The following is a 144,179-nucleotide window of genomic DNA, read 5'->3' as shown; positions in this document are numbered from 1 at the left end:
TGTATGTATAATGGCATATCTGTTTGTCCATTGAAGATAATCAATATCTTATACAAGGGTCTTACATATATGGCATATAAGGAGATGAATCTTTTATAATACCCTACATACCCCATGAATCTTCTTTAATACTCCAAGATTACTTTAATCTTATTCTTGTCTATGGAGATGCCGTTTGGAGATAATGTGTCCAAGGATGACACTACTGTGCTTAACCCAAAAATGGCATTTAAGTGGGCTCAATGAGATGTGATATAGTTTGAATCTCTCAAAAGCAATTCTAATATGAACAAGATGCTCCTTCCACTTTGAGTAAATGAAAAGTTCATCAATGAATATCTCCTGAATCTTCCAAAGAATGAGATCCTTGGAGGTTTTACACATTAAAAGAATTGGAAGGTCATTACCGAATGGAATGATGAGATAAGCATAGATTCCCCAAATGTTGTATTATATTGATCAAGTGGATCAATGATCACTTTGTTATAGCCTATTCAAGAAGCTGTAAGCCTCTACTCCAAGGACTCCCTCCAACATGTGGTATGTGTATGGTAGGGGATAAAAGATGCCACTCACGCCTGTGATTGTGAGACAACCCTTTAAGAAATGGGGTATTGATTTTGTTGGACCTATTAGTCCAGTAGCACTTCTGTCATCACAAGCCTGTTATGTGATCGTTGGGGTCATGGATTATTTAACTAAGTGGACAGAGGCGAGAGCCTCTAAAAGATTTGATGCTCAAACTACGGCCAAGTTCTTAAATGAATAAATAATTTCTAGGTTTGGCTGCCCATTGGAATTAGTCAGTGATGACTGGGGTTCACATTTCATTAATGAGGTGATTGAATAATTACTTACAAGATTCCTTGTAGTCCATCCTAAATCATCACCTTATTACCCATAGGAAAATGTCCAAGCAGAGAGCACAAACAAGATTTTGTGTGCTATCTTGACTAAAACTTTAGAAGCAAGTCGTACGGATTGGGAACACAAACTGACTACAGTACTATGGGCATACTATATGTGAGACCTATGCCCCCTTTGCGCACCGGAATTTGGGGAGCTAGTAGCAGAAGTAACAACCTCTTGTGCGGGGTAGGATTTCCCACTCGGGGCCTCGCCCACGAATGTCCGGATAAGAGACTAATCCGGTGGTTCCTCCGAAACCGAGACTGGAAGAACTTCCCTTGCCCAGAAAACTCAGGCGATTCCACTAGGAAAAATCTTCTAACAAAAATTTTATCTAACGGGTCAAGGCCTTAACTATCCTTTCTATTCTGACCGAACCCGTAGGTCACATGGCCAGATCAAGGAAGGGACTTGCACTTGGTTCATAGAAATCATCGCTTTTTTCCCCTTAAGCGAGGCACAGCCTCGTTGATTCTTTCCCATAGAACACAAAAATCTTCCTGGGACTTACTCTAACTAGCGTAACTTGAACGTATCTAAATTTATTGTAGGAATCCACCGATCCAGCCAACCGGCCCATGGGTTAGCCAACCGCCCAACCACTGAATTGGTGGGATCCCTTTTTATAAAAATTTGGTTGTATTTTTTTTCGGGTACCAGGGAAAAGAGTTCCCAGGCCCCCTAGCCAGCACTCAAGCAAAATACAAAATAGACACACCACTTATACACCTAATATGAAATTACCTTTTTCACAGATTCAACTGTCCTTAAAACAGAATTGGAATGAAACCATAATGTTTCCATCATAATCCTCAAAATTCTAGTTCAATGTTTTACAATCAAAATGTCATTTGGACTCTCCATTAAAGACCAACTAGTCAACTAACGAAATCCGATTTCGAGTTCCAGTTCACATAGATAACTCCTTGCCAACAGCCGCCACCACGAGCCCGTGCATCACCTGGTCAAAACCCTCTAGGATCCTCCTTAGGTGTCCTAGCACTTCACTCAGGAACCGCTTCGGTGGCTCTCGCCCATCGTATCGGAAGCGTAACATTGGTTGAGTCATGCCCATTGTCACATCTAGTATATGTTGAATCTTGCATTTGTTAAGACTATATATGCTTATGTGACGGTCAAGTTTGGTACATGAATATGTGACCACTTGAATCCAGTACAAGTTTTTATTGCCAATTCGGTATGTATGAATATCCTACTTTGAAAGCCTCTTTCAAAATGTAACTACTTAACCGGACTCCATTGAGTTCCCTCTCTTGAATATCTCACTTTGAAAGCCTCTTTCAAAGTATCAAAGGTAGCCTTGTCTTCTATTTTTAATGATTGGAACCACTGTCCCACTTTTTCATCAAGGGTGAGGCCAAAGGAACTCACCTTAACCTGATCTTCCACATGGCCGAATGCTTCATAGGTTTGCTAAAAAAAATCTCCAAATGAAGTATGGGATCCCTTAACCCATCAAACGTAGTGATAAGTTTGGAGATATGGGCCAGTTTCTTTGCATTAATTTCCCTACGCATAGGTGCATGAATGTGTTGAGTAAAGGTGTAGAATTACACTCTAGAATAGGGAGGTTTTTGCTCTCTGGAAGTTAGGAATGATCACTCGTTCTTAAAGGAACAGATGTTTATCTATTGTAAGTGCATGCGTGGCTTAGCTGGAGCTATGACCATTCATTGTCTTAGGTACGATCGTGGACTAGGAACAAGAATGGGCGTTTACTCATAGAGGAACGAGCATTCGTATGTTAGGAAGGATGCGACAATGTCTAGATAGAAGAAAGGGCATTCTTCCACCGAGGAATGGACATTTGATTTCGAGAATGTGCAGCCATGGGTAGTGTGCAGGAAAAGATGTTCGCCAGTGGGGGAAATGATCGTGGGCTTGTCTAGGTATGGCTGCCATTCACTTATGGAGAAATGATTGTGGGCTTGTCTAGGTATGGCCGCCATTCACTTATGGAGAAATGATGGTGGGATTATCTAGGCACAACTGTTCACTCATGAAAGAACGTATGTACGTGTGAAGGTGTGGATGTTCACTCTCATAGATTGGAAGCAGGCAGGTGTCTTAATTGTACTAAAACAGCATATCTCTGATAGCTGCCTCTAAATATTCTCCTAACAGTCAGCTGCACAACTTTTATGCTCTTTTAATGCCCATTTACTCTCATTTATAAAATAGATTTGGAGAGATCCTCCAATTGGTGAACGGGCATGGCTAAAGGATGTACGTTCGTACTTACCTCTGAAGCACCTATTGCCCCCAATGCTCCATTGTAACTCCATTGTTCCAAGGAAAAAAAAAAGAACACAAATCACACAAGCAACTCTTACCAAACTCCTACAATCAGTGGATTTGCATTCCATCCGGGAGAGATTGTGAAGGACCCTAAGCTAAGTGTTATCCCCAACAATGGGTGCCAAAGATGTTCATCTAAATGAGCATTCTCCTTGCATGAGGGAGGAAGAAGAGAAGAGAAAAGAGAAGACGCAAGGGTCGGTTCAGGAACATGCACTTAGCCAATCCTAAGAGGGTTAACTCCTTGCTATAAAGCCATTAAGGGTCGGTTCAGGAACATGCACTTAGCCAATCCTAAGAGGGTTAACTCCTTGCTATAAAGCCATTAAGGGCTTACTCCACCACCACTTGTATCACCCAAGTGGAGCTTTCCTTCAGCTAGGCAATGAGAGAAGGAGCTATGGAAAGCTCAACTCCTATCACTATTCCTTCATGTGTGAAAGAAAGAAGGGAGAGAGAGATAAGGGAGAAGAAAAAGATGGAGAGAAGATAGGGAGCATCACCTAACAAGCACATACTCACAAAATCAAGTAAGCAAACATGCATCAACACACAAGCTTACCACCATAGCCACAAGAGAGCAAGAGGGAAGAAGAAGAAGAAGACTCAACTATGATAATGGGATTGTATCCTTTTCATATTCCATTAAGTTACTCATATACATGAGCTCCTTTTTTATAATGGCCGGTTTCCCATTAACAATTGGGGGCCCAAAACTAGTTCCCTAGCTCTATGTACACCTAGGTTTTGTAGCTCATGGTCAGCATTACACATACCGTAAACTCAGTCATCCCATATCTTTTTACATGAAGCGCTTACCACAGTTTTGCATAAAGAAAATTTACATAAAGTGTAACCACTCTTTGATAAAAAATGGTAGGAGTAATGTTAACCATTGCGGTTGACAGCACAGCAAGATGGATCTGGTAATGTTTGGATGCCTAATATGCAAGATCTCCAGTCAAAAAATGCAGTCCAACACACACACATAGAGAAGTACAATCCAACGCACATACATAGAGAAGTACACAAAACAAATTACTGAAAGAGACTATGAAGATGTAGTGAAAGAAGATTACACACTTAAAGTGGATATGATAGGACTGTATTCTTATGCGTAGTAGTAGACTACAAGAGGAATATAATAGGACTACTTTAGAGTGGAGCTTATTAAGGTGTAGTGCTAACGAGGAACTGTCGTCCTTTACTCTATGCAATTACACTACAGAGGCAATTCTCCTACCTGCATTTGAGGCAACATCCTATGCTAGTCGTAAGATATGGATAGTGATCGGCTAGTGTGGCACCTTGTTGTGTAGGATCACTTGATGACATGTACATTTGAATGAATTTCTATACTTTTTCTTTGTTGACCGGCATGGGCAAGTTATATTTATTAGAATCTTCTACCAACTTTATTATACACTTAGCTGCAAAGTCAAGGTTGCTTCTTTGCAACATTATCCTTGAGCTTCTACTTGCATTTACCATTTTCTACAACTTCACGGAACTAAGGGTTCAAGTCCTCGAAAGCGCGCACATTTTTTTTTGAATTTAATAGTTCTGTGAAGTTCGCAGTTCACAGTGTGAACCATTTTCTGCAACTTCACGGAACTAAGGGTTCACGCCCAAAAGGTTCACGTCCTCGAGAATCGCGTGCAAAAAAAAAACTCTGGAAAACACCCCTGTTTGGAGGCCCGTATCTCCTAAATTGTATATCCGATGAAGGCACTCTAGGGCTCATCAAAAAACTGACATTGAGATCTTCGACTTTGGAGCTAGTTGTTCGAAGTCAAAATCGACCATTTTGGCCTCTGACCAACAGTCTCAAAATTCAACCCGAAAATCGAGGCAAAAAACATCCCAAAAACCACGAAAAAGCGTAAAAAAACAGCGTGAAAATGACGACGAGTCATATTTAGGCCACTTTTTGAGGGTCCAAATGAAAAAACCATGCATGACTCAAGAAAACAAAGTTGTAGTACTCCAAAAATACTACAACTCCCTCTTACAGAGTTTTTCAAAATTCCTTTTGGAACATTCTCAAAAACGTGTTACGAAATAGGGAAAAAATTCTTGATTTTTTTTCGTCTTGAGATAGTGATGGAAAATAGGTTTTAGGACCTCCTCTTCCATCTGGGAAGTTACTAGCGTACGCTTTTTCCGGAAAATTATCTCTAAGGTCGTTCACGTGCGTATAGCGCCTAAGCTATTTAGGGCTAACGGACACCCATTTGACCCAACGAAGAGAACACCAGGCCTCTTGAGGCTGTAAAACGGGCTTTGAGAATACAAAAAAAAATGTGTTATTCATTGAGGTAAGAAGCATTTAGGCACTCCGACATGGCCACGATACAGGGATTGCCAGGGATCACCCAAGGATTGAACCAATGGCTGACATCTTCGAGCCATTGAGATCTATGCCGCAAATTCACCTCCAAATACCATTAGCTATGCCTATAACAAGCGTGTCATCAGGTTTTACACCCCCTATCACTTCGATTTCACTGGGCTTTGGTCCCTTACCTAACATCTCCAAAAATCCAATAGGTACCAACCCTTTCCTGGATGCCTACACCCTAGACATACTCACTAGTCTAGGAAGGGGGGTAGCCCAAGGACTTAGTGAGTCTCTTCCAACAAGAGCACTCACATACGGCCTCAGTGACTCATACAGAAATACCACTGTAGAAATTTCCAAAATTATGGGCAAATACGACGGAACAACAAACCCTGTTCAATTCATTCAAATGTTTGAAAAAAGATTGTTGAGATTCAAGCTCGATGTCAGCTTGTGCCAGTTGCACTATGTGCTGGCGTGTTAGGTAGTAGCATGTGTGAGACATAAATGACCGCCTCCAACTGGTCATAGTTGTGTGAACACTAGCAAGGGTTAGCTGTGTGGACACAACACAAGTAGGGTGTTGTAGCTTTTGGATTATGGCTTTATGCATTATGTGAGATGGGACATGGCTTCCCTCTATGGCTAGGATTTGACTAATACATTAGGGTTTGCTCCTCTGTGTGTGTCTCCTCTCCCTCTACCTGTTTTTCATCATGGTATCAAAGCCTGGTGCTCTCTATTAGGGTTTATGAGTGAGTGAGAGAAGAGGGAGAAGAAGCTGTGAAGAAAAGCTATGGAGGTTGCCATTGGAGCTGTGAAGCTTGGAGCACACCAATTTTCACCAAATCTGAGAGCTTGGCCTACCGGGTAAGGAAAACTAAACATCCTTGAGCGGATTGCAAGTGCAAAATCACAAACAATATCAAATCTGAGCTGCCCAAAGCAATAAAAAAATTTTGTTTTGCAATCTCTCCATTGAAGCTTGATAGTGGTGAATGTATGATGCAAATGGTTGCAAATGTGGCAAAGATTCATGTATCTGGCAATGGGAATGTGTTGGCAACTCATGTGTAAGCCCTAGAGTGATTTTGGAGCAAGTCTGATGCATTAAAGTGATTGGAAAAATTTTGTTATGAAGCCCTCACAAAAATAGTGAATAGAGGCTCATTTTTTATGCAATTGGAGTCGGTTTTTTGCAAAAATCATAAGATTGATGGCTTGGGTGCATGCCTAGGGGTGTTGGCAACTCCTATAAGGTCTAATACAAGATTGGTTGGTTGATTACTTGCAAATTCTCTTAGCAATACTGTGATACGCACAGAGGAGAAGGATGCTATGTGGTTTGTTGGTGCAATTATGCATTTGGGAGCCAATTATGAGCTAATTAAGAATGTTGTAAACTGTGATTAGTGAAACAGAGGGTCGTTAATCAATTAATTACTCCCTCAACTTTTATAATTGGTCTAATTCCTTCTACAATGAGTTAGTAGACATAATTGCTAAGCTAATGAATGCCTGGTCTCTCAATTCGGACACGAATTGAAGAAATTAGAGCACTTTTCCTAATGGTTTTACTGGTTTTTCTCAAAACAGAGAAGGGGATTTGATATTTCTGGTATGTATGCACCTTGGTTGGTGTTAATATGCAACATTGAGCTTGTTCGGGTGTGAATGCAAGTTATCCACACTTGATTGAACCACTATATTGCAATTTGAAGCATTTGAAAGCCTTGGAAAGTGCACCAAAATAGGGTATTTTGGACTGTGTATGCTAGTTCAATTTGAATGCACTCAGTGTGATTTTCTACATCAACATTGAAGTTGGTTGAGTACTTTGGAGTATCTGGGACACTTATTAGAGTGTGGTTGAGTTGAGAAAGGCTCATTTACAGGATTGGACATATGCAGAAGGTGCATATTGAGCAAATATGTCAGACAACCTAGTACAGATTGTGGGTGAGAAGTTGGATAGAAAGAACTTCCAGGCATGGAAGTACAGGATCAAAAGCTTTCTGAAAGGAAAAGGATTTTGGAACCTTGTTACAGGTGCGGAGCCAAAGCCGCGGATCTACCCCAACAACCTACACAACAACAAGTTGTAGCTCATAAACAATGGTCAAAGAGAGCCTACAAAGTTTTGCAAATCTGTTTGATACAGATACTAGTGCTCGTAAGTCTTAGTTGAGACAACAGATTCATAATGAGAAGCAGAAAGGAAGGAGTTACTATGATGGTAATTCCATCATACGGTTGCCAAAATCAAACAATGTGAAGTAAATCTCACCACACCGACTTCAACCCCAACAGCTTCACCTAAAGTTCAACAAGAATGGAGGCCCAAGCAAACAACAAGCAAATCACTCAATCACTCTCCCGCATTAAGCACCAACACAAGAGCTTGTGTGTTCAAGAAAACAATCAATAGTCTTACCTATTGCCTTGACAACATTTGAGCAACAAATTCAAGAATCAATACCCACATCTGCAAACGGACACTTATGAGCGCATCAAGGACAAAATAACAATGCTCTTGTTCCCCTGGATGTGAGAAATAAGTGCACAAGAAGCTGTTGCTCAAATCACAAGCCATGACCTAGCTGACCCATAAACATCAATTAAAATCAAAAAACTCTCAAGGTCAAAACCTGCAATCTCACGGAATTTCTTTTCACCGAATTACCTCTCACTGAATTGCAGTTCACGGCCTGCAAATTCATGGAATTAAATCTCATAGAACTACACTTCATGGAATTACCTCTCACGGCCTAAACTTTCACAGAATTCCACCTCACAGAATTACACTTCACGGAATTACCTCTTACGGAATTCTAGTTCACGGCCTGCAAATTCACGGAATTAAATCTCATGGAACTACACTTCATGGAATTCCATCTCACGGCCTGAACTTTCACGGAATTCCATCTCACGGAATTACACTTCATGGAATTCCATTTCACGGCTTGCACTTTCACGGAATATCCCTTCACAACCAAAAAACTTGCAATCTCACGGAATTCCACTTCACGGCCTGCAAATTCACGAAATTAAATCTCATGGAACTACACTTCACGAAATTACCTCACGCAATTCTAGTTCACGGCCTGCAAATTCATGGAATTAAATCTCACGGAACTACACTTCACAGAATTCCATCGCACGGTTTGAACTTTCACGGAATTCCATCTCACGGAATTACACTTCACAGAATTCCATTTCACGGCTTGCACTTTCACGGAATATCCCTTCACGGCCAAAAAACTTGCAATCTCACGAGTTTAGGTTTCTCACAAAATTATAGTCTCACAGCTTAAGAACCTACACTTTCACAATTTAAGCCTCATCACGGATTAAGCCATCTCACGCATTAACCTTTTCCAACAATCTTCAATAGCCATTGTACATTTGTTAAGCTTATTGCTTACAGTAACTATTCTTTTGGCTAAATTAATGTAGTAGCTGCTCCATGAGTACATATCCATACTCATGAAGCTACACACCTGCTGCTGATGAAGTGGCTTTTCTCAATTAACTTCTCTAATAGTAAGTGGAGGCACGACTGGACTAACGCTCAGGGTGACCCATTGGTGAAGCTTAGAAACCGAGATTGGTGCTCTATAGAGGCTAGATGTAAAGCCATAGTACAAGACACCTTTTGGAAAGCAACCCCTTCAGCGAGTTGCAACTTGCTCCAATGGAGAGTGTTGCACTACAATCTCCCTACCATACTGCATAAGTTCATGGTGGACATCAATAAGGTCTACCCCCCTTTTGGAGAAAGGATCCAGAAGACATGTTTCATCACTTTTGTGTTTAGCCCGAGGCATCAAGAGTTGGCTTAGAATGGCCAGGGTACACGACAATCTGAAAAAGGAACAAGTCCTTTTAGGAGATGCTAAAAACCTCGAACTCTGCACTATTGAGGTTTGGCAATGGATTAGATTCACTACCATGAACAACATGTGGGAAGCTCGCAAAAAAAAAAAAAAAAAAACTGGTATTTACAAAGAAGTCAAGGGCACATCTCCAAAATAGGTGAAACACATCTTTCTCCCAAAAGGGCATACTTTGTTGATGTTCAACCCTTGAGGCATCAAGAGTTGGCTTAGAATGGCCTAGGGAATACTACAATCCTGAACCCTGTAAACTATTGAAGTTTGGCAATGGATTAAAGCCACTGACATCAAAATCTTGCAACACCGTGATATTTGCAAAGACATCGAGGGCACAATGGGAGCATCAATTTCAACTTGAGAAGATAAATCCCAAATTTCAAGGATGCCTTCCAACCACCAAGAATATGTTACTACAAGTGGCCAGCATAAAGCTGTCCATGCCATTGCATGGGATCTAGTTTACTATGATGTACATATCTTTTCATTTATAATAAAGTTATCTCTTCACATATTAAAAAACTCTGGAAACTTGTGGAAACGTGTGTGTTTTTTTGGGGGGGATAGAAAGAACGAGTAATAACTACACACGGAAATTTTTTAATCGCCTCGAAACTTGCTGATTGAGTTCGTTAGCCACAACAAGGCATCATCGCGTAGGCCCTCATTGGCTATGCAAGAAAAAGCATGAATTAGGTGCATCCATAATATGATAGACATGCTCGCCACTTGATATTAAAATAGCTCTAGTGGATTACCTCTCTCTCTCTCTCTCTCTCAAAAGCGCACGTCATTATCATTACACATACCATGCATGCTTTCCACATAAACCCTCCTCCAACGTATACTTTAGGCACATCTCTAAAATTTTTCTCCGAGCAAAACAATTCAACCTAAGTTATTTACTTAAGATTTGCTATATGGTATCCTAGGTTTTCTGCCATGTGGTTTAAAAATAAAACACAAAGCCTGTCCATGAATTCACTTGTCATCCCAAATCAGCAGGCAGTCATGATGGGTCTCGTGCCCTCCATGTGCAACCAGTCTAAGAAGAGTAGGAGCAATCATGATGGGTCTCGTGCCCTCCATGTGTAACCAGTCTAAGAAGAGTAGGAGCTCTTGCCTGCACTGTACTTTGGATTGTATTCAGGTGCTTATACCTTGTTTGACTGAACTGACATATGGATTTGAGCTTACTCAATCATGTAGACAGGCAATCTTACTCCCCTTTTGGCTTGCGCGGGGAATGTAGCTTTAACAAGTGAACTCACAAAAACGAACCTTCAAACAATAACTGTACCATTCTAACCAGCCCCTTCATACCAGCAGCCACTTCATAAAAGACTGACAAGGTCAAAGAGTTTTGACAGTGCCATTGTTCTTCAAAATCATTACCATAGTGAACTCATTCCTCAACATTGAAAGATACATAAACTGCTTCTATGCAGCACTGAATACTTGTACTTGTATTTCAGGGTAATACACAACCCTGCAAACTCGAAGGGTTGACATTGCAAAATAAACAAAGAGGCATAGAAGGTCGATTAGAACAAGCATAGATTGAGTTGCATAACTTGGCCTATCAAAAACACGTTCATCTGGACATAAACACTAGCGGGCAGCTGCATGCCTCTGACGATGCAAGAGATGCTTCATACGAAAGGCAACCATGAACTACAGCATGACAACAGTTTGCTTGTATCAAAAGCACATGTGATAGATATTAAGAAAGGTAATCAGCACAAAGCTTTGCCTTCAGCTTTTACAGGACACTAGGAGGAAAAAACACTCTATATACAAAAATGCTGCACATTGCAAACTCAATTCATCTGTGTCTATTCCACCATTGATAGCTTTCTGGATACAGGGTTTCAATGCTAGTGTTTTCTGGCCCATGCGCATCAGAGTAGGATGCCAAGTTCATGTACTCTCCATGGTGTGATAACACAACCTCCACCTTGGGGTCACTTTCCCAGACAGCTCTGCAGTAAATACAAGTCACATGCCCATGCATCTTGCTCTGGCTCCATCTCTTGAAACAGTCCGCATGGACATTGTTGCCACAAGTCTTGCAAAAAACCACCTGCTCCAAGGGCTTGCTGTCACTGCCAGCCATGGGCTCATAGCAGATGGGGCAGTCACCATCGATCTCTCGCTGCACAGGTTTCAGGGCTAGGGTTTCTGCATTATCTACGGTTGGGGTTTCTCTGGTGATTTGTTTAAAGCGTTTCCGGACTTGGCTAGAAGCGAGTATGGCATCGTTGACAGAGAGGCTCTGCAGGAGGCTATGGAGCTCTGATGGGAGGAGGGCCTTTTGCCAGACGCGGGGGTCATCGCATGGAAGCTTAAGGACCCTAAGCATGACAAAGAGGATGTGTTTACAGGTGTTACCTTTGGCATAGTCAGGGCAGGTACAGGAGGGGACAAGGTCGAGCTTGACGGTGTAGACGTTGCCAGTGGCGCCCAGGACAAAGAACTCGCAGGCAGGAGGGGGCGGAGAAGGAGCCTCTCCACGTCCTGCTGCTGGTGTAGGGAGCTTCTTGTCGATGAGGTAGAGCCTGTGCGTAAAGGCCCTGGATATTCTGTCCCTCACCGCAGAGTTGGGTGTGGGCACGAAACGGGCCAAGCGACATTCTTTCGGAGTGCTTACCTTCTTCTTTCTTCTCTTAGCGGCTGCTTCTCCTTCGTCTTCCGCTTCCAGAGGGCGTTTGGCCTTCGCTCGCCGTCTGCTATTACTGCCGCCTATTCCTTCGGCCTCCGCCGCGCGACGCCTCGCCATGCGCTCTCTCTCTCGACTAACGGTGGGGTATCAAAACGTCTTCTTTTTTTTGGAACATTATATTCCATCTGCTCAACATGCTCCGCCCAAAACGTTTTTTCAAGGGTGTTTTAATTAATTTGGGGATATTCCAACTTTTCAAACCTTCATACATGGCTCCTTCAGAGAGGGGTAGGAGCCTCCACCTGCAGAATGGTCATGTTGGGATGTGCAGAATCTTCCTTCTTTAGAAAAAATTGTGTATGCGCATGTGTTGTTAGCCCACACAAAGGAAATTTGACTCCATCTCCATCGTAATCCATGAGAGCTTCTATGGCTCCTTACGAACATAAGTGTCGTGTATTTCTCTCCCTCTCTTCACTCTCAATTATGGAGTTAAAGGATCCCCCTTTCTCTCATGTTTGCACAGGTTTTAATTTGCCTTTGTGGTGTTTGCATATAGGTCTCTCTCTCTCTCTCTCTCTCTCTCTCTCTCTCTCGTGGTGCTATGAGAGGCGGTCTCGACATGGAGGATTTCAAAGTTGTTCTCTCACTTTATCTCTCACTCAATCAATACAAGGGCAAGAGTGGGTGGAGTAGGAAGAGATGGGATATGTGGAAGCGTCAAGCTCAATAGAGAGGCATGGAGTAGGAGGAGATGTATGGTGACATTGATCAGGAAGATCAGCAATGTTGGGGGTTAGCCGCGGCACAATAGAGATGGACACCTACTAATTAGGATGGATCCGGTGATGATTCTTTTTATCATGATGATGGTGATGTAGTGATAATGCAGTTTTTGCTTTCTCTTGATCATCATGTGGTGATGATGTTGCCCGTGATGATGTTGTTTCTCGTGATATTATTTTTGATGATTCTGTGGTGATCCATGATGATATCCATGATATTTTATGCATGATGGGATCCATGTTGATGGATTTTTCCATGTGATGGAGGGTTTATCCCATTATTTTGTGAGGCATGATGGGGATCATTAATTCTTGATTGGGAAAGCCATCAAAATTTGGAGAGAGGTAACAGTAAGAATCTGACTTGTTTGAGTGAGTCTCATTCATTCACATCCCATTTCACATCACATTACATCTTATCCATTCATTCACATCTATCTGATTCACATGTCATCACATCTCATTTATTCACATCCCAATTCACATCACATTACATCTCATCCATTCATTCACATCTATCTGATTCACATCTATTCATATCAGATCTCATCACATCTATTCACTCAGGGACCCACTTTGTCGGCCCTCGCCCATCGTACACCGGAAGCGCACCATTTTTCAACCATACCGAGACTGGTCAAGACTTTGTCGCGTGAGCCGTTCTTTGAACACTCCCCGCCAACTGATTGCAACTGAACTTCCCTTAGAAAAACATATACAAAATGCTCCCTCCAGCATTCTGGCGTAAGACATTCCTTTAAGAAAACAGGGTTTCTATGCAAGTTTTCAATTTGATTTTCTTTTGAATACAAGGCGTATTTCTTGAATTAATATCCCCAAAACTTCTTGATTGGAATTTTGAATTTCATACCAGAACTTCTCGAATTCTATAACCTTGATCCACAGATCAATTCGAAGGGTCTCAAACTTAGTTTCAGATTTGGCAAGAATTTTGAGTGTATTTTCTAAACTGGTCACACCTTCTTTCCTCGAAACTGATGAAAGAGTTTGGTCTTGGTCATAGTCTGATTCAAGGTTCGAGTCGGATAAGATTTTTTCTGAACTTTCTCGAAAAGGTTTGATAATTCAGTTACTATTTTACTGAATTTCTTTCTTTGAATATTCACTTAACTTATTTCTAAATTAGTTACGAATTCCAATGAGGAATAAATTAATCATTTATCTGAATATTTCGATCTCAATAGATTTCCTGAATTTTCTTTTTACAATCTGTGTGAATATAAAACGATAGAAATTTCTCTCTTAGAGTATTTAATTATTCATTTATCAAATACTCATAGAATTTAAACATAGAATTTAAGAGAATTCTAATTTTGATATAAAAATTCTTTATGCATCTATTTATGCATAAAAATCAACTTCAATGGGAATAACACTTTTATTAAAAAAATCCTTTTATGCATCTATTTATGCATAAAATCAAATTTAATAGGAATAACACTTTTAAAATTAAAAAAAATTCTTTATGCATCTATTTATGCATAAAAAATAACTTTTATAAGAATAACGCTTTTATAATAATAAAAAAATTCCTTTATGCATCTTTCTATGCATAAAAATCAAAATTTAAAAAATTTTCTTTATGCATCTTTCTATGCATAAAAATCAAATTTAATAAGAATAACACTTTTGTAATAAAAAAGTTCCTTATGCATCTTTCTATGCATAAAAATTAAATTTAATAAGAATAATACTTTTATAATTAAAAAAATTCCATTATGCATCTTTCTATGCATAGAAATCAAATTTAATAAGAATAACACTTTTGTAACTAAAAAATTTCCATTATGTATCTTTCTATACATAGAAATCAAATTTAATAAGAATGACACTTTTGTAATTAAAAAAATTCCTTTATGCATCTTTCTATGCATAGAAATCAAATTTAATAAGAATGACACTTTTGTAATTAAAAAAATTCCTTTATGCATCTTTCTATGTATAGAAATCAAATTTAATAAGAATAACACTTTTGTAATAAAAAAATTATGCATAAAAATCAAATTTAATAAGAATAACACTTTTGTAATAAAAAAAAATCCTTTATGCATCTTTCTATGCATAGAAATCAAATTTAATAAGAATAACACTTTTGTAATTAAAAAAAATCTTTATGCATCTTTCTATGCATAGAAATCAATTTTAATAAGAATAACACTTTTGTAATTAAAAAATCCCTTTATTCATCTTTCTATGCATAGAAATCAAATTTGATAAGAATAACACTTTTATAATAATAAAAATTCCATTATGCATCTTTCTATGCATAGAAATCAAATTTAATAAGAATAACACTTTTATAATAAAAAAATTTCATTATGCATCTTTCTATGCATAGAAATCAAATTTAATAAGAATAACACTTTTGTAATAAAAAAATTTCCTTTATGCATCTTTCTATGCATAGAAATCAAATTTAATAAGAATAACACTTTTAATAAAAAAATATTCCTTTATGCATCTTTCTATGCATAGAAATCAAATTTAATAAGAATAACACTTTTGTAATAAAAAAATTCCTTTATGCATCTTTCTATGCATGAAAATAAAATTTAATAAGAATAACACTTTTGTAATAAAAAATTTCCTTTATGCATCTTTCTATGCATAAAAATCAATTTTAATAAGAATAACACTTTTGTGTTAAAAAATTTCCTTTATGCATCTTTCTATGCATAAAAATTAATTTTAATAAGAATAACACTTTTATAATTAAAAAAAATTCTATTATGCATCTTTCTATGCATAGAAATCAAATTTAATAAGAATAACACTTTTATAATAAAAAATTTCTTTATGCATCTTTCTATGCTTAAAAATCAAATTTAATAATTAATATCAGTGATATCCATGCATATTCATAGGTGAATATGTACATGGAGTAATTAGAATATTTCTTTTAGATGTAAAAATAGTGGGAATTACTCTTTTGGAATAACATAAAAATAAACTTTCTTTTTCACAAAATTCTGAAAAATTTTACCATAACCTCCTTTGTATGGCTGACCATTTCTCATTTTTATCTTTCTTTACTTAACTTCCTTAACCGAATTTAGAATTATAGAACTCTAATCTACATAATTTTCTAAATTCAAGAGAGTAAACAATAAGAAGAGTTAAATTAATCTCTTAGTTAATATTTCTAGGATTAAGAAAGGTTGGAATATAAAGAAGAGAAGGGGGTGGCCTTTTCATCAAAGGCATAGCATTTGAGTTTAATTCAATCATTTGTAAAACATAAAAATTAAGAAAACCATAGATTTTTCATTAAAATTTGTAAACAAAGTAAGAAAATTAGCTTACATGGAGCTTGTAAGCTCTACTTTGGCTTGAGGGATTGAGGGTTCTACTATTGTTTGAAGCAATAGTGGCCACCAATTCACTTTGGTGAGGATTAGGCCAAAAACAGTTGAATTATTAAATAATTCAATATAGATAGCTCTCAGGACAAGAGTAGAGTAACAGTGCATAAACACCATTAAGCTTTTACAAAGGGGGAGGCTTCTATTTATAGGAAAAAGTGAGCCTCTAACCAAGCAAACTGATTCTAGAATTTTCCAGATCAGTTTGGTCAAGTTTTGACCATTTTTGGGTCAGTTCAGCTTACTTTTTGGATCTAGTTTTGAAAAAGGAGAGATGAGAATATCTCATTTTGTTGATTAAAAATTGGGGGTAATGATGAGAAAAAAGCACCTACTTCATGAGGGGAGATCCCCACACTGAGGTGTCAAAATTCAGTTTTTTAATTCTTTTCTTTGGTCCTTAGTCCACTCTTCATCTTATGTGAGCATTTACTCATTTTTAGGGAGGCTTTTCTTTTATTCTTCAATTTATCTCCTCCCTACATTTGGATTAATCTTATTGGTCCATAGGAACCTTAATTGAACCATAATCCAAAAATTTCTGAAAATCTGGACCCTTAGGCTAAGGTCCTGTTTACCTATTTTCAATTAATTCCAATTGCACATTGGAAAGTTCTTTTTGAATTTTTGTTTCAGAGGAAACCATTTTAGACACTAGGAGGATTTTTATATCCAAAAATATCTCAATTTTGAATTACCTCTCTCTAGATATTTTCTCTCTCCAGGCCAAAACAGGGTGGGATAAAGATCCCTTATACAGAACTCATCATTAGATAACAATTCATTCAGATCATATCATTCATATCCTTAATACAATAATGGTCCATTAGACCAAAATTTCCATCTAAACATTCCTCCATGGGAATTTCAATTATATAGGTTTTTAATTTGTCATCCCTTAACTTGATCCACTGGGTCAAGTGTTAACAGTAGCAATTTGTCAGCACAATCCACTAATCTCATAGTGATTTGCTGAAGTCATTATCGTCATTCCAGTTACGAACATCATCACAGGGACTCGTCCCATTCATCCTCATTGTGGTTTTGCTCAGCTTATCGCTTTTCAACCAAAATTCAGGAATCATCATTTTTCAATCAGAATCCAAATCAACTCATCATTTCTCAACCAAAATTTTAAAATCATATCAACCACATTCGAATTCATCATCTGGATAGCATTTTTGCTTATGATTTCAAGGTCTTAGATTTACTCATATATACTGCCAATAAAGAGCTGCAGTTATACCCTCAGTATATACGGGTAGTCACGGTCCTTGGAATTTTAAGGTAAATACCATCATGTCTGTCTAGGCCTCAAGCAAGTCAAGGATTCCATACAATTGCGGTACTTCCATTTGAAGACCCAATTACCTATTTATGAATCTTCATTCTGAATATCAATTTGTATGAATTTCATTACACAATTACAACCTTTTACTGCTACTTCATAAATTTTTGACATTTTTGGTTTCTCGGTTGATCCACTTTAGCCAATTCGCTCTGATACCGGCTAAAAGATCCCTGTCCCCTTCGCGCAACGAATCCTGGGGTGCTAGCAGTGAAAGTAGCACTTCTTGCACGGGGCAGGGTCCTTCACTCGGGGCCTCGCTCACGTATATCCGGACAAGAGACTAATCCCTCGGTTCTTCCAAAATCGAACCCGAAAAAACTTCCCTCACTCGGAAAGCACGAGAGATTCCTCCAGGATATTTTTACTCTAACGTAGTCAAGAGCCTTAACTAACTGAACTGATCTGACCGAACCCGTAAGTCCCATAGGTCAGATCAAGGAAAAGACTTGCACTTGGATCATAGAGACCAACTCTTTTTTCAGCATTGAGAGGCACAGCCCCGCTGATTCTTTTCCATAGAACAATTTTTATTCGAGATTTACTTCATCTATCGTACCATAACATAAATAAATAGATCAACTAACCCATGATAGAATTTATCTTAAAGGCTTAGGAAATTAAGCATAGACCCACACTTAAACAAGTGTAAAATATACTATCATGGACAAGTGTCAAAGGCGAGACACACTTGGAACGCAATTAGATTTGCCAAAATACCATTGATATTTTAAAAATACTAATTTCTAGGATTTCTAAAAATAATTTCTAGAATATTTCTAATTTCTCCTGAGAATCCCATCGTTTATGAAATTTCCAATTATGCCTGACAATTCTCAAATCCAATAAAAATTTATAATTTTAATAGATTTCTAGGTAAAAAATAGATTTTTAAAGGAATTTGAATGGTCACAGGAGCTCGAATTGACACACCACATGCCAATCACCAATCCCAGATTTTCTAAAATTTTAAAATAACCTTTGTCTAACTTTCCACTAATTTTCAAGAATTTTTCAAAATTTTTAATTAACCTCGAACGCATTAGAATACGAATGGTCCAAAAATTTCGGAATCTCAATGGTCTTTTTGGAATACGGAAAGCCGACAGTTTCGAAAAAATGAAAAGATTAAAAAAAAATCAAAATATGAAAGGTCAAAAGTTCTCGGAATTCGAAAGGTCAAAAGATCCCCGGAATTCGAAAGGTCAATAGGTTTCCCGAGAGATGGAAAGCCAAAGGGCTCCAAGAAAAAAAATTTAAAGAAAAAAATTTCAGATAAGAAAAAAAAATCAAATCTCTTTTTCTCTTTTTTTCAAGCTTTTTTTTGAAAAGTTTTTAATTAAAAAAAATCTTTTTTTTAATATTTTAAAGCTTTGTTAAGCTTATAAATTCATTTTTAGGGAGGAGGGGCTTTTTTCTGCTCGGCGGCTTGCAGCGCAACCCCCCCTCCCCCACGTTGCGATTAATGAGAGAGAGGAGGAGAGCTCCTCTCTCCTCTCCCCCCCCCTTCTTCTCCATTCCTTCGTTCTCTCTCTCTTCACCCCCTCCTTCTCTTTTAACAGAGAGGAGGTTGATTAAAATTTTAATTAAACCTCCTTAATCATAATTATAACTTAATTATGATTAATGTTTAATCAAACTGTGCCTTTTAAGAGGCGTTCGCACACGGGGGAGAGAGAAATAGAAAGAAATTTCAGATTTTGAGGGAGGAAAAGAATTTTACGTGCACGAGAGAGAACCCAATGCATCCTCCAATGCTCATCACAAGCCTAATGTGGGTTAGGCTCCGAGTATATGCACATATAATGTACACATAACAATCATAGTCATGATGATCATTGTTTTGATGATGATATCTTTTGTGATGCTATGTTTGAGTTAGAGTATTATGATGCTCTAGATGATATTCTAGTGGAAGAGCATACTCTTGCTCTAGTACTTATGGTGGATCATGGTGATTCCATGGTGTTTTCTTTGGTGAATGATCTAACCATCCATGCTTTCTTAATGCAATCGTTGAGATCCTATTTGGCATGGTTTTATGGTGATGATTTTTCACCATGTGCTTCATCGACATATTTTCTTGATGGTGTGCCATTTTTGGTACATGTTCCTGATGCTAGAGGATCTACATCGACATATCTTTTTGGTGATAGACTATTTTCAACCTATGATGCAGATGTTGGTGCTTCATGCAAATTCTTATGTGGTAGTTTGACATGGATTACTCCATGTGTTTGGGGTGGAGATTTGATCATTGATGCATGGTTCCATATATTCATATTGTATAATATAGCATGGCATCATTTGTACATATTATGTGCACAACCTTGGCATGACACTATGACGTTTGTGGGTTCGTCTTTGGACCCACCAAGGGTGCCAGGTGTTAGCTACTAATTTAGCCACATATTAGACACCCATGTGAACGCACTCTTAGGACCTTAGGCATCTAATAATACTTTTGAAGGGTAGAAACCTTACCCCTTCATGTCCTAATTTCACACCTGTACATCCATGAAGCAACCGCTTTCAACTACCTCCTTTATCTTGTATTTGATACACATCAATCTATTGGATGAATAAAGAAATCTTGAGCAAGCTTTAATGGCCATCTAAATCTCTGTTCTTGTTCTGTGTTTGCAATCTTTACTCTATTTTTGTTGTTTTGTTGAAGGCTTTTTGCCTCCAATAAGTGAGAGTTTTCTTCTTCCTAGATCCCCATCTAAGTCAGCACAAGTCACTTACACATTCGCACACATCCAGGATCCTAACGACTTGATGATTACAAGGTACTGTAGTGGAAACATGGCTGGATAACAACCAATGGTTGTATGGAGTAGGTGGTGTTCCCATAGTTTCGACAGCCACTTGATAGGTTGGTACCTCTAGTCAACACTTAGCAAGCCTGATGGTTCTAGTTCAAGATCCTATTATCCTTATCGAAGGAATGACTGATAAAGAGGTAGAGGTGGCATCACTGCGCACCTAACCAAGGCCACAATAGAGACTAGCAAGCCACATAAAGAGACATCCTTAAGCAAAGACCACACAGAAGGAATCCCAGCTAATTTTTTATGCACAACAACGAGAAAAAATGTCTCAGCAAGCTCTCTGAAGAGGTAAGAAAGTTCCATAAGCAGCTAGAAAAGACAAAAGAGTTTTGGGAAATGAAGAAATAAGACTCTCAAGTGGTCTATAACTTTCCATATTCTTAAGCCTTTTATCATTGCTAATGTCATGTGGTCTACAACTTTCCAATATTTAAGCACATAGAATATTAATGTGAGCAATGAAGGATAGTGCCTTACCTTTCTATCTTTACTATTAATGTGAGCAATGGAGGATAGTGCCTAACCCTGCTATCTTTTCTATTGTCAGGTTCCTAACTTGTAGTGTTTCTCACCAACCAACCTAAAGAAGCCTATTAGGTATTGTGCCTACCAAACCTCAACTTTAACCTCAACACCAACACAAATCTCATAGGTGTATTAAAGGGTCAGATATTTATCAACATATTACCTCATAATTTTCAAGGGCATGTTTGATACAAACTTCTTAAGCCTATACTACCTCTTTGAATAGGTGAAAAGAAACATTTAGAAGAAAAATAATGTCTATAAAGGTCTTTGACAAGACCACAAAAGTGACACCCATCTCATTTTGAATACTCAAGAAGTGTGTCTCTTTTTAGTGGTAGTAGGCAAAGGGCAAGCCTAATGGACCACCTTAGGCCTTGTCCAAGCTTTCCTACACTAGTTATACTTTCCAATGCAATAACTAGCACAACAACAAGTAGGCCCTAAACTATGGTCAATGCCAAATGTAGCCTAGAGAGGATCGTAAGAGTCCCAAAAGTACTATAATCAACCACTTTGCTGATTAGAGTGATGCACCACTTTCTAATACTCAAGAAGTGTGTCTCTTTTTAGTGGTAATAGCCAAAGGGCAAGCCTAATGGACCACCAAAGGGCAAGCCTAATGGACCACCTTAGGCCTTGTCCAAGCTTTCCTACATTAGTTATACTTTCTAATGCAATAACTAGCATAACAACAAGTAGGCCCTAAACTATGATCAGTGCAAATGTAGCCTAGAGAGGATAGTAAGAGTCCCAAAAGTAGCTCCATGCATCATTCTAATATAAAAAGTGGTTGATTGAGGATGAGCATGAATGTGTGGAGGCTGCAAAGATGCAAAATGACCCGTCATTACATAGGTATCACTTAATAAAATATGACATCTCTATGTAAATAATGCATGGCCAAAAAGGGAGAGACATTAACATGCTAGCAAAATGGCAACCACTACAGTGCGGTTACCACTATATTAAGGCCCTCACAAAGTGGAAAAATGTCTTGCTAATAGGATGCTTATAAAGTCATCACCAATCACCAAACCCAACTCCCTTAACACTCTTTTATAATGGTCGTAGAATTGAGAACATGTATAAAGACTATCGCATGAGGGCTACAATTCGCGCCACTCCAGACCTTACAAAGCTTGAACTTATGCACAAAATGGGTTTATCTAGATTACAACCTTGATGCTATCATAGAGGATGCAAGGAGAAGGGAAACTTCTCACATTATGTACCAAGTCTATCTATGATGTTAAAAGGCCCTTAAGGGTAAGAACAAGCAAGAGCTTCTACTTCAAACGAAGCAAAGGCCTTATAAGAACAGAGCCACCACTCATAAGGCAAAGCAGTGGTCAACAAAAGGAGCAAAAGCCTTATAAGAACAAAGCTACTATTCACACAAAGGCAAAGCAGAGGTAATCAACAAAAATATGAGGGAGTTTATATAGGTAATGGAATGCCATGTCTTTTATTGAGTTTATGTGCTTTTGCTACTCTTGCTATCAAAATGAAGCCCCTAACTATGCATCAATCCACAAAATTTAATAATACTTTAATCTCCTCCCTAAAGGTAAGGATAATGGACCGCCTTGTTAACCATATGCCAAGGAATATACGAAGGTATACTTTTCTTTGACATCCAATCTCTTCACAATGGCCTAACATTGTGTACTTTTACCGTTAGAAAATTGGACCACTCTCTAAACATCGCAATTCCTCACCCCTCTAAACATCTCAAAAGCCTCAAATTTGAATATTCCCCCTTGTTCATTTCACCTTCTCAATGGATAATATTGAAGCCTCCACTTCCATGAACCACACTCTAGCTTCCCCCAAAAGCAAGACTTCATCCTGGACACACATGGCCTATGTTACAATTCTTATGATTGGCAAGGCTAGTGTGGTGGGTTCCTAAGCCCCTACGTGCCAACTCTTGCATGCCCAAGAACAACACCCATGTATGTATCCCAAAGAGACCCATGAAGGTGATTCAACCACAAATAAGGAAGAAGTCAAAGCTAAAGTCTAGAAGCAAATGATCACGCCACTTGAAGGTGATGGGTAGCTAACACCTTTCTCTTGGGTCAAGGCTAACATGAAGAAAACATCTCACTCTAGATATCCAAGTATACTAAAAGATCTCTTCCATAAAGATATCCAAAGGGAAAGAAGAAATAAACCCATGAGTGATAGTAGCAATGGAAATGGGTGTGGCAAAATAGGGATATCAAGCAAGTTCCTTTGCCAAGAAAGGCCAACCAAATAGGACCACACAAGTTTGGCAAACCAAAGTCTAAACAAGCTACAAGAACATGTCAACTCCTAATATATGAAGTCAAAATAACCTTACTGATAATCTTTAGAAATAACTCTCCAAGAATGGCATCCCAAGTAGAGACAATATAACCCTAATAATTTCATCCAAGTAGAGACAAGGTAATCCTAAGGATGGCATCCAAGGTAACCCTAAGAACCTTCTTCCGCCATTAGAGAACCACAAGAACCCACTTGGGGCACTAGATAAGGTTAAGAAAAATATTAATATTCCTTCCACTACTAAAATGGAAGTACATATTAGCATAGAGGTATGCTTTGTGCCCTCAACCTCGTAGTTGCAACAACAAGTAGACACACAAGAACCTTCAATACAAAGAGGTGAAGAACTTTAAGAATTTTCTTTGCTAAAGGGCATAATGATTACATCACCCATAATCTTGGTAATAGATGTATTGTACATGGAGGAATTATTTCAACCATCTCTTCATTCATTCAATAAACAATGACAAGGGCTTGCACCTCTACTACATCATAGAACATGTATCATAGATGGCAACCAAAAAAACCTATGTCTGAAAAAGGGAAGAAGCCATAAGAACCTACCACCCATAAGGAGATTAAAAACAACACACTTAGTCACCAGAACCTTGGTTAAAAATGTAAGACATAAGAACCTCCCACCATAACATCTATCTTCATGCTTTTTGAGGCTTTTCTTATCTCTCATCTCTTGGCAAAGATACCTTTCTTCCTAGATAGTTTCATCCCAAATCTACTTTCTCTATAAAAATCATAGGAAGTTCAATGGGTGATATTTCTTGTACTCTTTTGCTCGCATCTTTTTTTAATCAACATCTTGTATGGAAAGTGCTTTTAATTGATTTTCACATTGGCCTTTGTATATGTTTTTAATTTTAACCTTTAAAAAAATCCCGTGCTATGATCTCAAGTAACTTTTACATGATCCCTCCATAAATAGTATGCAGGCTTGACTTTAACTTACAATCTCATTTTCTCCAAAAGGATATCCAAAAGGTACAAATTTTAAAACAAGTATCGACCTACTAATTAATATTTCAATTTTATATTTTGATTGATATATGCAACATAACAATTGGTATGCCTGTTTTCCATTTAATTGGTGTGCCTTTAGCAGCTTTCCAACCTACAAACCTAACTAGTACTATCATACCCATTTCTTTGTGTACCATTTAAATTGCCATGTATGTGCCCATCAAAAACATGTACATACGTACCATGTATGTACCAACAATCAGAACATGTATATATGTAACATAGAAGGGAAAGGGTTAAAAAACGACTAATGAAGGACAAAGCTAGTTAACTGAATCAACCCTTAGAAACCAATACAATCGAATCTAACTAAAGATACTCTAATACCAAGTTTTCCATTGTCTACCTCTAGGAACACCATCTAAGGTAGGAAATGAGGGAACAAACATGTACTACAACAATCAATAGTGTAAAAGAAGTATAAGGATCTCTTATTGTAATGATATTGCATCTTTGTTCCTTAAGAATTTTCTTTATTGACTTCATTTTCACCATTTCTCACTCTCAACTATTATAACTTCTCTTACTAACCTTAGAGAACTTGCGCAATTGATTTGCTACAATAACTATAATTCTATAATACTCATCACCTCAACAAGATGGAAAGTAAAGAGGCACAAAGGCAAAATTAAATTAAAAAAATGGAAAACAAAAAATGATAAAGAAACAGAAGATGAAAAATCATCTCCTAGGAAAGAGTATTAGGGTCCACAAATTATTTTTTACTTTGAAACACCTATTCATAATATATAAATTTGTAAGTAATTGATTTCTAGACCTCCAATTTCCCCTTGTCACACTAACATCTTCCCTTCACCACTAACATCACCATATTGTCTCTTTCAAATGTCTCTTTTGGAGGGACGATGGCCCAATTGAGCCACTCCTTTCATTGTTTTGGGTTTCATAAGTCTATTGCAACTACTTCACCTGCTAATGGATCACACTATCCACCACACTATCTACCAATTGTAAAGTAGTGATCAATAATAAGAGAGCAGATACCAATTGCAAAGTAGGGATCAAGAATAAGAAAGGGGATATGTTAACCACATTAGTTAAAATTATATTTTTAATGTGCATTATACTCCAAGAGCTTATTTTGTACCCATACAATGCTCTTCAAGATTGTATATCTTTGGGATGCTGAGGAGCATGGAAATATTGAAAGGTAGTAAATATCATGTAATGTACATAGCCTAAAAATAGCAATAGTTTCATGATGAGCCACTTCATCCCAATGTAATCTATGAGGCCATGTATATAAGATAATTTTAAATAATGTGAATGCATTTCATGGAATTGTGTAAATACACATAATTCCATGGACGTAATCACCTTATTCTCATGAGCTCTTGTATTCATGCCTTCATTATTTCTTCTTATATAATGCATGTAGGAATTGGCTTGTCTCTTAAGAGAGTGTTATGTGCTTGTCCTTTCCCATCTTCTTTATTTCTTCTTATATAATGCATGTAGGAATTGGCTTGTCTCTTAAGAGAGTGTTATGTCTTCTTTTTCACCTTCTCTATTTTTCTAAGTTAAGAGAGACAAGAAAGATACTAAGAACAGAAGAGTAATCCCTTTCTCTACTCCTACTGTGCATAAGGTCTACTAGATTCAATCCTTGGTGGAGTGACGATATCACTGGTGTAATTGAGACACTATCTTTCCACCACAAAGAGGTTGCATCAAGCATCTAACTGGTAGATCCCTTGGCAACCCTTGCATGTCTTCTCTTCTCCTCATTGTTGAAAGCTTAATAGAGATAATGGAAATGAATAGATACCCACATAATACTTCCCAAAGAAAACAAAATAGATAAGGTTTTAAACACCAGGCACATGGAGTCCTCCTTTCTATGGACACCCCAAGTTCCAAGTGTAAATATTTCATTCAAAGCTGTATGTGAAAACTAGGGCTTCTATATATGTGTGTGTGAAAACTAGGGTTTCTAAATATTTATTCTATAAATATTTCATCTTTGATTTAGAATGGACAAGATTGGAGAATCAATTTCAATATGGTAACATGAATTGAGACACTCCAAAAAGATAAAGAACATAAAGGTGCCTAAAATATGAATGAAGAAATTGTACCTTTGAAATCTAACGAAGTAATAGCATTCAAAAATCATTTTGCTGAAACTTTTTGTGCTAAATTTGGATTTTAAAAAAGGTTTCGATTAACATTGATACTAATCAATGTTATGTTATCTTCTAAATAAAAAATAAACCTATCAAGAAAATAAAAAGGTTTTGGTTGATTTCTAATAAAAAGTCCTCGATTAATTCTAATCAATGTTATGTCATCAGCTAAATAAGAAAATAAACCTAATTTACATGAATAATAGTTTTTAGGAAAATTTTATAGAGTGAGAGCATGATAACAAGTAACTAATCATACAACCATCATCATGGTTCCGTTTACTAATAGAGCTATGTTTTATCAAAAGAATCTCTTTGAGCTCAGATAAGATAATCCAAAAGTTTAAATGATATTAAAAAAAATGACTTGACAAATGGAGGATGAAAAAAGCCTTTCAACTCACACTCACCAATGAATCAAAAAATCTAAAACTTAGCCAAAGGAATTACAAATAGTCCTTTAATAAAGAACAAAGAAATCCCTTTCTTAAATACTCACTCCATCTATTTAAAGAACTCTTACAACAAACTATGTTGTAAAACATATTCTAGTCCTTACAAATAAAACAATTGATAAAAAAACTTGTAGTGCGACTTAACATTTTAACAAAGAAGAAGACTCAACAAGATAGAAAGATGAAGAATAATTTAGGTTTACTCTTGTAAACCAAGATCACAACTAATGGCAAATGCTTCCCACTCATGTGCTCTAATGAGGGAGCTTTAATGACTATCTAGAAAAATAATGAGGGAGCTTTTAAACCATGTTTTAATGCAAACAAGCTCACCCTTAAGCCTTCATTTCACCTTGACATTGATTGATGAGGTAATATGTGTTAATATTTCGTTATCAAAACAGCATATGCTTGCATTTTATGTAGCCTATGGCAAGAGACAAGAACTTTGGATCCATGTACGGTCAAAATTTTGACTTATAATAGGATATTTCAATTATCCTTCAATGTGAGATGTGTAACTTAGTGCATGGGCTATGCATATTGAAGGATATTTAAATTATCAACGAACGCATAGATATGCATAGTCTTTGCGACAATGCCTTCAATTTAAGATGTGCTCACCTGACACCCATTTATCTTCGTTCTCCTGAAGAGAGGGTCATCGCCCAATGCTTGAAAAAAACCTGAGTTTAGTGTGATATCACCTTCAAAATTTAAAAAAATACCTGCAAATTTATAGCTTGAAGGTGCCAATACTTGCAAACTTTAAGGAAATATAGTACAAATACCTTCAAAAATAACCAAAAAAAAAACTCTTCATTGATAATTTATTAATTTTATATATGAAGGTTTTCCTATTTTTGAGAAAATAATGGTCATCACCTATTCAGAAAAGGACCGTTGACTGAAGTATCTATACCTAATGGGTGTCACCTTTTTTGGCTTCTTCTTCTATAACTATTCCATTCCGGCATGCCACCAGTTGTTGTTCATAGAGCTGCCTCTGCTTCTCCTCTGTCTCTAGGCTTGTGTGTGTGAGAGAGAGAGTTGGAGAGAGAAAGAGAATGTGTGTGTATTTTTCAAGTGCAAGTAATGTTTACAAGCTCTACTTTCTTTGGCCATTCCTCGATCATCACCCTTTCCTTTCACCCGCTCTCTTTTCCATACTTTCTCTCTCTGATCTCTCTATCTATTGGGGTTTTACTTCCAAGGTTACGAGCATCGTTTCTCAATTCTACAACTATGGATGCACCTAGTTTTTATCTTGACACCATGAGACCACATGAACAGGACAAAACAAGACATGAGAAACCTATTAAAGGCACCAATCCCAAGAAGCCAAGGCATTGCGATCCTACTGTGCCGCTTCTTTATGATGTGCTCCATTAGGATTTTCAGGGTGCAAAGGGGGAGAAGCCCAAACCCACACTAAAGTGCACTATTTGCAAAGAATGTAATTCTTCCCAAAGTAAACAAGTTCTCCGAACAGGCTATGACTCTCTTCTTTCCGAGCCGAGTTGCAAGATTATATGTAAAAGGTGTCTACTATGCAACCCGAGGTTTTAATGTAGTGGGGTGCTCAAGTAGCCTGATTTCAAGGATTAGTTATTTCAAAAGTGTCCTTTGTTTTATGGTCAGCAAATGGTCCATGTGCTACCATGGACCCCTACTACTGACCATGAGGCACTTGTGCGGCATTGTTGTTTGGTTTGGGTGAAAGTTGTTGACTTCCCTCTCATTTTCTATGATGCTCTTTTGTACCTAGCATAAAGTCTTGGCATAATTATCTGCACGTAATAAATTTTGAGAACACAAATAAACTAACCCATGAATCGATTAGTATCGAAGTAGATGATGCGCTTATGGGAGAAAAATATTTTGAGCTTAAATGGGGCGCATTTGCAGGAGCTTGTTTTCACTGTCACAAATTTGGACACTTTACAGATGATTGTTGTACCCTCAAATTACACCCACCTATTGATTCCTTATCACATTGGCAACTTTGGTCAATGATAATGTCCCTTCATCTAAGATAGATCAAATAGGACCAATGATGGTATATAGACTAGAGGAAAAGGGGTTGTGCATATGAAAGACCATAGGGCCATGGCTAAGTTTCTCTGTAGGTATGGCTATGGTGGGTGAAAGGCTAAGGCAGCCATGATGTAGAGAGAGAGAGAGAGAGAGAGAGAGAGAGAGAGAGAGAGAGAGAACATAATTGCACGACTCAAATCATTTGCTTCATTGATTGATATTGAAATGAAGTACAATGAATTTGCATATATAGTTTCAGTATACCAAACCCTTTAACCCTTATTAAATGTGAGCTTATCCACCTATAAGAGGTAGTTCACACACGAATACTCTAAAGCACACTTAAATCCATTAAAGGGGTTGTTCACACATATACATGCTCCAATATATCCCAACAACCCCCCCCTTCGGAGTGAAGGTGGTGAGACCCGAAAGTAAAAAAAGTTGCTACCACCTACCACATCCACCCTACCTCATCATCTGTACCTCCCGTGCCATGGTAGTCAAGGTGAGAACAAGGTAGCAAGGTTAGCAGTTAGTCACCCCCCTCGCTCCCAACTAGGATAGAGAAAAAAACAAGCCTTTTATAAGTGAAGGAAAATAACATAGATACAATCAGATTTTAGAGAGACTACCTAGGGCAGAAGAACCTTATTTGACTCAATACACATAAAAACATAAAGACATATTTCTTCTTTGGAGGTTTAAAAAACTTTCGTAATTGGTATGTCAGTAAAGATACCTTTTTCGGTGGCGGTGCCAAGCAATGGATGCTTGGCTCATCATTTTAGGCCCAAAGGCCATAATAGAGTTACCTGGAAGTCTCTCAATGTGATGTAAAAGGCTTCAATTAGTCAATTTCGATCAAAGCCCCAAATGTTATGAATGTTGGAACATTCAATCAGCCAATTTCGGGCAAAAAAAAATTTAAATCCCCAAATTCTCATATTTGTAAGGCCTTCAATTATAGGGTTTAATGGTGAATTTTTTCTTTTTGCAACACCGCCTAGATGACTCTTGATATTCATAGGGCTTAGTAGGAGCTTCTGTCTCACGTTTCCAACATTGTAGATATGGATGACGTGGTTGATTTGAAGTCTATGTTTTCAACTACTGGAACTGAATAGGGCAATAAAGGTGCCTAGAAAATGGAAGACTCCAAGATAGGATGGATTGACTATGGAGTTCTTTTTGTAATTTTTGCCTATGCTTGAAGAGTCACTTTTGCTTAGACTCAATGAGGCTTGGAATTTGTGTGTCATGCCCTCTGCTTGGCAGGAGGGACTGATAAGATTGGTGCCAAAAAAAGGATTTGTGTCAAAGACTTTCTGATTTTGGTGCCCTATTTCCTTGATGCTAGAGATTTATGAATTACATTAGCTTCATCTTCGTGATGGTGGTCAGCATTTGGTTGCTAACGCTTATGCTGATGAGTCTTTCTTCCTTCCTCAGAATATGCAATCATATCTAGAATGTCTCATGAATGCCTTGCACATGTTTGGAATGGTAGCTAGTCTTTTACCAATTTTTAAAAATCAAAACTATTGCCCCTTAGTGAAGGTCACGTCATTCTAATGCCAAGGCAAATCATATTGCCTACACAACATGTCAGACATTTGGGATATCATGTGGGATGGAATCTTTCACTTCATGATGCTACAGATTGGTTGCTGCAAAGACTTATTGATTAAATGAGAATATTGGGAGCTGTCTACAATCGATTTTGATGGCTTACGTTCAATTTTTTCTCCCTCTCCTGGCATGGTCTAAAAACCAACCTTGTTTCATGAAAAAAAGAATTAAGATCTTTTAGCAAAATTCTCGTTATAGGAAGGCCTTGTGTCTTCTTAAGTCTGAGTTCATATGCTCACTGAAAATGCATGGAGTATTAAGATATCAAGCTCAACATGAGCTGACACTCACGACATCACTGGCGGGTTTGGTAGCTAGCACCAATATATCTTTGCCACCAGAGATCCTACAGCTGGACTACACCGACTAGTCCACACCTACCCACTCCACTTAGCGTGTTTACATTATGCACCAGTTGTATATACTCTATTATGTGTGTTAGTCACTTTATCTTCTTTTTAGACCCCTTTTTTTGTTGTAAGAAGAAGAAGAGTTTTCAGCCTCTCACCTTGTGTGTTCTCTTCTAGGGTTTGTGTGAGTGTGTGTGTGCTTACAAGACCTCAAGCTCTCTTCTCCCCTGCATCTTTTCATGGTATGAGAGCCTGGTTCATGTTAAGGGCTGAGTGGTAAGTAGTAAGAGAAGCACAGGAAGCGGTACAAGGGTAAGAGCTTCATCTACTACACCCTTGTATCGGGGGAGCTCTTCGGGAGGCTCCAGAAAACGAACTCTGATTGAGGAGCTTTCTTCGTAGGAGCAGAGCTACAGGGCATCTATATTATTTGCTGGACTTCAATTTTTGGGCCGAAATCATGTTTCGGGCACGTCTAGACCTCCTTTTTTCAGTTCGCATGCGTACGGGCACATACGTACGGGCACTGTGGGTAAGTTTCGATTCTCTACAGAACTCTGTTTTTGAAACTACAGGAAGGGTGATTGTTTATGTAGACACTGTGTATACTCCAAAGAGGTCTTAAAGTTTCCATTAGGTATATGTATACAAATTGAGGTCACTGGTTGTGACAATTTGTGTGCAAAGAATACAATAGTTTGTGCAAATCAAACAAGAGGACTATTTTTGGTAAATTTGTGTTGCAAAAAAGATGTCGAATGATGGAATAAACCAGATTGTTGCAGAGAATCTTGACAAGAACAACTTCCATGCATGGAGATTTAGATTGACAAATTTCCTCATGGGAAAAGGTTACTGGGACTATATTGAAGGTGAACATGAGGAGGCACCAGAGGTACTAGAGATTAATCCAACTACTCTGCAGATGTAAAAGAATTCAAGGATTTGAATCAAGGAGCAAGGAAAGTCATGTATTGTCTTTCTATTAGCATATAGGACACTATGATTGGGCATATACAAGATGCCAAGTCACCTAAGGAGGCATGGGACACCTTGGTGAAGCTATATGAAACTAACACTAAGGCACGAAAGATTCAGTTGAAGAATTAGCTTCATACTGTGGAGAAGAAAAATATATATGTAAATGATTATGCCTTGAAGATCAAGGGCATTGTGGAATCCCTTGCATCAATTTGTGTTTCTGTTAATGATGATGATAAGGTGGAAGTGTGTCTACGTGGTCTTGGGCCATAATACAAGCCGTTCAAGACATCTATTCAGACTCGAGAGAACATTCTCAACTTCACAAATTTGGTGTCAATGTTAATCATTAAAGAGAAGAATTTGGGTGAAGATCAACAGTCTTCACAAAAAACAAAAACAGTTCAGAGCAATGGGCCTTCTACACAAGTGCAGGTAGAGGACAAGGTAGAGGTCGTGGATGTGGCTAAGGTGGTGGCCTAACAGGTAATTAGAATGATGGTCAACTGTAGCAATAGTCCCAGGATTCGCAACAAAAACAGTTCAGAGCAATGGGCCTTCTACACAAGTGCAGGTAGAGGACAAGGTAGAGGTCGTGGATGTGGCTAAGGTGGTGGCCTAACAGGTAATTAGAATGATGGTCAACTGTAGCAATAGTCCCAGGATTCACAACAACAACACACAGATGGAAGAGGCCAGTTTAGAGGAAGGGGAAGTCAACGAGGTCGTGGTAATACAGCACAATGATACACAAGGCTGTTTTTACTATGGTAAGCCTAGACATGTGTAGACAGATTGCTATAAAGTGACATACGAAATGGAAAAGTACAACAAAACAACTATGCGTCCTCTAGCAGAAATAATGAGAATAATGAGAGGTTGTTTGTTATGCAACATGTAGTTAATGTTGTGTCTGGAAATGATGTAGCAGTATGTAAGGATGATGTATGGTATGTTGATTCAGGTGTTTCGAACCACATGACAAGTCATGGTGAGTGGTTCAAGGAAATGAAGAGTATTGAAAGACCAAGTTTTATTGAAACATGGGATAACACTGCTCATCCAATTGCCCATGTTGGAGATGTGCCATTATCTATGAATGCAGGATAGTAAGGTGAAGTACCTTGTAGATGTACTTCATGTTTCGAACATTACAAAGAATATGGTTTCAATTGGCCAAATAATTAAGTAGGGTTTGTAGGTCCGGTTTAACCCTAATGGCTGTTATGTAGAGGACTTTAAAGATAAGTGCAAGTTGGTTGCAAAAGGCAATAGAGTGGACAAAATGTTTACATTGAATGTAAATATGCCTAAAGTTATTGTTGCAATGTTTGCAAATGATTTAGGAGTTGTTGCAGATACAGACATTTGGCATAAGAGAATTGGGCATGTAAATGTGCAAAGAATGAAGTCTATGCATACTAAAGAAATTGTGACAGGGCTGCCTAAGTTTAAGGTTGCAGGTATGCAGAAAGTATGTGAAGCATGTTAATTCAAAAGTAAACAAAGCATATATTTCCACATGACAGAAATGTGAGCAGGAATGTACTAGATCTTGTGCAATTGATGTATGGAGTCTTGCGAGAAATACTATGTCTATGGGTGGTTACAAGTACTACGTAACATTTATTGATGAGTGACCACACGAGGAAAGTGCGGGTGTATTTCATGAAGGAGAAGAGTGAAGTGTTCTCTTCTCCTTCATGAAATACTATGTCTATGGGTGGTTGCAAGTACTACGTAACATTTATTGATGACCACATGAGGAAAGTGCGGGTGTATTTCATGGAGAAGAGTGAAGTGTTCACTTATTTTCAAAATTTTAAAGTGAGGCTGAAAAACAAACAAGAAAGCATGTGAAGTGCCTAAGGTAAGATGAAGGAGGAGAATACTTCTTCAATGAGTTCTCTGAATTCTCGTAAAAGAATGGCATTCAAAGACAATTTACATGCAGATACACTCTGCAGCAACAAAATGAAGTTATTGAGCAAAAAACAGGCACATTGTAGAGATAGCACGAGCATTGATGGTGGCAGAGAAGAATATGCCGCATAGCTATTGGGCTGAGGCTGTGTCTATAGCAGTTTATATCATGAACAACACTCCTACTCTATAGCCATGCATGATGTAACGCAGAGGAGAAGTTTACTGGTAAGAAACTTGATTTGTCTCACTTAAAAGTTTTTGGATTTATTGCATATGTGCATGTGCCAGATGAGTTGTGTACTAAGCTGGATCCAAAGACATAAAAATGTGTGTTTATTGGGTATTCCCTTGAGCAAAAGGGATATAGATGCCATAATCCTACTACACGTGAATTGAGGGGGTAAGCAGCGATGTTGTATTTGATGAGATGAGTAGCTGGTATGCTGCTGAAAAAGATGCTATTGGGGCTGATATAAATAAAAATGTGGTTGCACAGAATGCAAGTCAACAATCACAGTCATTCAGCGGACCAGGAGAGTCCTCATCCAGCGGTTCTATTAATAGACCATGGAGTGGCAGGCTGTGTGTCATAATACCAGTCCTGGAAATGTAGTTGGTACATCACATAAAGGTAAAGAGAAAGTGGTTGTACCCCTTGGTATGCATGATATTTATGTAGGGCATTCTCTTTTTGGTGAAGAGTCTAGTGGCTCGGAGATGAGCCTTGATTGTGAGGAGCTTGGGATTCCAGCAATGAGGATACTTGGTGTGAAGAAGGCTATGGAAGCCATGAATGCAAAGTTACAAAGATCTGGAAGAGTCAAAAACCCTGTGTGCAGAGGTTGACCTATGATGGTTATGTGGCACATCACTATGCTTATATGGCAAAAGTTGTGCAGGTTGTAGAACCAACATGTTTTATGAGGCTATTGGAAATGTGTGTTGGGAGAAAGCTATGGATGAGGATATGGATGCATTGTATAAAAATGAGACTTGGGATTTGGTGCCATTGCCTAAAGGCAAGACAGCTATTGGTTGTAATAAGTGAGCGTATAAGGTGAAACATAACAGTGATGGTAGCATAAGTAGGTACACGACTAGATTGGTAGTCAAAGGATATGTACAGACACATGGGATTGATTATGAGGAGACATTTACCCTGGTTGCAAAGATGGCAACTGTGAGAGTTGTGATTGGGGTGGCTACAGCTAAAGGCTGGTTTTTATATCAGATGGATGTAAAAAATGGGTTCTTGCATGGTGACTTGCAAGAAGAAGTGTATATGGATTAACCACTTGGTTTTGAGGATACAAGTCACCCAGAGTATGTATGTAAACTTCGTAAGGCTTTGTATGGGCTGAAGAAGCAAGCTCCACGAGCATGGCATGTGACAAGATTGTTGAGTATCTTCTCACTATTGGTTTTCATATGACAGATACAGATCACTCTTTGTATGTGCGCAAGAGTGATAAGGGTATTGTGGTCATCACCATCTATGTAGATGATCTTATTGTTGGGAGGAGTGACAACTTAGATGAGATTGAGCATGTGAAAAGTCTACTCAAAAGGAAGTTTGAGATGAAGGATTTGGGAGATCTGCATTACTTTTTGGGAATTGAGGTCATTCGCACACCTGATGGTATTTGGCTGTCTCACAGAGACAGTATGTATTGGACATGTTGTCCAAGTATGGGATGGTTGATTGTAAGTCAATCTTAGTGCTATTAGATCAAAATGGCAAGCTTAGTGCGGATGCAGGCTCTGTGTTGGAGAATCCCACTAAGATTGTGGGAATTTGATCTATGTCATGATCAGTAGGCCAAATTTGAGTTACAGTGTTGACTTAGAGACCCAGTTTATGTAGGTTCCGCTCAAACCACATCTTGACAGTGTGCGATGTACACTTCGGTATTTGAGGACCACTGTTGACTATGCATTTTTTTATGCAGCAGGTGTACCATTGGAGCTATATGGGTACACAAATGCAGATTGGGCAGGTAGAATCTCCGACAGGAGATCTACCAGTGGATTTATGTTTTCATTGGGGAGTGTTGCTATGACATGGAGCAGCAAGAAGCAACCCACAGTTGCCTTGTCAAGAACAGAGGTGGAGTACAAAGGAGCTGCGATAGCAGCATGTGAGGTAGCTTGGTTACGCAAGCTGCTTGTTGATCTGGGGTTGCACGTGGAGAGAAAGGTTGTTATATATTGTGACAATCTTGGCAGTATACAGTTGGCCAAGAACCCAGTTTTCCATGCGCGGACGAAACACATTGAGGTACATTACCACTTTATCAGGGAGAGAGTCTTGGCAAGCCACATCGACTTGGCCTACATCAGCACACAGGATCAGGTCGCTGACATCTTCACACGAAGGCCTTGGGAGTTGAGAAGCTCCACAGATTTCAAGATATGCTTGGAGTTCATGAGCTTGAGTTGAGCTTGAGGAGGAGTGTTGAGATGTCAAGCTCAACATGAGTTGACACTCATCACACGAGGTGCTTGTATGACCATTCGAAATTCACATCACTGGCGGGTTTGGTAGCTAGCACCAATATATCTTCGCCTACAGCTCGACTACACCGACTAGTCCACACCTACCCTCTCCACTTAGCATGTTCACATTATGGACCGCCTCAAGTTCTTTTCTCCCTTGCATCTTTTCATGGAGGGCTTAACATTTTGAATATCCATTATCATGTTCTCGCATCATGTAAAGCCACTCTGCTTCTAACTTTTCTCACGTAGCAACAACCCTGGACGGTTAAGATTGCAACTCTCTACTTTAATGCATTCGACAAATGGCAACTAACTCACTAGAAACTTTTATTTGGCTTTATGGAGGGTGATATTTCTAGATGCCGTTATGTCTCTTATCTCCTTGTTGACTGAAAGCTTGTTCTGTGATATACTTAGTGGGACAAGAAAGTGTCTCTTGGAGCCGTGCATTGCGTGCTTCTTTGGCTCTCTATTTCCCACGACGAGCTTCGGTCTTTCTACAAAAGGCATTCAGGTTTGCCAAGATGTTGTTGATGTGTTGAAGGAAATGTTGTCCTTTCCTTGAGCTCGAAGCCGTTGGCAATTGGGTATGCACTACAGACCTTTATAGTGCATGTTATAGGAGCAATTGCAACCTTTCACTCCTCTTATGGTTGTTCCGGATGCTGAAAAGCCGAAGGATTGGATTTTTTATAGGGTAGATCTTGCAACTTATCCTAGTTTCTCTTTCTCTCAAGTTTCGACTGCTTTGCTCTACAGGTTGATTATTCATGCGTCTTGGTTTGTCGATCAAGTTAATAAGATTTGGCTCCTCACTAAGGCAACCTGTTGGTAAAAACAAAACCTAAAGAAAATCTAGAATAGTAAATTGCCAGTCAAATCTAAATTGTCTTTATGTGGTGATGCTTGTTTGGGAGTGGTCCCAATTGGGAAATTTCTTTAAAAAAAGACACAGCTCTTGCGAAATGCCCTTCTTGTCATTGCATAAAGGAAATAATATACTTTCATAAGATCAAAAAAATCTGAACTTACGAATTGAGAGATTTGAGAAAGAAATAATAGAAGAACAAAGACAAAAATAAAGCATTTAAAAGATCAAAAATAAATAAACTAACAAACCTAGCTACTAAGGAGAGGAAATCAATGAATAATATCAAACGAAGACTTTTAATTAAGACATTAATCAAAAAACAAAAAACAAATAAACAAAATAAAAAACAAAAAACAAAATAGCAAAACAGAGAAGTGTAAACTCTAGACCTAAAGCACTAAGAGCTAGAACCAAACATTAAGCTAAACTTTAAAAAAGACTTCGACTTAAAAGTACAACCATTAACTCCAATGTTTGTCTAAACATGAAGTGTAGGTTCATCAACTCTATCATGCTTAGCGTGGACAATAAGCTATGACATCCCTACTCACGTCATCAGTGCCCAAGAGTAGGTGCAGGTTTGTATAAGGTTAGTCCAAAAGAACATGCTCTATAAAACCAACGAATTGAGTTTCTATCACTCTCCGAAGGTGATGGGCATACTCAGCCATGATAGAGACTAGCACTCACTCAAAGTCTGCTCTAAGATATAACAACAAACAATTACAAAACATAAGAAAGAACCAAACTAAGTCTATATTAAGCTAGAGTAAGAAAGAAAAGACTAAACAAGGCTACTCTAAATTAAAAAAACAAACCCTACTCTAAACTAGAACAAGCCACATACAAGAAATAATGATGCATCTTCTTTGGTCTTCTCCGCCGCACACCAAAAGTTTCCTTCGACAAATTTCACATTCTCCTAAACTCAGATTCCCAAGGTATTCCTTTCTAGATGTTTTTGGCTATTTGGCAAGTGGCCTTCTAGATTGGATCATGCACAACCCTTTCTAATCTAGACTAGATATTGGGCTTTGTAGACAATATGGCATGCAAGAAATCAATTGGTTTTTCATTCCGTAAGGATTGCACGCTATCACTACTTTCGTCAATAATTACGTCAATCTTTGTTTAACAGCATCCATCTGGATCAAATTGATGAAGGCCAATTGGTTGTGTTTTTTTAACTTGTGTGATTGTTCTTCAAGAAGTTTGACTCATTTTTGAGGACTTGCTTCTTTGTACAGTGAAGCATAGAACATAGCTTTTTACGCCCAGAAAAAGAGAGGGGGTTTTTTTTAGATAATATACTTACATCATATTTCCCTCTTGCTTATGTGTGTTTCTTTGGTCCATGCATATTCTCGTGCCCTACATAAACTCTTTTTTTTAATAAAAAATTTGGCGACTACTAGAAGGGAGCAATGGTTTTTTTTTAAGCCTTACCAATGCTCGTGCCCTACATAAACTTATCAATGCTTGGTTTCTTTCTATGGTTAAGTAAACATGTGATGTGAATAAGTGATAACTCTAGTCTATGATCTCACTAAATTGCACTGAAAGGTTATTAGCCTCTCATGAGGTAGGACTATTCTGCAGTCCTTGTATGCGATTACTAAAGAACTTTATCCTAGAATGAATAACCATCCTTGCAACCATAAGCCCACATCGCAAGGGATGGTGACAAACACTATTATTGAGAAGGGATTAATGAAAAAAACTTGCAAGTAAAATATCCATGTTTGGTAACTCTCATAATTTCCTATGAGATGTATCGACTTATGTTCGAAACCAAGAATGAGCTATAACACACAAGAAACAAGAAACACATAGGAAATCTCTTGAGAAGATGTCTAGAAGATGATGTTTGTGCTTAGAAGATCCTTCTTGCTGCAAGGAGAACATTTTGTTCAAGTATACAACTACAATGTTCAATCATGCTCTAGCATATCAAAGATCTCCAAACAACACCACATTACAGCTACCATACACGAGAACAATATTCTCAACGGAAGCCAATATTTAAGCTACATGGTACTTATGGGAGTACATACATCCAAAATCCTGGAGATGGTCCTAGCCTTGACGTTATACATGATAGATCATTCCCACTTCAATGAGGCAAATATGGGGAATGCTGAGTGCAACAGCTGGTCCCCTACAATTCTTTCTGAGGAACGAATACCCAACATCAATGGCTAGTTTTTTCAGAAAAGACGATGTTCTTTTGGCTTTCACATATGAGTGCCCTAAAATGTATGCCACACCTGCTTCTTTGGCCTCAATAAGTTCAATCATTTCATCCCTAACTGCAGGAGCAATACCTGGGCTCTCTGGCAGCTCAAATCTGACTCTTCTTCTTCTCAGCTGAGGAGATTCTATTTCAGATACAGCTTGGAAGCTCTGCAATGTAGCTGACTTGCTGCTCGACATACATACTGCTTGAGCAACATCATTGTCGACAGTAGACAAAACCAGCTGCATACCTGCAAGCCCAGGAGTGCCTACAACAGCCAATGGACCACCATCCAAGGATGTGTCTGCACTCAACTGGGCCAGGCTCTGCTCTGCTTCTTTTTTAATAAACTCGCCGATGTGTAAAATCAAATGATTTTCAAAGTCATCATCTTCTTTATGAATATCCTTGTACCCATACCTCACAATACACCTATACATGCGATACTCCCTTGGGCCAATCCTTCCAACCAGGTAGCGCTCCTCTAATGGAATGAAAGGCACGTGAACAGATTTTATACATACAAACACTAGAATTTGGTGAAATGCTGGCAAGTTTGTCACGAAGTGAGAAAAGATGGCAGGTACACCAGTCACTAGCTCTGTGTATACGAGACCAATCCCAGGAACACGCACAATCCCGAGACTTGGACCCAAGGTCAATAACCACTTCATAGAGACCTTGTTCTGCAAATCAAATTCATACTTCTTTGCTGTGCCATAGTGCCAAATATACATAATCAACATGAATAGAATAGCCAAGGCTAATGGAACCCAGCCACCCTCAGGCACTTTCATGATTGTTGCAGAAAAATAAAGCCCTTCCATTAGGCCAAAGAATATGAAGAAGCATAATGCAAAAGTTACATTCCTCTGCCACACTATCATTATAACAAGGGTCATGAGGCATGTTGTCACAAACATGACTATAATTGCCGCAAAGCCTGCAGAAAGATCACAAATTTTTCTTCAACTTCAGCACCAACAATTCCAAAACTAATGATCATTCATGACAAGGTTAGTAAAGGAAAAACAAACACCACCCACCCACCATATGCATTTCCGATAGCTGTCGTGTCCCTGAATCCAAGTGTCACTGACAGGCAGAGGATCATGAGGATCCAGTTAATCTCCGGTATATAGATTTGGCCCATGATTTGTTTAGAGGTGTGCACAACTTTTACTCTGGGAAAGCAATTGAGTGCCTGGCACTGTTTAATTATTGAAAATGTTGCACTTATCACTGCCTGACTTCCAACAATTGAAGCGAAGGTACCCACCACAAATATAGGCCAGTACACTCGACCTGAAACCAAAAAAAGTCGGTACCTCCATTACAAGCGCAGGGGAAGAACTGGCGATTAAGAGGTGATTAAGAATGCAACAAGCTTAATGAAGAGTGTAGAGAGGAGAGTGAGACGGTACACCCGATTGGGTCCCAACTACCCCGCTTAAGGGACCCCATTTTGTGGTGTATTTGCTTGTATCACAGAATTACAGAGTCAAAGCATGTTGAACCTTGCAGTCAAAGCGTTGGCACAGTCCCAAGCTGATCGGTAGCATAGACAGGTTCACCCAGCCTGGTTCTATGCTAGGGCAGGCAACTGGCAGATGTATAGTTCTCGTATCATGTAGATCTCACACTCCTTGGCAGTTATCTCTGCTTGTAAAAGGTCAGTTACTGCTACTACTCTTCAATGTTTGTGAGATGGGGAATGAGGAAGAAAAATAATAATTTTAATAGGCACAAATTGCCCCCTTCTTTGTGAGCCGAGTAGACTTCTAGGTATGTCAGGCTGCCATGTGGGCTAGTCAACTTTCATAAATGAGTCGTGGGTTATAAATCATTGATTATTAAGATTAATAATGAGGTTGTCACACACGTGGTTGGCTGGCCCAAATCATGCTGCCCAAAAGGGAGAGTGCTGCTCGTTCTGAGAGTGTGACTTGAGAGCAAGAGAAAAGGTGTCATGAATCCCCATCACGACATCATTGTCATGATGAGAATGCACATACACAAAGGAAGTCATACAGCAAGCAGAAGCCCGGAAGACAAAGATGTGAAGTTTGAGAACTTCAATGGTAAGATGGATACAACAAGCTTGCTTTCATTCAACAATATGACATTGCCTTTTGTAATGAAGACTTTTCGGAAAAGTCTATGCTTAGACATGTGGGGATGCACTTGAAAGACACGGCCACTAATTGGTAGCTTGTTAACATTATGGATGGGGGTGCTGCCCACATATGGGCTTAATTTAAAACCTAGTTTTATGCCTAGTTCCTACCACCAAACTTTGCAAAGGATATAGGCAAGGGGTGGGATTGGTTGTCCCAACACGAGGGAGAGTCAATTTCCTGATACATAGCAAAGTTATGGAAGACTCTTCTCAAGGTAACTTTTTATGCAAATATCCGATAAAACCGCTCTCCTTTATCACCACAAGCCAGCACACTACTGTGGGCATCACGATACATGCATGAAACTCCCCTGATCCATCTCTGAGAGGAACCCATATGGCTAACTACCCTCAAGGAAGTCTCAATCCACTCTATCATAAGTCTTCTCAAAATCCAGAAGCAAAATGGCTAAAGACTGATTACTCACTTTGGCCCATTCCACCGCCTCCCAAAACGAGAAAATGTTATCAAAGATGCTCCTCCTATGTAAGAAACCATTCTGAGTATCATGAATGACATCCACTGCAATCTAATGCTCACTGCCTTAGCAAGTATCTTATATGCAGTCCCAAGTAAGGTGATAGGTCTCCACTCTCCAATCAAGGTCTTATCCCCACTCTTAGGGATAAGGAAAACCCTCCGTGAGAGAAGAAGGCATAGAACCTGTATCCCACATCTCCTGGAGAGCCGATGTGATCTCTGCTCCCATCTCATCCCAAAAACTAATGAAAAAAACAAGGGAGAGGCCACCCATCCCTAGACACTTACCATGAGGTAAGGCGTGAAGAGCATGACTAAACTCCTGCATAGAAAAAGAGGCATCCAAAACGGCACACATCTCCTCAGTATAATCAAATGTGGCAATGCATTCCAAACCTTCCTCTGTGCCCTTTGTCTCAAATCAGAATGAGGCTCAGAGCTAAGAAGCGATAGAAATCAGTGGCAATCTGTCTAACCATAGGAGGATTTGAATGAAGAGTGCCATGTGAATCCTGCAACAACTGCCTAACACTATCTCTGGCATGAGATGGGCTGTGAGTAGCAAAGAAGTGTTTGTTGCATCTGCCACCCATCTGGGTCCAAAAGGATTCCTGGGCGTGGTCTGCAACCCAGTGAGCATGAGGATGTTTCTCATGCCTTCTCTGTAAGGCAACCAATCTACGTCTAATAGCCCTTTCTGAGTCCAAGGCCTCTTGCCTCTTAGAAAGGGCACACAATCATCCTGTGTCTGTAGTGCTATATCCGCCTGCGAGGGATCCAAATCCTGTGCTTACAAAGCCTCATCCTCCAAAGAAGGATCCGCATCCTGTGAGGCAAGAGCTGCATAAGGGTTGGGGTGCTCCTCTAAGGGTGTGGGTAAAGGGGCAGGTACGGGGGTCCAAGGAGGGGTGAGGCGCCGATCCTCCACCACTGGATGCCCACCTGGTACTCAAAGAAGAAGATCTTTTTGGGGCCAAGAGGATAGGGGCTGCCAGCCAACACCTGAGAAGTAGCTTCCAAAGAAAGAAAATCCACCTGGAAGAAGCCTCAACCAAGTAGATGTGTATCCTGGAAGTGCACAATCAGCTTTGAAGGGAGTGCTTCCGGAAACCATTCACGGGCCTATGAGCCAGACGGGTGGGAGCCATAAACCCTCACGATAAGGGTGTTCTGGACCTCAATGTCAGTGTCGTGCTGGAGAGAAGTGAGCTCGTCTTGCGAAAAATTGATGATTCTCCCAGCTTGTGAACCTTGGTCTATAGCATCATCACCATAGGTAGCACATCATCAGCATAGGCAGCATCATCATCACCAACAGCATTAGCTACAACATAAGCATCATATTGAAGGGTTGGAAACCCTATCGGTAGCCAGCAGATATGTTGTCCGCCCATTAGGGGTCCCACAAGCAGCTGATGCTCAGGCAATGGCCGACAACAAGGACAAATACACACAACATTGAATGCATTAAAAAGGGGTTTTCCTTGTCCATCAATTGGCCAACAGCACTATCTACTGGCCAACTGCAGCATCTCCCACATATATAAGCATCTAATCATTTTCAGCATAACACAAGTCATAATTCAGTAATTTAGTTCATAAAATCACCATTCAGTCATAGCATTCATGTAGAAGGGCTACGGGTCAACCCCTAGGGGCTGACCATAAGCCTCCATCATGTACAAGCATCAGTTACCTTTTTGTACCATAGTAATATGGAAAACCTGACACTCAAGCTCTCTCTTCTTCTCTCTCCTCTGTGTCTTAATCATAAGTTAATTAGCAACAATGTTCTTAAGTATGCTTAGGGTTGTGGATCAGTACAGGAAGGCTATGTCGCACTCCTGTACTGATCCACATCCACAACCCTAAGCATACTTAAGAACATTGTTGCTACTTATGATTAAGACGTAGAGGAGAGAGAAGAAGAGAGAGCTTGAGTGTCAGGTTTTCTGTATTACTATGGTACAAAAAGGTAACTGATGCTTGTACATGATGGAGGCTTATGATCAGCCCCTAAGGGTTGACCCGTAGCCCTTCTACATAAATGCTATGACTGAATGGTGATTTTACGAATTGAATTTATTACTTGTGTTATGCGGAAATGACTATACGTGGGAGATGCTGTAGTCGACCAGTAGACAGTACTGTCGGCCATCTGATGGACAAGGGAAACCCCTTTTTAATGTATTCAATGCTGTGTTTTTTTGTCGCTGCTGTTGGCCACTGCTTGGGCATCAGCCACCTGCCGTTGGGACCCCTCATGGCTGCCAACAGCATATGTGCTAGCTGCCAACAGGGTTCCCAGCCCTTCAATATGGTGCTTATGCTGTAGCTAATGTTGTTGGTGATGATGATGTTGCCTATGCTGATGATGCTATAGACCAAGGTGATGGTCCTAATGCTGATGCTGACACTAGATGCTGTCCTAACTGCTACACTGATCAAGGATTAAGACTATTCTTGCACAGGGTTAGCCATGGCATGGGCGTGCACGTGACACCACCTTCACTCCGAAGAGGGTTTTTTTGGGTATTTCGGAGTCTGTTGTGTACCCCCGTGTATGTGTACTTGTGTCCGTTACATGTGTATGTATCCACCCTTGTGTGTGTGTCTCCTTATTCATTGAATATTAAAAAAAGTGTGTGAACACATGCTTAGGTGTGAACACTCCTGTATATCTCGATAAGATAAGTATGCCATGTGTCATCTTTTCTGTGTGTGTGTGTGTGTGTGTGTGTGTGTGTGTGTGTGTGTGATTTCTTTGGGTCATAAGAGAAGGTTCTAAGCCTTTAAAAGCATGTATTTTGTCATGTTCAAGTCATTAATCTAATCCTCATTTTGTACATGCAATCATTTGCTCTCCGTTGAGTTTACATCTCTTTCTCTTTCACTCTTTCTCATCTACTCTCCACCATTGAGTTCCACCATAGTCTTGCTATGTTGCTAATCCTTGTCCTTCCTCACGGGGAAGGGGGGGGGGGAGGGGGGGGCACGGACCCATTCTGGTCCTAGTGTGGTGTCCAATGTTTACGTGTGCCTATGGTTTCAAGTGGATAAATTGTGTGCCTTTATTTAAAGTGTGTAATAGCATGAATGGTCATGTGTCCTGGAAACATCTCTGATATTCATCCTTTCGAGTGTGGATACTACCAGGTTGAGTTTGATATGAGATCAGAGCCTCAGTTTACTTTCCGAGGGGAGCCGGTTGAGTACGTCAGGTCATATGTCTACTTGGGAGTTACTTTCACAGGACCACGTTTCTCCCTGAAGGTGGCAGCAGCAGCTAGATTAGCTCGAGGGCATTCAGCCTTGGCCGCACTTGAGAGGTAGTGTGCACACATATAGTTTCAGGAGCCATGCACCAAACTGTGGCTATTTGATACGCTTGTCACACCGACCCTCCTGTACGGAGCTCCAATTTGGGGGCCCAGCATACATCACAGATCTCAGAGAGGGACAGATGAAATGAAATGAAATGAAATGTTATATTAACGTCTTCAAAAGGGAGGCAAATGGAGAGACCACTGATTATGATGATTGCCCGCATGATTCGGAGCAAATCATCAGTACCACATGAGATTGTTCGGGCTGAGCTGGGTGCCACACCAGTAGTAACCGAGGCCCTATTCCAGGCAGTTACCTTTTTACAGTGGCTATGGGAGCTCCCTCAACAGAGGTACTCCCAATTGGCATTGACCTCATCCATACAGTTGGCAGAGGATGGAGATACTCATTGCTGGTACGCTCAGATGAGATCATGGTTTGACCTACATGGTTTGCGGATAGAGGCACTACCACCCTTTCAGTACACTCTGGATTGTCCATTTTTGGATCTCACCCGCTCAGAGCAAAACCGCGTGATCAACATGGATACCATCAGAGTGGACACAGAGAAGACATGGACTAGCCCCCTTGAGCCCTTAGGCACGAAAATGGTTCATTACAAGAGCCATTTAATACACCTCTCACCAGATGAATTTATCACCCGCCTGACGTACATGGATATACACCTATCACATGGGATACGTTGTGCCATTGCACAGATCCGGACCTCATCACACCAACTGCGGATTGAGACAGGGCGATATGTGCATCAGATGACCGCATTTGTCAGCTGTGCTACCAGGAGGTACAGAAAGAGAAACACTACATTTGCCGATGTACATTCTATTATGAGATCCGAGGGAGATATCACTGCCTCTTCCGAGAGGGTTTTGGGCCGTTACGCAGGGTCATGGAGTTTGAGGATCAGAGATGCCTGGGATTGTTTCCACTTGAGCTCAGGAGACACAAAGAGACCCTCTTGGCAGATAGGAGGCCCAGCCATACAGAGGACCCTGACAAATTTCTTCGGCACCAGCACCAGCAACCCAGCCCACACACCTCCTGATACCTCCTCCATTGAGCCATCAGGGCACCCACCACACTCCCAGGGAGTCACCACTGATAGAGCAGTTATCTTATGTCATGCTCGTCGGCCACGCCCACCATGATCCCGACTACGGCATCCTCACCATCGCCAGATCAGAGCCATTATTGCTCGGCATCGGAGGCGCCTACCTCGCTTCTACGACCTCTCCATTCTAGATAGCCCCATGGCGGAGATACTTGATCTAAGGAGAGGGCAACACTTCAACTGATCAGCATACATGGATATACCTGATATACATTTTTCAGTATTTTCCAGTAATTTCTACTCAGTATCATCTCGGAGTCTTACAGTTCTGTTCTTATAACTGTAGGACAATCAGTTTATTGTACTTTTTAGTCTCATTTAGTTGTTCTCTTTGATGAGACACCAACTTTAGATGTACTCTCAGTTTTGGTCTCATAGGCCATTATGGCCTCTTAGAGACGTTAATATCATTTTATTTCACCACCCTCTCGAGTGCCCATGTTCCCTACCATCTGCTCTCTATTGTTCCACAACACATGGTAGCAACAATTTGCAAGAGAGCACGTAGGACAAGAGAACACTACACAGGGTATGTGATCTTGTAATCCGGTTCCTCCCTCTTGCTACTTGCTTCCATATTTAAGCATTAAAGCTTACCAATTGCAAGTAGAGTCAATGACAGTGGAAGTCTTCGCGATGGAAGTCCTTGGAGTGAAGAGATCTTCGATTTGTCGCATTTCTTCGCCACAAAAGTCTTCAAGAGGATGAAAGGAACCTTGGGAAAGCTTCCCCTATGGTTCAACTTGAGAAAGGAGGGCTGAAATTAGGGTTTTCAGCAAAAAGACCAGAAATTTCAGTCATTGGGAGTGTGTAGGAGAGTGATTAGCATCCAGAAACACTCTTGGAAGCTTGAGAAACACCTTAGCAAGCTTGGAAATGGAGTTGGAAAGGAGAAAGTGCAGAAAATGCAACCCAACAGCCCTCATGAAGGAGGCGCCAATCTCTAGAGAGAGGAGGAGTGAGGTAGTGAGTTGTCCAGTGTAGGTGGCAAGCAGGTGCTTTGTGGAGCAAGCTAGAGTGGACACATGGCTGGTTACTCCCTTTGTACAAAGGGGATAAGGTCTAGGCGGTGGACATTGGGTTATGTCCACCTCGGGACATCAATGTGTGTGAACATTGGACTGGTCATAATTTATAAGTGAGTTAATGAAGTGTGTACACACTCAGTTATAAATTAGTGCTAACTCCTAAGGCTACGTTTATGACCAATACTTACCACATGTCACATGCCACATAACCATGTCAGCAGATAGTTTCACACGCATGGTTTGCGGGTGGGCGTCCCCTTACCCGGAACTACACCTTGGTCAAGCAAGCATGAAAATAGCATGCAATTTCAATTGCAAACAAGCACATAAAGATAATATGCAATGCAGCATTGGTATGGACAATCCCTGTTCATGAGACTATACCAAAATAGACGTGCTCCAGGCAAGTACACGAAGTACCAGACCCAATGAAACACTAATCCACCAGGCATTTCCGGGCATGGACACAGAGGCACAAGTCCCAACGGAAAGCCAAGTCCACAGTATCACATGAGTGGCATCAATCCCCGGCATTTACAACTGCCATGGACACCACTCCAATGTACATACATGATAAGAAAGCACGGGTGGACCAATTGGGTGGCCAAATGCTGACATCTTTCCAGCTTTATTTATGGATATGTGAGATACAAGAGGGATTCTTTCTCTTGGAAAGCCATCATCTAACACATGAGTGGTTCTCTTCTTCACAAAAGTGACCTTATCTGCATAATCCTTTATAGGTTTGAGGCGCACATGCCATGGCATTCCCAACAATACATCACATTAATGCAATGGGAAAACCAAAAATTCATCACGATCTACATATCCCTGGACGTGTATGCAGAAGTTGCCAATGATTGGCACCACTTTTGCATATTTTATCAATCTCAAATCCCATATCACTCATCTCAAGGCCCAACACGGCAGCCATGTGAGTGGATATGAAGTTGTCAAATAGAAGTTAGCCTGAGAAAACTGTTTTTCCTTCCATACTCCAGCTATTTCGACCCTGTTGAAGAAGACCGGAACCACTTTCCTCTTACACTTGATTCCCAGGTCTTCCACACACACATTGGCCGATTTTGGACGCCATTGGGCTGGTCCTACAATTTCCCCCTATCCTTGCCTTGCTAATCTCTACTACCACATGATCATTGCCTCGGCGCGGACTCGGTTCCCAAGGTCATGGTGCTTGCTCATGACGATGAGCTTTTCAAGGACTTCGTGCTGCTTCCGAGACCTAACGGTCTATTGAAGCAACGTATGGAGATTGTAGATAGGCCTGACCAATGCCAGGTTTGTCACCAGCAGGGGCACTTGGCTAGAGATTGCCCTAGGGCTAGGGGCCATAGAAGATGGCGCAAACACGCCCCTCTCAGGCAACATGACCTAAGGCCCCGTCTCGGCCAACGTTCTGCCAGGAGTGGCATGTCATCTCTCATGGCTGCCCTCATGGTGAGAATGCTAGAGGACAGGCTCATGTATCACCCACACACAATGTATTGCAGAATGATGATGTATTGGGTCAGAGTGACGAAGCTACTGAGTCATCTTCGCAAAAGGATGATGCATCAAGCCAGAATGACTTTGTTCAGTCCTCCATGTTGGGGTTGGACAGTACACAAGATGTAAATGGCATGGGGGATCATGAAGATGCACACCAGGACATGTTGCCATCTCAAGAGGCTTTGCAGGATGTATCTGATTACGATGCCTTGCAAGGTGCTCATGTATTCCGCACGTATGCAGAGATTGTGCAGAGTGACTTTCCCCTCCTCCAACATTATAAGAGGCGGGCATAGACATCAACTAGGCGTTTGCTTAGGGTCAGGGTCAAAACCACATCTTTAGCATGAGGATTGTCTCGTGGAATTAGGGCCTCGGAGGCTTCCCACCCACAGTAGGAAGCGCCTCATGAAGGACCAGCTCCATCCTATTGTTACAGGTGGAACTATGGATGTGCACTTGTTGCAGCAGCACAAATTGGATAGGCACAATGTGGTAAAACTGGTAAGATCCTTTCTAGCTACACTTATTGGTCCTCGGGAGATGGGACTAACGGGGGTATATGCATTTCTCTTGCAGCATCACTTATGTCTCGTGTTATTGGATATGCTGTTATCATACCTGCTAGGGCGTAGTAGATTATGATCATTCATGAGAGAACAAATTGGGCATCTTGAATACTTATGCACCTAATGTGAGAGGTGACAAGGTGGCCTTTTGAGAACCATCACAGACCTTCTCCCCCAGATAGATCATTGGATAGTTGGAGGGGATTTCAACATGCTTGAGCAGCCATCTGACAAAAAGGGTGGCTGTGAGGGTAGAACACACCCCTTGGAGAGAGCCTCATGGAAAAGATTGGTCATGTGATGATCCTGACCCTCAACACAGTTGCTTTGGCCTTGGAGAAGACGAGCGAGTATTATCAGTGTTGCTTTGTCCAAGAAACATAACGCCTTGGACAATGAGAGAGGTAGGCCCATGTGCTAAGAAGAAGTATTTGTTGCATCTGCCACCCATTCGTGCCCAAAAAGCCTCATTAGAATGAAACGAAAACTCAGCTCGCCTATCCATGGCCATCTGTAGCTCTCCTCTAGCAATACACAATAGGTATGGGATCCAGGGAGATTGTGGATGCTTCTCGTGTTCCCATAGTAGCAAATATGTGAAATTCTTGCAGGACTCACAGGGAGCAATTCAAACATAGCCAAATAAGGTGGAGAGTATTGCATCAGATTTTTATCGAGTTTTGCTTTCTGCACAGGCCCCCTCTCCACAAAGAGATATTGCGTAGTAGAAAGTTTGGGATTGCATGCCCAAACTTATCACAAATAATATGTGTCTCTCATTGGATGCCCCTTTCTCGAAAGATGAGCTGAGACGTGCATTGCACGCTCTTTCGAAAAGAAAATGCCCACGGGATCATGGTCTCTCCCCACCCTTTTATACTGTTTTGGGACCATATTGGAGATGAGATTAGTGTTGCTTTACAGGCAATGTACAGATATGGTTCCCCGCTTTCTCACAGATGGTCTTATCCACCTTATCCCAAAAGGTGGGGATAAGACCAACAGCAAGCAATGGAGGCCCATTACTTTACTTGGATTTGCATATAAAATCTTGGCTTAGGCATTGAGTATGAGGTTACATCCTGTTTTCAAAGGGTTATTCATGACACACAAAATGGTTCTCCAAGGAAGGAGTATATTTGATAACATCTTCTCATTTTGGGAAGCGTGGAGTGGGCTAAATCTAGCCAACAAACCCCTTGCCATCCTCCTGTTGGACTTTCAAACAGCATATGACAGAGTGGATTGGGACTTCTTGGAAGGCATGATGGCACGTATGAAATTTTCCCAGTACTAGTTGATCAAAGAGGTTTCATACCTGTATAGGGAGGCCCATAGCACAGTTTTGGTATGCGGGGGACGTCGTGAGCGTTCTCAAATTTCCTACTCGGTGCAGCACAGATGCCCCCTAGCTCCCTTATTATACCTCATAGTAGTAGAGGCTATGAGCAGGTTCATCTGGGCTTAGCTCCCTTACTATACCTCTTCGTATGAGCATTAAAAGCAAACTACAACATTGGAGTAGCAGGAAAGCTTGGTTTGGCATCTAGAGCCTTGGTAGTTAACCAAGTGCTGTTGGCCACTGCTTGGTTTATCACTTCTTGTTGGGCTCTTCATAGGGGATGCATTGGCCAATTACGTTGCCTCATTAGGAATTTTATTTGGTCAAGATTTAGATGGCACTATACGCAGTAGGGCCAAAGTTGCTTGGGAAACCGTTATCCTACCCAAGCAAGAGGGGGGATCGAACATCATACACCCAGAGGTGCAATGTAAGGTGTTGCTTTTTAAGATGATTGTTAGAGGATTTCTTCCTGGCACTAAGCCATGGGAAGAAAATCTCATACAGCAGGTTAGAAATTGTACTCCAGTCAGGGGAGGTGACTAGATAGCCCACATTTTATCTTCTCAGAGGTAGAGCATCAGGCCCCATCCTCCCCTTGGTTAGATCCCTTCTCTGGGCTTGGGATTGCATGAGGAGGTTGGTCCACATACCTCTGGCAAGCAGAGGAGGCTAACAAACAACCCATTATGTTTGGATGAGTATGGTAGGCCTCTTGGGGCAGCTATGCATATTCAGTGGGCTGGTTGAGAGACTCTCTTCCCCATTGTGTTGGATTGGAAGAGGCTTAAAAGCCTCGCGAGGATTAGAGAGGGGTTCTTACACAACATTTGAGGGGCACTAGTCAGAGGATTGTGCAAATTGATGCTGCCATACCCAACCATTGGAACATAGAGACCTTCTTGGAAGGGCTTCATCAATCGTGGTTTGGAGTTTTCTCTGGGATAGGTGTACCTCTTCAAGTTATGGGCCTCCCCACTCTGGGAAAAGATGATGCACCAATCCTTTTCTCTGTACACGATGGCTAGTATTTGGAAAGATGTGATGTGCAGGATATCACCGAGGACCCAGCGGTGCATCCTGTGAGAGTTGCTGGCAAAGGAGGGAAGTTCTTTTATACTGATCCCGCCCCACGGATAATCACAGATACTTGGAGCCTTTGGTCATATGGCGGTTACCCTATCAGGTACTTACATTGAGACCTCGGTGAATGGGAGTGGATGGATGCTACCAACCCAATGACAAGCATGCCTTTCTTTAGTTATACTATGCGGAACGCCAGGAATCTTGTTCTAGGACACATTCAGAGAGTCCTTACTCTTAGACCTCATTGGGAGGCTTACGGTATCACACCTAACATTCAAATGACTTTTTGGAGGATGTGGTGGCACTCTTAGAGGAGGACACAAATATCCTCCTTTATTTGGCTTTCTCTTCTTGATAGTCCTACCACCAAGCAATGGACATCACTTGTTGGTGTTGGCCCAACATGCCCGAGATGTGTAGGAGCTTCAAAGACGGTTTACCATTGCTTATGGGAGTGCAGCGAAGCACAGAAGATTTGGACTACTGAGATAGCACCTCTCCTTGGAAGGATGAGGAAGGATGCTTATATTTCTTTTGGTGCTATCATTTGGTTGACACAATCTGACTCACAGATCTATGACGGGAACGTCATCGATCAGGTCATTATGATCAATCAGGGAGTTGCTCCACGGTGCTGTCTTCAAGACATGCCGAAGTCAGGATACGTCCCACCAGCATAGAGGCTGGACAGTGCATGGGAGAAACGTTTTGTCCATTATGTCGTTTCATCATTTCGAAAGGTTTTGATTCCTTTCGTTTCATTTCTTTTGAAGAAACAGACAGGTTTCGAAGTGACACTTATTATAAAAGCATGTTGGTAACTGATACAAGTCACATTTAAGTCTATAACATGGAAAGAGTAACATTCAAGACAAATTCTCCATAAAAATTGCAAACAATATAATTATGCCAGAAGTCCCATACTTAGGATTTGCAATGGAGGTGCAAATTTGGGAAAAGTAAGAAATCGGGCTCCTAGTAAGAATTTCAGAAATTGAGTGTGCAATTACTTGAAATTGAAAAGCTAAATAAGAAATTCAGGTTAATATCAAGTGAAAACTGTCATTATTTGACTCCAATTTCAAACATACCTGTCATTATTTGACTTCAATTTCAAACATACATATATGTATATCCACATCCATGTATATATATGTATGTGTATAAAAGCTTCAAATCTAAGGTTTGGAGGGGAAAAAAAACCAAACAAATTTAACCTTAAAAATGACTTTTGGGCGAAACATCATTTCGGCCTGGAGGTTTCATGTTGTTTCGAAATATTTTGTCATAGAAACGTTTCGTCTCATTTTGAAGGGACAAAACACGTTTTCATGTGCCTGTTGGAGATTATTGCCAATATTGTACCCTAGCACATTTGGAAGGCTAGATACATTGAGGCCATTGAGGGCAATTTGGTTTACCCACTCCATTTGGCTAGACATCATCCACATCTTAACGGGACGTTGGGAGCACCTTACTCGCCACTCAGCGCAGATTCAACACCACCATGGAGTCCAGACACCTTCCTCACTCGGACCAATTTGGCACCATGGGCCCCTAATGTGGCTTTTTCCTCCCACTCCCCAATGTAGTCTCCCTCCGAGAACGGCCAACCAAAGAGGGAGTCCCCCTCCTTTCTTTTCACTCTACCTCTTTCGAGGGATGTACATATAAGACACCACTTTGGGGCTGTTCTGTAGTTTGCTTTCTGCAGACCTTTCTCTTTTATGACTAATGATCGATCTTTTCTTGGAAAAAAAATAGGACTGTTTGACCTGCAAAATCAGAGCCCCGCTCTCCAACGTTCCTCATCTCTCAAGTATTGAAGCAGAAAGCAAAAAATTAGCTTTCTACAGGAGAGAAGGAGTGTCTAGATCTACAGGAGCAAGCATTCAAGTCATCCGGAGCCCAACACGCAGCCCATCCAAGCACAAAAGCAGCCTGGGTGAGCACAGCCAAAACCTCCAATCAGCCTAGAACACATCCAACACTCAATTCACAAAGGTCAGTTTACTAACAGGACCTTAAGTAGGTGGTTGGGACCACCAAAGCTCTTTAAGTGGCCTTTCAAAGTAAATCTTAAACATAAATTTAAACCTCCTCAATTAAAGTTTATTGCACCTAAAGTACCCAATTAACAGCCTTCAACAATACGCTTCTTCCACACACGTGACAAAGCTGCTGGTAGTCCCCTAGGCTATAGCCCAGTGGTATGAGCTTGGAACTCCCAAAAGGGTCTTGAGTTTGAATTCTTCGCAGAACAGAATCCAGAGAAAGGACTAGCGGGCTAAAGCAGGAAATGGGTGCCTAAAACAGGAATCTATACAGACAGGAAATCAGGGACATGCACACGACAGGGGAGCGTCTCTTCACCTCAACCCTTGTTCCACGTTGCAAACAAAGGCAGATCCAAATACTTAGGATGAAGTGATCCACAGACGCTGCTCGCTGAAGCTCCCGCCTCCACCCTGCTCTGCGCGCCATCGCTCCTCCCCCTTCCTCGCGTCCTTTCCTTCCGCCCCCCACTTGCTCCCCTCTGCTCGCTGTTGCGCCCCCCCCCCTCCTTCCTCCCTGCTGCGCCTCCCCCCCTCTTCGCCAGTTCGCCCCTCTCCCCTCTTCGCCTGTTCGCCCCCCCTCCCCACTGCCGCCAGTTCGCCCCCCCCCCCCCCCCCCCCCCCCCCCCCCCGCCTTTTCGCCTCTTCGCGCCCGCCTCCCTTCAGCAGCGCCCCGCCCCCCTCCCTCTCGCATTGTTGCCGTCCCCCCCCTCAGGGCCTCTCCTCCGTTTTTCGCCCCCTCCCTCCTCTTTCGTGCTGCTTTTTCACCCCTTGGGGGTTTTTTGTTTTTTCCTCTTCTTCATCCGTCCTTCCGCCTCTTGGTGTGCAGCCCGCTTCTTGCAGGTTTTTCCGCTTTCGCCTCGCCTTCGCTTGAGCTTCAGACTCTGATGGAGACTCCTCCCGCCTCGCCTCAGAGGGACTCTTCTGCAGCCCCCTCGCCCGCCCCCGAGGACATCCCCATCAGGCTTTCTCTTTCGCCGGAAGAGGAAGCGAGCCTCACCGCAGAGGTGGAACGCCTTCAGGCTCACTCCACCATCTGCCGAATAGTCGGCACTCGCCCCAGCAAAGGGGAGATCAGGGATCTACTTCAGGCTCGCCTTCTTGCAGATGTGGGCAAGATCCTGGATGTACAGCTCCTGGGCCGGGGCCATTATCAGATCGAGTTCGAGGCCGCCCAGAGCGTTGCCAAGGTCCTTGCCATGAGTCCTCTGGACATCAGGGGTGCTCGGGCTTTCTTCAGAACTTGGCAGCATGGATTTGACCCAGCAGCGGCGGAGCAGGGAGAGCGCCTCTTCCATATTACAGTTTGTTTCCCAGGTCTCCGCCGGGAGTATCTTCCGCTCCTCTCCAGGCTCGGAGCACTGGTGGGCTCGGTACTAGAGACGGGCCCCTCAGCAGCTTCAGTGGTGGCCAGAGCAGCAGGGCTACCTTCGGTCAGAGTGTTGGTGTCTGACATCTCCTCCCTTCCTAAGGTCATTCAGTTACCTAGGATAGGGGGGGGGTGGATAGATCAGAGAGTGGAGTTTTCGGGGCTCCCGAACCAGTGCTTCATATGCAGGCAGGTCGGTCATCTGGCCAAGGCCTGCCCTCGCAGGAGACCTCGGCCCTCACCACAGCAGCAGGCCACTGATGGCCCGCCCACAGATTCGGCTCGGCAGGCTGCCTCAGGGACACCTGCTCAGGCCACAGAGACCTCGGAGTGGCAGCCTGGACAGGGGCGCCGTCGAGGGAGACAGCCACAGCAGCACGCCCAGAGACCGCTGCAGCAGCAGCCACAGTCTCAGCCTCACTGGGTTCCCGTGAGGAACAGATTTGCTCCCCTTCAGGAGGAGACCCCTGCAGCGACCGAGGACCAGGAGATGCCAGCTCCCCCTCCTTCACCCCCCCCACCCCCGTCCCCACCCACCGCCTCGCTTCCACCATCGCCTCCTCCCGCCCCTGCTCCGGTCTCGGCAGCGGCTCCCTCTCCTCCTCCCTCGCCTCCCCCTCCTCCCCCTCCGCCCGCCTCACCTTCCCGGGAGACCCTGGCAGTTCCCTGGCGCTCACCTGCAGTCCGGAGAGCGTTGAGTACTGACCTCGCTCGAGCATCACAGAGGAGACCTATGCCGATTAGGGCCTCACGGATTTCTTCTATCCGCAGTCACGCTGAGTCGCCTCGGCATTAGACAACGCTCGGAGGCCTTTGATTACACCTTCACACGGCTTTTTGGAGCAGAGGGCCCCCATGAGCCAGCACCCATTCGAGTTCATGTAGTGATACCTCCGGCCCGCGGGGAGGAGGCACTAGACTCAGCGGTGGCCTTCTCGTTCCCTCTATGTGGACCTTGTGATCGGGAGTGGACTCTTGAGCTCGCTCTCAGCACTTTGAAGACTCAGGCAGTTGAGTTTTCCCACCACATGAGCGACTTGGAGGTGACAGATGTGATAGGCCGACTTTGGGAGTTGGCTCATTTTTTCTTGGATCCCGGGAGTGTGGATACCTCAGGGATTCGGCATTTGGTCGTGCGCATAGTGGCAGACTTGGCACGCGACCCTGGATATGTGAGTGTACACGAGGTTACTATGTCAGAGCAGGAGGCAGTCGCCATGGGTCACAGCCACTGGCGCCTGATCCGGGATTCTTGCAGTACACCGGGTGGGCAGATTCGCAGCCGTTCGGATGGGGACTACTCTCCATCCAAGCCACTGGCGAAGGCCCGCCGTACGGCTGAGACAGCATCCTCCTCAGCAGGGCATCCATGAGGATCATCTCATGGAATGTACAGGGCCTTGGCGGAGCACACTTTATACGCTATCGAGGCTGCTTGAGGCAGGAGCTTCAGAGATGCCTGGTTGGTGGCAGCATTGACATTTTGATGATGCAGGAGCACCACTTGGGTGAGAGCAGGATCCGGAGATATGGTTCGGTGATGCCTGGTAGATGGGACACTTTCTGGTCTGCAGGGTTTGGTCCTTTGGGTGGACAGGGAGGAGTATGCATGGTTATTGCAGATGCATGGCGGCCGGCCATTGTGGATCGAGGGATCATTGTGCCTGGTAGAGCACAGTATGTCATTCTGAGGATGCATGACGAGCTATTGGGTGTGCTCAACATCTATGCGCCCAATCATGCTAGTGCCAGAGCAGAGTTCTGGACTCAGGTTACAGATGCATTGCCAGAGGCCACACATTGGTGTGTTGGGGGAGACTTCAACATGCTTGAGGACCCGGCAGATAGGGTGGGAGGCAGTCATGTTACAGTGCATGGCACGGAGCTTGCAGCTTGGGACCGGTTTTGCATGTCACTGAGGATCACTGATGCATGGCAGCATGGGGCTTTCTCCCGGTCTCAGGACAGTCTTAGTTTCTCTCGGTCGGATCGCCGGCAGGGAGGGACTAATCTTTCACGGATTGATCGATTTTATGTGGGCGACTGGTTAGGGGAGCGAGGGGGCTCCGTCGGCATTCTCGCTGGCACTTCATTTTCAGATCATGCGCCAGTTATCTTGACATTGGAGGAGGGGACACGGGAGCCCAGCTTACAGCTGAGGATCCCAGAGAGGGTGCTTGCAGATCCCAGTTTCGCTGAGGACATTGAGAGGATCTGGCATGATAGTCAGTGCTCTGACCAGGATGCAGCGGGCCAGTGTGCCCAGGGACTCGTTGATCTTAGCTCTTTTCTGCATGCTGCAGCTTTGACACGACTGGGAGAGATTCGCGAGCGGGAGCAACGGCTGAGACGCAGCCTTGCTTCGCTACAGCGCCTTCAGGAGCAGCAGCCTGCATGTGAGTGGGTGGCGTCCCAGCTGAGCCAGGCACGCCAGGAGGTTAGAGAGGTAGAGGAGCAGAGACACGAGTTTTACTATCGTCGTCAGGCCTCTCAGTGGACGCAGCTTGGTGATAGAGTGACTGGGGAGTTTTTTGAGATCACTGGACCCCGTCATGCGCGAGCAGGAGTCCGCCAGCTTGGTAGACCGGATGGATCGGTAGCTACTGAGCTCGGGGAGATCAGAGCCATTGCCACTGCATTTTATAGTGACCTGCTTTCAGCGGAGCCTGCCACTGAGGATCGAGATGTTTGCAGACAGACTGTGTGGGCCCATGTTCAGAGGAGGGTCACAGACCATATGCGTACAGTTCTAGGTGCGCCTTTTGTCAGAGATTGAGCTTGCCGAGGCCTTGAGGGTCCTGCCGCGACATAGTTGCCCAGGGGAGGACGGACTGACGCCGGCCTTTTTTATGCGCTATTGGGATCTCTTGGGGCCTGGCCTCCGCAGGGGCTTTCAGCATGTTTTGGACACTGGGGTGATGCCGCAGAGCTTTTCAGAGGGCTTGATTTATCTTATCCCCAAGGGGGAGGGAGTATCTGATGACATTCGGCATTGGAGGCCTATTACGATCCTCAATACAGTCTACAAGGTCTTGGCAAAGGCCTTGAGTTTGAGGATCCAGCCCTTCCTGGGGGAGTTGATTCATGCTACTCAGACAGGATTTGTCAAGGAGCGCAGTATCCTTGACAACATCTTTACTTTCTGGGAGGCGACGGCCCGAGCTAGATTTCTTGGAGAGGACTTGGTCGTGATGCTTCTCGATTTTGAGAAGGCATACGATAGAGTTGATTGGGGATTCTTAGAGGGCACTATGCTTCGCCTGGGCTTTGAGCCAGGATGGATCAGAGGGGTGGCAGCTCTGTATTCCACAGCTCGCAGCCAGGTGCTGATTGCAGGAGGACGGGGGCCGAGTTTTGAGCTGACCAGATCAGTCCGTCAGGGGTGTCCTCTCGCCCCTTTCCTTTTTCTCTTCTTTGCGGAGGCTATGAGTATGTATTTGACGGCAGAGGAGGTTGGCTTGAGAGGACTTCAGCTCCCAGTCCGGGGGGAGGATTTGCTGGATGCTGAGTTTGCAGACGACATGGGCTTATTTTTGCATGGCCAAGAGGCCAATCTTATTCGGGCTGAGCAGTCGCTCCAGGTTTTTAGTGCAGCTTCGGGAGCATTTATCAATTGGCGCAAGACAGTGGCCTTTTGGATCAGTAGTGCTCCCACTCCGGCATGGAGCCCGGACCCTGGTTTTAGATGGATTCCTCCAGGCACAGCAGTGCGGTATTTGGGATGCCAGATTGGCCTTGATTTGTCACCTGAGCAGCAGATTGCCCCGCTTCTTCTGAGCATTCGGAAGAAGCTATTGTATTGGAGTACAGCTCGACTATCCTTGGCTGGGAGGGTGGTGGTGGCAAATCAGGTGCTGTTAGCGACCATGTGGTACATTACGTCTTGCTGGATTTTCTCGAGCTCTTGCATCAGCCAGGTACAGAGGCTGATCAGGAACTTTCTGTGGTCTGGGCGGGACGGTCAGCCAGCTCGGGCAAAGGTTGCATGGGCAGTTATTACACTTCCGCTGGCTCAGGGCGGTTTGGGCATTATAGATCCAGTCGATCAGAGTAGAGCCTTATTGGGGAAGCTTATTGTTCGGGGGTTGCTTCCAGGCGCTGAGCCCTGGAAAGAGCTCCTCTTGCAGCGACTGCAGGCTCGGGCGCCCCCTGCACGGGATACTTGGGCACCAGAGATTCGCTGGATCTTCATAGAGATGAGGAGGACAGGCCTCAGTAGAGGATGGGAGGACAGATTTGCTTTGAGCATCCTGAGAGCTTGGGAGCTGCTGAGACCGGGGCTCTCTCAGCGGCCTCCTTCTTGTGTTGAGGAGCGGGCCAGACAGCCGCTCATCTGGAGCCCAGCGGTTCGTACGGAGCAGGGTCATATGCTGGGTTCTCGGCCTCGTCTAGCCTGGGGACCTTTAGCGGCAGGCCCAGCTCGTAGTTTTGGAGACTGGCAGGCTTTCTGCAGTCTACCAGAGGAGATCCAGGTGGAGAGGCTGAGTCACTTCAGAGGGGGGTTGATTATGAGGGATGATATTCAGGAGGCACTCACAGAGGAGTGGTTCACACCTCTCGAGACAGTGGCCCCACGGTGGATGGGAGCCTTTACACAGTTGGAGATCCTGATTGCTGTCAGAGCTAGCACTGAGGATGGCAGATGCCTCTACTATGAGATTCAGGATGAGGGCAGACTCCAGAGAGTGGAGGAGGAGTCGCCTTTGGTTGCAGAGTGCACCTTTCAGAGGATTCGGGTAGTGGCTGCCGCTTCTCGGAGGTGGCATATTGACCCCGACCCTGCTGATGTGCTCCCGGATTGGCACATATGGGCATATGCAGCGCCCCCCTTGGCCCGGCTACAGTGGGACCCCGGGGAGTACGAGTGGCATGATCCTTATGCATCCCTTGAGGCCACAGAGATCACCTTTTTCCAGTATACTGTTCGGCTGGGACGGCATATTTTGACGGCGAGGAGGACGGTTTCTCCAGCGGCAGCGGGGCATTGGCGATTGCAGGGACTCTCACAGGAGTTCCTGGAGGATTTCTGGGCTCGGCTTTGGGCTAGCCGGCAGGCCCGCAGGATCTCGGCTTTTCAGTGGCTGGTCGCCCACAGGGGCTCCGCAGTTGGCACTTGGCTTGTTTACAGTGGTCTTCCGGCGGCCTGCGTCCGATGCGGCCACCCCATGGAGACACAGAGACATTGCCTTTGGGACTGCCCTCAGGCACAGCAGATTTGGCTGCGGATGCTGCGTATTCTGGCCCCCCTCTCTCCAGAGGGTATGTTTACGTGGGGTGCCGCTGCTTGGTCGACTTTGTCAGGGCCTGCTATGGGCTATGAGATGGAGCAGGGCAGTCAGGCCATCAGATTTATTAGGGGCCAGCCTCGCCTGGTTCCGGCACCGGATTTCTCGTCCGCCAGTTGGACACAGGAGAGGGATTTACAATGGGAGCTCCTCAGCAGCCTCACCATCTGGTTCACCTGGACGGCCCGGTGCTTTACGGCCTTTGAGAGGAGATTGGAGCCACCAGCAGAGACTGTTCGGGGGATTTGGCAGGAGTTGATCCACACCCTGCGAGGACAGTACGACCGCATCCGGGGAGACTCGGATGAGGCGATCTTACGGCGCCAGGCCTTTCACACCACTTGGCGCTGTGGCCCGTTCTACACCTTACACACGGGATCCCCCCGTTGGCACTACAGGAAAGTAGTAGAAAGTTTGGGATTGCATGCCCAAACTTATCACAAATAATATGTGTCTCTCATTGGATGCCCCTTTCTCGAAAGATGAGCTGAGACGTGCATTGCACGCTCTTTCGAAAAGAAAATGCCCACGGGATCATGGTCTCTCCCCACCCTTTTATACTGTTTTGGGACCATATTGGAGATGAGATTAGTGTTGCTTTACAGGCAATGTACAGATATGGTTCCCCGCTTTCTCACAGATGGTCTTATCCACCTTATCCCAAAAGGTGGGGATAAGACCAACAGCAAGCAATGGAGGCCCATTACTTTACTTGGATTTGCATATAAAATCTTGGCTTAGGCATTGAGTATGAGGTTACATCCTGTTTTCAAAGGGTTATTCATGACACACAAAATGGTTCTCCAAGGAAGGAGTATATTTGATAACATCTTCTCATTTTGGGAAGCGTGGAGTGGGCTAAATCTAGCCAACAAACCCCTTGCCATCCTCCTGTTGGACTTTCAAACAGCATATGACAGAGTGGATTGGGACTTCTTGGAAGGCATGATGGCACGTATGAAATTTTCCCAGTACTAGTTGATCAAAGAGGTTTCATACCTGTATAGGGAGGCCCATAGCACAGTTTTGGTATGCGGGGGACGTCGTGAGCGTTCTCAAATTTCCTACTCGGTGCAGCACGGATGCCCCCTAGCTCCCTTATTAATAATTATACCTCATAGTAGTAGAGGCTATGAGCAGGTTCATCTGGGCTTAGCTCCCTTACTATACCTCTTCGTATGAGCATTAAAAGCAAACTACAACATTGGAGTAGCAGGAAAGCTTGGTTTGGCATCTAGAGCCTTGGTAGTTAACCAAGTGCTGTTGGCCACTGCTTGGTTTATCACTTCTTGTTGGGCTCTTCATAGGGGATGCATTGGCCAATTACGTTGCCTCATTAGGAATTTTATTTGGTCAAGATTTAGATGGCACTATACGCAGTAGGGCCAAAGTTGCTTGGGAAACCGTTATCCTACCCAAGCAAGAGGGGGGATCGAACATCATACACCCAGAGGTGCAATGTAAGGTGTTGCTTTTTAAGATGATTGTTAGAGGATTTCTTCCTGGCACTAAGCCATGGGAAGAAAATCTCATACAGCAGGTTAGAAATTGTACTCCAGTCAGGGGAGGTGACTAGATAGCCCACATTTTATCTTCTCAGAGGTAGAGCATCAGGCCCCATCCTCCCCTTGGTTAGATCCCTTCTCTGGGCTTGGGATTGCATGAGGAGGTTGGTCCACATACCTCTGGCAAGCAGAGGAGGCTAACAAACAACCCATTATGTTTGGATGAGTATGGTAGGCCTCTTGGGGCAGCTATGCATATTCAGTGGGCTGGTTGAGAGACTCTCTTCCCCATTGTGTTGGATTGGAAGAGGCTTAAAAGCCTCGCGAGGATTAGAGAGGGGTTCTTACACAACATTTGAGGGGCACTAGTCAGAGGATTGTGCAAATTGATGCTGCCATACCCAACCATTGGAACATAGAGACCTTCTTGGAAGGGCTTCATCAATCGTGGTTTGGAGTTTTCTCTGGGATAGGTGTACCTCTTCAAGTTATGGGCCTCCCCACTCTGGGAAAAGATGATGCACCAATCCTTTTCTCTGTACACGATGGCTAGTATTTGGAAAGATGTGATGTGCAGGATATCACCGAGGACCCAGCGGTGCATCCTGTGAGAGTTGCTGGCAAAGGAGGGAAGTTCTTTTATACTGATCCCGCCCCACGGATAATCACAGATACTTGGAGCCTTTGGTCATATGGCGGTTACCCTATCAGGTACTTACATTGAGACCTCGGTGAATGGGAGTGGATGGATGCTACCAACCCAATGACAAGCATGCCTTTCTTTAGTTATACTATGCGGAACGCCAGGAATCTTGTTCTAGGACACATTCAGAGAGTCCTTACTCTTAGACCTCATTGGGAGGCTTACGGTATCACACCTAACATTCAAATGACTTTTTGGAGGATGTGGTGGCACTCTTAGAGGAGGACACAAATATCCTCCTTTATTTGGCTTTCTCTTCTTGATAGTCCTACCACCAAGCAATGGACATCACTTGTTGGTGTTGGCCCAACATGCCCGAGATGTGTAGGAGCTTCAAAGACGGTTTACCATTGCTTATGGGAGTGCAGCGAAGCACAGAAGATTTGGACTACTGAGATAGCACCTCTCCTTGGAAGGATGAGGAAGGATGCTTAAATTTCTTTTGGTGCTATCATTTGGTTGACACAATCTGACTCACAGATCAATGACGGGAACGTCATCGATCAGGTCATTATGATCAATCAGGGAGTTGCTCCACGGTGCTGTCTTCAAGACATGCCGAAGTCAGGATACGTCCCACCAGCATAGAGGCTGGACAGTGCATGGGAGAAACGTTTTGTCCATTATGTCGTTTCATCATTTCGAAAGGTTTTGATTCCTTGCGTTTCATTTCTTTTGAAGAAACAGACAGGTTTCGAAGTGACACTTATTATAAAAGCATGTTGGTAACTGATACAAGTCACATTTAAGTCTATAACATGGAAAGAGTAACATTCAAGACAAATTCTCCATAAAAATTGCAAACAATATAATTATGCCAGAAGTCCCATACTTAGGATTTGCAATGGAGGTGCAAATTTGGGAAAAGTAAGAAATCGGGCTCCTAGTAAGAATTTCAGAAATTGAGTGTGCAATTACTTGAAATTGAAAAGCTAAATAAGAAATTCAGGTTAATATCAAGTGAAAACTGTCATTATTTGACTCCAATTTCAAACATACCTGTCATTATTTGACTTCAATTTCAAACATACATATATGTATATCCACATCCATGTATATATATGTATGTGTAGACAAGCTTCAAATCTAAGGTTTGGAGGGGAAAAAAAACCAAACAAATTTAACCTTAAAAATGACTTTTGGGCGAAACATCATTTCGGCCTGGAGGTTTCATGTTGTTTCGAAATATTTTGTCATAGAAACGTTTCGTCTCATTTTGAAGGGACAAAACACGTTTTCATGTGCCTGTTGGAGATTATTGCCAATATTGTACCCTAGCACATTTGGAAGGCTAGATACATTGAGGCCATTGAGGGCAATTTGGTTTACCCACTCCATTTGGCTAGACATCATCCACATCTTAACGGGACGTTGGGAGCACCTTACTCGCCACTCAGCGCAGATTCAACACCACCATGGAGTCCAGACACCTTCCTCACTCGGACCAATTTGGCACCATGGGCCCCTAATGTGGCTTTTTCCTCCCACTCCCCAATGTAGTCTCCCTCCGAGAACGACCAACCAAAGAGGGAGTCCCCCTCCTTTCTTTTCACTCTACCTCTTTCGAGGGATGTACATATAAGACACCACTTTGGGGCTGTTCTGTAGTTTGCTTTCTGCAGACCTTTCTCTTTTATGACTAATGATCGATCTTTTCTTGGAAAAAAAATAGGACTGTTTGACCTGCAAAATCAGAGCCCCGCTCTCCAACGTTCCTCGTCTCTCAAGTATTGAAGCAGAAAGCATAAAATTAGCTTTCTACAGGAGAGAAGGAGTGTCTAGATCTACAGGAGCAAGCATTCAAGTCATCCGGAGCCCAACACGCAGCCCACCCAAGCACAAAAGCAGCCTGGGTGAGCACAGCCAAAACCTCCAATCAGCCTAGAACACATCCAACACTCAATTCACAAAGGTCAGTTTACTAACAGGACCTTAAGTAGGTGGTTGGGACCACCAAAGCTCTTTAAGTGGCCTTTCAAAGTAAATCTTAAACATAAATTTAAACCTCCTCAATTAAAGTTTATTGCACCTAAAGTACCCAATTATGCAGCCTTCAACAATACGCTTCTTCCACATACGTGACAAAGCTGCTGGTAGTCCCCTAGGCTATAGCCCAGTGGTATGAGCTTGGAACTCCCAAAAGGGTCTTGAGTTTGAATTCTTCGCAGAACAGAATCCAGAGAAAGGACTAGCGGGCTAAAGCAGGAAATGGGTGCCTAAAACAGGAATCTATACAGACAGGAAATCAGGGACATGCACACGACAGGGGAGCGTCTCTTCACCTCAACCCTTGTTCCACGTTGCAAACAAAGGCAGATCCAAATACTTAGGATGAAGTGATCCACAGACGCTGCTCGCTGAAGCTCCCGCCTCCACCCTGCTCTGCGCGCCATCGCTCCTCCCCCTTCCTCGCGTCCTTTCCTTCCGCCCCCCGCTTGCTCCCCTCTGCTCGCTGTTGCGCCCCCCCCCCCTCCTTCCTCGCTGCTGCGCCGCCCCCCCCCCCTCCTTCCTCGCTGCTGCGCCTCCCCCCCTCTTCGCCAGTTCGCCCCTCTCCCCTCTTCGCCTGTTCGCCCCCCCTCCCCACTGCCGCCAGTTCGCCCCCCCTCCCCACTGCCGCCAGTTCGCCCCCCCCCCCGCCTTTTCGCCTCTTCGCGCCCGCCTCCCTTCAGCAGCGCCCCGCCCCCCTCCCTCTCGCGTTGTTGCCGTCCCCCCCCTCAGGGCCTCTCCTCCGTTTTTCGCCCCCTCCCTCCTCTTTCGTGCTGCTTTTCACCCCTTGGGGGTTTTTTGTTTTTTCCTCTTCTTCATCCGTCCTTCCGCCTCTTGGTGTGCAGCCTGCTTCTTGCAGGTTTTTCCGCTTTCGCCTCGCCTTCGCTTGAGCTTCAGACTCTGATGGAGACTCCTCCCGCCTCGCCTCAGAGGGACTCTTCCGCAGCCCCCTCGCCCGCCCCCGAGGACATCCCCATCAGGCTTTCTCTTTCGCCGGAAGAGGAAGCGAGCCTCACCGCAGAGGTGGAACGCCTTCAGGCTCACTCCACCATCTGCCGAATAGTCGGCACTCGCCCCAGCAGAGGGGAGATCAGGGATCTACTTCAGGCTCGCCTTCTTGCAGATGTGGGCAAGATCCTGGATGTACAGCTCCTGGGCCGGGGCCATTATCAGATCGAGTTCGAGGCCGCCCAGAGCGTTGCCAAGGTCCTTGCCATGAGTCCTCTGGACATCAGGGGTGCTCGGGCTTTCTTCAGACCTTGGCAGCATGGATTTGACCCAGCAGCGGCGGAGCAGGGAGAGCGCCTCTTCCATATTACAGTTTGTTTCCCAGGTCTCCGCCGGGAGTATCTTCCGCTCCTCTCCAGGCTCGGAGCACTGGTGGGCTCGGTACTAGAGACGGGCCCCTCAGCAGCTTCAGTGGTGGCCAGAGCAGCAGGGCTACCTTCGGTCAGAGTGTTGGTGTCTGACATCTCCTCCCTTCCTAAGGTCATTCAGTTACCTAGGATAGGGGGGGGGTGGATAGATCAGAGAGTGGAGTTTTCGGGGCTCCCGAACCAGTGCTTCATATGCAGGCAGGTCGGTCATCTGGCCAAGGCCTGCCCTCGCAGGAGACCTCGGCCCTCACCACAGCAGCAGGCCACTGATGGCCCGCCCACAGATTCGGCTCGGCAGGCTGCCTCAGGGACACCTGCTCAGGCCACAGAGACCTCGGAGTGGCAGCCTGGACAGGGGCGCCGTCGAGGGAGACAGCCACAGCAGCACGCCCAGAGACCGCTGCAGCAGCAGCCACAGTCTCAGCCTCACTGGGTTCCCGTGAGGAACAGATTTGCTCCCCTTCAGGAGGAGACCCCTGCAGGGACCGAGGACCAGGAGATGCCAGCTCCCCCTCCTTCACCCCCCCCACCCCCGTCCCCACCCACCGCCTCGCTTCCACCATCGCCTCCTCCCGCCCCTGCTCCGGTCTCGGCAGCGGCTCCCTCTCCTCCTCCCTCGCCTCCCCCTCCTCCCCCTCCGCCCGCCTCACCTTCCCGGGAGACCCTGGCAGTTCCCTGGCGCTCACCTGCAGTCCGGAGAGCGCTGAGTACTGACCTCGCTCGAGCATCACAGAGGAGACCTATGCCGATTAGGGCCTCACGGATTTCTTCTATCCGCAGTCGGCTGAGTCGCCTCGGCATTAGACAGCGCTCGGAGGCCTTTGATTACACCTTCACACGGCTTTTTGGAGCAGAGGGCCCCCATGAGCCAGCACCCATTCGAGTTCATGTAGTGATACCTCCGGCCCGCGGGGAGGAGGCACTAGACTCAGCGGTGGCCTTCTCGTTCCCTCCATGTGGACCTTGTGATCGGGAGTGGACTCTTGAGCTCGCTCTCAGCACTTTGAAGACTCAGGCAGTTGAGTTTTCCCACCACATGAGCGACTTGGAGGTGACAGATGTGATAGGCCGACTTTGGGAGTTGGCTCATTTTTTCTTGGATCCCGGGAGTGTGGATACCTCAGGGATTCGGCATTTGGTCGTGCGCATAGTGGCAGACTTGGCACGCGACCCTGGATATGTGAGTGTACACGAGGTTACTATGTCAGAGCAGGAGGCAGTCGCCATGGGTCACAGCCACTGGCGCCTGATCCGGGATTCTTGCAGTACACCGGGTGGGCAGATTCGCAGCCGTTCGGATGGGGACTACTCTCCATCCAAGCCACTGGCGAAGGCCCGCCGTACGGCTGAGACAGCATCCTCCTCAGCAGGGCATCCATGAGGATCATCTCATGGAATGTACAGGGCCTTGGCGGAGCACACTTTATACGCTATCGAGGCTGCTTGAGGCAGGAGCTTCAGAGATGCCTGGTTGGTGGCAGCATTGACATTTTGATGATGCAGGAGCACCACTTGGGTGAGAGCAGGATCCGGAGATATGGTTCGGTGATGCCTGGTAGATGGGACACTTTCTGGTCTGCAGGGTTTGGTCCTTTGGGTGGACAGGGAGGAGTATGCATGGTTATTGCAGATGCATGGCGGCCGGCCATTGTGGATCGAGGGATCATTGTGCCTGGTAGAGCACAGTATGTCATTCTGAGGATGCATGACGAGCTATTGGGTGTGCTCAACATCTATGCGCCCAATCATGCTAGTGCCAGAGCAGAGTTCTGGACTCAGGTTACAGATGCATTGCCAGAGGCCACACATTGGTGTGTTGGGGGAGACTTCAACATGCTTGAGGACCCGGCAGATAGGGTGGGAGGCAGTCATGTTACAGTGCATGGCACGGAGCTTGCAGCTTGGGACCGGTTTTGCATGTCACTGAGGATCACTGATGCATGGCAGCATGGGGCTTTCTCCCGGTCTCAGGACAGTCTTAGTTTCTCTCGGTCGGATCGCCGGCAGGGAGGGACTAATCTTTCACGGATTGATCGATTTTATGTGGGCGACTGGTTAGGGGAGCGAGGGGGCTCCGTCGGCATTCTCGCTGGCACTTCATTTTCAGATCATGCGCCAGTTATCTTGACATTGGAGGAGGGGACACGGGAGCCCAGCTTACAGCTGAGGATCCCAGAGAGGGTGCTTGCAGATCCCAGTTTCGCTGAGGACATTGAGAGGATCTGGCATGATAGTCAGTGCTCTGACCAGGATGCAGCGGGCCAGTGTGCCCAGGGACTCGTTGATCTTAGCTCTTTTCTGCATGCTGCAGCTTTGACACGACTGGGAGAGATTCGCGAGCGGGAGCAACGGCTGAGACGCAGCCTTGCTTCGCTACAGCGCCTTCAGGAGCAGCAGCCTGCATGTGAGTGGGTGGCGTCCCAGCTGAGCCAGGCACGCCAGGAGGTTAGAGAGGTAGAGGAGCAGAGACACGAGTTTTACTATCGTCGTCAGGCCTCTCAGTGGACGCAGCTTGGTGATAGAGTGACTGGGGAGTTTTTTGAGATCACTGGACCCCGTCATGCGCGAGCAGGAGTCCGCCAGCTTGGTAGACCGGATGGATCGGTAGCTACTGAGCTCGGGGAGATCAGAGCCATTGCCACTGCATTTTATAGTGACCTGCTTTCAGCGGAGCCTGCCACTGAGGATCGAGATGTTTGCAGACAGACTGTGTGGGCCCATGTTCAGAGGAGGGTCACAGACCATATGCGTACAGTTCTAGGTGCGCCTTTGTCAGAGATTGAGCTTGCCGAGGCCTTGAGGGTCCTGCCGCGACATAGTTGCCCAGGGGAGGACGGACTGACGCCGGCCTTTTTTATGCGCTATTGGGATCTCTTGGGGCCTGGCCTCCGCAGGGGCTTTCAGCATGTTTTGGACACTGGGGTGATGCCGCAGAGCTTTTCAGAGGGCTTGATTTATCTTATCCCCAAGGGGGAGGGAGTATCTGATGACATTCGGCATTGGAGGCCTATTACGATCCTCAATACAGTCTACAAGGTCTTGGCAAAGGCCTTGAGTTTGAGGATCCAGCCCTTCCTGGGGGAGTTGATTCATGCTACTCAGACAGGATTTGTCAAGGAGCGCAGTATCCTTGACAACATCTTTACTTTCTGGGAGGCGACGGCCCGAGCTAGATTTCTTGGAGAGGACTTGGTCGTGATGCTTCTCGATTTTGAGAAGGCATACGATAGAGTTGATTGGGGATTCTTAGAGGGCACTATGCTTCGCCTGGGCTTTGAGCCAGGATGGATCAGAGGGGTGGCAGCTCTGTATTCCACAGCTCGCAGCCAGGTGCTGATTGCAGGAGGACGGGGGCCGAGTTTTGAGCTGACCAGATCAGTCCGTCAGGGGTGTCCTCTCGCCCCTTTCCTTTTTCTCTTCTTTGCGGAGGCTATGAGTATGTATTTGACGGCAGAGGAGGTTGGCTTGAGAGGACTTCAGCTCCCAGTCCGGGGGGAGGATTTGCTGGATGCTGAGTTTGCAGACGACACGGGCTTATTTTTGCATGGCCAAGAGGCCAATCTTATTCGGGCTGAGCAGTCGCTCCAGGTTTTTAGTGCAGCTTCGGGAGCATTTATCAATTGGCGCAAGACAGTGGCCTTTTGGATCAGTAGTGCTCCCACTCCGGCATGGAGCCCGGACCCCGGTTTTAGATGGATTCCTCCAGGCACAGCAGTGCGGTATTTGGGATGCCAGATTGGCCTTGATTTGTCACCTGAGCAGCAGATTGCCCCGCTTCTTCTGAGCATTCGGAAGAAGCTATTGTATTGGAGTACAGCTCGACTATCCTTGGCTGGGAGGGGGGTGGTGGCAAATCAGGTGCTGTTAGCGACCATGTGGTACATTACGTCTTGCTGGATTTTCTCGAGCTCTTGCATCAACCAGGTTCAGAGGCTGATCAGGAACTTTCTGTGGTCTGGGCGGGACGGTCAGCCAGCTCGGGCAAAGGTTGCATGGGCAGTTATTACACTTCCGCTGGCTCAGGGCGGTTTGGGCATTATAGATCCAGTCGATCAGAGTAGAGCCTTATTGGGGAAGCTTATTGTTCGGGGGTTGCTTCCAGGCGCTGAGCCCTGGAAAGTGCTCCTCTTGCAGCGACTGCAGGCTCGGGCGCCCCCTGCAGGGGGTACTTGGGCACCAGAGATTCGCTGGATCTTCATAGAGATGAGGAGGACAGGCCTCAGTAGAGGATGGGAGGACAGATTTGCTTTGAGCATCCTGAGAGCTTGGGAGCTGCTGAGACCGGGGCTCTCTCAGCGGCCTCCTTCTTGTGTTGAGGAGCGGGCCAGACAGCCGCTCATCTGGAGCCCAGCGGTTCCTACGGAGCAGGGTCATATGCTGGGTTCTCGGCCTCGTCTAGCCTGGGGACCTTTAGCGGCAGGCCCAGCTCGTAGTTTTGGAGACTGGCAGGCTTTCTGCAGTCTACCAGAGGAGATCCAGGTGGAGAGGCTGAGTCACTTCAGAGGGGGGTTGATTATGAGGGATGATATTCAGGAGGCACTCACAGAGGAGTGGTTCACACCTCTCGAGACAGTGGCCCCACGGTGGATGGGAGCCTTTACACAGTTGGAGATCCTGATTGCTGTCAGAGCTAGCACTGAGGATGGCAGATGCCTCTACTATGAGATCCAGGATGAGGGCAGACTCCAGAGAGTGGAGGAGGAGTCGCCTTTGGTTGCAGAGTGCACCTTTCAGAGGATTCGGGTAGTGGCTGCCGCTTCTCGGAGGTGGCATATTGACCCCGACCCTGCTGATGTGCTCCCGGATTGGCGCATATGGGCATATGCAGCGCCCCCCTTGGCCCGGCTACAGTGGGACCCCGGGGAGTACGAGTGGCATGATTCTTATGCATCCCTTGAGGCCACAGAGATCACCTTTTTCCAGTATACTGTTCGGCTGGGACGGCATATTTTGACGGCGAGGAGGACGGTTTCTCCAGCGGCAGCGGGGCATTGGCGATTGTAGGGACTCTCACAGGAGTTCCTGGAGGATTTCTGGGCTCGGCTCTGGGCTAGCCGGCAGGCCCGCAGGATCTCGGCTTTTCAGTGGCTGGTCGCCCACAGGGGCTCAGCAGTTGGCACTTGGCTTGTTTACAGTGGTCTTCCGGCGGCCTGCGTCCGATGCGGCCACCCCATGGAGACACAGAGACATTGCCTTTGGGACTGCCCTCAGGCACAGCAGATTTGGCTGCGGATGCTGCGTATTCTGGCCCCCCTCTCTCCAGAGGGTATGTTTACGTGGGGTGCCGCTGCTTGGTCGACTTTGTCAGGGCCTGCTATGGGCTATGAGATGGAGCAGGGCAGTCAGGCCATCAGATTTATTAGGGGCCAGCCTCGCCTGGTTCCGGCACCGGATTTCTCGTCCGCCAGTTGGACACAGGAGAGGGATTTACGATGGGAGCTCCTCAGCAGCCTCACCATCTGGTTCACCTGGACGGCCCGGTGCTTTACGGCCTTTGAGGGGAGATTGGAGCCACCAGCAGAGACTGTTCGGGGGATTTGGCAGGAGTTGATCCACACCCTGCGAGGACAATACGACCGCATCCAGGGAGACTCGGATGAGGCGATCTTACGGCGCCGGGCCTTTCACACCACTTGGCGCTGTGGCCCGTTCTACACCTTACACACGGGATCCCCCCGTTGGCACTACAGGAAAGTAGTAGAAAGTTTGGGATTGCATGCCCAAACTTATCACAAATAATATGTGTCTCTCATTGGATGCCCCTTTCTCGAAAGATGAGCTGAGACGTGCATTGCACGCTCTTTCGAAAAGAAAATGCCCACGGGATCATGGTCTCTCCCCACCCTTTTATACTGTTTTGGGACCATATTGGAGATGAGATTAGTGTTGCTTTACAGGCAATGTACAGATATGGTTCCCCGCTTTCTCACAGATGGTCTTATCCACCTTATCCCAAAAGGTGGGGATAAGACCAACAGCAAGCAATGGAGGCCCATTACTTTACTTGGATTTGCATATAAAATCTTGGCTTAGGCATTGAGTATGAGGTTACATCCTGTTTTCAAAGGGTTATTCATGACACACAAAATGGTTCTCCAAGGAAGGAGTATATTTGATAACATCTTCTCATTTTGGGAAGCGTGGAGTGGGCTAAATCTAGCCAACAAACCCCTTGCCATCCTCCTGTTGGACTTTCAAACAGCATATGACAGAGTGGATTGGGACTTCTTGGAAGGCATGATGGCACGTATGAAATTTTCCCAGTACTAGTTGATCAAAGAGGTTTCATACCTGTATAGGGAGGCCCATAGCACAGTTTTGGTATGCGGGGGACGTCGTGAGCGTTCTCAAATTTCCTACTCGGTGCAGCACGGATGCCCCCTAGCTCCCTTATTATACCTCATAGTAGTAGAGGCTATGAGCAGGTTCATCTGGGCTTAGCTCCCTTACTATACCTCTTCGTATGAGCATTAAAAGCAAACTACAACATTGGAGTAGCAGGAAAGCTTGGTTTGGCATCTAGAGCCTTGGTAGTTAACCAAGTGCTGTTGGCCACTGCTTGGTTTATCACTTCTTGTTGGGCTCTTCATAGGGGATGCATTGGCCAATTACGTTGCCTCATTAGGAATTTTATTTGGTCAAGATTTAGATGGCACTATACGCAGTAGGGCCAAAGTTGCTTGGGAAACCGTTATCCTACCCAAGCAAGAGGGGGGATCGAACATCATACACCCAGAGGTGCAATGTAAGGTGTTGCTTTTTAAGATGATTGTTAGAGGATTTCTTCCTGGCACTAAGCCATGGGAAGAAAATCTCATACAGCAGGTTAGAAAGTGTACTCCAGTTAGGGGAGGTGACTAGATAGCCCACATTTTATCTTCTCAGAGGTAGAGCATCAGGCCCCATCCTCCCCTTGGTTAGATCCCTTCTCTGGGCTTGGGATTGCATGAGGAGGTTGGTCCACATACCTCTGGCAAGCAGAGGAGGCTAACAAACAACCCATTATGTTTGGATGAGTATGGTAGGCCTCTTGGGGCAGCTATGCATATTCAGTGGGCTGGTTGAGAGACTCTCTTCCCCATTGTGTTGGATTGGAAGAGGCTTAAAAGCATCGCGAGGATTAGAGAGGGGTTCTTACACAACATTTGAGGGGCACTAGTCAGAGGATTGTGCAAATTGATGCTGCCATACCCAACCATTGGAACATAGAGACCTTCTTGGAAGGGCTTCATCAATCGTGGTTTGGAGTTTTCTCTGGGATAGGTGTACCTCTTCAAGTTATGGGCCTCCCCACTCTGGGAAAAGATGATGCACCAATCCTTTTCTCTGTACACGATGGCTAGTATTTGGAAAGATGTGATGTGCAGGATATCACCGAGGACCCAGCGGTGCATCCTGTGAGAGTTGCTGGCAAAGGAGGGAAGTTCTTTTATACTGATCCCGCCCCACGGATAATCACAGATACTTGGAGCCTTTGGTCATATGGCGGTTACCCTATCAGGTACTTACATTGAGACCTCGGTGAATGGGAGTGGATGGATGCTACCAACCCAATGACAAGCATGCCTTTCTTTAGTTATACTATGCGGAACGCCAGGAATCTTGTTCTAGGACACATTCAGAGAGTCCTTACTCTTAGACCTCATTGGGAGGCTTACGGTATCACACCTAACATTCAAATGACTTTTTGGAGGATGTGGTGGCACTCTTAGAGGAGGACACAAATATCCTCCTTTATTTGGCTTTCTCTTCTTGATAGTCCTACCACCAAGCAATGGACATCACTTGTTGGTGTTGGCCCAACATGCCCGAGATGTGTAGGAGCTTCAAAGACGGTTTACCATTGCTTATGGGAGTGCAGCGAAGCACAGAAGATTTGGACTACTGAGATAGCACCTCTCCTTGGAAGGATGAGGAAGGATGCTTAAATTTCTTTTGGTGCTATCATTTGGTTGACACAATCTGACTCACAGATCAATGACGGGAACGTCATCGATCAGGTCATTATGATCAATCAGGGAGTTGCTCCACGGTGCTGTCTTCAAGACATGCCGAAGTCAGGATACGTCCCACCAGCATAGAGGCTGGACAGTGCATGGGAGAAACGTTTTGTCCATTATGTCGTTTCATCATTTCGAAAGGTTTTGATTCCTTGCGTTTCATTTCTTTTGAAGAAACAGACAGGTTTCGAAGTGACACTTATTATAAAAGCATGTTGGTAACTGATACAAGTCACATTTAAGTCTATAACATGGAAAGAGTAACATTCAAGACAAATTCTCCATAAAAATTGCAAACAATATAATTATGCCAGAAGTCCCATACTTAGGATTTGCAATGGAGGTGCAAATTTGGGAAAAGTAAGAAATCGGGCTCCTAGTAAGAATTTCAGAAATTGAGTGTGCAATTACTTGAAATTGAAAAGCTAAATAAGAAATTCAGGTTAATATCAAGTGAAAACTGTCATTATTTGACTCCAATTTCAAACATACCTGTCATTATTTGACTTCAATTTCAAACATACATATATGTATATCCACATCCATGTATATATATGTATGTGTAGACAAGCTTCAAATCTAAGGTTTGGAGGGGAAAAAAAACCAAACAAATTTAACCTTAAAAATGACTTTTGGGCGAAACATCATTTCGGCCTGGAGGTTTCATGTTGTTTCGAAATATTTTGTCATAGAAACGTTTCGTCTCATTTTGAAGGGACAAAACACGTTTTCATGTGCCTGTTGGAGATTATTGCCAATATTGTACCCTAGCACATTTGGAAGGCTAGATACATTGAGGCCATTGAGGGCAATTTGGTTTACCCACTCCATTTGGCTAGACATCATCCACATCTTAACGGGACGTTGGGAGCACCTTACTCGCCACTCAGCGCAGATTCAACACCACCATGGAGTCCAGACACCTTCCTCACTCGGACCAATTTGGCACCATGGGCCCCTAATGTGGCTTTTTCCTCCCACTCCCCAATGTAGTCTCCCTCCGAGAACGGCCAACCAAAGAGGGAGTCCCCCTCCTTTCTTTTCACTCTACCTCTTTCGAGGGATGTACATATAAGACACCACTTTGGGGCTGTTCTGTAGTTTGCTTTCTGCAGACCTTTCTCTTTTATGACTAATGATCGATCTTTTCTTGGAAAAAAAATAGGACTGTTTGACCTGCAAAATCAGAGCCCTGCTCTCCAACGTTCCTCATCTCTCAAGTATTGAAGCAGAAAGCAAAAAATTAGCTTTCTACAGGAGAGAAGGAGTGTCTAGATCTACAGGAGCAAGCATTCAAGTCATCCGGAGCCCAACACGCAGCCCACCCAAGCACAAAAGCAGCCTGGGTGAGCACAGCCAAAACCTCCAATCAGCCTAGAACACATCCAACACTCAATTCACAAAGGTCAGTTTACTAACAGGACCTTAAGTAGGTGGTTGGGACCACCAAAGCTCTTTAAGTGGCCTTTCAAAGTAAATCTTAAACATAAATTTAAACCTCCTCAATTAAAGTTTATTGCACCTAAAGTACCCAATTATGCAGCCTTCAACAATACGCTTCTTCCACACACGTGACAAAGCTGCTGGTAGTCCCCTAGGCTATAGCCCAGTGGTATGAGCTTGGAACTCCCAAAAGGGTCTTGAGTTTGAATTCTTCGCAGAACAGAATCCAGAGAAAGGACTAGCGGGCTAAAGCAGGAAATGGGTGCCTAAAACAGGAATCTATACAGACAGGAAATCAGGGACATGCACACGACAGGGGAGCGTCTCTTCACCTCAACCCTTGTTCCACGTTGCAAACAAAGGCAGATCCAAATACTTAGGATGAAGTACTCCATTTGGAATGAGTTTTTCCTCTTAATGCATCCACAAGCATTCAAACAAATGGAGTAAGCAATTACTTGGCACAGACTCATAGAAGCTGCCTTCAACATTCGATACGTTCCTTGAAAGATAAGCAGCATGGCCGATGTAAGCCAAAGCCAAGCAAGGATAGACTACACATATGAATGCAACCTGCATTTGTGGAAACACAGGGCCTAATCAGTAGCAAACTCTTTCTGCCCAACTATACAAGTACTTGAGCCAAGTTTACAAAAGCAAACTGCACACCCGAATTGATGACTGTGTGAAATGCCCCAGATCTGCAAACATGGCTTCAGTTCCTGCAAATACACCCAAAAACATGCTCAGGTTATCTCAGATAACCAGACTGTATCAACCAGAAGTCTTGAAAAAATCAAACATCGCATTCAGAACCTAGGCTTGAGTTACCTGTGATGCAAAGGACAATGCCACCAAGGGAAACCCAGCCTTCTTTGCCTGCTAGTTGAAAGAACTGGTACAAGTAGTAAGGTGAAAGTGCTTGAAGTATTCTTGGATTCCAATATATTATGTTGTAAACACCAACAGCCGCAATGCAGAGAAGCCATGCAAGGATTACTGGAGCAAAAAGAAAGCCGACTCGATGTGTACCGAAATACTGCAGAGTGAAGAGGCCAACCAAGATAATGCAAGCCAAGATAACAACCACATCTGTGTCAAAGAAGAAGATACTATGTCAGGATAGAATTCAGTTCCCATAAATGACTCCAGATTCATTTTCTTTCCCTGGACAGCAAGACGTACATCTCTTGCTGCCACACTTCATAAACTCAGCAGTAAATCTAATAACATTGCAGCAGCTTGCTAACGCAGATGGTTTCTTGATAATAGGCAGTTTGTAGTGCAGAATTAGGAGCACGTACAAAACTTCTATGGAATGAGTGATTGCAAAGCTGCTCTTCTCTATAGATTGGCTTGAGGACCTCGCCTGCTCACAAAAATGAGCCTTGGATGCCCTCTGTACCAGAAAAGGCTCCAATTTCCAGCAAACACTTAATAAGGGGTTGATATGGATCCATTTTGAGTTCAAGACATCCTAAGCCCCAAAAAAGTAGAAGGGCCTTGTGCAATGAAGACACAAGACCTGAACAACAGCAACAATTGCAGCAATGGGGAGATGTTAGGGTAAAGGAGATGCATTCTTTGGAAGAAGGGATGCTGCCCCTGCCTTCAATGGGGAGATGTTAGGGTAAAGGAGACGCATTCTTTGGAAGAAGGGATGCTGCCCCTGCCTTCAATTCAGGACTTTGCACACACGCAAACAGAAGAGAGAAACCTAGCCTAGTTCAAGATGCAAGATCTTGTCTCCATATTTTATAGAAGAAATGTGTGAAGCACAAACAGATCACATTTGACCAGATATCATGCACTACCAAGGTGGGAAACACATCACCACCAACAAGTCGGTCTGTATAGCCAGTAACACGTCTAGCTGATGAACTAAGAGAGGGGCTAGGTGATGGACTAAGAAAGGATGAAAAAGAAAGGCTTGATGAGAGCATAGTCACCAGATAAGGCAAATTGTACAATTTATCAAATCAAAGGAAAATAAAGGTTTACGAACTTACACGAAGGCATTTGAGAAAAGGCAACCTGGAGTCCTTGGACTGAGGAAAGAACTGCAAAAGACAGTTGTGTCAGGGCACGATACCCTATGACCATGCATGTCCCAATCAAATTCAAGCTTACAGCAGCATATGCATACCAGAAATAGCAGGTGTGAGGACACCATCCCCGATGACCATGCATGTTCCCAGTAGAACAAGAACAAGAAGCCCAATGCGGACTTGTTTGTGTCGTTCAAAGAAAGATTTGACACTAGAAGTATGTTGATGCTGATCCGGTCCTTGTAGCGTCGTGTAAGTTGATAGCTCTTCATCAATTGATTGTTGTGCAGGCAATAAGCTGACTTTCATGTGTCTACACAGTAGTGAATACAAGGCGAAAGTACCACCTGTTTCCCATACCAAGTCCCAAATTATCCAAATGATCAATAAGAAGTACAATGGTGACACTGGCAGATTTTGCAGCCAGTACATAACACCATTTCATGTACTACCAACATCTTTCATGATAGAAGGTCCCTGTGACGTTGATAGATTTTGCAGCCAGCACTTGAAACCATTTTATATAAACACAAACATCTCCTACAATAGAGGGACCAGATTTCATGCATTGTGTAACTATACAGCTCAAGGCTTCAAGGAGTTCAGCTACAAGTTTCATATGGCCCTTTGTTAATGCTTCATACACGCATACATTAGCCTAGATAATTTAAAGAGGAAAGTAGCATATTTGTGACATAACTCAATACTCCAATGTCATATCACCTCTGAATTTCAACCACTTTAAAAAGTGAAGGCTTTCTTGTAGTAAATTCTACTAGTCCTTCGACTGTGAAAATAAATGCATCATGCCTAAGGCTTTAAAAACCCAACAGAGTTCAACTTCCAGAATCCAAAGTTGACCTTTATTTTGTGTTATACTGTAACAGCAAGTATGATTAGACCAAATGACCAAAGAGCAGCACTTCTCACTAAAAAGCCCCCCAAAAAAAAGAGACTACCATCCTTTTTCAAGTGAGAAAAAAATGTCAAATTGCTTGAAAACTTGCAAGTTTGCCAATTTGCTTGGCAACTAGCCAACTTGTCTGCTGCCAACTTTTTGGCCGCAAGTAACAGAGAGACAGTCTTTCATGGTCAGCCATGTGCATATGTGGCATACACACAGCACTATGTATCCAACATTGCACAATACATTTCAATTTCTTAATCCAAAACGGACAAAGCAAATGCATTCTATCTCCTTTAAACCCAAAATGGCTTCTAAAATGGATGGATAATACCCACTCAAGGGCCCCCTCTCGAAGGAATATTTTCTTTGATTGCTGCAGAAATGAATGAATACAAGACTGGGCTGGATTCTGCCTAGACAGAAGACTGACCTGAACCTGCATTTTTCCTCAGTAAGGAACATTTTCAACCTGCACACACGGGCTGAACAGGGGACTGAACTGGCCGAGTTGCGTTAGATCCCTAAGGTGCTTTGTTTTCTCCATGCAGACTCCAAACGGCTGCTGGAGAACTTCACGCTAGAGTCCTCAGATGTTGACAACTTTCTTGGATGTGTTTGCTTCCAAATTGGCCTGCTGGGGCTGCCTTGGTAGCACATGCTTGCAATGGACTTGACGATGGGAAAGAGGGGACTTGACTACCCTTTCTATAGGAGCATGGTCCCCTGTCAGGTTCGCCGACTGGTCCTAGGAGACCTGTAGGCCTAGGTGACTTCTAGTTGTGTGGCTTTAAGCCTTTTTGGCTGGCGAACTTGGTCACGTTGGTCACGTAGACCCTCATGCCCATGGGCATGGCCCAGTGTGGACTGCCCACATGCCTTGAGTTTGGATTTGGTCCATTCAAACTTGCCCATTTGGTCCATGAATGGCCTCGACAAAGGTGTATGCTTCCCATATGTCATCCAGTAGTTGCTGCTAGTACATTGGACCAGGGTTCACACACAACTATGAGCCATGCCTACACACCTAGACATAGACCTGAGTTGCCTAGGACACATGGCATGTGCCTAAAAAGTGTCCAGGTAACTCATACACCATTTCATACTGCCAGAGGGTTACAAAAGATAGTGCCAGATGGGCACGACCGGACATTACAGGACACGCTCGACACGACCAACCACGCTTGGCAGGTACACCAACTATTCATACCTAGACAAGGGCTTGTTGGAACCTACCGGTTAGGGTTAGCAGCAACAAGACACTCAAAGTAGAGCTCAAACAGAGTGAGAGAGTGAGAGGCAAACAACTCGATGATGATTACCAAGTAGAATGAGTGGTACAAGGTACTAAGCTTATATAAGTACACTCCAAATGATAAGTGTTAGTTGGTGTTTACATGCAAGGAGAAAAAACCTCCCAAGAGGGAAAAAGTGCCCCGGCTAGTCCTAGAGTGTTCACACACCATAGCCCGTAACATAGATGTATATACCGTCATAAGGCCAGATGAATCTGAACTTATGAGTAATTTTAAAAGAAAGAAGAGAGAGTAGTAAAAATAACTTGCAAAAATAGACACACGCCCACATACACACACACACACAAATTCTTTATTGAACTACAAACAAGCTAAACAAATTTTTAATAACTAATAAGCAAAACAAACTTTAAATGACTAATTCACTAAAACAAAACAAGTAAAGACAAGAATACAAAAAGTGTGAACTTTACCTCAAAGATTGTCCAATGATGAAGTATAAGATCATCAACTTCATCAGCCATAGCTTGGACTAGATGCTACAACATCCCTACTCACGTCATCAGCACCCCAGAGTAGGTGCAGGTGTACATATAAAAAAAATTATCCTAACCTAGAGAACACAATGTTTATACAGAGACCAACAAGCTGAGTTTCTATCACTTCTCTAGAGGTGAAGGACAGACTCAGCCATGATGAAGGCTAGCACTTACAACTAGACTAGCAAAAACAATTCACTTCCCTATTAAAGCAATGATTAAGCAAGATTAGAAGCAATGATAAATAACAACTAAGAACTAAAATGATCTAAACAGAAAATGGGCTTTTAAGCTCCCTATTTTTGTGAAACTTATTACTTATAATCTTAAACATTCCAAAAGCAGAAATCTCAAAGATATATACATCGATTCAAAAAGCAACAAACTTTGCTTAAAGCAATAATCCTTTTGCACAAGCAAATTGATGAGTTGGCAAACTTGAGTAATAAAAACAAACTTGTTTGAACAAATACGAGGAATCTGAAGAACTGAGAAGAGACAACACCATATTTAGTTATTTTAGAAATGTTAGAAGTGAAATGAGGCATTCTTATGATATTTAAATTGAAATACTCGGGTTGTAAACGTTTATCATATATATCTACATCTAAACCAACACAAGATTGAGAAATCTTAAGGTCCAAAAAAGAACAATGGTCATTATTTGCAGTGTAGTCAAGTTCACAAAACTCTTTGGGATAAATTCCTCCACCTAGAGAGGTAGGGTTTAAATACATAAAGTCTTGGAAATCAGAAATATTGGGAATAAAAAGATCATCAACAAAACGTCTCACTTGACAAAGATTGTAGAGAAAGACAGGACACGTATCAACGGAAACTAGGCGTTCCATAAATTCAAATTCATATGTAAAAAGATAAAAGTTGGCAAGAAAAACAGCACAATTAGTACCCATAGGAATACCAATGATTTGTTTAAATAAGAAATCGCCTAAAGTTATATAGAGTTTATCTAGGAGAAAATCTAACCAAGACATTATATCATCTTGGTCTACAATCTTAGTATATCTTTTTTTATTCTTGGCTATGTCTTGGTTTTTGTTTTTCAACCAACAAAAATCAAAATGAAGAGCTGATTTTTCTATCAACAAAGCCCATAACATAGATGTCTACAAGCCCCCTCTAGAGTGATGTTGTGAACATGTACAAGAATCTGAAAGACGAATCCCCAAAAGGAAATAAGCTAGGGCATTGCGGAAAGCTTCAAGCTTTTCACAAGGAAGAGCCTTTGTGAATTAATCTTCCACATTGTCATGTGTAAAGACATAAACCAAGCTGATCTCTCCTGCGTGGAGCCTCTCCCTGACATAATGATAATGCACCTCCATGTGCTTCTTGTGAGAAGGGTTCCTCACAACTTCCAATGCGCACTAAGAGTCAGTGTGTATAGGAGTGAAGGACTATTGTCCAACACTAAGATCCACCATACACACTCAATGGTAGCTGTAAATGTTACCCTGTACTCAACCATACAGCTAGATGTGGCCACTGTCAGTTGTTTCTTGTTGAGCCATGATATGCATGAGCCACCAAGAAAGACACAAAATCTGCTAGTGGACACTCTAGTGTTGTAACATCCTACTCAATCCGAATCATTGAAGGCATGCAGTTGTGATTCACCGGGCAACCCCCCGGGATGAAACAATCCAAGGAACTAGGTGCCTTGTAAGAAGTGAAAAACCCGCCTAACAACCTTACAATGACTAGTACTTGGGCAAAGCACAAATCTACTCTAGCTGTGAGACCCCATATTAAATGCATGGCCTTGCATTGCATAGGTAGGTCAAGCATCCAACAACCTGTTGATATAGTGTCTGATCAAAAGGCTCTCCCGAATCCCAAGTGCTAAGCCTGGCACCTGTCTCAATTGGTGTAGACAAAGGTTCACAATCCTCAAGATTAAACCTTTTAACTAGTCTCTGTACGTACTTTGACTTACTTAGACTACATCATGACTATCCCATCATCACGTTGTAAGAATTGAATCCCCAAATAGTAATGCAATGGACCCAAATCTGACATCTGAAAAAAACCACAAGGCTGAGATACAAACACTCCTTGTGCAAATCACCATTCAAGAAGGTAGTTTTAATGTCGAACTAATGCACATTCCATCCATGATGTGTTGCCATAGCAATGATTCTCCTGACGATGGTCATACAAGACGTGGGAGCAAAGGTCTCATCATAATCTATGTCCTACTATGCATAGCCAATCAATGCTACCATCAGACTTTCTCTTAATCTTATAGACCCACTTCGTACCAATAGCCTAATTGCCAAAAGGCAAGTCAACTAAATCCCAAGTGCCATTTTTCAAAATGGAATCATATTCCTACTGCATGGCCTGCATCCAATGACAATCCTCCTTTGCTTCCTCGAAGGAAACAATTTCCTCGTCATTGCAAGTAGCATGATCCACAAAATGCTCAAATGTATCACGAGAACTAGCACGTGTTCGCCCTACCAAAGGAGCCACTACATTGCCGTCTCGCAAGGTTTGCAAAAGCCAACGAGGCACCAATTTACCTTGCTGAATTGCTGTCCTCTCTTCTTCCACTGCATCATCAATGTATGCCTAATGGGTGCAACATATGGCATAGCTGGTTGCTGATTTACAGCCTGTATGGGCTGATTTCCAGCAAGTACAGGCTGATTTCCAGCCATAGGCTGAGTGTCCATATGCCAAACACCTAGTATGTGTGTCCCGCGAGGGAAGAAGAGTATCAAAGAGATCCTGTGAGGCAACAGATGGCTGTTTTATGCATTCAAGGTGAAGTTTCCACAAAGACCACGTCTCCACTAACCATAATCTGCTGAGAAGCAAGATGGTAGAGACGGTACACTTAATTTTCTGCACTATAGCCCACAAAAATACATTTCATTGCCTTGTCATCAAGCTTGGTACGGTGTTGCTTAGGCACAAGAGCATAAGCCATCATGCAAAGCTTCGAAGGAGTAATAGTCTACTACGCTTTCGTTGGGCATCTGTTATGTTCATATGCTGCACACATAAGAGCTTCCATCCAAAACTTGTGAGACAAACTTTGGCCTTTAACCATACATTGTGCCATCTCCATGAGAGACCTATTCTTTCTCTCCCATATACACCATTTTGTTGTGGTGTATAAGGCACGGTACATTGGTACTGAATGCCCCTTTCTAACAAGTATGCATTAAACTCTTTCTACATGTATCCCCTCCACTATTTGTACGAAGGGTTTGCACTTTCCAGCCTGACACCTTTTCAGCCATGTGCTAAAAAGTGCCTAAAGCACATAAACACCTCTGATTTTGCCTTCATAGAATAGACCCAACTAGATCTAGAAAGGTGAACATGACAAAGTAGAGGCATCCTCCAATAGATGGTGTCAGCATCAGACCACATACATCACTATGTATAAGCTGCAATTTATGGGCAGCCCTCATTGAACCATCTTTGGGGAATGATGTGCGATGCATTTTGCCCAATATGCAACCCTCATATAGACATGCTTGACGGGGTCATCAAGTGGTGGCAAAGTTAAAACCATGTCACACCTTTGAAGGCATAGCAAACTACTAAAGTTTAGTTGACCAAACCAAGCATGCCATAGCTCAACATCTCTCATCCTAGATGTGGTAGCACCTACAAGTGCATCATGTGAAGCTCTCTCATATACATCAAGCCTATAGAGACTATGACATAAAGTGCCAAATGCAACTATACTATGATATCTCCATCACTACAATCATGTGATGTGCATCTGTCATCAACAACAAAACGGACAACTAAACCAAACCAAGCAATGGCCGAATTTGATAGGAGATTCTTTTTTATCCCTAGCACATACACTACATTTTGAGAGCGTGATCGTCCTACCATTGGCGGCAATGAGCACAATCTTCTCAACTCCTACTACATAAGAAGAATTGTTGGCACATGTAACACTACCCGCCTTGGGTGTATCTCCCAATGAGGTAAATAAATGGTGTTGTGGCGTAATGTGCTTGCTAGCACCACTATCAAAGTACCATACATGAGAATCTGCCACTGATAAGCATGCATCATGTAAAAAGGGTCATAGCTACACTGAACCTCGAACGCCCAATCGTCCTGAGCATAGTTAGTTGTTTCCTTCTTTTCAGTACTAGGTGTTGATGCTTAAGCCACAAACAATCCTAAGTCTTTCTTCTCCTTTTCCTTAGCAAGCCTCTTCCTGCATTCATTGATGTAATGACTTGGCTTGCAGCAATAAGTGCTTTTTCCTTCTTCTTGGGCTCACTGTCCCGTGTTACCATCTTTGCCAAAAGAGTTGGTTGATCCACCTTTTCGCTTATAGCCACTGGCACCAAATATTTTGCCTTTGTCTTTGACATAGGCAGCAAAAGCCCGATCCCCAATCCTCTTGCCAAACCTGTTCACTCTACATTGCTCCTCTTGCAGAAGTAAGGACACCAACTCGTCAAAAGAGAACGTGTTGTGATTGCCCATCATAAGCAACCTGAATGTCATGGAAAAACCCTAATATGATTTAGGTAATGCATTGAGGATAGAAGAGACAAGAGAAGAATTTGGTATGATCTCATCAATGTTTGCAAGCTACTCTCGAAGGTCTTTCACCTTCATTAGGTAATTATCGAAACTGCTTCTTCAAGTAGGCAACATGTGCCTCATTGCACACATAATAAAGTGCTCCAAGGGCATCCCATGCTAACTTAGCAAGGACACAAGTGTGTAAGCCCAACGGAGCATGTAGTGACAGATTCAACCACATGTACAAAAGATATAGATAGAAAGAAAGAAAGAAAGAAAGAAAGATTTTATTAACGTCTTCCAAAAGACCGAACTCGGCCTATGAGACAAATCAGTGTACCTGTGTGGGGTATCCTCTGTCATCCCAACAAAATGAAAAAGTACTGAACTAAAAAGCTGAATCTGGGTGTGCAATAAGTACAATGAGTGGGGGGGAGGGGATGTAGTTCTACTACTAGGAGAATGCAAAGCTATATGCATGGAGTATACAATCATGATATGCAACCTAGCTAACTCCATCCTGTACCATACTGGGGGTATAAAATGGTATACATCAATGAAGGGGTTGTCCACAGCTCCCTGAAGAACATGCCTAGGTCTGCTCTGATGTGAGCCAGTCGCTCCGCACCCTCTCTGTGAAACTGAGCTCTGATCTCTGTCATCTCTCTCTGGTATAGGCGTGGTGTCCGAAAGCCAGGTGTCTTCTGTCTCTTGTGGGCTCTGAGTGTCTCTGCTCTCTGGAGAGTAATTCCGTGCTGTGTAGGGACTGGGAGTGGGATGGATCTCTGAAAAAATGTAGTAATTTGTGTCCGTCGTCCCCCCTCTGGAGCTGTCTGAGCCTGTAATGATGTCTCTCTGTGACGTTGTATGTATAGAATGAATCTCCCCAGTATGCGCTAGTCTGCTACCTCAAAGATCTGGCGTAGGGAATGTGGCTCTCTGAATAAAATGGGATATCTCTCTCTGATGGCTATATATGCTCTGCATCTGCATACACAATGCTCCTCACTCTCCACCTCCTCTCTACACAATCTGCATACCCTCTCCTCTCGGGGGATCCATGCTATATCAAGTACGAGGAAATAGATTGCTTTATTGCTTTAGGAACTTGTACATGACTAATGAGTGGAATTGAATTCCCCTCAACTCCTACATCAAAAGTTACATTCTTGCCTTTAAAAGGAAACCTAATCTTGTTTCAAACCCAATCAATGGCCGGGTCTTTCTTCTTATGCCAGGGCATATGCAAAATCACATCACAATGTCCAACTTTGCCAACAACAAAGTTCTCATGATCCACAGTCTCCAATCTGTAAGCGAAGCTTTCCCAAAATAGGAGTCATCACGGCTGACATTCCTTCAAAAGTGGCACCTGCAGTAATAGGAGTTCCGAACCTATCCAGAGGGAGGTTCATGGCTTGAACCACTCCAGGATGGATGTAGTGGTGGGTAGCACCACTATCGAAGTGGATAAGCACGGGTTGGTTTGCCACTTTGCCCCAAGCTTTGAAAAGTTGCCTCTTCTCAGGTCGTGTGTCATCTTGATATTGGAGTTCTTTCAGCAATGCATTACTTTGGGGCAGTTTGACTTCTTGATTTGGACTATCACGACATTTTGCAGCCATGTGTCCTTTCTTTCCACATCGGAAACATTTACCTTCTTTGACATACTCCTCAAGGCGCTTGTGGCATAGCTTCTTTTGGTAACAGGGTACAATGGAGGTTTATCCTCATTCTTGTTCTTCTTTTCTTGTGGCTCGTTGCTTGCTTGAGATCCTCCTTTGAACCTCTTCTTTTGGGTTGAGTCTCGATTCTCATTCTTTAATTTGCCCACCATCCAAGGCATATGTAGAGCTTTGTCTTGCAAGGCTTTATCTTGGGCTTCTTCCAAGGTTTTAGGTCCCACCATATAAACTACTTGCATAAGCTTTGGTTGTAATCCATTGACAAACTTACGCATTTCCATCAATGATGGGATGGGAGTATATGAGGTAAACTTCAATGAGATGGCTGAAAATTTATTAAGATATGTTGCCACGCTTTCTCCGACCTTTTGCTTTACCTCATCCCATTCCTTCTGCACATCTCCCTCAAAGTTGCGGAAAGAAACTTTTTGTTGAACATGGTTTTGAAATCGGTCCCTGAAGTAGGCTCGGTCCCATCTTGTACAACTTTTAGCCACCAATTCAAGGCAGCATCCTTCAAATGCATACGGACCATGCGGAGTTTGGATTTTTCGGAGAAGTCCTCTCCTCCAAAGGCGGCGTCAAACTGTTTGATGAAGGATAGGGCTTCCTGGGTGTCCCGCTTTCCATAAAAGATATCAAACTTTACGCTTTTCTCTCCCGGATTGAAGTCCACTTTGCCGGTTGAAGGCTCTTTTGCCTTCTTCTCTTCTACTAGGCCTGAGGAAGCTGCATCAAATAGAGCAGGTCTAGGGGTAACTTCTCTCTATCCTCCATGAGTGATGGATCGGGTGGCTTTGGGTTCTTCTGCAATGGTAACCCCTTTAGCTCATAAGTATGCTTTGGCGGCTTCCACACCTTCAGCTTTAGTGGCTTGGGCTTTGATAAAGTCTTCGAACATTTGAGCTCTTCATTAGTCTTGTTCCTTCTTGATTATCCAAACTAGGAACTCTTCATCCTGAAGATACTGTTTGAACTTTTGAAAATCTCGCTATTCTGCTACTGTCATGGTCTCATGAGAGACAGATAGGCGGCCTTGGATCCCTCCTTGATGTTCTCAATTGCCTTCGTAGTTATTCCCTTCTTGAGTCCCTTGGTCTCCCTCAACTCTTGGCATGGTTCTATCACCACAGAAAAATACCCTCGAAAAAAATTCTTGCTTTGATACCACTCTAAACCCAACAGAGCATACAGTGGCAAATTCAACCACATGTACAAGAGATATAGATAGAGATAGAGAAGGGAACAGAAGGATGGGTATAGGGGTTTCACACAGTACACCACATTGAGCAGGGAATAGGCACCGCCCCCTCTTCAAGAATTTTTCAAGAACAATCCACGGGCTTTTCCAAGCCAGGACCAGTACAACAAATGAATACAATATCAAACAAAGTGCTGATGTCGAAGTCAGACTGAAGTCGATGTCGAGGCACAAAATCTCTATTGCCGAGCTCACCACGAGGATGACCCACAAGAGTCTTACACCGAGCTAGTACCAAAATCCAATGTCTGAATCAAACTAATGCTCCCAAATATCCACAAGGTTCTCTACACTCAATCTGGACAAAGGCAATTCCAAGAGGCTCACACCAAGGTGGTAAATATGTGACTCCAAAAGGCGACCCCTCCTCCTTGGGAATTTAGAGAAGCTAGCGGCAGCGTCGCTTTAGGGTGGCGCAAGAATAGCGCTAGTTGCACAGGTGTCTGGCGTTGGCGGCGTCTAGAGGCAACAAGGGGCGGAAATACTACACAGGGCAAAGGCGACACACAGGGCAAAGGCGACACACAGGGCAGAGGCGGCGCAGAGGGCAGAGACGGCGGTGGAGCTTCCCAGAGATGGCGGTGCTTCTCTCAAGGCGGTGCAGGCGTGACGGTGGGCCGCAAAGCAGTGGCGGACATGGGCGCTACATGGGCGGCTGCCGGCGGAGATGGATAATCTGGGTGGCGCCAGGAGGTAGAAAGGGAAGATGATAAATCTTCAAGGGGAGAAGAAGGAGGGGGGGGGGGGGGGGGGGGTCTCTCTTCAAAATCTCCACCAGCGGATGATTCTCCAAGAGGGTACAAGCTTTCTTATACACTTGATGGGGGTCCCTGTTTCTTGTCTTGCCTTGCTTTTGCTTTGCCTCTTTGCTTTTGTTTTATTTTCTTGCTTTTGCTTTGCCTTTTTGCTTTTTTTTTATTAAATATTAATAATAGTCAAAGTTCTGGATTTGTGCTTTTACAATCTTCAATGCCTTGCTTTTTGGCCCTGGAGCTGCTTTTTGAAAAAGCTGCTTTTAGCTTTTTGATCCGGTTCGATGTCCTCTTTCCAATGGTACCGTCAGCTTTTGGTCAACATAGTTTGACTTTTGCTTTTTCTTGCTTTTTGACCAAGACTGGTACTTTTTCCTATGCCAACCTGAGGATCCATGTTCCCATGTACCCATCAACCTATCCAAGTGTCCGGGCATGAGTTCCATCATGTGAAAAGAGCTTGGAGGACCAAACAGTTTCAAGTGGATATGTGGAATGATGCTCCTCTTCACTGAGAGGACAATGAGTGCATAGGCATATGCATCCCTGGCATCCAACCGTCACCAATCCAGAGTAAGAGGTGTGGGTGCCTGAACCACAAACGATCCAGAAGTAGTTGTGTTACCTATAGCAATAGCAGCACCTAGTTGTCGCCCATCTGGCGAGAGAGGACGGGCCTCTTCACCAGAAATCATGACCCACAGGTCTTTGGGCAACCAACACGTGCCTCATCATGTATTCCCACTGTGGGTAATTTGTCCCAATTTGTCCTAAGCAGTAAGCATGCCAAATACATCATCGTGCCTGCCATAATAACCTCCAAAAAAACTTGTGTCTCACACACTGCAAGTGTCTAAACACACTACAAAGCCAATGTCCAATGAATGCAACCTAGATGGCTGGTAGGTGACCCACTGATAGCTGCAATCTACAAATGTAATAAAAATGCAAGTGTAGGGATAGAGCTTACACCTCAATTGTCGATTTCGGAGGCATCTAAGGTCAATTTCATGAAAAACCCCAAACCTGTGTGTGCAAAGTAGCTTTAATTGCCCGATTTTGTTTAAAAATCAAAAAATCCCCAATCTGTGTTGAAACCCTAATCTGTGCTACAGAAATGCTTCAGCAAGTACTTTAAGTACAAGTAGGTACACACATGTATAAGCAAGTACAACTGGATTCAAGCATGGTTGTAAGTACAAACGACAAGTATGGCGACCATATAGATGCAACCACAGGGATGTATGGGCAGGTATGGACATCACGCGTGTGTATGAACACGTGCAGGCATCGCGCATGTACGGGCAGAGAATGTATAGACGGGGAAAAAATTCAAGGCGCTAACACTCTAGGCAGAATCAACCTAGAGCTCTAATACCAAATGTTGGAAACTGCACGTTAGGGTTAGCAGCAACAAGACACTCACAGTAGAGCTTAAACGGAGTGAGAGTGAGAGGCACACAACTCAATGATGATTTACAAGTAGAATGAGTGGTACAAGGTACAAAGGATAAGTACACCATGAAGTGCTGGAGAAAGCCTTCAGCAATAGAAGTCCTAAGATTTAGACAACGCGTGATTGTCACTTTAGCTAGAGACACCACCCCCCCCCACACACCGTAGTGCCTGCATTGATGCACCCCATCCCCACACTTCAACTCTCTCTTATGATCTGTATACATACCCATCATGGACATCCTCAATCTTTTTAGCTTAGATCTATGTCTAACCCTAATAACCTACAATGCGGATTGCGATTGACCAGATACGAGTTTCATCCCACCGCCTCAAAGTGGAAACAAGGAGAGCTCAGTGCGTCTTCAGAGCAGAGCTGGGGAGCTCATACGGAGACCTAGGGAGGAGAGGATCTGTCGATTATGCCACATAGAGGTTGAGACAAAGGAGCATTACATTTGTCGTTGCCCAGTATACTATGAGATCCACAGGAGGTTTCACAATCTATTCCATGAGGGGTTGGCCCACTTTTCAAGATTATTGATGTTACGAGCCTGTGTTTTTTCCTCTGGACAACGAGCAGGTGGACACGGGCACGGGCACAGGACACAGTGTGGACATGCACATCAGTTAGATCTGAAAAGGAAACCCATGTTGGAGGCCAGCCCAAGTGTGAAAGGGGACAAAAAGGATCTGCAAAAATCTTAAGGTTTTTAAAACCTTTGAAGACAAAAACATTATTATTTAATAAGCAGGCGTTTTTGAAAACCTTGCTTTTGGCATTTTTATGAAAAACGCATCTTCTTTATTTAAGGGAAGGTGGTGGATTGGAGGGTGTGGTCACGGCATGGCTGCATGGGTACACTGTCGCTGCAGCTGGGTACCGCCGCCACCGGGTACCGCAGCTGCCACCAACTACTGCTGCTGCGCCACCGTCAAGTACTGGCGCCGCCGCCGAGTACAGTCGAGCGCCGCCGCTGGTACAGGTGCCGCCCCTGCCAGAGCCGTCGCGCCGCCACGCTGTGACTATAGGAAGGACATATGGTTTGGTACAACCCTACTGCTGTTTGGGAAAGGGTTCGTGGGGATCCATGGTTGAGATGGAGAAGACCTTTTCAAGTAGGGAGATATTGTACGGGTGTGCCTTCCCTATAGAATTCTTTGCTGTAATAACGAGAGTTCTTATTTGGAAAGTCCTGGGTGAAAAGCTAAAAGGGATCCTATTGGTAAAGGATTCGACAAGTTGTACTGTGTACTCATTTTTTGATCAAGTAAAAAAATACCGCAAGGGGCGCCACTGCGTTTTGGGGCCAATCAATGTCCTTGTAGTTTTTTGCAGGAGCATTCTAGCTCCCTTGTTTGTTTTCCTTTTTCAGGTTCCCATGGGTGATGAAGTGTTTTATGTGCGAGTGTTTGTTCCACCGCCCGTCAGATTTTCTAAAGGCCGGTTTCATGGTTCCATTGCCGGGATTTCATCGACTTTCTCAAGGAGGCGAGCCCGTGGTTGTCACATCAAAAGCTTCAACATGTAGAAAGTGAAAAGGAAGTGCAAGAGATAATGCAGGATTGTGTATCTTTGCCCTTATGAGGTGAAGAGGAAAAGCTAAAGATGAAGCTCAGGAGAAAAGACACCAAGGACAGGCAATAGTCAGCCAAGAACAAGAAGCAGTTGAAGTGTTATGGTGCAAAACTGTTGGGTTTTATGCTGTGTATGCACCCAGGGGAGTGCTAGTGATCATCAGTAGGTTACTGGGGCACTTTTTACTTCAGTTAGTGGAGGTTTTTTCCCCCAGTTTTAGCTTAGTTTCACTTATAATAGTTTATAAGTGATTTGGTCCACCTGGCACACTTTATGGCCAGACCATGTGAACACACCTTTTAGGTCACTTCTTTATGTGGCTATTGTACTTCATTTTTATCACTACTCAATACATGAGAAGTCGTGTTCCTCTCTCTTTCTCTCACGCCTCTTGCTGAACTACCTTCCAAACCCTAACCCTAATAGCAGAACTCCTCCATTTGGTATCAGAGCACCCAGGTTCACCCAGCCATCAGTACCCTGCTGCTGTCCGTACATAGTCGCCTAGAACCTGCAGTTCCGTACAATATCTGCAGGCGACCAGCAGCACTTGCAACTATCCGTACAGTTCATCGCCCAGCTGTTAGCTGTCCATACCATTCGTCGTCAGCTGCACGCCTAGAACCTGCAGCTCCGTACAGCACCTGCAGGCGACCAGTTCTGTTCAGAACTCTGGAGCTGCTCGTACAGTGAGACGCCAGCAGCAGCAGCAGAGCAGGTTCACCCAGTTCGGTACAGTACTCTGCTCTGTACTGTAGCCATACAGTCGACCCACCTGCTCCGTACAGCAGTCCAGTACCTGCTGCGCATACCTGCAGCAGCTGACCTGTTGACAGCTGTTTCCGCACAGTATCGGCTGCGTGTACCTACTCCGTACAGTCGCCATACAGTCGACCAGCTTCCGTACTGTTGTTTCGAACAGCAAACAGTCGACTTGTACCTGCAAAAATCACATTTGTGGTAAGCTTTACAAGTTTTGAAATTTGGGCATTTTCTCTGTGAAAATTTTCTGCCAGATACAGGCAGATTTTCTTGCAAAGAAATCTCTACAGGTTTTTTGTAAGGTTTTGGGTGTAGTAACTTTGGGCACTTTGGCACTGTGTGAGCCATTTTCATTGCTCTACTCAATCAGTGGTGCATTTTGTTGCACATTCAGAGGATTGAGAGTGCAAGCATATTTGGGTCAGCTGTATTCAATGGAGTACAGTTGCTTTCAGGGTTATTGCTTTTGGGTTTTTTGATACACAGGTACAACATTGTGCATTGGCATAATGGCAAATCAACAGCAGAGTGATGTATTCACGTATTTGTCTAAGGAAGACAAGTTGGATGGCATGAACTACTCCTTGTGGAGTTTTATGCTGAGAAATGTGCTCGTGGCAAAAGGTCTTTGGGATTTTGTTAGTGGTGATGAACCACGTCCAGGTCCATTGGCTCCGGAGACTCCTCCCCAAGGGGGTGCTCGTGGAAGAGGACAATAGGCACAGGCACCAAGTCAGCCACTGCCTGTTCAAAGAACAAATGCTCAGAAGACATGGGATGCCAGAGATGCACAAGCCTTATCACTTATTGCATTGTCAGTACAGAGGTCTATTATACCTCATATTCGTTCAACTGGCTCTTCACGGAATGCATGGGTGACTTTGGAGCAGATGTATGCTGCTCGTAATGAGACACGGATCTCATTTTTGAAAAGAGAGCTGGAAAACCAGAAAATGCATGAAGGAGATGATATGTCTAGCCACTTGAACAAGCTGCAGGATTTGAGAGAGCAACTCATCAATGTGGATGAGATTATTCCTGAAACACAACTTGTATCCACCATCTTAAACTCTTTGCCAAGATCCTACTTGGCTTTTCATACCTCTTTGAACCTCAGCATGAGGAATGCTGTTGAGCCCCTTAAGTATCAGGAACTTGTTGCTCTCTTGCTACAAGAAGAGCAAATCAGGAAGAACATGAATATGAACTCAAGTGCTGAACAAGCATTTACGACAGGTCAAAAAGGGAAAGGCAAATCTCAGCCAAAGAGTTCAAATCAGAATTCAGGTGATGGTGGTTCATCTCAGGATACCATTAAAGGTGATGGATAACCCAAGAAGAAGGGCAAATGTCATTACTGTAAGAAGCCAAGTCACTACATCACAGAGTGTAGGAAGAGGATTGCCAAAGAGAAGGCAAAGGAATCTGGAATGTCTGTAAATGATGCCTCTAAAGCTCCTCCGGAGACTGCTTCTTTTGTTGAGGACAGGGATTACTATTTCTACACATGCAGCTATGATGCCTCTTGGTCTTCACAGGCACTCAGTGTGACAGAGCATGCATGTACTTGGTATTTTGATAGTGGTGCTTCAAAGCATATCACATCTCACAGGGATTTGTTTTGTCATGTAGGCCCTGCCCCTGTTGGCAAAACAGTTCAGTGTGCCAATAATGCTTCATATCCAGTTCGTGGCATTGGGGAGATTCAGCTCACAGCCATTGATGGCTCTATTCTTCGCCTTACAGATGCCTTATATGTACCAGGGATAAAGAAGAATTTGTTGTCCATTTCTTCTTTAGCACAGTGTGGTATGCAAGTCCACTTTGATGATGACAAATGCATGGTCAGAGACAAAGCTAATGCTTTGACCTTGATGCTTACTGGTACATTATGTCATGGACTTTATCAGTTGGATGCATTTCAGCCAGTGGATCAGTCTGCTTATAATGCATTCACTCTTACTCCAGCTATGGTTGATGTGGAGTTATGGCATGTTCGCATGGGGCATGTAAATTTTGGTAGTCTTATGCTTATGCAGCGACATAACATGTTGACAGACCTACTTCTTATGGAGAAGCATCCAGATCACATATGTGAAGGATGTATTTTGGGAAAAATGCATCAGTTTTCCTTCCCACGTGATCAGGCTCTACGAGCAACTGCAAAGTTGCAGCTTATACACAGTGCTCTTGGTCCCATGCAGACGAAGTCATTAGGAGGTTGCTTCTATTTTGCTACATTTATTGATGACTTCTCTCGTATATGCTGGGTCTATCCGTTGACACAGAAATCACAGGTATATGATGCATTTTTGGCCTTTGTAGCACTTGCTGAAACAGAGTCAGGATGCAAGGTTAAGACTCTCCGTTCTGACCAAGGGGGGGAATAATATGTGTCACACATGTTGAATTCCTTTCTTGAGAGTAGAGGTATCAAACATCAGTATACTACTCCTTATACACCACAACAGAATGGGGTTGCAGAAAGGAAGAATCGGTCACTCATGGAGATGGCCAGATGTATGTTAAAGGCAAAGAAGCTACCACGTATCTTTTGGGTGGAAGCTGTAATGTGTGCTTGTCATATTTTGAATCGATGTCCCACAAAGGCATTGGTTTCCATTACTCCTTTTGAAGCTTGGCATGGCCGCAAGCCTTCGGTATCACACTTTCGTACTTTTGGGTGTCTTGCATATGCACACATACCCAAAGAGTTGAGGAGGAAGTTGGATGATAAAGCCACAAAATGCATTTTTGTTGGGTATGGCCGTGAGAGCGAGGGCTACCGGTTATATGACCCACTATCCAAGAAGATATTCACTAGTCGGGATGTGATTTTTGATGAAAAATCAGAAATATCCATGGCTGGTTATGATGCAAATCAGGCTGAAAATGATGTGTTTGAAGGTCTACTACCTATGGAGTTTCATTCCACAGTTGGTGATCCAACCCATGAGGGTGCAAGACAGCCAGGCAATCATGAAGGTGGTGCAGAAATTCAGCAACAAATTGAGCCAAAAGTTGAGCCAAATATGGGGCAGCAGGCTCCACAGGTCAGACACATACCTAGATGGTATTTGAGGACATTACAGGACAGCCATCTAGAGGGTCCTCTTGCTAGTCGTACTCGTGGGGAGACACGGACCAATGAGCATGCACACATCATGGATTTGAATATGGTTATGGCAGCCAGTTTACAGGATGATGATGAGCCTGATTCATTTGTGGATGCACGAGACAATGTGCATTGGAACAAAGCCATGCAGGATGAGCTTGATTCTATTAAAAGGAATCAAACATGGGATTTGGTTGATCTGCCCAAATTCAAGAAAGCCATTGGTACTAAGTGGGTCTATAAGTTGAAAAGACATGCAGATGGATCCATTGACAGGTACAAAGCCCGTTTAGTTGCAAAGGGCTATGCACAGAAGAAGGGCATTGATTATGAGGAGACATTTGCTCCTACATCCCGTATGTCGACACTTAGGTGTGTCATTGCATTGGCTGCACATCGTGGTTGGGTTGTTCATCAGTTGGACATCAAGACTGCTTTCCTACATGGGGACCTTGAGGAGGAAGTTTATGTACATCAGCCCATAGGTTTTGCAGAACATGGTCATGAAGGGAAAGTATGTAGGCTGAAAAAAGCCTTGTATGGTTTGAAACAAGCTCCACGAGCTTGGTATGCAAAGATAGATGCTTTCCTGCTCACTCAAGGCTTTGTGAACAGTCCATCAGAAGCCACTTTGTATGTAAAGAAAGAAGAGAAAGATCTCCTGGTCATCAGCCTTTATGTAGATGATCTTTTGCTCATGGGATCAAATGATGACAAAATTGCAGCCTTTAAAGAGATACTGAAACAGACATTTGACATGTCTGATTTGGGGCTCGTACACTACTATTTGGGCATACAGTTTGTGCAGGATAACAAAGGCATTGGGTTGTTGCAATCTCGGTGTGTTGCTAAACTTCTGGAGAAGTTTAAATTTCAGGATTGCAAGCCTATCAGCACTCCTATGGAGCCTGGGATGAAACTGTCACTACAAGATGACAGTATTTTATTTGATGCCACTACATATGCTCAGGCTGTTGGGTGCCTTATTTACTTGTGTACTACACGGCCAGATATTTAGTATGCCGTATCTCAGTTGAGCAGATTCATGCACAGCCCGCGATTGTCACATTGGCAAGCTGTGAAGCGTGTATTCCGGTATTTGCAGGGTACCTTGTCTCTTGGATTGCTTTATCCTGAGGGGGGGTGACATGCAGTTATATGCTTACAGTGATTCAGATTGGGCTGGTGATTTTGATACCAGACATTCCACTAGTGGCAATTGTTTCTTTCTTAGCTCTTCATGTATTTCTTGGCTAAGCAAGAAACAGACCACAGTGGCCACTTCGTCTTGTGAGGCAGAGTACAGAGCAGCCTACACTACTACCGTTGAGTGTGTCTGGCTGCGTCGTCTCATGATATGGATATTTCAGTGGAGGAGCCTACACCTATCTATACTGATAGTCAGAGTGCCATTGCCATGGCCAGGAATCCTGTGTTTCATGCTCGCACAAAACACATTGAGATTCACTATCATTTTGTTCGGGAGAGACTCCAGGCAGGTGATATCAATCTGATCTACTGCCCTACAGATCAGGATGTGGCAGACATCTTCACTAAGGCATTACCACGTCCGAAATTCGAAGCATTCCGCACTGCTTTGAATTTGTTTTCTTTTGGTGGATGATGTACAGTGATCACATATCACTCCAGGGGGGTTTGTTGGGTTTTATGCTGTGTATGCACCCAGGGGAGTGCTAGTGATCATCAGTAGGTTACTGGGGCACTTTTTACTTCAGTTAGTGGAGGTTTTTTCTCCCAATTTTAGCTTAGTTTCACTTATAATAGTTTATAAGTGATTTGGTCCACCTGGCACACTTTATGGCCGGACCATGTGAACACACCTTTTAGGTCACTTCTTTATGTGGCTATTGTACTTCATTTTTATCACTACTCAATACATGAGAAGTCGTGTTTCTCTCTCTGTCTCTCACGCCTCTTGCTGAAGTACCTTTCAAACCCTAACCCTAATAGCGGAACTCCTTCAAAAACATGGGTTGAAGGCTATGGCTTTCGACACTTTGTCACCAGTGGTATCTTCACGGAGGCTTCATGGGTTCGGAAGGCAGCTTCTTTCTATGTTTAGCAATGGTGATCTACTATGCTTCATTGGTGACTTGTGCTTACCACTTGGGTGGAGTGCAAGCAGGTTTTGGATGCCTGAGGATGTATCAGATGAGGCTCATATGGAAGAGGAGGAACTTGATGAGGTTCTTATTCCCAAGCAGATACTGGCACATAAGGAAAGAAAGGTACAAGGTAAAGTTTCCCATCGCTATCTTGTGAAGTTTAAAGAACTATTCACCGAAGGATGCGAAGTGGATGGAGGAGGGTGACTTAGAGCAGATTCACCTCAGGTATTGCAGCTTTATCTTGATGCCCATAGTTGTCACGGTACGAAAATACGATACGGTACGGTACGATACCGTACGGGAATATTCGGTACAATATGAAATTTTGGGATACGGTACGATAAAATACGGTTTTTATTTTTTACACTTACAAGCTATGGAGCTTCAAGCTTGAATGTGAGGGAAGGTTGGGAGGGCAGGAGTCTACAGTGCTTGAGAAACCAGTACATGGATATGTGTCTCTCTCGGTTGGATCTCCCGATTGTCTCCAAAAAAGAACCTGGATGGGTAATGCAATACCAAAGGTCTCCCAGTGTAGCGTTTATGACTAAGGGACCGTCCTTGCACAAATACGAGGAGTGCATCTAGGGTGATAAGTTTAGGGACTCCTCTCTAGATCAAAATGGCCATGTCCAAATGTTCTCCCTTGTGCATAACTTGAGAATCTAATTGTCTAGCCTACCTATACCAGGGATCCCCAAGTGATGTAGCAAGATTCTCTCATCCTACCAATCAAGTGTACACTACCAGTCTACCTCGCCAGATTTTTTAGGTCTCTCCACAACCCCATATGGAATACTGAGTGGACACGAAAGTTGCGAAGTATTGCGAGCATTTGGGATCTTCGTAAAGCAAGGTTTCTATTTTTTTTAAGCATTTGGAAAAAAAATTTCAAGGAAAAAAATTTTTTGGGGTTTTTTTTTTAAAAAAAAAAAAACCTAACTCGTACCGTACGATATCGTACGAATTCGTACGGTATCGTACGAATTCGTACGGTATCGTACCGTACGACTCGTACGTACGAATAGGTTCGTACGCGTACGAGAAACAACTATGTTGATGCCTTTGAGTTGGAGCCGACTCTTGTTACGGCTCATTCAGATTCAGCAAAGCATGGGTCTAGAGCATTGCCTGAAGCTCAAGAGGGGGGTAGCACCTCCGCTCCCTTGTTATAGAGAGGCTCAGTTTTTCATCTAGGAGTCGCTTCGTGACATCTTTGTATTCACCCGAGGTACTAAGGCTGACAGTACATCTGCTTATGGGACTTCTATGATATTGTGTACTAGTCACATGAGATGGTAAAGTTGGGTATGGTTCACAGTCGGCCGCACCATGAACTATAACTGCAACTATGGATAACTCTGTCTACACTTATGGTTAACAGAGATGGTTTTGGACTTTGGAACTAAGGTATGACTGAGAAAGATTGGGACATTGATCTTTGGAACTAAGGTATGACTGAGAAAGATTGGGACATTGATCTTTGTCATATGGTTCTGGCTGTTCTTGACCTCAAGATCAGTCATTTGGATTTTGAGATGATGCTATTTGTGGAGATGGTCTCCTTTGGAATGGCATGGTTTGGTTAAGCTCAAAGGCTGCGGCAACTTGAGCTAACACTTCGAGACTCTATGGAGGGCATAAGTCTTGCGAGCAGTCCTAGAGCTGGTTTGGTTCATTGATATATGGATTGAACTCTATTTGTGCATGTATGCATACACTTTCCGAGATATTATGATATTCTGGTGCCATTGGATCTTGGTACCCTTGAGAATAGATGGGTAATACTCTGGATGTGTCAGGATGAGATGCATGTATGTTGGTATGATACATCAAGTACTTTACCATGTTCATGGTGTATCACTGAACGTGGGATGGCCATAAGTAGATGTTAGAAGTCATCTCCTGTCTAGATTTATACACCAGGGCCTTTGTTGTGGGTGTGCCCGCCCTTATCAGTTGTTTTATCATTTTTCCTCACTCCCCGCATTTTTCCCCTATTTTTCCCATTTTTCTGTGGCTTGGGAGGCAACCCTGAGTTGGCAGGAGGATCCATTTGCTGGCCGACTACATCAGATTTGTGTACTGGAGCTGGCCGACTGTACTTGATGCAGTCGTGGACCCTCAGAGCTGGCGGACTGGCTGCATGCTGCTGGCCGACTGTAGATGCAGTCGTGGAGTTTTTTTCAGCAGGCCGACTGCACGTGTGGGGGCATATAAATAGGCCCCCAGCCCCATACCACTCATTGTATCATATCGGGATCTTCTTGTGTATATCAGAGCAGAGTTACACGCCTACATCTATCTCTCTCTTGTGCTGTATTTTTCTGCATGCGTTTTTGCTCTTGTGTTCCCAGATCTGGTCATCATCTCCGCTGCGTATTCTGACATGGTATCAAAGCCTAGGCTCTAGATAGTTCTTGGGATTTGTGTGAGCAAGAGGGGGACTGTTGTGTGGCTGATTTGTGGACTGTTTTGGACTGTTCGGGAAGAGGAGAAGCAAGAGGACGGCGGGCTGATTTGCTGGACAGCCACTTGCAGGTATTAGTTCTTCTTTGTTCCCACCCACCCACCCTTTTCAGAGTACATCCCCGCAATGGCAGATCTGTTTGAGATGGCCGAGAGGCATGTGAAGATCCCGACACTCCCCACGTTCCCGGTGGACCGTCAGTTGGACAGGAGCAACTACGGCATATGGAAGGTTATGATGGAATCTGTTCTGGAGTCTTACGACCTCGCTGATTTCGTCGTTGTTGGTAAGTAAAAAGCAACCAGGCGACTACATCTATGGGCAACGAGCAATGGGCAGCTAGGTAGGCGTCAGGCAAGAGTCTCTCTGCAGACAATATGGCAGACAGACGAGGGTCAGATGGGAGACTCTCTACACCAGATGGCTGCATGTGTGGAAGCAGTCAGCGTGGATCTCTCTCTCTCTATCTCTCTTGAAAGAAGGTGAGCTGAAGGAGGCACCGAGGGGCTAACAGCCAAGGAGTCTCTCTCTCTTTCTTCGCAAGCAGGTTTTGTTTACGAGATTGGGATACAGAGGATCAAGCTACATATGCACAGGATGATGTTCTTGGAAGAGATGTGTGTTGCTCTTCATCTTGGACTTATGTGTATTCAAAGATGGCTTGACACATCCTCTATCTTTCTCTCTCTAAGTTTTTGGCATCGTGATTGATGGTGCATATGAGGATTTATCTGTCATGGAAACAGGACATTAGTCTTTCGTAAAGAAACAAGACTTTGGTATCAGGGATACAAGCCTATGGTTTATGGATACAGGTCTATGGTTTATCAGATACAGGTCTTTGGTTTCGTGAGGAAAGCATATCTTTGGATTCATGTGAACAGGTTATAGTTTTCTCGAGGTTACATGCAGGCTGTGACTATAGGAAGGACATATGGTTTGGTACAACCCTACTACTGTTTGGGAAAGGGTTCGTGGGGATCCATGGTTGAGATGGAGAAGACCTTTTCAAGTAGGGAGATATTGTACAGGTGTGCCTTCCCTATGGAATGCTTTGCTGTAATAACGAGAGTTCTTATTTGGAAAGTCCTGGGTGAAAATCTAAAAGGGATCCTATTGGTAAAGGATTCGACAAGTTGTACTGTGTACTCATTTTTTGATCAAGTAAAGAAATACCGCAAGGGGCGCCACTGCGTTTTGGGGCCAATCGGTGTCCTTGTACTATTTTGCAGGAGCATTCTAGCTCCCTTGTTTATTTTCCTTTTTCAGGTTCCCATGGGTGATGAAGTGTTTTATGTGCGAGTGTTTGTTCCACCGCCCGTCAGATTTTCTGAAGGCCGGTTTCAATTGACTTCCTGAACCAATGCTATGTATAATGTAAGGATCTTCCTAATCAAACTGCACAGGCATAGGGACAAATTCTTGAGAGAGATTCGGCCCCAACCACCCCGCCCCCTACCTAGCCAGCGCCAACCACTGCCAACCTCTTCCGGACCTAGGAGGACACCCACGCAGTGGATCCCTTGGACCCACCTTGGGCTGTTGCAGACCCACCTCGCCTGAGAAGAGTTACCTCGGACCAAGCATGCGCACTCCAACGTTCCTCACACCCACGGCCCCCCGAACAAGAGCCACGATCCACTCCTCAACTCTAGATCCAGGACATGCTCCACGGCCATCGAGCTACCTTTCCACATGCATAGCTGAGGGAGACATCTCGGCCATACTCATTAGCCCCATGCTTGATATATTGGAGAGTGGTATACCATCTATCGGGCGCTCATGTTCCTCTCATTTTTCATGTTCCTTCTATTCCATGATGAGATTTCCATGGGCATTTTTGTATCGCTCCAGTGAGATAGTTTTGATTTGTTCTGTTTTATTTTATTTTATGTTCCATGATGAGATATGTCATGGACATTTTTGTATCACTTTGGTCTCATAGGCCCATTGGGTCTTTAGTAGGCGCTCTCTCTCTCTCTCTCCGGCACCCCCACGCACTTCACATGGCCACATGGAATTGCAACGAGACTATATGGTCTGATCAAGGAGGTTTTACAGAAACCCACAAAGGGAGGGACATCATCTTCTACACATACACATCAGAGTCTTGAGAGAGAGCTACCTGAGCTGTCTCCATATGTACGGGAGTCAGCATATAGAGGCCATTGCTGTGGCTCAAGGGAGAGGAAGGCCAGGGGGAATTTTTATTTTTTCCGGAGGCCTGCCGGGCGGGGAGGGGGTGGGGACATACCTGGCTCAGGAGAAGTGGCATGCCTCTTTAAGCCCCACCTATACAGAGTGCTCACAGTAGACTGGCAGGATGAGGAGGCCCATTTCATGTGGATGCATTTAGCCCGGCCAGGCTTCCAGATATTACACATTGCAGCACCACCAAAGACGTCTGCCTTTGCATAGGATTTGTTGCAAGATATACAGTCATCATATGCCCCATTGTTTGCAGATACTATGGAGTTTCCCCAACATGGAGATATACTCCTGTTGGGAGAGTTCAATGCACAGATAGCCGAGTTGTATGTAGTTATGCTTGCAGAAATAAACCCTGTGGAGCTATGGCTACAGCAGTTATCGCTAGGCATGGGCACATCACTAGTAGAAATATCCATGGTGGAGTAGAGCACTGAGAGAACGCAAAAGGCAGGTGCCATCCACACACGAGGACCAAGAGATGCAAATATGCACAGCATGTGATATGCGTGAGGTTGAGACCCAGGAACACACCACCCTTTAATGCCCAGGCCCCAGACTAGAGGCTGCTTTCACCATCTATTCATTGAGTCAGAGTATGAGGACCAACGGTGTGTGGCACTCTTTCTGCATAAGATACAAATACGACTCCTGAAGTGACAAAGGATGCAAGAAGAAGAGAGCCAGTGTGACACTCCTTACTCCTTACATCTTTCTTCCAGAGTATTGGACAGTGTCAAGCCCCAAAGCAATGTAAAGAAGAGACAAGTGCAGCAGATTGGGGCATGCATAGAGAGATTGCAACCATAGGGAGTTTCCATCCTTGAGTCAAAACGCCTAGTTGCTGCTAAACGCCCTCACACAACAAGACACAAAACACATGAGAAGACACCACTCTCCATGCAATGCCACACCCAAACACACCCCTCCACGGGTACAAAGGACCATATTCAATTTTCTGGCGATCCATGAGTTTGGATCCCCTCTCATGTCCATCACCAAACGAGCTCTTGAGATGGCTCAGGCTTTGATGTTGTATCGTGCCTTCATTGTCCTTCAGTATCTTCTTGGCATGCCTCGCAACTTCCATCTATTATCATTTTCAGAATGATTTGTTTAGGTTATAGAGGATGCTAGAATGATTTGTTTAGGTTATAGGAGATGCCCTGTCATCTCCCACATAGTACTCACACATACTGCATCATTATTGGTTTCATGGGCCACTTTATCCCCCCAACAACGTAAACAAACCTTCCTCTCTCTCTCTCTCTCTCTCTCTCTCTCTCTCTCTCTCTCTCTCTTTGACAGTTGTACATTGATTTGTCTCATAGGTCGAGTTCTGCCTCTAGTAGACGTTAATACAGCTTTCTTTCTTTCTTTCTTTTTTCTCTCTTTATCGCGCGTGCTCTAGAAAATGAAATTTCTTGTCTTAGTATGTGCAAGGTGTCTACCCGCCTTGACTAGCACTCACCATCCTCCAACTTTATGTGCAGCCTCTTCTAATATTCAGCCCCAATTTTTACAACACCCACTCTCATTCTATGACTCCGTCGTCTAAAAGCACTTGACAAATTGTGTTCCACAACCCAAGGTGACTTTTCCTACCATGTTTCTCCCTATAAATTTGCGATTCTCTCAAATGAATCCCTTAGCTTGGAATCTACAAGCTCCACCCTTGGAAATCAAAGACTAAACATGCTCCAATAAATGTTGTACAAAACTAAAAGTTGTAATTCAAATGTGAACCTTTTCTGTCGATAAGGCTTTAAACTGTATAGTTTGAGAGCTTACCTTCACCATTGTCTTCAGCACTCAGCACAATGACTATATACTTCAAGACCGGAATCAAAGTCAGGGTCCAGAATATAAATGATAACACTCCAAAAACTGCTGCTTCACTTTCATGATAGTGCAGTTTCCTTACAAAAGTGCTCTTAAAAACATAAAGCGGAGATGTGCTTAGATCACCATACACCACCCCAAAACTCTGATAGGCCAGAATCAAGAGCGTTCGGAAACTGTTTGTTTGAGAGACCTGGAATATCAATGCATACAAGTATATAATGTAAGAATCATGCTACTCATATCACTTCAACACAAAGTTCCTGCTCAGAATTTCAAGACCAAACTCAAATAAGATCACAATTCCAATTACACGTTTGGCCAACCAAGGGTCCAAACATTAACAACAGTCAAAGCCCATCAGCCTCTCATAGTGAGGATCATCCCAAGGATGAGCAAACTCCTGGAGGTGGTGGAGAGACTGGGAATGTTCACCACCTCCATCACCTGAACTCCTAATTCCATATGCCATCAATGCCTTTAGTTTCAAATGATGCTGCATATGATATGCAGCACATGCCCAGGTACCATGATGGACAAGCATCTTAATGCAGATCAGAAACGGTCATCACAACAAATGGGTACTGATACCTTGGAATGGTTAAGAAGCAGCTTGATATGAACAAGGAAAAGATAAAAAGATGGCTGCATAAACTCTCCGTGAAGTGGGATAGTGGATGTATCCCCAATAAGGATGTGACCAAAATACCTGCACTTGTAAAGGCATGCAAAAGCAGAAGGAACTCCACGTTTCCTACACCAAGCGACCTAGGAGGTTAACACTTATAGTATGAAGATGCACCAAACAGGTCAATGCTCGGCATGAGAATAAAGATCAAAGTCAAGAATAGGGGACACATCCTCATTTTCAATGACAAAGAAAGCAGCTGTTTCAACTGCGATGTGGGGTCATTCCCACAAGTATCGTCCTCAGCAGCCAGCTTCCAGAGGGCATGTGAATAGAACAACCTCGGCAGCAGAAGCACAGTCATAATGGAGAGAATGTGATATGCAACGGAAGTCTTTGTATTGGAAGATCCTGTCAAACAAACGCTCACACCGTCTTCTGTATCCTGAGTTTCGTGAGTTTAGCAATAAAGAGATGAGAGAGAGATATATGAGAACTCTACACCAGAAGGGCCCCCTATCCCGATAATGAGATAGTATTTGCTTTATTTCTGTAGAGAGAATAACTGTGGACTGTAGATAAGCCAAACGCAAGATCTCGGAGGATCGGAGATTGGCTGAACTGTACACAGTTGTAGAAACACCTCGATGAACTGATCTCGAGCCTATGCACTCTTCCCAAGGGCATGAGGAAGGGCTGCACACCTGAGGCTGAGAAAAGAAGATGGTGGACTGTTCTACGCTATGTTAGAATGCTGTAAATGCTTATGAATGCTATGTTACCTTCACCAGATGACTGCTGCATGTATGGATGATGCACAGAGGGCTGGACACTGCTGTAGAACTGATGCAAGACTGAAAACGCAGGCTGTAGGACTGAAACGCAGGCTGTTCTGCTGCTGGACAGAAACGCATATATGTACTGCTGCTGCTGGACAGAAACGCTGGTTGTACGGCTGCTGCTGCACACGAAACGCAGGCGACTGTACGGCTGCTGATCTGTAAACGCAGAGGATTGTAGGCGGCTGGTGCACATGCAGAAAACGCTGGACTGTATGCTGAATTCTGGCGTTGAACTGAGGCTTGACTGTATGCTGAATTCTGGCGTTAAACTGAGGCTAAATGCAGGCGCCTATGGCTGTAGGGACTGTTGAACTGCAGGTGTTGGATGAACAAGGTTGGCTGAAGCAAACTCAAGCACTCCAAGGGCTGGATGAGACTAGTCTAGTGCTGAAGGCAAGGGAACTCGTAGGGCTGAGGAGGAAAGCTCTTAGCACACTGAAGACTGAATGATAAACTAAGCCCTATGCAAGCCTATTTATACTAACTGGAGGTTGGTCAAGTTGGCTAGTCATTTAATAAAGTTTATATTTATAAATGACAAATAATACAAATAATGCTAAATAAATACTATAAAATATGGGAAAAATACCATATAAATCCTAGTAAATTCCCTAAGACTTCTGGGATGTTCTAAATGATGCACAGGCATATGAATGCATATTATGCAAGATGCAGAGTGCTTTCTAATGCAAACCCTAAGGCTTCTACTGACTCTACATGCATGAATGATTCTCTCCAAGTGGGTTAAGGGACTTGACTGACTGACTGACCCACTAAGGCTGAGGAATGACCTACGTAGCTCGTGCCTGACTTATCCTAGACTGAGGATGTACAATGGGGTCACGGTGTACGACAAATATCATCCTACTGGGTTCTAATACTGTACAACTGTTGCACTGCTGATGATGAGCCATCTAGTCACCATGCACTGAGTGCAGAGTGCATGTGATAGAGAAAGTTGAAGACAAGCAGATAGGGAGCACCACATAATCTAAAAGGTTTTCCTCTCACGAAGTTGTTGAACTGGTGCAGGATGGTAAATGATCAAAGGGTGTTAGTCATAGTCACAGGGGACGGAAGGGACGGATTGTTGGAACAGAGGGACGCCGAGTCGGGACGGTTCAGGAACGGGGACGGCAAGGGACGGTCGGACGTCCCCCCTGGAGGCGTCCCTCACAAGGGACGGTGAAGGGGACGGCAGTAGGAACGGGGACGGCATTGTGGGGGGACGGCAAGGAGCCATTCTGTGCTGTCAGACTAGTTTCTTTTGCCCGTTTCTAGCCGTTTGCGGGGCCGTTTCTAGCCGTTTGCCTTGGCTGTTTCTAGCCGTTTGGCTGGGCCGTTTGGGGAGGCCTTGAGCCTTTGAGGCTTGGGCCTTGGGCCTTGGCCCTTGCCTCTCTCTTGCCTTGAGGTTTGGCCTTTAGGCTTGAGCCTTGGGGCCTTGGGCCTTGGCCCTTGAGGCTTGGCCCTTGCCTCTCTCTCTCACTTGCCCTTGCCTCTCTCTTGCCTATCTAATATCTATATAAGAACAAGGCTACAAGGCTACAAGCACACACACACCCCTTCAAGTTTTCAAAGTTCAAGCAACTCTCTCTCTCTAGTGTCTCTCCCTCAAGCTTCTTCTAACTTAGTAACTTCCAACTTCCAAGCCTCTCACACAAGGCCCTACTCTCTACTATCTAGACTCTCTCTCTCTCTCTCACCTCTCCCTCAAGCCTCTTGAGTCTTCCAACTTCCAAGCCTCTAGGCCTCTAGGCTCTCTCTAGCTATGGACACCCCCTTCATTGATGTATACCATTTTATACCCCCAGTATGGTACAGGATGGAGCTAGCTAGGTTGCACATCATGATTGTATACTCCATGCATATAGCTTTGCATTCTCCTAGTAGTAGAGCTCCATCCCCTTCACCACTCATTGTACTTATTGCACACCCAGATTCAGCTTTTTAGTTCAGTACTTTTTCATTTTGTTGGGATGACAGAGGATACCCCATACAGGTACACCGATTTGTCTCATAGGCCGAGTTCGGTCTTTTGGAAGACGTTAATAAAATCTCTCTCTCTCTCTCTCTCTCTCTCTCTCTCTCTCTCTCTCTCTCTCTCTCTCTCTCTCTCTCTCTCTCTCTCTCTCTCTCTCTCTTTTTCGTAAAGTTGATTTGTATTATTGTAACTACAACAGCCACATGGCTTTTTAAAAAAAAGAGTGCGGCTCCAACCACCAATCCAAAAACCTAAAAACCCCCCAGAAGTACCAATCCAATGAAATAGCTAAGTCCACGCTGACGAGCATCTAGAAAGAAGTAGCCCGAATTGTAAGAAGCCAAATGTCAGCCTTCTCTTGCTTGATCACACGTCCCGAAACCATTGAAGAAATCTGCCATGATAGCAGTCCTCGAATGCACCGGATATGCCCCACTACACCTGAAGCCGAATCGAAAATGAATGCATTCCTAGTGAGCCAAATATGCCAAACTCCCGCCCATCGAAAGAAGTCAAAAAAAGACTCATGCTCTGGCTCTGGCACCCCCACAGCAAGCCGCCCAAGAACCCAATCCGTGGCCGAAATTGAAACATGAGTAACCGCACACCATACCTGGGACACAAAAGCCCAAACCTTCTTGGCGACAGGACAATGAATAAACAAATGCCCACTAGTTTCCATGCATGTGGTACAAAAGACGCAGTGACCCGAAGCAATCTTTCGCCGCCGGAGATGCGATCCAACAGGAAGGCCACCCACAACCATCCGCCAAAGAAGACCTTGCCTTGATATGGAACTTTAGGGTGCCATCCTCTATCCAAAGTAACTCTCCACCAAGAGCGATTATGTCTCTTGTTCCATTCTTTATTTGCCTTCTCTGTGACCCATCTTTTATCCTCAACAAGAAGGTGATACAATGCATTTGCGGACACATGCATAAGATCATCTTGCTTACGTAACATCCAATCTCTCCATGGTTTGTCATTATCCAACTCCGGAAAAGCACCCAAGCCACCCACTATTTCCTGAATAGTGGACCATAAGCCACGATAAACCCTCGGCACGCCCAAAAACTGTCGTATACAACGGAAGGAATACAAGCGTTGTGCCGAGGGAAGAATGCCATCCTCCACCCGAACAAGTCCTAACCTTGCCATCCGATTTAATTTCCTCCTATCATCTTGCTTTCTGTTCCAATTCACTACTCTCGAAGCAGCCAATATTTCAACTGGCAAGGAATTAGCTGAGGCCCGGTCATCAGGTGGGCTCCAACGAGTGCGCTTCAAGACTTCCTGCCAAGATGCAGACAAGTGGGAAAGAAGCATGGACGAAGAAACCAAGCAAGACTGAGAAGCATTCAAAATGTCCCACCAGGATGCCTCAGTATGCGTGCTCCCTTGTGAAATCCCTACCTGTGCAATGAGATAACAAGCCATAAGTACCCATGGCTGATCCGGCTATAGACACATGTCTTGAAATAAAGACCATCGCCGAGCAATAAGATGTATGCGAATATCCAATACAGCCGTTCCACCCATTCGTTTGGGTGTAGTCACATGGTCCCAAGACACCCAAACTTGGCCCCGTAAATTCCCTTGTTTTTTCCATAGCATGAAACGCAGAGGCTGCATAAGATGTCCCAAAGTCTTCTTAGACCAAGGCAAAAGTGGTAGGAAAAAAGAGACCATGCCAGTCATTATTACCTATGCTACTTTGAGGCGAACATGAATCGGCCAGGCTTGAGATTTCCAATACATAAATTTGTCATGAATGCTCCCTGCAATCCACTCCAGTAAGTCCACATGACTCACATCTACACCAATGGGATACCCCAAGTGTCTAGTAATGCTCCCTCTCGGAATGACCTTCCCTTTCCAACCAAGACCTTGAAGATCAACTTCAGTGCAACTCAAAAGGGCTGATTTACGAAAATTAATATGCAATCCAGATGCCCTGCCATATAAAGACCATGCAACCATGGCAAGTGCCACATTAGCCTTGTCTGCCCTCAAAAACATAAAAGAGTCATCCGCGAGAGCCTGACCGACAAGCTGCTTATTATTGGGAAGACGGAGCCCAACTACTTCTCCATCTGTAGCCAGCTGATCCAGCAATGAAAGAATCAGATGTGTCACTATTGCAAACAACAACGGGCTGAGGGGACATCCCTGTCGTAAAGACCTCGACAAGGGGACGGCGTCTGTCACTCCACCATTTATCATGATCCTAGTTTGTGCATGCATACTTATCATGAAGATGAGCCCAGACATTCTTGGACCAAAACCCATAGCGTGCATAAGCTCATGCAGGAAGGACCAACTCACATTCTCTCTCTCTCTCTCTCTCTCTCTCTCTCTCTCTCTCTCCCCCCCAGTATGGTACAGGATGGAGCTAGCTAGGTTGCATATCATGATTGTATACTCCATGCATATAGCTTTGCATTCTCCTAGTAATAGAGCTCCATCCCCTGCACACCCAGATTCAGCTTTTTTATTCAGTACTTTTTCATTTTGTTGGGATGACAGAGGATACCCCATACAGGTACTCCGATTTGTCTCATAGGCCGAGTTCGGTCTTTTGGAAGACGTTAATAAAATCTTTCTTTCTTTCTTTCTCTCTCTCTCGTAGACGTTAATACAGCTTTCTTTCTTTCTCTCTCTCTCTCTCTCATTTTGTATCTACTTAATTATAAATACAATCAACCGTCAACGCCTTCACTCTTTGATTGGCGTATTTTGTTAATATGACTCAAAAGCTTACCATTTTATGTAAATTTGTGCTCATTTTGATGTACTTCCAAAGTAGAATAAGTGTAGAGTAGAAAAACTTTTAAAAAAAGTATTTTTTGAGTGCATCCCCGTTCCCTCCCCCATCCCCGTTCCCTACTTATGGCCGTCCCCAATCCCGTCCCGTCCCGTCCCCGTCCCCATCCCCCGTTACCGTCCCCCGTTCCTTGTGACTATGGTGTTAGTTCTCTTTGTCCAGAGGAACACAGAGGACAATTCTTACCGGCAGTGGTAAAGATGGAAAGATTGATGATAACTCATTAACATAACTGTAGTCTAGGTGTATGCTTTTCCAAGTGGCACCTTGGAGACCTCATGGGAAGAGGAGAATATAGAATAGGGATCCACCCTCAGATGCATGTGCCAAGGCAAACCGAGGACATTTACAAGGTAGAAAAGGGTGTTCTGAAGTAGCAGATTATTGTGAGCCCCTGATCAGGGGATGTGGTCAATGACCGACTGTAAGGATGAATTAGGGTTTGAGGGTAGTGCACACCCATAGGCATAGGCTTATAAGGCCAAGAACCTGTGAGCAAGAAAGAAAGATGGAATGTGGGTGCAGATGATGGCTAGAGGACGAGCATATGGCTGCCCAAGCGTGTGCGTTTGGAGGCATACAGATGAAACCAATTTAAGGCTGCATTAGCTCTTGGGCCCAAAACAACCTCTCAAAGGACTCCATGTTGGTGGGAAGGGCTGTGGGCCTAAGGTACCTTACAAGACTGAAAGGGCAAGGGAGAGGAAGCCTATGAATAGGAACACTGCACTAACATTCTCTTATCACTCAACCCTCCAGCCCCTGTGGAAGCAGAACACAGCCCTCAAGACATCTTCTACAGCCAGCAAAGCCCAAAAATCAGCAGCCGGCAGCTGCCTGCCCTTCATAGAAGACAGAATTGAACAGACGCGTTGAACACGACCAGACAGAGCGACAAAACTGTCAAAATCTCAGCTTTTTGGAAACGCACAAGCGCATGGTGATCTAGAAAAGAGGCTCACATGGAGAGCTTATGATTGTCTGCGGCCATAACCCTGTGAGTCTCTTTCTCATATCAAGTAAAGCAAATACTTTGAGAGGAGGCCGTCCCAGCCATTGGGACCCTACGGTATATTTGATGTGAACATTGTGCATGTATAGTCGCTCAATTTCCATTGTTTAAGCGATCCATGTGAATTGTTTTAATGATTGAATAAACTGAGAGTCTTTGACATTGGTATCAAAGCGAAGGTCCGACAGTGGAATTTTGAGAGGTAAAAAATTCTCTTGGGGGGGAGAAGTTTTCATGATTATCTGCAAAAGTGCAAGGCTGAACTGCCTTTGAAGATAAGTACCACCATGGATGGCAGGGATCCCATCCACTAGACGGTCTAGTGGCAGGGATCCCATCCACTAGACGGTCAGAGCATAGAGTTTAGTGCACAGTATGCTTGAAAAAGACTGAATGCTTCAAGGCCTTGGTTGTAATCCCCGATTACTGCAAAATGTGTGCACACACAAGTGTCCAACAATGTTGCCCACATCAAGTGCCCTTCACACACAAAATAAAGATGGTTGTTCACATGTTTGACCCCTGAACTCTTACCAGAGTAACTCTTCATGCATGCATCCATGTCCACCAACTGCTGCAAACCTTACCAACCAGCGTGTGCTCCTCATGCACTCTCTTAACACTCAGCTCGTCTTCCACCTGCTCTCAATCATCCTTGAACTTCTAGTGAGCTGAACATAGTAAAACCTGTACGAAAGGGGACAAAATCATATGAGCAACACTAATATGCTCCAGGAGTGTCACCACTAACTCCAATTTCGAGTTATCCGTATCTAACCTTGGTCGTGATAGACAACTCTCGTCTTGTTAATGCCAATGTTGCGCCGGCACAAATAGGGCGGTTTAATGCCCTTTTCATGAAGTTTATGGTGCCATTTACAAAGCCAATTGGTGAACACGGAGCTTTAAAGATCATGGCGGCTCATGTTTCCATGTGTTCCATTGTTCCTCCGCTCACGTCTACATTTAGTTGGCTCACTTCTTCCCAAAGCTCCTCGCTTGCTGAAGGAGTTCTGCCTTTTTAACATGAGAGCGCTCTGTTGAGTGCAGGTCGTTTGCTGGGACTATACCTCCGAGAGGAGTGGGCCGACAAGATGGGGATTTCACAAAACACTTGACCATTAATGCAATTAAACAATTTTAGATTGGCCACAACCTTAAACATATGCCACTTAACTCAACAAATTGGTAAAAGAGAGATGTACACATATGACACCACTTAGAGGCCAGAATGGGCCGAACCCCCCCCCCCTTACTTGGAGTATTTTATTACCCAAGGAGAAAAATATCATGTACATAATCTGCTTCATCAAGTACATGGGCTGGTACAACCCTCAAATCAACCGCTACAACACGTACATGGGTTGGTACATCAATTAGGGCATCCAGTACAGCTGGTATAGCAAGTACAACCCATCATAAAGGGTGCCAATAGTGAGGGAGAGATGGCTGCACCAAAAAAACAACATTGATCACAGTGTGTGAGTAGCCAACATGGTAGAGGCTAGTTTGCAGCAAGAGAGCCTCCTCTAAATGATGAGAGGGCTCCAATTTATAGATTTGGGCCTCCCATGAGCTAGAATGGCGAGTAAAAGCTATAATGACAAGTGTATAGCCGAGGTGACAAGTGTGAGACCACTTGTCTCACTTTGATCCATTGTCTTGCCACATGTCCCAATTTAAGAGGTGGTTCCCTCCATAAACTTCGTCTCTAAAAATATCTCAACTCGTATACATTATGTCAAAGGTGCTTCAACAAGTCCCCCGTTCACATCAACACCGAGTAATATTAGGTGATCCCAATAGCTTGGAATGAACGTATGAATGGAGCTAAGCCCTAGGCTAGTCCCCGTTGGGTGGTGCTAAATATGTTCAAGTCAACAGCTTACCTTAGCCTTTGCCGAATCATGCGTCCTTGGGCCTTGCCTTAGAGCCACAATTGTAACTTCCAGATGTGGGCGCTATAGCTCATCCATCGCGTCCTCACTCTGTTGTCACACTAGAATGCTCCTTGCTAATGGAGTGAAGATAGTGCTCTCTATGCCTAGATGGAAGAAAAAAAAGAGAATGCCTCTCGCGATGGTTCTCTCTCACAAAACGCGGAAGAAGAAGAAGAAGCTAATGCAAGAGCAAAACCTACAAACAAACCTATCTAGCATGCATCCATCAAGCAAGCAAGATTCAATAGCATACATGCAAGCAAGAATAGAGAAGAAGGGAAGCTCACAAGTATTACATTGCAAGGGAATGATTGTGTATTGCTTAGTGTCAAAAATAACATATACAAGTGACTAGTTTTCACACCAGGCCAAACTTAAAAATCGTCCAACCTCTATTACTAGTCTTAAGCAAGTATATACACGAAGTCCTTAGACTTTTCCTATTTGACATTAAGCTTAAGGTAAGGCCGCTTTATATGTTCCACTGCCGTCTTACAAAAGATAGCGACCCGTTCGAGTGGGTAAGATCACAAAGTGCCTTATAGTAAGTCGGGTGGATGATACCAATGTAAACCTACAAAGTGTGGCGAACAACGACCAAGCATTTCAGCATGAAAAGGAAGCAAGACTTCGACCAAGCATTTCAACATGAAAAGGAAGCAAGACTTCAAAAGGAGCTGAAGGAGATAGCCAGAGACACTGGGAAGAGATTACTAAAGAACCAAAGCTTAGATGGAAGCCACATCACACAATGCAAGTAGGAGGAAGATGATGTCACTCACAAGCAATACCCGGCAGAAGAAAAGAAATCCCGAGTAAAGTTGATTTCAGCCGGGACCACTCCCATAGAATTGATCAGCTCACTAACTTCCTGGACACAAGCTCTCCAAGCATGATGATTCCTCTCTTGCTTTTTATGTTTTTCGAGCCGCGGTCTAACACGGCCTGCCACCCATAGACTCGAACAGAGAAATGCTTTTGTTGATGCCACATTGAACAAGAAGCTTGTTGGCTCACTCATTTACTTAGCCAACACCTGCTCTGACATCAGTTTCTCTGTTGGGGTCTTGAATCATCGGATTTTGTATGGGAGAGGAGCCTTATTGACACGTTATACTACAGATTGGGCTGGAGACGCGGACACCATACACTCTACTACAAGTTACTGCTTCTCATATAGCTCAGGTCTTATATCATGGAGCAGTAAGAAGCAGCCAACAATTGCTCTTTCATCCACTCACGCGGAATATAGGGCTGCATGTGCCACCACTTGTGAGACTATCTGGCTTCGGAGATTACTTGAAGAGGTGGCATGTAATCAGGAGTCTGCTACAATCATCAAGAAATGTGATAGCCAGAGTTACTTCACTATGACCAATTCATGCTCGAACAAAGCATGTCGAGGTGCACTGAATTCTGACTAATGATGTGTACTTGGAGTATTGCCCTTCTCAAGACAATGTAGCAAAAATCTTTACAAAGGCGCTTTAACGGGATCAACTACAGCAACTACTTCAAAGAGTTAGTGTTAGTCCACAACCAGGATCTGAGACCGGGTGTTAAAGATGGGTATCTTTAGGTGTGACCATATCCCGGTAGTGAACCCCACCCTTAGCATAAAAATAGGGACTTACATGGGACATAAATTGGGGCTTTTGTAAATAGCATGTGAGCAGGCCCTAATAGGTGGCAATAATAATTTAAAAACCTTAGAATCAAGGTTGTAAAGGTATTAGGAGGGTCATTTTTTCAAATAAAGCAGAAACAGCAACTTCAAATATGTCACCTAGGACCGTGGAAGGAGCCGCCAGCTGCCTTTGGAAGGTGTGGGCAGTCATATTGTTGTGCAGCCCAACTCTTCTCCCCATGCCACACAAGCTACCACGATACTCTTCTGTGAAGCCTCCCAGAACCTATAAAAAGGCCCTTCGTATTTTCCTTATGCGCAGAGTGTGTTATCTCCTTGCAAGCTTGTGCGCTGATCTACCAGCTTCCTGAAGCCCACTGAAGGAGCATCAACTCCACCCATGCTTTTAGTACAAAACTTGAGTTCTGTACATGTTGTATGTGCTGTCCTCTGTTCAAAATTTTACAACAGCAGTGTACTCCTTCTAAGAGTTCAATATTTGTCCATGTTGTTCCACTTTCCAGGCAGTTGAAATTGTTCATTTTGTTGAGTACATTCTTGTGTGCATTTTCCGCACTTTAGAACCAGCAACTTAAACACGCTTCCACATTTGTGTTGTTAAGTGGGTTAGTGTACATAGCCACACATCATCACCCTCATAACTCTGACATAGCCCTCAGAGAAAAGATGTAAGTGACAAGTGTTGAGAAGTTCTGCCTTGTGGCCCTTTGCTTGTGTCTCAATGCCATAGAGCCGATCTCAACCTCCAACACTACATCATACATCTTAGCCAAAGTATGACCAATCATGATAGTCCAGCAGTACGAGGTCCCTTGGTTTATGGATCGGGACAGTTGCATTGGTGGTCCGAGAGGGAGGGAAACCCTCACTTAAAGCTCTATTAAAGATGCTGGCTAAAATACTAAAAAATAGGGGCCAAAGACTTCCATCCATCAGCAAAGTGCTCCATCCAGAGATCCTCATAGTCCTAGCAATGATTATTGAAGAGCTCCAGAACCTGCTAGAAGTAGCAAGAATGTACCAAAGAATTATCAAAGACTTAAAGCAGCACCAAATAATGCACCCTCCTATCCGAGTAAGCATGAGCAGTTGTCACATACATAAGTCCGCACATATTTGTGCCAAGACTACCAAAGGACATGTACAAGGTAGAATAGGGTGTTTCAGGGCTGGTGTGCGTTTGGAAAGGTATGGACGCAACCCAATTTGAGGTTGCATTAACAGGTTGTAGGCAGACCGGGTCCACCCAAAAAAAACAGCCCAAAGAAACCCAATGTGAGTTGGGTTGTGGGCCCAAGGTACGTTAGAAAAGAGAACAAAAGGGGGCAAGTTGACCCCTTTACCAGGCCAACCAGCAATGGCCTCGTCCAACTAGAAAAGTGGGGAGGATGGAGGAGAGGAATGAAGGGGGAAGGTGGGGTGGGGTGAAGTTGCAAACCCTATAAGAAGGACCCCTTACTCCCCATTTTCTCATCGCTCAACCCTACAGCCCCTATGGTGGAAGGAAAACACAACCTTCCAACATCCTCTGCAGCCAGCAGCAGTCCACCACTTCACAGCAGACATAATTGGACAAAAATGCCAGACAGACCAGACGGGGGTGACAGACTGCCAGGTTCTTGGGTTGGTGAAAACGCACTAATGCACCATGAGGTAAAGAGCTTCCTTTGCAGCCATAGACATGCACTCTCGTTAGCCATTGGGACCAATGTCATGTATTGTGTAAACCTTGTGCATGTATGGTTGTTCAATTTCCATTGTTTAAGCAATCTCAGTGCATTATTTGATTCATTAAATAAACACCTCCACCAGACTCTCTGACAAACCAAAAAAATCCAAGTTGATTTTTCTTTTTTGAAAAACCAGATCCTTCTATTAGTCAAAATAGAAAGCGTAGGCTAAGAGTAGACTACAACCCTCAAGAGAGGAGGAGGGGGGTCGGTCCCTTCCTCTTCGGCTGGCCGCTCTCAAAGGGAGGTTGCATGGTGTTGCTCCATCCTGTCTGAGTCACCGTGAAGTGATCCCATTGTCCCCACAAGGTATGAATGATGTCTGCCAAAATGAAGGGGACAATCTCTGCACATGGGGTAATAGAACCCTCGATAACCTCACTGCATCTGGCAAGACAAATGTGCCAGGCGGCAAGGCTACTGATATGCTCCCACCTCTCGCTCACCATGGTCTATGCAGTCCACTCGGGTACCATGACCAAGGAAGCAGGATCCGAAAGTATGTGAGCAGAGGATCCCAGGTGAATTATTGCACCCACACCTCAAAAGAGTGGAAGCATTTTCCATATGGTGCAGAGTTTCTTGTCAGAAGAGATTCAGTGGTTGAAGACAATACCTAGCTCGAGGCATGATTGATATGGAGGATGTGGTGTGGCTGATTCACTCATTGAGATGCAAGGGTGGCAATTGTCCACATTTCAGTAAGGTGCATTTTCAAGTGCTCTCTGACTGTTAATTTATGCAATCCTCAACTGGATTGTTGTTTTTCCAAGTGCTGTCTTTGTCTCTTTTCCAAGTTCCATTAAAGCGTTGCTGCATGAGAAAGATGATCCCATATCAAGAAGGGCACAGGGTGAGACATTAGAGAAGGTACTAATGGCCACAGCTGTGACTCTGATGCCAGCAGTGATGGCTGCGCCTGCACAACTATTGCCAGCACAAAATGATGACTCGATGAATGTGATCAACCGGCACATGATGCTGTGAAGTGTTAGAACACCACTATAACCTTAATCCAGAATGTACGCCCAGTTCCCAGGTGGATTTTGACAGAGTCAAATTCGTATTTCAACCCTAAGATTTAAGGGTTTTTTCTGTACCTTGAAAGAGGCGGTCGGAAGCTCTGGGTCCATGGCGAGCCTTCAGGAAAGCGCTAAGCGGATCGCCCCATCGCCACAGCTAGAACAGATTCTTAAAAGCTTCACGTGGAGATAACAGCCCCTTCACGTGCGCTTAGACTATGCAGATAAATGCAGGGGTTCAAGTTCGTTGGGAAACAAAATGACAAAGAGGGTGTACAGTATAGCTACACAAAAAGTGTGGACACTGGACTCTCTCGAATAGCGCGCTTGGCGACGGCATGCAATCATATTGAGGGCCCCCTGCTGCTTATTTTCTTCCGGACGCCATAGCCAGCAGTGACCCGAGCTTCTCAAACCACGCTAAAAAGTATAAATGCATGAATATGCGGCATTTCAAATGTATTTTTGAATTATTTTTGTTGATAATATTTTTTAGCATCAGACAGCTCAGCGACCTCAATGATTGATCAGTGTGTGTGTGTGTGTGTGTGTGTGTGTGTGTGTGTGAGAGAGAGAGAGAGAGAGAGAGAGAGAGGGGGGGTGTTAACATCGCTACAATGCAACACGAGGGCATATACGACCAACGGTGGGACTAACATCGGTCGAATGCAACACGAGAGCGTATATGACCAACGGTGGGACTTGGACTCAAGTGGATCATGGCCTTTACAAGGGCCCTCGCACTAGCCAATCTGCCCCACATGGCCTTTATAGAGTGTGTGAGAGAGAGAGAGAGAGTGCGCTATATCATCAAAAAAATCAACTTACATCAAGTCAAAAGATCTACTTGTTTCAAGAATTCAAAATCATAGAAATGGCAATGTCTGATTAATAAATTTTATTTTATTCTTTGGCATAGCAAAATGTGCCAAACCTATCACACTAATTTGCCTTTTACAAAGGCAATCCAAAAATTTGTAATATTGATGTTTTTTTTTCCCCAAAAACCCCCTTTCCACCAGATGTATCCAAGCTAACCACTCACACACACAACCCTACGATGTCACGGCTCAAGCCCACGACCTCTTGGTTAGGTTGGGGCGTGATGAGCTGAGCCACTCGGGCATATGCCCCCTCACATATTGATGTCTTTTGACTAATCAAGGTTTTTGGCCTGCACTTTAGCTTCAATAACAACTCAAATAAATATTCACATCTATGTAAAAAATAATATAACGTGCCCTTCGACAATTAATTAGAGTGATTTTGCGCATGAAAGCAGGCATCGAAAATTGAAAGGTTGTACTAAATGGTCACTTAACTCTAAACTTAGAAGCCAAATAAAAATAAGTTGTCATTTATGTAATTTAGTAAAATTTTAGAGAGAGAGAGAGAGAGAGAGAGAGAGAGAGAGAGAGAGAGATCCCACTTATCAATAAATGGCATTGTAAAAACTTTAATGCTTATGCATCTCTCTTGCTATGGGAATGGCGCCTAGACTACTACATGCCCTATAACCCCTTCCTATGGGGACTTGCTCTGAATAATGCCTCATGCTCTCTCGTTTTCTATGAGTGAAGTACAAGATCCCATTCTAGACATTATTGGAGTATGAGGGTATTTACACACAACTCTATGATAGAATTGCAGGGCATGATTATATATGTAAAGGCCCTTCCTTGTCTAAATCAGTACACTACTCTCCAAGCTTTCACTAGGCTAAAACTTCAATATCACAATCACCTAAGAGGATGAAAAGTTTTAAAAGATATTTGGCTAAATCCCTAGAGGCATTGCCACATCCCCATAGCAATGAGACAAGAGGAGAACAAGTCCCAAAGGGATACTTCCACATCCCTAGATGAAGAAAAAACATGAATCAAAGTTGTCCTTAAACTAGCACTTCTCTTTTCTCTTGTATTGTAGAAAGAGATCAATAACTAGAGCTTTGTAGAATTAAACAAAATATTTGTGAGCTCGATATCTTATGTGATGAGTTTATGAGTTTCTATTTTTTATTTAAATCTAGAGAAAATCTCCTTCTTTAATAATCAATTCTTGATAAAATAAAAGAAGTACTTGTATTTATTGGTGCCATCAACTTAATGCCTCAAGAGACCAATTAGCCAAATATATCCTTGATTCCTAGATGAAAACGCCCTTCCATAAGTACCAATGAAGCGTATACATTATCGTGTCATATAGTTGACAAGTTGAAACTAACTAAAAACTCAATGTAGCAACTAAGGTCTAGGTGCCACATGTTGCATATGGAAAATAGTGAGATAAGCAATGGCATATCCCTTAACAAGGGGAATTTTTGAAAACACACGAACAATTGTGTATTCCTCAAGATGAGAACCTTTGAGAATATGATGATCAATGGTGCCTTATGCTCGAGCTAGTTTTGAAAGTCTAACACAATTATATAGCAATCAAAGATAGAAATGCTATTCAAATTGATTAGCTATCACTTATTTAATAGATTTTATTTCATATATATAGCACTTATGATGATCAATGCTTATTACAAAACAAACAAACAAAAAAGTGAGTGTATCTCAGTTGAAAGCTACAATTGCAATTTGTGAATAGATCTCATTCTTCTCAAACCTTCTCATGCTGTAACCATTTTATCTAGCAATTTCTCTTTTAATGCTAACGAGAAGTGCTCTTTAAGGGATAACATAATATTTCACTTCGATACATAGGACAAAAATAAAAAGTTGAAACTTTACAAATAGAAAAATGTTTTGGGAGGCAATAATTGTTCTCTCCAAGTTTCTTAAGGAGGATGATTATGTCTTTTTCCCTTTGGTTAATGGTAAAATGATCCGTTATTATTGATTTGAAATGATGATTTGATATTAATATGATGTATGGATTGATATTGAAATTGGTGTGATGTGATATAGATATAATGATGTGACCAATTTACCAAATGAACTATTTACTCTTTGCATGTCATCATAAGTTTCTTAACACTTATTGTGCTTATTGGGAAATTAAATATTCTCGTCGAGATATAAAAGAATAAAAAATATGTCTTTTTTCATTTCATTGATAATAAATGGTCCACTTTTGAGTAAATATAATTTGGAACAATTACATGATATTGATATAATTGTTATATGCTCGAAAATTGATATTGATATGTACGATATGACGTCATATGATATTGATATCAATATTTAAAGGCTAGTGATATGACCATTTTATCAATAATGAACTCTTTGGCTGTTATGTGTCACAAGCTGCCAAGTTTTAAACTAATGCTAAAGCACATAAGGAGACACCCTTGAGTTGCATATGTTCAAAATACTTCAATGCTTCCTCACCATGTCCATCTTTGCATATCCTAAATTAGTGAACTCTCTACAAAAAGTATGTGTCTTTCTAGGAACTTGTTTCTTTGAATTGCAACATGCAATTTTCTACCCTTGCTTATGGTTCATATGCTACCACAAGTTCTAAAGTAAAAAACAAACATAATAGCATGTGTGAAGACACCCTCGAGTTGTAGTTGTATGGTGATTATGAGAGCTTGAATTTAAAGCTTGTTAAACACTTGATGTGTTATGAAAAGCAAGGGACACACATCAATCAAGGTGCTTCCAACAACAAGATCTCTCTACGGTAAACCCTTCATGGCAATCTCAATTTGTACATCTATGCCCCTTGTCTATGACTCCTATTCTACAAACGAGTTATAAATAAGTAAACAAACATCGTAGCATTTTGGGAGACACCCTCAAGTTGCATTTGTTTAAAACACTTGAGTGCTTCCTCATCATAGCCATATCCAACATATCTTGCGGGTGAATCCCACAAGACCACACCTTGATCTAAAAATATTCTTAGACACTCCTTGTGCTTTTGCAAGGGAACTTACCAAGGGAGTTGCATTTGGCATAAATATTGAATATGGTAGTTTTAACCTTAAAATGTTGCTTTCCAACCTCTATAATTTTCAAAAAACTCAATTATAAACAAATGTGATTAGAGTTATCCTTGTGTTATATTTATTCACAGTACACTCGAGTGATTCCACAACATCGTGCCCATGTTCTACATGTGAATTTTATGAAAATATGTAGGCTTTGGTTAGCTACTTACAATTAGGGTAAATGAATAGAAGGGGAATGATAAGTGAGCGGGCAAAATGAGGCGATAAGCGAGATGATAGGGAGTGCAATAAGTAGGTGATGGACGAGCAAGTGGAGGGGATGCATCACACATCAAAATTATGAACCTTGGCGAACATAAGTAGACTCTTTTTTTTCTCTCTATGTGAAGATGAGAGACTAAGGCAGTTTACTTGAGTTTTTTTTTTTGGTAAGGGAGGGTCCACTAAAAATTAGCTCATGCACCTTCCCAAAGATGTAGAGAAAAGAGATTTGGGTGGGAGGATTAGTGTGTGTACAATGCAATGAAGACTATTGTGGGTGTCCCCAACGTGGCAAATTGAGTTTGATTGGCAGTGTTTGGCCCATTGAGGTATATATGATTAAGTGACAATGGCATGATGATGATTAAGGGGGTATGGAAAAAGAGAACGTGGAAAAGAGTTATAGGAAGAAAAAATAAGAACCTGACACTTGAGCCATGGTTTGTAGATGCCTTTTACCTTTGGTAGGTGGATCACCATAGAAGTTAGTCATCTTGGTAATGTAGAGACTCACAACCTATAGAGCCGATTCAAGCATGAGATTGTGACTCCTAACCCACCATCCACAATGGTGCTAGAGAGTGGGATGACATTGATGTGTTCACTGTTGGAAATAGGGTGGGGGGCCACCATCCACAATGGTGCTAGAGAGTGGGATGACATTGATGTGTTCACCATCCATGGAGGGGCTCTAGTCTATCCATTTTGTGGAAATCTCCTAGTGCTACACTTTGGCACCACTTTTCTGAACACCCTCCCTTAGTGCCAACTTGTCCACTTTTTTCTTAGCTCAGAGGTTGAACTTGTCTATGTTTTCTTGGCTCAACTTGGCTTGTCTCGTGGCTCATGGGTTACACTTCAACCCATGGCTCTAATACCATGTTGATGGGGGGGCAAGTCCCGAGAGATCACCCATCCCAATTGTGTTCATGTTGATACATGCTTAACTGGAGGTTTCCACAAATTGGTGTAGCCATCTAGACCCCAAAAATATAAGGTGATGGAGGTCCTCTGGTTGTGGAAATCTCTTGGTGCTACACTTTGGCACCACTTTTCTCAATAATGAGGACTTTGGTAATTTGTGAAAGGTGTTGGACTGGTCTACACCCACCTATCAAGGCCTTTGAACTTGTCTCATGTTATAATAAAGGTTATCTTGTCAACAAGTGCTCTCTCTCTATTTCTCTCTCTCTCTCTCTCCTTGTCTATGCTTCCGCCTGTGCGTACTCCAACATGGTATCAAACAACTAGGTCCCGGTTGCCCTCATCAGCATTTTGATTCCCTCTCCTCTTGTGTTTCTAGCTTCAGAAGGTGGCTGCATTTTCTTCTTTTCTGGTTGTGTTTTCTACTGAACCTGTGCTTTCTTCCTCTTCACATCAACATTTTCTCTTCCAGAGGTGCTACTGCCCCGTACAACCCATGCAAGGTGCCAAGGTGCAAGTCCAAGTGGATGGTGTTGTAGTGGCTTGCTATTTTTGCAAAGAGGACAGTTTCTAGAGGTGGTTTATTATGTGTTTTCTTGGCTGAGAGTTTGAACGTGTCTATGTTTTCTTAGCTCAAAGGCTCAACTTGGCTTCTCTCATGGGTCATGGGTTACACTTCAACCCATGGCTCTAATACCATGTTGGAAATTGGGTGGGGAGAAAGTCCCAGGAGGTCACCCAGCATAGTTGTATTCATGTCCATATGTGCTTAACTGGAGGTTTCCACAAATTGGTCTAGCCATCTAAACCCCAAAACCTTAAGGTGATGGAGGACGTCTGGTCTATCCATTTTGTGGAAATCTCTAACTGCTACACTTCGGCACCACTTTTCTCAATCGTGAGGACTTTGACAATCTGTAAGAGAGGTGTCGAACTGGTCTATGCCTATATAGCATATATGCACCCATCCTTTTGACAGGTGGTGGAGGTGGTTGCCCACTAAGTGGTTCAATCATACCCTTCCCTCCACTCTGATGGAGCCATAGTGCTAAACTATTAATGCACACTTGGTCTCAAGATGTAAGAGGTCATTGAGAGAAGGGTGGTACTACTGAATCAACTTTTTTAGGGAGAGAGTGGTTCCATTGTAGCATTGCACTATGAGCTCCTCCTTTAGAACTAGCACCTGTGGTTGTGGAGTGGACGGAGTAGTGTCCACCATGGGTGCGAATAGGGGGTCACACCTTGAAAGATAATTGGTTTTAGTCTTGGTTATTTTTTATTTGGGAATTGAGTCTTTTTTTTTGCATTAGGTTGGCATTTTATTTGCAAGATTGGAAGGGAAAACCCTAATTTTATTGGTGATTTACATTACCAATAAAAGGCTTACATTTGATTACATAGAGCTAAGAGGTGGCTTAGATAATGTGATTAGGAGTGATTAACACTTCAAAAGAACTATAATCTTTGAGCTCTAATTGAGTGGATTAGGGTAATTCATTTGATTTCATTCATGCATTATTGAAATTGGTAGCATTAGGGTAATTAATATCAATAAAATCAAACTAAATTGGTAGCATTAGGGTAATTAATATCAATAAAATCAAACTAAATTGGTAGCATTAGGGTAATTAATATCAATTGGTAGCATTAGGGTAATTAATATCAATAAAATCAAACTAAATTTGTAACATTAGGATATCTAATATCAATCAAAGCAAACTAAACACAATTAATCATTTACATAATCATTCATAATTAGGATTATAAACCTTAAAACACCCCACACAAGTCGAAGAAACCTTTAAAAAATAGACCAAAACACATCTTTGGGTAGGAGGCATGAGCCCATAGTCACACATAATTCAACCGTGAGACGAATAAGAGCTATTGATATGAGAATTAACTCTTGTTTACTAGTAATTATATTTCTTATTTTTTATCAGGGACGCCCGTGTATACCGTGCCAGTTGGTACGTGTAATTTGATTTTTAGGGTTGCCTATATCTCATGATGACGTCGGGATTAATTTATGTGTTCAATTAATTGTTTAACTAATGTGGATTGTGTCTATGAGTATAGGTAACGAGATGTGCGAGGGTACCAATTTAGGTGTCGCATGATGGCATGAGATGTGCAAGGGTATCGATTGAGGTGTTGCACCATACGAGGGTACCAATTGAGGTGTCGTTTGGATGGTGGATTGAGCAGTGGTGTAAAATGGAGATCATTTTGCTAAATCATGTATTAGAATTTCATAAATTATTTATAGCCTTTCATGTGGCTAGGTTATTTTACATGTGAGAGTGCACAAGGTTATTTCATGTGTAAAGGCTCATTAGCATTTATATTTGGGCAAAGTTTTGATATGTACAAACCTTAAGAACTTTAACATGGTTAGTAATATGTAAAGCAAACCCCAAAAGTGGGAAAAGCAAGCCCAAATTGTACGCACAACTATTATTAGCTTCTTGGACTATTTTTATGGAATAAAATTCTCTAAATACTCAAGTAGTGGAAGTGGGAGCTACATGCTTAACGGGGGAGATTGCACCTAATCTTGTCTTGTGTGGTACCTTCTACTCTATCTCTTGTTGCAAATTTGTTTCATGCATATTTTAGTTAATTTGTATTTAATTGAATGGTCATATTCTTGTATTATTTGAATTTTGTACTATTCTTCATCAAGTATTTTTAAGATCCCGTGAGCTATAACTTACATGGCATGAGTTATAATTGACGTGACGTGAACTATAACCAAAGTGATGTGAGGTGTAACAGATTTGACATAAGCCTGACCCACATAAGGTGAGCATGAACCTATGGATAGTTGAACCTAATATTATTTCTACCAATTAAAACTACCTTGAAGACGTATGAGGACACACCTATCCATGTCTTAATGATTTTCTTATCATACAATCTATACTAGTATCGATTTCTCAGAAATATCATTATCCTTATCAATTATGAGCATAGAATCTCATTGATTTCTCACATACTTTGACTCATGTAGGGGGCTCCATTCACCACTTTGAACCCGTGCCCAAGTGTGCCTTTTTCATAAACAAAAATATATGAGCCTATTTTATTGAAAATTTGTGAGCCAAATGCACTGTCCAATGTCCAAAATGGGAATTCCCAAGTGCTTCACCACAACTATAGGCGATCTTAGAAAATAGCGCACATCCGTCACTTGCAGTGACAACACAAGGGTGGAGTATCTTTTCCAACATGCTCATGGGGTGGGTCTTCCATTTTCTTAGATTGACTTTTAGAGTTTGGTCCTTTTTTCTAATGTAGATACGGTCCATGTCCCACCAATCAATCTCACTTTTCACATGTAAGGAATATCATATGATAGAGTCATATGAGTTAAGGTGTTGGGTAAAGTTCATCACTATAAAGGAGTGATGAAAACTCATGCCAAACGTTTTAATCTTGAGATCCCATAGATTTTGTGGTGGTGCCATTCAATGAGGTTTTCCACTAATCCATAAGAGGCAATCCCCATTTTTTTCTAGGATTTCTGATGGCACCAATACCTCCATCTAATATAACTATGACTTGAACCATTGTACGATCATAGTAGGTAGTGCCACATTCATATTATCACTCTCGATCAAACTAACGAGACCAAGTTTGTTTACTAGTACTTTTATCTTGGGTCTCTTTTCTACTTGAATAGATTCCTCTATTTTAGACTTGTACGAGGAGTTTAATAGCAGTTGTTCCTCTGTTCTGGCTCTAAAGCTTCCATCCATCCATTAGTCTTTCAATTCTTTCCATAAACTCGAGATACCTTCTTGGAGTAAGGAGACAATAAGTATTCATACTTTGGAAGTCTTTCCATAAACTTGAGATACCTTGGAGTAAGGAGACAATAAGTATTCGTACTTTGGAAGTCTTTCCATAAACTTGAGATACCTTGGAGTAAGGAGCCAATAGTATCTACAGTTGGGTTCCAAAACTAAAATTAAAGAGACCAGCTATGCCACATGGAGCACATATGCCCTCACTTGGGAAATTGTTTGGGCCTACTATGGTGAAACAAATTTGTACTAACTAAGAGTAAAGCTCTCAGGTCATTTCCTAGGACCTTGGATAATTGTGTCAAGGCTCATAACAAATTTGGCAATCCTTCCCTAACCACGTAGAGAAGATGTTATTTCTTAGATGTTTGCTTTGGTTTAGCATAATCGATGTTCTTCAGTCAAAATTGTGAGGAGAGGCTCTATGCTTGATAGGCTCTTAACAATTCTTCAAAATTGTGAGGAGAGGCTCTATGCTTGATAGGCTCTTAACAATTCGCTCTTCTCCTCTATGCAATTGGGATACTTTGCCAACTTCTCTAGCACCAGGTTGTTTGGATCAACGTAGTTGCAAATTTATTTTTTGAGGTTTTTGTAAATAACATTATGATATGACTTTTTTGAAATGAAATAGTAGTGATGGTATCTACCTTTTGGAATCTGCATTTCTTACACTTAAGAAAATGCATGAACTCTTTAGGAAGGACATGAGGATTATATATGCTTCTAAGTAATGTGGATTAAGGGATGAAGAATCGGGAAATGCCTAGATGTACGTATCTTGCCACTATTCTTTCAATGTTTGGGTAACTTGGTTGATAGTCAAATGTTATCCTCAATTGGGAAAAAACTAATTTGGCAGTGGTATTTATGCAAATATAGGGTTTAAAAAAAATCCAACCTAGGGTGGATTTTGTGTTCTAAAGAGAATTTATGTATATAGATCTTATTTCAAGGTATTGGTCTTCTTCCTTAAATAGGTGTGTGTGTGTTATTAAAGCCAACTAAATATATAATTATGGTTATTTATCCATCATCTAGTGTGCTTGTTGAATGTTTATATTTATATTTATAACATCAAGAAAGATTATATTGAGCTAGGTGTATACAAATCTTATTCTTCTTCTTTTGTAAAGAAATGTAAGATTCTTTCTTAACTCTTATGAAAGAGTTGAGATGGTCGTGGGACAATTTCTCAAGTCAATCGAGTATGTGGCATCATTAGATTACTAAACCTTGGTAGCTACAGACTGTATCTGCAAGTGCAAGTGAGGAAGACCAGGGTGAGAATACGGAAGGTCGATAATGTTGGGCTGATGCATTTTAGAAGCAAAGAAGCCAGAGCTTGGAGAAGAAACTGGGAAGGCATCTTTGTACCCTATCCACTGGCTACTACAACGAGAGAGAGAGAGAGAGAGAGAGAGAGAGAGAGAGAGAGAGAGAGAGAGAGAGAGAGAGAGAGATAATATGAAGCAATACACACTGCCTAAGTTCTAAAAGGCTATTTTACACACAATAATTGTATATCGTGCAAAGGTTCAAAGGTAAAAGTTATTGCAATTTCAATGATTAGTGTACCTTGTCTCTAAGCTTCATTACATCTGGGGAAATCTTCTTCTTTGACAAAGAGTTGAGACAAAGGAGTAAATAGGCAGGTCTTTTGTTCATACACATATCTTAGTGGAAAAGCAAACCTAGGGAAGCTCCCTTCACTAAATACCAGCGCTTAGCAGGTTTCATGGAAAACTTGGATTTGGAGTAACTTCATGGGTGGCTTGAGAACCATCTACTTATTGGAGGATAAAACATAAGTGGCTCTATCTTCACCCAAGCTTCTTTGCATGGGATTATAAAGCTTTTCTAGAATTTCCAATAAATTTAGAGTATTTCCAATGATTTTTAGAGCCCACAATGGCCTAGATTACCCCTTAAAAATATCAAAAAAGATTCTTCGCTTTAGGGAGCAAAATTTTAGTTTTGAGCAACGAGCAAAGTGAAGAAATAAAATTTGATCGCATTTTGGCCTACAGTCAAGACTCTTAAACCCGCATAGTCTCCATCAAAAAAGATTATGTGAAGCAAGACTCGAGTTCATCGACCTTCCTAAAAAAGGTTTAATCACTTTTGACACAAAATCAAGCCATTTTAGGAGTATTGAGATGAGTCAAATTTATGTTCTTTATTTATTTTATTATAAAAATATTCATATCTCCTTTATTTGAATATATGTTTACACCACATGGCTGATATACCTACACCCACCACCCATAATACAGGATAATACTTATACAAAATCTTTTAGACCCTCTTTTTCTTGGAGAAATCAAGGAAATACCAAGGTAAAGAGTGGTCAAAGGAGATGTTCAAAATGATGTAAACAACAAACCCTTAAATGGCAAGCCAAAGCATCGTATCTTCAAGTATTTCAGATGTTACAAGGAAGGGGGCACTGCACCAGATTGTCCAGAAAAGAAGAAGAACCCCACCCATGTAGCTTGTGTCAATATGGTTGAACAAGATAACAATAAACTCAAGCAAGAGGGTAACTTTAGGCTTGACTTTACGAATGAAGGTAAGGTTCCTAATCATGCTTTGTTGAAAATTCAAGGAAAGATAAAAATGTAAGTAAGTTTCTATTTTACATATGACGATGATAGCTTAAATGATTTCATTTTTGAAAAGGCTAAGGGCATTTAAACTAGATGCATTACACATTCAAAGGTGCATTCCAAAGAACTAGGTATAATTGCATTAAAGACGTTAAGGATCTAAAATTGGAAACGAATTAATTAAAGAAAAAGAGAACATTTCTAGTTATAAATTCATAGGTGCATTCAGAAGAACTAGGTACAATTGCACTAAAGACGTTAATGATCTAGAATTGGAAATGAATTAATTAAAGAAAAAGAGAAGATTTCTAGTTGCTCCTTTGCAAGGTGCTGATATTATTCTAGGAATGCCATGGAGACATGAACAAAATCCTCAAATTGAGTATCACATTCATACAATGTGGCTAATAGATTGGAGCTCCAAATTCTTATTGTCAAAAAGAGGAATGGGACATATTGAATGTATATATATCGATTATCGTGCTTTAAATAAGACAACTGTAAAGAACCGGTATCCGATACCTTGAGTGGATAATCTGCTAAACAAGCTCTCAAGGGAGCTTAAATCTTTAGCAAAATTGATCTCAAATATGGTTACCCATCATCAAATCCATATGGATGAAGGATACATTTTCAAGAATTCCTTTAAAACCCAAATAAGCCAGTATGAGTTTTTAGTTATGCCATTTGGTTTGGTTTGACTAATGCTCCCACTACTTTTGACAATAATGATAATCTTAAAGTTTCAAAATTTTATTATAGTGTTTTTTAATGATATCTTAGTTTTTTGTAAGAATTATCATGAGTACATTTACAACATTTAGAACAAGTGTTCTCATTTCTTTAATAGAATAAACTCTATGCCAACTCTGATAAGAGCAGTTCCTTTCAAAGAAGAAAGTGAATACATAGGATATCTCCTATCTATCTGCGATAGTTTTCCAGTGGACCCTAAAAAGATTAAAGAGATTGTTACTCTGCCAAAACCATGTGATATTCATGAACTTTTATCTTTTCTTAGCTTTTGTAGGTACTATGGGAAGTTTGTTAAAAACTTTACATATATTGTACATCCATTAACCAAACTTCTTAAGAAATCATAGCACTTTAACTACACTAGTAGACATGACCATTCCTTATGTGAACTCAAGAAATCTTTGACTCATGCCACCAGTCCTTAGATTACCATATTTTCAGATAGTTATCGGTGTGCAATGGGCAAGGTTTTGGTGATGTTCTCATGCAAGATGGCCAGCCCATTCCCCACCACAAGAGCTTAAAAACTAGCAGAGAGAAATTGTAGTACATATGATAAGGAATTAGCTATTATTGTATATGCTCTGAGACTTTGGAAACATTACATAATGGGATCTTAATTATTAATCAAAATAAACTAACATAGCATTAGACATTTATTAACCCAATAGGCTTCATTTTTGTTTCCAACCCATGATGTAGACTTCGTAGTGTCTTTAACATGTTTGTTGTAATGGAGAGTGAATATTTAAATCCAATGAGATATTCTTATGAGAAAGGCCTTAACTTCTTTGAAGACTGGATCACACTTTTAAAGATAATGATTGGAACCCCATTGGTGATTACTCATGTCATAATGGTTACCTCTACTTTCAGAAGAGATAGTGTGTTCCTTAGCCCTTCAAACACTATTTTGTTTTGGAAGAAATGCACAATTGCAATACATGGGTGTCATAGAGGCGTTTCTCAACCCTTTCAGAAGAGTATATAGAAAAGAATGACTCATGTGAGAACATCTGCGAATGAACGATGGCTATAACTTGCTTTCAATGGCCACCAAAAACTGCATCTTAGACATGCAAAATAGCCCAAAACTTACTCTCTATGATAGTACCCCCTTTACCTGTATTTCTAAATGTAAGAGTTCCATGATCCATGTTTGCTCTCTAATAGTGATTTTTATAGGAACTTCCAGCAAACAAAACCAATGTTCTGTCTCTTCATTTGATCCACCAAATGCACCCATAATGCCTTCATAACTTTCCAAGCTTGAGGCTGGTTGCCATGAAGCTTCATTGTGAGGTAAACCTCTCCATTTGACAAGGTACTACACCAAAGAGCGGTTACGTAACACCTTCTCTCTAGTGCCCAATATCTTTTCTAGTATATATTCAATCATACCTTCCTCATTCATTAGAGGTAGGTCTTCTTGTACTTCCAATATTGGTCCCACATAAGCTTTCAATTGAGAGGCATGAAATACACAATGTATATGTGTGGTTGCAAGTAGAAATAGCTTATAAGCTACTTGCCCAACCCTTCTCTCAAACTCGTAAGGACCATAGTATCTAAAAGCCAATTTGGTGTTTGTACTACCCTTGAGAGATGCAAATCTAGATTTTGGTATGTGTAAAAGCACCCAATCTCGCACATTGAATTCCACAAATCTCCTATGGGCATTGGCATATTGCTTCATACTCCTTGGAGCATTCTTTAAATTATCCTTGCATTGTTGTATGAGGTTTTGCATTCTTTCCACCTCATCCTTTGCATTTTGATTTACAATCTTCTCCTTATTGATCCACCATTGGCGCATTTATTAGTAGCCTCAAAATGAGACTTGCCAATGCTTGCATGACTTGTGCTATTGTAAGCAAATTTTGCCAAAGGTAGCCACTCATCCCAAGCATGTTGAGTATCAAGGCAAAAGTGTCTCAAATACGTCTTCATCTCATTGGATTTAAATATTCACTCTCGATTACAAACATGTTAGGACACTACGAAGTCTACATCATGGGTTGGAAACAAAAATGAAGCCTATTGGGTTAATAAATGTCTAATGCTATGTTAGTTTATTTTGATTAATAATTAAGATCCCATTAGGTAATGTTTCCAAAGTCTCAGAGCATATATAATAATAGCTAATTCGTTATCATATGTACTACAATTTCTCTCTGCTAGTTTTTAAGCTCTTGTGGGGAATGGGGTGGCCATCTTGCATGATGCATTTGTTCCAAAACAAATTATTGTCCGAAGGGCTGAGGAACACACTATCTCTCTTCTGAAAGGGATGAGAAACACCTCTATGACAGCCATGTATTGCAATTGTGCATTTCTTCCAAAACAAATTAGTGTTTGAAGGGCTAAGGAACACACTATCTCTTCTGAAAGTAGAGGTAACCATCATGACATGAGTAATCACCAATGGGGTTCCAATCATTATCTTTAAAAGTGTGATCCAGTCTTCAAAGAAGTTAAGGCATTTCTCATAAGAATATCTCATTGGATATTTAAATATTCACTCTCGATTACAAACATGTTAAGGACACTACGAAGTCTACATCATGGGTTGGAAACAAAAATGAAGCCTATTGGGTAAATAAATGTCTAATGCTATGTTAGTTTATTTTGATTAATAATTAAGATCCCATTAAGTAATGTTTCCAAAGTCTCAGAGCATATACAATAATAGCTAATTCCTTATCTTATGTACTACAATTTCTCTCTGCTAGTTTTTAAGCTCTTGTGGTGGGGAATGGGCTGGCCATCTTGCATGAGAACATCACCAAAACCTTGCCCATCGCACACCGACAACTATTTGAAAATATGGTAATCTAAGGACTGGTGGCATGAGTCAAAGATTTCTTGAGTTTACATAAGGAATGGTCATGTCTACAAGTCTAGTTAAAGTGCTTGGATTTCTTAAGAAGTTTGAAAAATGGATGTACAATATATGTAAAGTTTTTAACAAACTTTCCATATTACCTACAAAAGCTAAGAAAAGATAAAAGTTCATGAATATCACGTGGTTTTGGTTGAGTAACCATCTCTTTAATCTTTTTAGGGTCCACTGGAAAACTATCGCAGATAGATAGGAGATATCCTATGTATTAACTTTCTTCTTTGAAAGGAACTGCTCTTATCAGAGTTGGCATAGAGTTTATTCTATTAAAGACATGAGAACACTTGTTCTAAATGTTGTAAATGTACTCAAGATAGTTCTTACAAAAAACTAAGATATCATTAAAAATCACTATAATAAAATTTTGAAACTTTAAGATTATCATTATTGTCAAAAGTAGTGGGAGCATTGTCAAACCAAATGGCATAACTAAAAACTCATACTGGCCTATTTGGGTTTTAAAGGAATTCTTGAAAATGTATCCTTCATCCATATGGATTTGATGATGGGTAACCATATTTGAGATCAATTTTGCTAAAGATTTAAGCTCCCTTGAGAGCTTGTTTAGCAGATTATCCACTCAAGGTATCGGATACCGGTTCCACACAGTTGTCTTATTTAAAGCACGATAATCTCGATATACATTCAATATGTCCCATTCCTCTTTTTGACAATAAGAATTTGGAGCACCAAATGGAGAGCTATTAGTTCTTTCTCTAGCAACTCCTCTACTTGTCTTTAAATCCCATTTTGCCCAAGTATGCTTAACTCAATAAGGAGTGTTACATGGTAGAGGGATTCTAGGGACTATCTTAATTTTATGATTATTTACACGGGACTTAGGTAAACCAGGAGAGGCAGGTTATCCATACAGCAGTCATAGAACTTAGAAATAAGAGGATCATAAGACCCATTTGGTTTAAAGTTAGCCTCAACAATAAGTTGATTAACAAAAGAACCAAAAATGTCGTCATAGATACTATGGTGCTTACAAGTTTGAGAGAAGAGTTGGGCAAGTAGCTTATAAGCTATTTCTACTTGCAACCACACATATACATTGTGTGTTTCATGCCTCTCAATTGAAAGCTTATGTGGGACCAATATTGGAAGTACAAGAAGACTTACCTCTATTGAATGAGGAAGGTATGATTGAATATATACTGGAAAAGTTATTGGGCACTAGAGAGAACGTGTTGCGTAACCGCTCTTTGGTGTAGTACCTTATCAAATGGAGAGGTTTACCCAACAATGAAGCTTAATGGCAACCGGCCTCAAGCTTACCTCTATTGAATGAGGAAGGTATGATTGAATATATACTGGAAAAGTTATTGGGCACTAGAGAGAACGTGTTGCGTAACCGCTCTTTGGTGTAGTACCTTATCAAATGGAGAGGTTTACCCAACAATGAAGCTTAATGGCAACCGGCCTCAAGCTTGGAAAGTTATGAAGGCATTATGGCTGCATTTGGTGGATCAAATGAGGAGACAGAACAATTGTTTTGTTTGCTGGAAGTTCTTATAAAAATCACTATTAGAGAGCAAACATGGATCATGGAACTCTTACATTTAGAAATACTAGTAAAGGAGGTACTATCATAGATAGTAAGTTTTTGGCTATTTTGCATGTCTAACATGCAGTTTTTGGCCATTGGAAGCAACTTACAGCCATGGTTCATTCGGGGATGTTCTCACATGAGTCATTATTTTCTATATACTTGGTGGACATGGACTTGAGCACTTTTATTTGGATGCCCAACCCATTCGGAAGCCTAATAAATGTTATAAAGTTTCGAGGACGAAATCTATGGGTGGGGATGGTTTGTAATAATAAAGTACTTAAGGACTATGGTCTTGGGCATGGCCAATGTGGGGGCCAAGGTCCATGACATTGTTTACATGGAGTCCAAGATATGGGTAAAGGTCACCATGGAATCTTGCATGAGCAAGACTTGAATTGATATTAAGTAAAGATGATAAAAGTGATTATTACAACTTGGCCTTATAATTGTCTTATATCCCCTTGGGCCCTTTCACACTTAGTAATACCTTGGCCCCCACATTGGCCATGCCCAAGACCATAGTCCTTAAGTACAAATTTGAATTGATATTGAGTAAAGATGATAAAAGTGATTATTACAACTTGGCCTTATAATTGTCTTATATCCCCTTGGGCCATTTTCACACTTAGTAATACCTTGGCCCCCACATTGACCATGCCCAAGACCATAGTCCTTCACACTTAGTAATACCTTGGCCCCCACATTGGCCTTATAATTGTCTTATATCCCCTTGGGCCCTTTTCACACTTAGTAATACCTTCGCCCCCACATTGGCCATGCCCCCAAGACCATAGTCCTTAAGTACTTTATTACAAACCATCCCAACCCATACGTTTCGTCCTCGAAACTTTATAACATTTAGGCTTCCAAATGGGTTGGGCATCCAAATAAAAGTGCTCAAGTCCATGTCCACCAAGTATATAGAAAAGAATGACTCATGTGAGAACATCCCCGAATGAACCATGGTTGTAAGTTGCTTAAAATGGCCATCTTAGACATGCAAAATAGCCCAAAACTTACTCTCTATGATTGTACCTCCTTTACCAGTATTTCTAAATGTAAGAGTTCCATGATCCATGTTTGCTCTCTAATAGTGATTTATAGGAATTTCTAGCAAACAAAACCAATGTTGTGTCTCTTCATTTGATCCACCAAATGCACCCATAATGCCTTCATAACTTTCCAAGCTTGAGGCCGGTTGCCATGAAGCTTCATTGTTGGGTAAACCTCTCCATTTGACAAGGTACTACACCAAAGAGCGGTTACGTAACACCTTCTCTCTAGTGCCCAATAACTTTTCCAGCATATATTCAATCATACCTTCCTCATTCATTAGAGGTAGGTCTTCTTGTACTTCCAATAATTGTCCCACATAAGCTTTAATTGAGAGACATGAAACACACAATGTATATGTGTGGTTGCAAGTAGAAATAACATATAAGCTACTTGCCCAACTCTTCTCTCAAACTTGTAAGGACCATAGTATCCTATAAGCCAATTTGGTGTTTGTACTACCCTTGAGAGATGCATATCTAGATTTTGGTATGTGTAAAAGCACCCAATCTCCCACATTGAATTCCACAAATCTCCTATGGGCATCGGCATATTGCTTCATACTCCTTCGAGCATTCTTCAAATTATCCTTGCATTGTTGTATGAGGGTTTGCATTCTTTCCACCTCATCCTTTGCATTTTGATTTACAATCTTCTCCTTATTGATCACCATTGGCGTATTTATTATAGTAGCCTCAAAAAGCGACATGCCAATGCTTGCATGACTTGTGCTATTGTAAGCAAATTTCGCCAAAGGTAACCACTCATCCCAAGCATGTTGAGTATCATAGCAAAAGTGTCTCAAATACATCTTCACCCACTTATTGACACTCTGCGTTTGCCCGTCTGTTTCCAGGTGATAAGCGGTGCTAGGAGTCAACTTGATACCCATGTGGCTAATAGACGGAGAATAGATATTAAGGAAATATATCTTAAGTGTCAAACAAAGGGGAAAACAGGTCCTCTTCTGCCTAGTCATATCCAACCTAAGAGAGTTATAATAAAGAAGGAGATGACATTTTTGGTTCTTGTTAATCAACTTATTGTTGAGGCTGACTTTAAACCAAATGTGTCTTATGATCCTTTTATTTCTAAGTTCTCTAACTGCTCTATGGATAACTTGCCTCTCCTGGTTTACCTAAGTCCCATGTAAATAATCATAAAATTAAGATAGTCCCTAAAATCTCTCTACCATGTAACACTCCTTATTGAGTTAAGCATACTGGGGCAAAATGGGATTTAAAGACAAGTAGAGGAGTATTGGGATGAGTCAAATTTATGTTCTTTATTTATTTTATTATAAAAATATTCATATCTCCTTTATTTGAATATATGTTTACACCACATGGCTGATATACCTACACCCACCACCCATAATACAGGATAATACTTATACAAAATCTTTTAGACCCTCTTTTTCTTGGAGAAATCAAGGAAATACCAAGGTAAAGAGTGGTCAAAGGAGATGTTCAAAATGATGTAAACAACAAACCCTTAAATGGCAAGCCAAAGCATCGTATCTTCAAGTATTTTAGATGTTACAAGGAAGGGGGCACTGCACCAGATTGTCCAGAAAAGAAGAAGAACCCCACCCATGTAGCTTGTGTCAATATGGTTGAACAAGATAACGATAAACTCAAGCAAGAGGGTAACTTTAGGCTTGACTTTACAAATGAAGGTAAGGTTCCTAATCATGCTTTGTTGAAAATTCAAGGAAAGATAAAAATGTAAGTAAGTTTCTATTTTACATATGATGATGATAGCTCAAATGATTTCATTTTTGAAAAGGCTAAGGGCACTTAAACTAGATGCATTACACATTCAAAGGTGCATTCCAAAGAACTAGGTATAATTGCATTAAAGACGTTAAGGATCTAAAATTGGAAACGAATTAATTAAAGAAAAAGACGTTAAGGATCTCAAATATGGTTAACCATCATCAAATCCATATGGATGAAGGATACATTTTCAAGAATTCCTTTAAAACCCAAATAAGCCAGTATGAGTTTTTAGATATGCCATTTGGTTTGACTAATGCTCCCACTACTTTTGACAATAATGATAATCTTAAAGTTTCAAAATTTTATTATAGTGTTTTTTAATGATATCTTAGTTTTTTGTAAGAATTATCATGAGTACATTTACAACATTTAGAACAAGTGTTCTCATTTCTTTAATAGAATAAACTCTATGCCAACTCTGATAAGAGCAGTTCCTTTCAAAGAAGAAAGTGAATACATAGGATATCTCCTATCTGTCTGCGATAGTTTTCCAGTGGACCCTAAAAAGATTAAAGAGATTGTTACTCTGCCAAAACCATGTGATATTCATGAACTTTTATCTTTTCTTAGCTTTTGTAGGTACTATGGGAAGTTTGTTAAAAACTTTACATATATTGTACATCCATTAACCAAACTTCTTAAGAAATCCAAGCACTTTAACTAGACTAGTAGACATGACCATTCCTTATGTGAACTCAAGAAATCTTTGACTCATGCCACCAGTCCTTAGATTACCATATTTTTAGATAGTTATCGGTGTGCAATGGGCAAGGTTTTGGTGATGTTCTCATGCAAGATGGCCAGCCCATTCCCCACCACAAGAGCTTAAAAACTAGCAGAGAGAAATTGTAGTACATATAATAAGGAATTAGCTATTATTGTATATGCTCTGAGACTTTGGAAACATTACTTAATGGGATCTCAATTATTAATCAAAATAAACTAACATAGCATTAGACATTTATTAACCCAATAGGCTTAATTTTTGTTTCCAACCCATGATGTAGACTTTGTAGTGTCCTTAACATGTTTGTAATTGAGAGTGAATATTTAAATCCAATGAGATATTCTTATGAGAAAGGCCTTAACTTCTTTGAAGACTGGATCACACTTTTAAAGATAATGATTGGAACCCCATTGGTGATTACTTATGTCATGATGGTTACCTCTACTTTCAGAAGAGATAGTGTGTTCCTTAGCCCTTCAAACACTAATTTGTTTTGGAAGAAATGCACAATTGCAACACATGGGTCATAGAGGCGTTTCTCAACCCTTTCAGAAGAGATAGTGTGTTCCTCAGCCCTTTGGACAATGGTACTTAGGAATACATATCCATGGATTTTATTAAGGGTTTGCCTACAATGTCCACTCATAACGATATGATTTTATTATAGGTTTGCCAACTACATTGGGTCATAGTGATATGATTTGGACTATAGTGGACCATTTAAGTGAGTAAACCTATTTCTTGCCTTGTAAGAAGATTTTGACTATATGAATATATATATACCAAGAAAATCTTTGTACATCAATGTTTAGTGCAAATTATTGTTTCAAACGGAGATTGTAGCTTCTACATTAATTTTTTGATTGCTCTTTTCTCTAACTTAGGCACTAAGTTAGACTTCTCCATAGCTTTCCATCAAAAAACAAATGGACAATCTGAGATTACCAACAACACTATCTTGGATTGTCTTAGAGCTTATGTTGCCCAACAACTAATTTTAAGGGATGAAAGGGATGACTCATTAGCGTAAAGTTGGGGAACACATGACATCATTTACATGGAGTCCAGAATATGGGTAAAGGTCGCCATAAAATCTTGCATGAGCAAGACTTGAATTGACATTGAGTAAAGATGATAAAAGTGATTATTACAACTTGGCCTTATAATTGTCTTATATCCCCTTAGGCCTTTGCACACTTAGTAATACCTTGGCCCCACCACATTGGCCATGCCCAAGACCATAGTCCTTAAGTACTTTATTACAAAGCATCCCCACCACATTGGCCATGCCTCAAGACCATAGTCCTTAAGAACTTTATTACAAAGCATCCCCACCCATACAATTCGTCCTCGAAACTTTATAACATTTAGGCTTCCAAATGGGTTGCGCATCCAAATAAAAGTGCTCAAGTCCATGTCCACCAAGTATATAGAAAAGAATGACTCATGTGAGAACCATGGTTGTAAGTTGCTTCCAATGGCCAAAAACTGCATCTTAGACATGCAAAATAGCCCAAAACTTACTCTCTATGATAGTACCTCCTTTACCAGTATTTCTAAATGTAAGAGTTCCATGATCCATGTTTGCTCTCTGATAGTGATTTAGAGGAATTTCCAGCAAACAAAACCAATGTTCTGTCTTTTCATTTGATCCACCAAATGCACCCATAATGCCTTCATAACTTTCCAAGCTTGAGGCCGGTTGCCATGAAGCTTCATTGTTGGGTAAACCTCTCCATTTAACAAGGTACTAAACCAAAGAGTGGCTATGTAACACCTTCTCTCTAGTGCCCACAATAACTTTTCCAGTATATATTCAATCATACCTTCCTCATTCATTAGAGGTAGGTGTTCTTGTACTTCCAATATTGGTCCCACATAAGCTTTCAATTGAGAGACATGAAACACACAATGTATATGTGTGGTTGCAAGTAGAAATAGATTATAAGTTACTTGCCCAACTCTTCTCTCAAACTTGTAAGGACCATAGTATCCTATAAGCCAATTTGGTGTTTGTACTACCCTTGAGAGAACCCTTGAGAGATGCATATCTAGATTTTGGTGTGTAAAAGCACCCAATCTCCCACATTGAATTCCACAAATCTCCTATGGGCATCAGCATATTGCTTCATACTCCTTGGAGCATTCTTCAAATTATCCTTGCATTGTTGTATGAGGGTTTGCATTCTTTCCACCTCATCCTTTACATTTTGATTTAAAATATTCACCTTATTGATCCTTGCATTGTTGTATGAGGGTTTGCATTCTTTCCACCTCATCCTTTACATTTTGATTTAAAATATTCACCTTTTTGCTTACCATTGGCGCATTTATTATAGTAGCCTCAAAAGGCGACATGCCAATGCTTGCATGACTTGTGCTACTGTAAGCAAATTTTGCCAAAGGTAACCACTCGTCCCAAGCATGTTGAGTATCATGGAAAAAATGTCTCAAATACGTCTTCACCCACTTATTGACTCTCTTCATTTGCCCATCTTTTTTCGGGTGATAAGCAGTGCTAGGAGTCAACTTGGTACCCATGTGGCTAATAGATGAAGAATAGATATTAAGGAAATATGTCTTAAGTGTCAAACAAAGAGAAAATCAGGTCCTCTTCTACCTAGTCGTATCCAACCTAAGAGAGTTATAATAAAGAAGGAGACGACATTTTTGGTTCTTGTTAATCAACTTATTGTTGAGGCTGACTTTAAACCAAATGTGTCTTATGATCCTTTTATTTCTAAAAGTTCTCTAAGACTACTCTATGGATAACATGCCTCTCCTAGTTTACCCAAGTCGCGTGTAAATAATCATAAAATTAAGATAGTCCCATGCCAACTCTGATAAGAGCAGTTCCTTTCAAAGAAGAAAGTGAATACATAGGATATCTCCTATCTGCGATAATTTTCCAGTGGACCCTAAAAAGATTAAAGAGATTGTATCTCAGCCAAAACCACGTGATATTCACGAACTTTTATCTTTTCTTACCTTTTGTAGGTACTATGGAAAGTTTGTTAAAAACTTTACATATATTGTACATCCATTAACCAAACTTCTTAAGAAATCCAAGCACTTTAACTAGACTAGTAGACATGACCATTCCTTATGTGAACTCAAGAAATCTTTGACTCATGCCACCAGCCCTTAGATTACCATATTTTCAGATCGTTATCGGTGCAATGGGCAAGGTTTTGGTGATGTTCTCATGCAAGATGGCCACCCCATTCCCCACAAGAGCTTAAAAACTAGCAGAGAGAAATTGTAGTACATATGATAAGGAATTAACTATTATTGTATATGCTCTTAATCTTTGGAAACATTACTTAATGGGATCTTAATTATTAATCAAAATAAACTAACATAGCATTAGACATTTATTAACCCAATAGGCTTCCTTTTTGTTTCCAACCCATAATGTAGACTTCGTAGTGTCCTTAACATGTTTGTAATCGAGAGTGAATATTTAAATCCAATGAGATATTCTTATGAGAAAGGCCTTAACTTCTTTGAAGACTGGATCACACTTTCAAAGATAATGATTGGGAACCCCATTGGTGATTACTCATGTCATGATGGTTACCTCTACTTTCAAAAGAGATCATGTGTTCCTTAGCCCTTAAAACACTAATTTGTTTTGGAAGAAATGCACAATTGCAATACATAGGTCATAGAGGCATTTCTCAACCCTTTCAGAAGAAATGCTCAGCCCTTCGGACAATAATTTGTTTTGGAAGAAATGCATCAACTTTAATACATGGGTCATAGACGTATTTTTCTACCTTGTTATTAGTTTCAAGAAAACCCTAAAACAAGATGCAGAAGAGGTTGTGGTTGAATGTCCTTTTTGTCATAGCATAAAGAGCTCTAAAAGTAAGACTCACAAGGACTTCTCATACCTCTACCAAGCCCTAATGGTACTTAGGAATACATATCCATGGATTTTATTAAGGGTTTGCCTACAATGTCCAGTCATAATGATATGATTTTATTATAGGTTTGCCAACTACATTGGGTCATAGTGATATGATTTGGACTATAGTGGACCATTTAACTATGAATATATATATCAAGAAAATCTTTGTACATCAATGTTTAGTGCAAATTATCGTTTCAAACGGAGACTGTAGCTTCTACATTAATTTTTGGATTGCTCTTTTCTCTAACTTAGGCACTAAGTTAGACTTCTCCATAGCTTTCCATCAAAAAACGAATGGACAATCTGAGATTACCAGCAACACTATCTTGGGTTTTCTTAGAGCTTATGTTGCCCAACAACTAATTTTAAGGGATGAAAGAAGGGAGGAAAGGGATTACTCATTAGCATAGAGTTGGAAACACATGACATCGTTTACATGGAGTCCAAGATATGGGTAAAGGTCACCATGGAATCTTGCATAAGCAAGACTTGAATTGATATTGAGTAAAGATGATAAAAGTGATTATTACAACTTGGCCTTATAATTGTCTTATATCTCCTTGGGCCCTCTTCACACTTAGTAATACCTTGGCCCCCACATTGGCCCAAGACCATAGTCCTTAAGTACTTTATTATAAACCATCCCCGCCCATAGGTTTTGTCTGCGAAACTTTATAACATTTAGACTTTCAAATGGGTTGGGCATCCAAAAAAAAAGTGCTCAAGTCCATGTCAACCAAGTATATAGAAAAGAATGACTCATGTGAGAACATCCCCGAATAAACCATGGCTGTAAGTTGCTTCCAATGGCCAAAAACTGCATCTTAGACATGCAAAATAGCCCAAAACTTACTCTCTATAATAGTACCTCCTTTACTAGTATTTCTAAATGTAAGAGTTCCATGATCCATGTTTGCTCTCTAATAGTGATTTATAGGAATTTCCAGCAAACAAAACCAATGTTCTGTCTCTTCATTTGATCCACCAAATGCACCCATAATGCCTTCATAACTTTCCAAGCTTGAGGCCGGTTGCCATGAAGCTTCAGTGTTCGGTAAAAATCTCCATTTGACAAGGTACTACACCAAAGAGTGGTTACGTAACACCTTCTCTCTAGTGCCCAATAACTTTTCCACTATATATTCAATCATACCTTCCTCATTCATTAGAGGTAGGTGTTCTTGTACTTCCAATATTGGACCCACATAAGCTTTCAATTGAGAGACATGAAACACACAATGTATATGTGTGGTTGCAAGTAGAAATAGCTTATAAGCTACTTGCCCAACTCTTCTCTCAAACTTGTAAGGATTATAGTATCCTATAAGCCAATTTGGTGTTTGTACTACCCTTGAGTGATGCATATCTAGATTTTGGTATGTGTAAAAGCACCCAATCTCCCACATTGAATTCCAAAAATCTCCTATGGGCATCGGCATATTGCTTCATACTCCTTGGAGCATTCTTCAAATTATCCTTGCATTGTTGTATGAGGGTTTCCCTTCTTTCCACCTCATCCTCTGCATTTTGATTTACAATCTTCTCCTTATTGATCACCATTGGCACATTTATTAGTAGCCTCAAAAGGCGACATGCCAATGCTTGCATGACTTGTGCTATTGTAAGCAAATTTTGCCAAAGGTAACCACTCATCCCAAGCATGTTGAGTATCATGGCAAAAGTGTCTCAAATACGTCTTCACCCACTTATTGACTCTCTCCGTTTGCCCATCTATTTTCGGGTGATAAGCGTTGCTAGGAGTCAACTTGGTACCCATGTGGCTAATAGACGGAGAATAGATATTAAGCAAATATGTCTTATGTGTCAAACAAAGGGAAAACCAGGTCCTCTTCTACCTAGTCGTATCCAACCTAAGAGAGTTATAATAAAGAAGGAGACGACATTTTTGGTTCTTGTTAATCAACTTATTGTTGAGGCTGACTTTAAACC

The 144,179-nt window shown here is 42.7% G+C and overlaps 2 protein-coding genes across 3 annotated transcripts; both read right to left on the bottom strand.

The window, feature by feature from the left end:
- Window positions 1–11,153: 11,153 nt before the first annotated feature.
- LOC147642355 (uncharacterized) lies at window positions 11,154–12,281 on the bottom strand. The gene has a single exon (XM_086778311.1). It carries the CDS (start codon window positions 12,239–12,241, stop codon window positions 11,288–11,290), a length of 954 nt encoding a protein of 317 aa, XP_086634437.1. The 5' UTR covers window positions 12,242–12,281; the 3' UTR covers window positions 11,154–11,287.
- A 26,833-nt stretch (window positions 12,282–39,114) lies between these two features.
- LOC147642354 (potassium transporter 7-like) lies at window positions 39,115–118,462 on the bottom strand. Of its 2 annotated transcripts, XM_086805602.1 has the most exons (9): window positions 118,102–118,462; window positions 104,346–104,589; window positions 78,005–78,253; window positions 77,868–77,918; window positions 76,690–76,950; window positions 76,528–76,580; window positions 76,317–76,431; window positions 40,535–40,789; window positions 39,115–40,427 (listed from the first exon to the last, which is right to left on the bottom strand). In XM_086805602.1, exons 1-9 carry the CDS (start codon window positions 118,132–118,134, stop codon window positions 39,337–39,339), a joined length of 2,352 nt encoding a protein of 783 aa, XP_086661728.1. In that variant the 5' UTR covers window positions 118,135–118,462; the 3' UTR covers window positions 39,115–39,336. The 2 variants fall into 2 exon arrangements, with proteins under 2 accessions (XP_086661728.1, XP_086661732.1); XM_086805606.1 differs by lacking the exon at window positions 40,535–40,789 and having other exon boundaries at window positions 118,102–118,460.
- Window positions 118,463–144,179: the final 25,717 nt, after the last annotated feature.

This window comes from Cibotium barometz, chromosome 1 (genome assembly GCF_041138505.1).
Source record: "Cibotium barometz isolate CiBa-2024 chromosome 1, ASM4113850v1, whole genome shotgun sequence".
Lineage (NCBI taxonomy): Eukaryota > Viridiplantae > Streptophyta > Polypodiopsida > Cyatheales > Cibotiaceae > Cibotium > Cibotium barometz.
The sequence above is the reverse complement of the archived record's forward strand: the minus strand, read 5'-3'. Positions and strand labels throughout refer to the sequence as shown.

Excerpts from the sequence above, each read along its gene's own strand:
- LOC147642355 (XM_086778311.1), bottom strand. The coding sequence starts at position 12,241 with ATGGCGAGGCGTCGCGCGGCGGAGGCCGAAGGAATAGGCGGCAGTAAT.
- LOC147642354 (XM_086805602.1), bottom strand. The coding sequence starts at position 118,134 with ATGGACCCAGAGCTTCCGACCGCCTCTTTCAAG. Across the intron at positions 104,590-118,101 it reads TTCCGACCGCCTCTTTCAAG|GTCTCTCAAACAAACAGTTT; the intron begins GTACAGAAAAAA and ends TTGATATTCCAG. Across the intron at positions 76,951-77,867 it reads CTTTTCTCAAATGCCTTCGT|ATGTGGTTGTTATCTTGGCT; the intron begins GTAAGTTCGTAA and ends TCTTTGACACAG.